At 42.1% G+C, this 137,801-nt stretch overlaps 7 protein-coding genes across 7 annotated transcripts; 5 read left to right on the top strand and 2 right to left on the bottom strand.

Annotated features, from left to right (window-relative positions):
* Positions 1–1,096: 1,096 nt before the first annotated feature.
* sec22bb (SEC22 homolog B, vesicle trafficking protein b) lies at positions 1,097–6,748 on the top strand. Its single transcript, XM_069679906.1, has 5 exons — positions 1,097–1,265; positions 2,860–2,969; positions 3,123–3,283; positions 4,908–5,054; positions 5,176–6,748. The coding sequence occupies exons 1-5, from the start codon at positions 1,191–1,193 to the stop codon at positions 5,328–5,330; spliced, it is 648 nt and encodes a 215-aa protein (XP_069536007.1). The 5' UTR covers positions 1,097–1,190; the 3' UTR covers positions 5,331–6,748.
* Positions 6,749–17,216: 10,468 nt separating this feature from the next.
* Positions 17,217–64,003, top strand: notch2 (notch receptor 2). The gene is made up of 35 exons (XM_069679381.1): positions 17,217–17,537; positions 30,379–30,460; positions 43,837–44,111; positions 45,334–45,541; positions 45,652–45,785; positions 46,241–46,363; positions 46,752–46,985; positions 47,072–47,227; positions 47,320–47,505; positions 47,874–47,987; positions 48,118–48,231; positions 48,371–48,604; positions 50,354–50,464; positions 50,611–50,803; positions 51,974–52,119; positions 52,238–52,351; positions 52,495–52,614; positions 52,748–52,900; positions 53,245–53,473; positions 53,773–53,974; positions 54,229–54,382; positions 54,612–54,796; positions 54,894–55,026; positions 55,600–55,851; positions 55,934–56,046; positions 56,538–57,076; positions 57,189–57,530; positions 57,632–57,777; positions 57,884–58,085; positions 58,340–58,427; positions 58,527–58,680; positions 58,763–59,082; positions 59,892–60,039; positions 60,274–60,371; positions 60,586–64,003. Exons 1-35 carry the CDS (start codon positions 17,465–17,467, stop codon positions 62,020–62,022), a joined length of 7,512 nt encoding a protein of 2,503 aa, XP_069535482.1. The 5' UTR covers positions 17,217–17,464; the 3' UTR covers positions 62,023–64,003.
* A 596-nt stretch (positions 64,004–64,599) lies between these two features.
* slc35a3a (solute carrier family 35 member A3a) lies at positions 64,600–73,430 on the top strand. Its single transcript, XM_069680285.1, has 8 exons — positions 64,600–64,971; positions 65,159–65,353; positions 65,657–65,811; positions 65,938–66,060; positions 69,542–69,716; positions 71,284–71,402; positions 71,560–71,693; positions 71,806–73,430. The coding sequence occupies exons 2-8, from the start codon at positions 65,164–65,166 to the stop codon at positions 71,894–71,896; spliced, it is 987 nt and encodes a 328-aa protein (XP_069536386.1). The 5' UTR covers positions 64,600–64,971; positions 65,159–65,163; the 3' UTR covers positions 71,897–73,430.
* Positions 73,431–76,425: 2,995 nt separating this feature from the next.
* fam78bb (family with sequence similarity 78 member Bb) lies at positions 76,426–80,041 on the bottom strand. Its single transcript, XM_069680286.1, has 2 exons — positions 79,665–80,041; positions 76,426–78,342 (listed from the first exon to the last, which is right to left on the bottom strand). The coding sequence occupies exons 1-2, from the start codon at positions 80,039–80,041 to the stop codon at positions 77,820–77,822; spliced, it is 900 nt and encodes a 299-aa protein (XP_069536387.1). The 3' UTR covers positions 76,426–77,819.
* A 1,914-nt stretch (positions 80,042–81,955) lies between these two features.
* Positions 81,956–85,697, top strand: rex1bd (required for excision 1-B domain containing). Its single transcript, XM_069680363.1, has 5 exons — positions 81,956–82,075; positions 82,507–82,589; positions 82,783–82,987; positions 84,886–84,974; positions 85,172–85,697. Exons 1-5 carry the CDS (start codon positions 82,073–82,075, stop codon positions 85,242–85,244), a joined length of 453 nt encoding a protein of 150 aa, XP_069536464.1. The 5' UTR covers positions 81,956–82,072; the 3' UTR covers positions 85,245–85,697.
* A 1,478-nt stretch (positions 85,698–87,175) lies between these two features.
* On the bottom strand, positions 87,176–96,848 carry crlf1b (cytokine receptor-like factor 1b). Its single transcript, XM_069680630.1, has 8 exons — positions 96,841–96,848; positions 95,601–95,929; positions 94,488–94,617; positions 94,118–94,290; positions 91,553–91,710; positions 90,649–90,817; positions 88,048–88,229; positions 87,176–87,199 (listed from the first exon to the last, which is right to left on the bottom strand). Exons 1-8 carry the CDS (start codon positions 96,846–96,848, stop codon positions 87,176–87,178), a joined length of 1,173 nt encoding a protein of 390 aa, XP_069536731.1.
* Positions 96,849–100,169: 3,321 nt separating this feature from the next.
* On the top strand, positions 100,170–111,695 carry tmem59l (transmembrane protein 59-like). Its single transcript, XM_069680563.1, has 8 exons — positions 100,170–100,458; positions 101,711–101,816; positions 102,561–102,655; positions 102,841–102,993; positions 108,078–108,183; positions 108,320–108,434; positions 108,774–108,891; positions 110,054–111,695. The coding sequence occupies exons 1-8, from the start codon at positions 100,294–100,296 to the stop codon at positions 110,210–110,212; spliced, it is 1,017 nt and encodes a 338-aa protein (XP_069536664.1). The 5' UTR covers positions 100,170–100,293; the 3' UTR covers positions 110,213–111,695.
* The last annotated feature ends 26,106 nt before the right edge of the window (positions 111,696–137,801 follow it).

Genomic DNA, 137,801 nt, shown 5'->3' with positions numbered 1-137,801 from the left:
TCCTGCATCCTCCTCTCCTCCTGACGTTCTTTTCTCTGTCTTCTCAGATCTTCTTCCACTTTTTCTCTCTCCTCTCTTTCCCTCTTGAGCTTCTCCATGGCCTCATAAGCAACTCTTTCTCTGTGCTCCATCTCTACGGCTCTCAGCCTGTCATACATTTTACTCCTGGCCTCAAGAATGAATACAGGTGGATGTGAGAGGGGTCCATCGAGCGTGCCTTTTCACAGGGCTCAGAATTTTGTGCCACAAGGGTGAGAGGTCGTAAGAGGTCTGGTGAACTGTCCCACTATCTGAAAACTGCATCTCCAATCAGTGATGAATGATCAGCTTGTAGTTGATTCTTCCCACAGCTCAGAGCTTTTTCAGTTCATATAAATTGTGTATTCATTTAAAAAAGAAGTACCTTAAACTCCTGGAAAGAGAAAATGTCACTTTTCTCACATTGAAGTAAATGCAGGTGTTTGAAGACGCTTTCACTAAAAGTGAACAAGGCTGACCCCTGCTGCAAACATTTAGCATCTACAACTACTAGATAACATGACTCATTGAAATCTTTGGTTGCTCCACAGAGTAAAGGATGATAAAGAATTAGTGGAGCAAGAGTGATATCATTCTGTGCAATAAGCAAAAGGGAAATGGAAAGATGGGTTCTGTAATGACTCAACTCAAATAGAGTGTCCCACAAATAGTTTGGGCTTATATTGAAAATGAAAGCAATAATGCTTAGCTTTTTCCTTGTGCTTTCTGTCGAATCTAAAGGTTTTACTCTGTGGATTGAGCATAGACTTATATAAAGGTTTTATTTTATTTATTTTATTCTTTATTCTATGTATGCTTTGCAATCAGGCAATTGGGTGGAAACATGAGATAAGTAATAATAATAATTTAATGAATGTGTAGGACGACAAATAAGTAGTTGATATGAAACAATTTCATAGCAACTACGAGTGTATAGTAATGCCCTCTAGGGACTAACTTTGTCCAAAAAGTCCAAGTCATGCGGAACAATAGTTCTTTCAGCATCGGGGGAGGACGGAATTATTTAGCTGTGACACCCAAAGCTCTAGCGTTTCCGGCCAGCTCAGCGCATCAGCCCTGTGGTGTTGTCACTTTACAGCCTGTCAAACACTGGTACCAGTTACCTGTAGTTTTCAGCGGGCGGCGGAGAAACACCCGGACACAGCGGAGAGATGGTGCTGCTGACGATGATCGCTCGGCTGGCTGACGGCCTGCCGTTAGCCGCCTCGATGCAGGAGGACGAGCAGGTTAAAATTTTAGCTATTTTGCCTCTGTGGTCGCTAGCTGTCTGGTGGTGTTATCACTACAGGCTCCAGCAGTAAATACAAATGCTAAACTGACACGTTAGCTAAAATGAACGAGCTGCTATAGCTCTATTAAAATGTACACAGTAGCAGCTTTTTATTTACTTGACTGAGTCATTCCTCGGAGTTACAGAACAGGCTTCCTGTGTTTCAACCCTGACCATATTAATTTGAGCATTGCACAACCTCACCTATACGCTTTGTTGACTTGGTATCCTTCTACCGCCTTTTAATAAGCCTGTCTAATATAGATCTTTAACACATTTTGTACTAATATCAAAGCAGACTGCAATCCATGCTCTTTATTAGGTTTAATATCAGAATGAATCTAGTCAAATCTGCATTAAAGCGTAGTTTACCTATTTTTAGTTTAATATTTTAGATTAGAGCCCCACCAACACATGCTTTCTTAACATAAACATGGTTGTATACGTATGTATTAAAGCGTACAAGTTATGCGAATTGTTGTACAGAAAGCTCAAAGATCTGTTGGACATAAATTAGAAACAGTGTCTCTATTTCATAATTTGTCCACCAGAAGGCACTGACGTTCACTATTTATCATCTGCCTCAGTACATAGCTTGCTTGCAATTATTTTAATACCCGTTAAAACCAAGAGTATTTATATTAATAAATGAATACCAGCTGATATATTATATTTTTAAATTGTAAAAAATTGTCCTACTGTCCCACCTGCCGAGTGGTTCAGGTGTATACTGTAGGCCTACTATTAACTGCAACATTAATTGTTGTATTTCTGTTAGCAGTTTTGAATGAATGATTTGTTGTGATGAGACAAAATTACTCCTTTGTATTCAATAATTATACATTTCATTGACAACACAATTGTCAGGCTTTTTCATCTGTTTACTGAGTTTAGAAAACATAGTTTCAGGCTGACTGAAATTTACTTACGTGGCCTTTGACACAAACCTTAACATGTGAAAAATGTTCATGTGGATGGCATTGTAACATGTGAAGTTGTTTTGAGTCTAACTTCTTTCCCTCACTCTCTCGTTTGCTTTCAAAAAGGGAAGTGAAAAGGTTTGTTGTGTTTCTGCTGTGTGCTTCAACATCATTCATATGTCTGTGATGCTACAGTGTTGCTGTAAAGAATCATTCGTTAGAGTCAGCACCACCCGACGAGAAAGAAATCCCATCCACCAGTCAAATCTGGCACTGGAGAGTCTGTCTGTTCTTTTTAAAACCTTCACACTGCTGAGTGTGTCTGTTGTCTTTTACGCCAACTATTTATTTTCAGCACACATTACTGGGCAAGAAATTAACCACTGTGGAAAAAAAGAATGAAATCTGGACTGTAGGTGGTTGCTATATTTGCTTGTCTTGTCACACAGAGAAGCAGGCAACAACATTACTGTTGTTATTGATGTCTCCTGTGGTACCAATATAATGAAATTTACTTCAGAGTTTCCTGCAAATGTAGCAAACAAAAGTAAACTTCTTGCCCTGATTTTAACACCACATTTTCTGAGTGAGAAATTAGGTTATTGATGTGTTTGTTGTTCGTCTGTTTAGTTGGGTCGGGACCTTCAGCAGTATCAGAGTCAAGCAAAGCAGCTCTTCAGGAAACTCAATGACCAGAGTCCCACACGCTGCACTTTAGAGGCTGGTTCCATGTCATTTCAGTGAGTATATATATATCATAGTGCACTAAAATTAATGTAAAATACAATATAATATGTTTCTGTAATAGTTTCCATCCTATTATAATGTCAAAACTAGAATTGCCCATACCAACTTCACCATGCATTTCTCACATTTTGATGCTCTTCCTGCAGCTATTTTATAGAGAAAGGAGTGTGCTACCTTGTGCTGTGCGAGGCCAGCTTTCCTAAGAAGCTGGCCTTTGCTTACCTAGAAGACCTGCAGGCAGAGTTTCATGAGCAGCACGGAAAGAGGGTCCCCACAGTCTCCCGGCCCTACTCCTTCATTGAATTTGGTGAGAAAACAAGATAGACAGGACCAACAGAATGACTTTACTCTGGGATGGTTTAAGCATGTTGCAGCGCTGGTCACGCCACTGATTGGTACCAGTTTTGAAATAAAAGGTTGTAGCTGTAGTCTATTTTTATATAGGTAAAAAACAAATGTCAGGGATCTTTTTTCTCCTAAGGCCAATATTATTCATTTTATTTTGAATTGTTTTCCTGTTTCACAAGTTCTCAGGCTCACAATTCTTGCAAACTGTAAACAGGTTCTTGTGGCCACTGCACGTGAAAGAAATCATGCAACGCTACCTCAACCACTATCAGCTTGCTGCTGTGGGCAACAACTCACCGGCCCACCACTGCATCACATCTTCTTAGACAGTTTTCTGGCAAATAACAACTGAGCCTCCAGGAGACTTTGCTCACATTAGTTAACTCTAGCCTCAATTTTTCTCGCGTCGCACTGTATTACCTGCTATCCTACGGTGCCTTGAAAAACATAAACTAAAACATCACTCTGCATTAAGTGGATCTAATATTGATTTGGAAATGATAAAAAACAGTGTTTTACACTCACAGTGAGAGCTGCGTCCTTAGCAATGGTTAACTGAAGCCTTCTTAAAATGAGCTAGGCTAGCTGTTTTTACACACATTAAATGGAAACATTTCCACTGATGGTGACGTAAGACGCAGTGAACGAGACCGCAGAAACCAACGCAGCACCTGATTGAGGTTTTCTGTCTCGCCACTGTAAGTGTCTGTTGACATTTTCTGTTGACATGAGCTAGGCTAGCTGTTTTTACACACATTAAATGGAAACATTTCCACTGATGGTGACGTAAGACGCAGTGAACGAGACCGCAGAAACCAACGCAGCACCTGATTGAGGTTTTCTGTCTCGCCACTGTAAGTGTCTGTTGACATTTTCTTTTCCAAACACCATTTTTAAACACCGCCGTATCCCGTACTGTGTTCAATTTAATGTTTACTTCATGTTCCGGCTTCAGTTTTGCAGATCTCCCTGTCGTAATGTTTTGTGCTTTCCCTCCGCGTTTTGTCTCTTTTCTTTTTTTCCCTCTGTAAACAAGATTCAAGATATTTATTGTCACTCCGGTTATACAAGTACAAGTGTGTGAAATACTTTAGCTGGGGTGCTCCATTTAAAAAGGGGAACGTAATAAATATAAAAGACATAAAATATAATTAAATAAAATATATATAACAAAATAGGGAAGTGGTACTTAAAATCAAATAAGAAAGAACATTTCGAGCTAAATTTATACATCTATGGCAAAAAAATATATGTATACATTTAAAGGGGAAGGTAAAAATATAAAATTTAAACAGACCGACGTCAAATTTACCGGACTTCTTTCGGCGGATTGATATGATTACAGTTTGTCCTCCAGATTGTGTGATGAATCCCTAAAAACGGTCTGTTATTAAGGAATACCAGACCACAGAATGCTCTAATTAACTAAACAGAATCAAGTACTTAACACAGCCGTGTAATAAGCATAAATAACAGTCTACCAGGACTGTGGAACAAAGACATGACAGCCATTCTCATATTTAATGTGACAGGTAAAAAAACTCACCAGGCTGTTCCTAATTGTTTTTCTTTTATCTCCCCAGACACCTACATCCAAAAAACGAAGAAATCGTACATTGACAGCCGAGCGAGGAGGAACCTGGGAAGCATCAACACAGAGCTCCAGGACGTACAGAGGATCATGGTGGCAAACATAGAGGAGGTGCTGCAGAGAGGAGAGGCTCTCTCTGGTAAGTCATCAACCAATGCAGCATGTACTTCTGAATAATAAAAGTTAGATGGGATGATCGTCATTATCTGTGCCTCTTCCTCCTTTCCTCTTCTTTCAATGACTCCGGTTTCTCCCTGCAGCACTCGACTCCAAAGCCAGTAACCTGTCCAGCCTGTCGAAGAAGTACCGGAGCGACGCAAAGTATCTCAATACCCGCTCCACCTATGCCAAGCTGGCAGCCGGCGGTGTCTTTTTCATCATGCTCATTGTCTATGTGCGCTTCTGGTGGCTCTGAGAGGGAGGAAGGCGGAGAAGGAGAGGAGGTATTGGAGGAAGAGGAGGTATTGAAGTGAGAAAGGAGCTGCACAGTCTGCAGACACTAAGACAAGCCGTCACATTCGACTAAAAACAGGATCCCTGCTCTTAATAAGACTTTGCAGACAACCCACCGCCCATTCTGTCCTCGCCTGTCCATGGATGTGTGATCTGAATATAAATGATGTCATAATGCATAGTTTTATTATTAACAATTATAAAAATGCGGTAGTAGATGGGGGATAGACTAAGAGGAAATGAGTGAATGTGCGCGCGCGCGAGTGAGTATGTGTGTGTGGTTAAATACTTTGTGTTTGAAGGTAATTGCTCACGATTGGTTTTGAAGTTTGGAGGCAAAATGAAGAGAAAAGGTAATTTCCTGTTTTGTGAGTTTCCAAAGCTGTACTGTACTGTAACAGGACTGATTTAATCCTTGTAAACTGTCTAAATAATACAGAAAAAAAGCAAAAAAACATAACTTTATTTATCCTCAGAACATCAAGCATTCATAAACATTGTAATCATAGCAGGGATGGCTTGACGGGCCTGGACAACATATACAGTATGTACTACAGTTAGACACATAAGGACATTAATCCTCAGGCAGGTGAATAGGTTTAAAACAACATAGGAAATGTTAAGTAGACTGTTTTTTTTTAATTCTATGGAAGCCTTGCAAAATGCTACTTTACAGGGGGGTATATTGTGTTTGTGGTGAACAGAGGATAGTCTGATTTTTTTTTTTTCAAACATAGAGGGAGGGCAACTTCCGAACTGATATTTCAGCCCCACCCTGTAAAGGGGATCAAGTTATTGCAAGAGATAAGTTTAGTTTACACAGTGAATCATACATTTGCTTTTTATAATGTCAGAAGTCAACAATCCTGACATTACTATTTCCTATTATTTCAATCAGGGTTAAACTAACTCATAGAAACAATGCTTTAAATATGAGATACACAGAATATCGGCATTCATGAATTGAAATAATACTGTTTACATAATTATTACGCTAATATATAAATCTCATCTTAAACTGTTATGGCAGGGTTTCTTCTAAGGGGAGAGTCCAAAAATAGCTACGGGCATCAACCCCCTGCCCACCCTATAATCTTCATACTCTCCCTAACTTCACCTTAACCGAGTGTGTCCACTCTCCCCTTCCCTCTCTTGCACCGTCACTGTGTGGATCATCACCTTTCTGTTAACAGGCCTTTTAAAAAAAAAAAAAATGGATGGGTCCTTTTATTTTGTATAAAGTTTACTCGTATAGGCCCAATTTATAATTTGCCTTAGGCTGAGAGACACAGGTGTGTTAGAGGCAGCTGCCATCTTCTCACAGCTGGAGAGGACACAGTCTCTGTTTCTGTTCTGTCTGCTATCTACGAATAAAATCATTTGCACAGAACTCACTCATTTCTGTCAGAGGGCCTTTCGGTGACGTGTTTAACAGGGGCTCTTGGGATTACATATTCAGATTCTTGTGTTATAACACTGCAGGAAATTCTCCCTGTAGGTTAGGACTAAGACCATATTGTAAACTAAAGCTCTGGTTCTGTTTTTGTCTATTTAATGCAAAAAATAATGTTATTTAAGGGTGGGGGGTTTTATTTTATATGCCTTTTTTGCAGCCTTTAAGACAGGTTTCATATAACCATCCAAGTGATCTGAAGTATGCTTCAGGAGACTTCCAGGAAACAAGGTTCTGCATATAAAATGAGGGGAGCATAAACATTTAAAAATGTTATCAAACCCGACTCGACTCGACCCGACCCGAGTATGAAACTGACTTTTTCATAGGTACAGTAATAACATAACTAAACGTTACTTTGACAGTTATTTCCTTTAGATCAACAGAGGGTTTCTTTGGAAAGAGCTAACGGGTGTTGGTGTCACTTTCACAGCTATTGTTGCACCAATTTTGCAGAAATATTCTGACCTGCATTAACCTTCCTGTCTCTAATGGCGTTCACCACGAGTAACACAGTCTGCTGATACCACTCCTGACCAGCAGGTGGAGTGCTTTCCTCAGTGTTGCACAGGCGCAGTTGGAAAAAATAAGACTGCAAAATCTCCCAGACTTACAACTTCTGCTGCCGGCTGCGGCCTCCTGCTCGCTGAACTCCAAATCGTAGGTTAACTTTAAAAGATGGGAACATAAAGGCTAGAGTATGAAAACAAGTTCAGGAAAAAGCGGTTTGCAGATGCACGTTTCATGCGTGTAACAATTTATACAACAACTGCTTGCATTGTCATTTTACAAAGCAGCAGTGTGATGCTTCAACCTGAGGTAGAACAGGAAATGTCAGCGAAAAAATGAGAAGCAGCAGAGGGTAGCGTGCCAAAAACAAACCACAGGGCACAGGCTAACCTTTTCACCTCTCAAGGGAAGTGTGTATTTGTGAGTTTGGCTTCAGTTGTGATTAAAGTTATCTCTTGTTGCACTAATATCATAAGCTGAGAGAGGTTTTTTGCAAACCTTGGTTGCATGTTACTAGTTTAATTTCGTTTCAGTATGACTGTGCTGCCATTTGTGACACTGCAGGCTGATTTATTCTGTCTTTCTTACTTCGGCTTTAGTCAGACACAGAAAAGTTAGAACCAGCAATTTAATCTCCCTGTTTGTCTCCCCCTGAACTTGAAAATAATTCCTTAAGGGTTTTTGTATTTTGTGAAGTCAGAAACAAGGAAGAGAAACTTGAGAAACACAAACTTAAAGCACAAAATCCTTGTGTGTGTGATAATGTGTGTGTAAATGTTACAGTGATTAAACATAGGACAAGCCCCCCCCCCCCACCACTCTCTCCCCTTCCTCTGCAGGTTACCATAGCAGCAGCGAGTGTGTGACAGTCATGTGAAAACGAAGCTGATTGGATTAAAATACTTTGTGTGATCAGGGGTCAGGAATACGGCGCATGTACTAAACACACAACCTGATTTTAACACACACACACACTCATATACACACAATGGGTGGAAAGGTTGCCTTCTACACATTTATCAGTTTTGGAGAACACAACCTGCTGTCTGCGCTGTTGCCAACTCATATTACCCTATCTTGATTAAATTTCCTGTCAAAGACACAGACATAACCACAAGACCGTCCACCCACACTTGACTTCTCCTGAGTCTTGTGCAATCTTAAAGAAACAGGACATTAAATAAGCGTGACCTTGACCTTCACCTCCTGCCATTTGGTCTCAAAGTTTCTGAAAGAGTGGAGCATGCAAATTCAGACACAGCCAGAGAGTTTCCGTCACGTTTGTGGCAAAGTTCACACATGGGCAGACAAAGCTCACATGAAAATTCAGTGATGGTTCCCCTGTGTGTCCACTGATCTACACAGAAATGATCTCGATAATGGGAGGTCACATTAAAGCCATGATGAAAGGGGGAATGTCCCTCTGCTTGTGACAACTCCATCTACTCCCCCGGGTCTGAGTAGACCTCAATCTCAGACAGGATGTGACAAAAAAAAGAGAAAAAAAAAGACAAAAAGTTGAACTCTGTGCCACTGAAGATCAGTGTCGCACAATGGAAAACACACACTTTACCCTGTACTGATGGGTTGTTTGAAGTCAAGTTTCCATGAATTCAAAACAGATTTCTTTCTGGGTCACATATTTTTTGAATATGTTAGCCTGTTAAACGTGCCTTGCTAGCCAAACTGTTGCAGCTAACTTAACCTTTTTTCTTTATTATCCACCACCTGAGGATTGACAGAGGAAAAATCTTTGTGTATTAGATTGCATCTGCTATTTCGCTATACACTCAGAGGTTGGTTTATTACCTAGCCCATCTGTGCCATTAAAGTTTAGCCTCTTTGAAACAACAAATAACCTGTTGAGTTCATACCTTTTAAGTGTAATCTAAAATTTAAAGTCTTATAGTTAAAGTCGTATAAGCAAAGACAATTACTAGTTATGTATAAACTTAATCTTAACAAGAAGTGAATTATAATAAAGTTGATATATATAGATAGCCTATATAATTAAGCTGACCTCACATAAGGTGGCTGCTCGGTGGTTAACCCTGTCGCCTCACAGCTAGAAGGTCAGCTGAAATGAAATTGAAAGACTTTGTTGATGAAACAAGAGAAATGTCAACATTTAGGATTTAAGTGCAACTTAATTAATTTATGTCAAGTTAACATAAAAAAAAATTGACGACTCACCCTGCACCAAGGGATGGTTTCATTTTGAGTCACATTAAATGCTTTCTTTAATTTTTTAAGTTTTTGTTTGGACGTTCTCACTTTTAGCCCAATTAGCTGCAAAGCCTGCTGTTTTTAAAGAAAGCTTTTAAATGTAATGAAATAGCCCTATGCTAGCCGTATCATGGATACTGAAAGCACAAGCTAGCCTTTAAAATTGCATAAAATAATGATAACAATTAAAAACTGCAAAGCACATAAGTTTTAAAAGCAGCCAACGTTATATGGTGACAGGTTAGTTAGCTACATTAGTTTTAGCTTAGTTGACAAACCTTATACAAGGGACACGGAAATCTACAACCATGCTAATGCTAACAGATCTGTGAGGCAGCACCTAAAGTGCTGCTTTGAGTATCAAAAGACTCATTGAGATTTATCCCCTGTGCAGAATCCTCTGTAATGACTCAAAATAACTACAGCATTACATCTTACAGTTGTTAAGTTATTTCAGTCTGGAATGAAAGCCAAACATTGGCGTGACTGAAGTCATGTTGCTGCTAGCAATGCTACAAATAACACTAGCACTGGGTGAAAACAAACCATTATCTAGTGGGGTTTCTACCCCTGTGTAAAGACATTGTAATTGGTAAAGTTAAACCAGAGCTACAAGGAGGAATAAACAGATGATATAAAGGGGATTTAAGAAGTTAGAGATGAAGTATTAATTTGATGCTTTATTAGCCCAAGCTTTGTGAATTCACAGTTAGTTAGAAACATCATTTTAAGTATTTTGCCCACTGGGGGTTTAAATATTAGGCTTTAAAAAGAAAATTGTCCTCCCTGGCCTCTGAATCCCACAGCCTTTTCCTCCCAGCCATTCAAATACAAACATATGTGAACTAAGTGAGAATATCAGACGACTTGTTGGGGTGGGAAGGCACAGCAATGTGTATTCCAAGAAAAGTTGTGTCCATCTAGTCACCTGTAATGGCCATGATAAAAATGTTTTCCATCCCATATCAAACAAGCTTCCCAGCTCATCCCAGCTGCTTCCCTGTCTCTTCCTCTTCATCTTCATCCCGTCTGATCCAATCAGAGCAAAGGGAAGCTGCGGAGGAGACAGCAGCTGTACGGCAGAAAGGGTCATAAAACGCAGAAGGCCGAAAGAGGAAGTCAAGGGACCTGGTGAGTTATTGCCCCCCAAACGTACACACCGGGTCCTGGGAACGGGAAACTTCTCACGGGGGGGTCAGTGTGGAGTGTTTTCCACAGGCCTGGACGTGCCCTTCACTCTGTGTACACTTTATCACCTCATCACAGACCAATGATGACCCCGCACACACTTTCTGTCATAATACTGCATGAGCCTATTTAAAAAAAAAAAGCTGACCTTTAACTCTGTAATAAAACTGTGGTGATAAACTAGTCTTTATTCCCAGGACTACATCTAAACACACATCTTAAACAGAGTGCTTCTGGGTATGTAAGCCGATGTCAATGTCACAGATTAATATCTAATTTAGTTTGAAGTACAGGCTAAATATTTCCCTCAGAATAATTTCCCAGTGTTGCACATTTATCTCTCCATTCATTCAGACAGGTAACACTGCTGGTTTATTAATAGTGACATATCTGACACACAAGGACACACACACACAATGCTGAGTTGTGCCTGTGAGAAAGTGAGGGGCTCAAGTGTGAATTCCAGCCATGCCTGTCTTTTAGCAGCTTGTGAATTTATGATACAATTAACCCTGGAAGATATGCCGAGCACACTCACTTCACACTGCATAACTTTCAGCGTGTGGGTTTAACACACAAATATGCAGAGAAAAACAAGCTCCGTACGTATGTGGTGAACTGAGCGTGGAGGAAAAATGCAAAATACTACTGGAACAGGCTGAACCAGGTAGTTTTGTTGTACAATTACATCACTAGAAAAACAAAGGAAAGAAAGAGTAGAAATAAGTGAATGGGCTTTTTTAAATCCAATTTAATGAGCACATGCGCCTTTTGTGAGTGTTTGGAATACTTTAAATAACTTTATTAAAGCAATATCACACAAGAGGGAGTGCTGTTATACTGTGTATCAGCACGGCTGTAATTCAATCATGCGCCTGCTGATATTCATGACAACAGCTCGGCCTTGAGTGTGATATTGCTTTCATTGAACAGTTCCACAAGCAGCATAAAGTAGTAAAAAGCAATAAGCAACATTTTGTTTATTCATACCTTCATTTGGCTCCGCCTACAACTAGTTCAGCAACTTGACTGCAGCAAAGCAGCCCAAATGTTTTTCTTCAGTCTTCTTCAACATGTAAACACAGCCAAAATATTAGACAGTCATTTGACAGTTGAAACATGTGGTTAAAAGTCCCAGTGCTGTTGTACTCTATATCAGCACTCATGCAAAGACTCTTGTCCAATGAAATTACTTAGAACTGTTGTATAAGTTTTCTTTAAGACAGAATCCAAACCAATTATTCATCGATTGCATGAATGACTTCAACCCATACAAACCTTTTTATCCTGTTTGTCTTTTAGTATAATTTCTCCTCTCTCTAGTGTCCCGGGTTGTCATCCCGTCTTCAGTATGTAGTAAACATCACGGACTGTAGCGAATTAGTTTGACCTACTGCACCCGCAGGGCTCCGGGACCAGGGCCTGATGACAGAGGAGGCTAAATGAGCATGTCAGTATTTGTGTGTGTTTGTGTTTATTGCGGTTGCTCATGTGCATCTGCAGTCAAATGTGGCTACCTTAATGTATGTGTGAAAGATTGAGACGACCGTGGGTGGGAGTTGAAAAAAGGTCAAGCTGTTCAGGTTCTCTACTAAAACTCCCTTAACAAAATTAATCCCACAAACTCCCACTGGCTAAACATACATCCACCCTTAAAGAAGTTCACAACAACCACACGTGTGAAGTAGAAGGTTTTCTCCAAAGCAAAGTCATTGTTCCGTCTTTAACTTGAGGAAAGGCTGTCTAATACTCATTGCAGCATATTTTTGGGTTAAGGTCACATATGAATCATGTAGTCAAATTATGGTCACAGTGCAATGAGCATAATTCGGTCAGTAATGTTTCCATATGAAATTACAATAACCAGAGTATTCATCACTTCCCCACACAGTGTGCACAACATGTTTTTAAAGTTAAAGAGTAAAGAGAAGCTGCAGGTTGTTCGCATGATTTTGTTTTTCATAAATTACACGTTTGTTCTATTTCGAGCTCTGTGTGTGCTTCCTGCAACAAGATTTTTCTCATCCCTGAAGCACAGTTTCAGAGGAATGAGGAATGTTTGCACTCTGCAAATGAGAATTGTGCATGCATGAGTGCATCTGTAGTGTGTGTGTGTGTGTGTGTGTGTGCATGTTTATTTTGTGTATTTAAAATCCTGTCCAAATCTGTGTCCTAGTCATTGCCACGGTATTACTTGAAGGCACAAACTTTAGTGCATCGTTGTGTTTCTAGATTAGCGGCATGCTCCTTTGCTGTCAAATCTAAACCGTCCATTATGGGTAAGGCTAATTTATAGTAATAACCCTTTGTGACTGAGAGAGTAAGGGAGCATGTTGGCGTCGTGTTTGCGTGTGTGAGTGTGGTGGGGGAGTATAAACCTTGCAGAACCCAGATGACACTGCCGGGGCCGTTATTTTCCCACAGCGTAATATAAATAGCCTGCTAGTGTGGGGTGACGGTGGGCAGGCTGGGGCGCTCAAGGGAGGATCCCATCCACACACAACAGCACATTCCTGTCCACCTGGCTCTGCCAGAGCCTGAGGTCACCTTACAGGATGTCTTCACACACACACATCCCTCCTCCTCCTCCTCACACCTTTCCTTCATCACCTGTTTCCTCACCTCTCTGCCAACTCCCCCTTTCTCCTCAGCCGACAGGGACCCCCCGGCTGAGGCCTCTGCCCACATCACGCTTGGTCACACTGGTCCCTTGCGCTCGCTGACTATCCACCTTTGACCACTGAGGAACGCCATGACGCACACATTCACTCACACACACTATCATGGTTTCTCACACCAACATACACACAAAATCCCTGCTATCAATCGACTTATAAAATCCTTATTTTAATATTAACGGACTGTATTGTAACAGTAAAATGACACTTAACATTTAACTGTGGCTGTTCTGCAACATGCTTTTTATCTTACTCTATCACAATTAAATTGGTAAGTAAAAAAGAACTTGCGCAGGTATGTTTACACTCTTCTAAAATGATCCCATGTCTAACCAAGTAAATTATTACACTGATTTAGGGCCCATTTGTGTGCTTTTAAAAAAATAATGATTGCATTATCTGTCCCCATGTTGACACATGGCTCATATAAACTTCAGTTCACACAGGAAAATGATTTACTGTGATTAAATACTTGGAAAGCCTTGTATCAGCTCCCCGTAAATTAGATACCATGTGGTTTCTCATCTCGATGACCCCGCTCTGGTGGCCAAACTTTCCCTGTTGATGTTTGAGTCAACGAGATCTGAAACTCAACTGATCTGATATGCTCAGTCTTAAATAGTGCTTGTTATCTCGGTCATGGCCAGAGAGCAGAACACCCACTTCCAACACAGCTCTTCTGATTTGATACAATCCTTAAATTAATATCTCCACAGCCTGTAAAGGAACAGAGCCCACATTACAAATATGTAAAGCTGCATGCGTGCGTCTTCTTTTACAGGCCAACAGGTCAGAGAGAATGGAGGTGATAATCAAGCCTAAATATACCCTTTAGCTTCCTGTCCCGCAGATCTGCTTACATGCTAAAGTCCACATTAGACAGACGATGCTTCCGGCACAATATGTGCAGCAGTCTCGAGGAGGGCACACGGGGGCATCAACACTTCACACCCAATGATCGCGGTTCATGCACGCTCATGTCAGCAAAGCCAAACGCCTGCAAGTCAACACATAACAAAACTTGATATCAGTGAAGCATTCGAAGCTGCATGAAAGGTTAAGGGTGCAAAAAGTGTTTTAGAAGCCTTTAAAAAGAACCACAAAACAGGACCTGCCTCAGTTATGCACAATGCTAGCAAATCAGCCCCTGCCATTACTAATTATAGAAAGGCATCATATATACCCTTGCCGTCTCAGAATGTAAAGGCCGTGTGACTTCTTAAATGACAGGCGCTGATTTGGTTTCCCATGGCTATCACGCTGGAGGATGGTGTGTTTATGGTTAAGAGGAGTGCACAAACACACACACTCTGTAGTGTAATCAGTCATTACTATCTGCCCCATGAACACCATGTTCTGCAGTATAAATCTACTGGCTGACAGGCGGAGTCACCCTGACTGATGAGCTCCAAATCAGTGTGAAGAGACCCAACAGTGATGAAAGTGTCTCTCCCTTCAGCACGGCAGAGGTCGAGGGCTCTGATCCAGGCCCAGTTTTATCACCCCTCTGTGGTATTCCTGAAATACAAAATACATGTGCAAGTGGATCCAAAATGTGCTGCATTAAAGTCCTTATAACACACCTGTTTGGATTCGTACAGTATTCACTGCACACAAAATAGATTTGATGTACTTTGTAAAGGTTTTAAAGATAAGAAAACTTCTGCTATCTGATAAAATTTCAAGTGTCTTTTTCCTCTCAAACAAAAGATTTGCGTTAGGGTTGTTGATGCATTTAACACAAAAGTAGTTCAAAGGGATTTAAAGCATCAATGGGACTGAGCTTTCCCAACGCTTTGTTTTCAAAAGCTGTTTTTTCTTCTTTGAATCTGTTTCAGACGTATGTGGTAGAGGTCTTTCATCAGCGCAATGCCAAAGAGGAACTAATCAGTGTTTTCTGCTCACGAGGCAGATCCACGCCCTTTCTCACCCCGTGTTTCCTGAACTATAGAGGCTGACATCTGGAGTGACATCATAAGGAAAAGTGCTGCAGACAAAGTGATCCTCTGCTGTGATTTATATCACATTATTATTGGATCACATAACCAACAGCTTTATAGTGAAATAAGAGAATTATCAAAGCTTAGGAGGAGGAATTCTGAATTCATTGCTGATAGATAAGAAGAAAAGGAAAGACAAGAAGTGGTAAATCAACAAAAACAGCATCTGACCAAATGCCTGAACTGCAATTTGTTGTGGTGCCAGCACCTGACACCCAACCAAGCATAGCGAGCGAGAGTTTGACATTGGCCACAGCAACAAAAGCATTGTCAGTACGGACCCCTGAAGAGATCAATTTGCTCCCCCCATTTCCAGGCCTTTCAGCAGGGTTGAATAGAGGACAGAGGGCCGGTCGCAGCAGCAGGAGGCTCGGCAATGTTTCTCTAACGGGGTGTAAAGACAAACAAATCACAGGGATGAGACGTGGCCTTGTTATTGTGATGAGCCTGTGATTTACACCTGGATCATTCCAGCTGATAACAGATAATTAGTTTGGGATTACTATGAGAGTTTTGTAAAGCTAGTGTGTCAGTCTGTGGATGATGAAGGGGTTTAAAGGGCATGGTGGGGTTCTCTTTAGCATTAAAGAGGAACTTCCTCTCCAGAAAAAAATGGTGTGATTACAAAAATGATTTTGTAATATGTTGAGAAACAACAAAAATGTCTCATTATAAAGTATATTGTACAACATACTAGATTCATCCTATGATTATTTTCTTTGTTAAACAAAAGGGATGGACATTTTTGCTGAAAACAATTCAAATGATTGTCAATTATTAAAATTGTTGCAGATTTATATTTAGTTGATGTACGAATCAAGTTGGCTAAATGACTTAATATTCATTTCAGCCCTTATGATAGTGCTTCAAAATGATTTCAAACTATAGGGATCCTTTTGCTAGACATTGTAATGTTTTTCAATGTTAAATTTGCATTGTATTATTAAGATCTCACCACCAAAATTAGTCCTTGAACAACATTTCACTTTTGCAGAACAATCTGCACCTGACAAAGGTGACTAACCTGAAACCTGCAGGTAAAAGACTATTTCAATCAACTCTGTCATCAACATCAACTTTGTTTAAAAACTAGAGCAACGGAAACTCCCCTGTCTATGCCCTACCCTTATTTTCATTAAAGGCATATCAAAATGACATTGCATTGGTCTTAAACATTAAAAAAAGCAAAACAACATTTGATATGCTAATAATCGGGGATAATGTATATTAAATCGGCTAAAGATATCACTGGAAGTCAGTGTACCCACTTTTGTGTCTGTCTGGCTTTCAAAGTCAAGATTCCTGTGCCCATAAATTACCTGAAAACGCATCGCAGTAGACCTGAACCCAGGAACACAGTCTGGCAGAAACAGAAATGGTAACGAAAAAAATAGTAAAGAGTGGGTGTTAAAAGACGTTTCGGGAAAAAACGTGCAGTTCATGGGAGGAGAAAAGAAAAGAGATTATCACTGAACGGGTTAATTTTGACTCATACCAGGCTCCGAGAAGTAGAAAAATGAGAAAAAAAATTCCTCCGCCGCGGCGACAGAGAGAAAGAAAACTTTAACTTCTAGAGTGTTTTATGTTGTGTCCAGCGTAAACTTAACCAACACACGGAGTAATGCGAATTTTCTTATGAGGTGACACACATCATTACGTCGATTTAAGCTTTTAAAAAGTTTTTACCATCTTTTGAGTCTGACGATAGATCCGCGCTGACTTCAGCGGAAGGATACGTGTTTGTGTTCCTCCGCTCAGTGTGACTTCAGTGACTGCTGCGCGGAGAGGTGGAAGACTTTTTCAGCGCCGTCTGTGACTCGTACAAGTTAAATTTATGTGTACTTTAAGTGTTTATAGCGGAACAGCTTATGGAACACACGTGGAAAAATAGCTGAAATGTTGTAATCTGGCACTTTAGGTACTTTTCCCTCTTAATTGTGTGTGACCCATTTCCAAGCAGACTTTTTTTGAGAACTAGCTCACCGCTCCAGGAGACAACTCAACTTTGGGCTGGCGACCTTATGTGGATTTTACAGAAAAAATGGAGCTGATCCCCGGTTTCTCCTCGGGCAAATCACTAATCCTGGTCATCTGCTTCATCCCCTTCTCTTTGGGTAAGTTTTCAAACGGTAAAGCTGTGTAAGTTTTCTTCCCATTACTTCATAAGTTGTCATGATCACGTTTTGTCGCCTCTGCATCTGCGGCGCGCGGGGCAGACATAGCATCTCTTCACTGCTTGAACACTTGTGTCTGACTGTGAAGGTGAGTTACTTTGAAACGTTACCGCTGGAAAATAAAGAACTAAACGAAAGGTGAGGATGGAGAGATGAAAGCTAAGGTATAGAAAGCATTTAAGGTGTACTTTCTGGTGATGGTTTTTCCTGCTGCGTTTTGATAAACTGGAAATAAATGGCCTCTACCCCAAAAATACGCTAACTAACGTGACGTCACATAAATGTGACTTTAACATCCTAGGTTGAGTCTGTCACTGTACTTTCATTTAGTGACGTCACTTTTCTTTTTGTTTTATCACTTTTATTAATTTGCCATTAATTAAACACTTTTGGACCTTGTTGAAAGACCAAAAACTAAGGCACCAAAGGTCACAAAATATAAATCTATGTTTATTTAAGAGGGCTATGGTCTGGTTATATGGGAACCATGGGTTGTATACTGACTGACTGACTGACTGTCGCACCGCTGCCCAGATGTTGAACAGCGAGAACAAGAGAAAGAATTCAAAATGGACACTTAACCATGTTTAGACTGCTCTGGTGAATCAAGAGAGCTGAAAGTGTATAAACAGTGGATAAAATGTGGATTTTTGGGCAAATATCCAACATCATGGCTAAATGGAGTTTCACACAGAAACAAACCTATTTTTGTTACTTACTAGACTCTACCAATGTCCTACATGTCAAACCCTGCCACTTACAAGTCTTTGACCAGATTTTGAAGTCCACTCTCAGTCAAGTGCACGCTCTGGAAATGTGAAGTTATACGGAAGGAGTGGGTGTAAAAAAATGAAACTGCAAATCTGGCACTAAAATCAGGCCCTTGTACTGCAATTTGTTATAGAATTGCTATGAGTGTGAATGTTTATTTAACATATCATATAGAAAGAAAACTGGTTTGCACCTGTCTTTCATTAAGCCCTAATTAGTTTTCACTAATTGCACTCAATTACCTGTTCCTTAAATAGTGATAGGTCATGGGTCAGCCCTCAGTGGATGAGGAGTTACTCTGAAAAAGAAAGGGCATCACAGTCCTCCATTTTACTATAATCTAGTTTGGTGAGTTTTCTCCAAATCCCATTTCATTCATGCATCTTTATTTCAAGGGTTGGACCTTTCTTCTTCTTCTTCTTCTTCTTCTTCTTATTACTATAATCTTTATTGAACCAGGAAAAGTCCCATATAGATTAGCAATCTCTTTTTCAAGGGAGTCCTGGCTAAAACAGGCAGCAGCATAAAAAAACACAAAAAAGGACAACATTTAAAGAACACAAAAGGTAACAACACAAGCATAAGCAACTCACATTTTAAGTCATAGATTTCTAGCAATCAGTTTTGCAACCAGGTAAATGAAAAACAACGACATCAGAAAGACATCCAACTCTAGTTCTTTCATTTTAGGTTTAAATGCATTGAACGTGATTAATTTAATTGAATTTCGAGTCAAACCCAATTCTTGTGAATCGGGTTTTATAGTGCAAAACGCCATTGTGAAGTTGTATTGCATTTCTGCACCTATATTTGAATAGAGAATATAGCAATAACACATGGCCTGTAGCCTTTTTAAGCCTTTAGGTCAGACTGGTAAGGCAGTGAACTTGATTTCATGTCATGGTTTGCAGCCTTTTAGCTCAGAGTCGATACATGCGGCTCTGCTATTCTTTCTCACGTTTTTACATGGACTGTAGGTGACTTGTGAACAGAGAAGTTACACAAAAGAAGAAAAGACAATGTAAAGTGCTGCAGGCAGTGCAAGGAGAGGCAGAGGAATGTTGTTGGTGTTTGACATTCCTCCCCCCTCTCTGTTCAGCCTCTCTATCTCACACACACATACACACACACACGCAGCCACACACACACAAATTTCCTGTGCCATGATTTTCTTTAAATGCTCTCTCCATTCTCCGCTACCCTTTTTTTAGCTCATGCATCACTTCCAAATAGTCGGAACACTGTGCAATTATTTACTTACCACGAGCTACAGCGATCAAAGCTAATGTTGCGTGTAAGGCACAAGTGGTTTTCCATTGACAGGATGGCACGGTAGAAGGTGCTGCTTACCTTGATGACATGACGGAGGTCTCAGGAGTACCCGTGCTGCAATGAGCGCTTGAAGCTTGCAGCTTTTTATAAAACCAGTTCACTAAAGGTCTATTACATTATTATTATTATATTGAAAATGATTTGCCACACACAACGACTGCACAGCTATTACGAGATATTGGACTCAACTACTTTGAACATATAAAAATAGAGAGAGCAAACAGATAAACGTGCCCCCAGAAATATATTAATGTTAAATATTTGTATATCAGAGTTGGATGAATGAATGTGCTTTAACAAGCAACCAGTTACTTGTTGGATTCTTTTTCAAGGGATGTGTGGAAGACATGACAACAGATGCACCTGTTTTTTATAGCGAAAACTGAGGGTTGTCTCATTAATTGATAATGATAAAGATTTAAATTCTGCAATTTATTAGAACAAGAAAAAAGAAAGCACAAAACGTTTCAGGGGCTTTTAGACCCCTTTTTATGTCTCATTTTCTTTATGAAGCTGACGTTTAGCTGCATGGTATCTTAATTACTCAATATCTGAAGTGAAAAATATGGGAACCATTTTTTAAAGTCGAGCTGAAACAGCATTTCGAGAGTATCTAGCTTCCGTATCTTGACGTATTTCCGAGTGAAACAGGACGTGCAGACGGGACATATTATTAGATTGATTTGATTTGATCATGGAGAAGTGGGCGTAGACAGACGTTCTCCACAGCGCAGTAGCTAGCTAACTGACCGAGCGTTCTTGGTGCTCTGCAGATTGATTGGTTGGAGGTTTGAGATATGGTAAGGAGTTGGCAGTTCTTTGCTAACTGCCCTGATAAATACAGCTGGACATCCTGCAGTTTCTTCAAAATAAAAGCATGCCAGATGTTTGCTGGTTGAAGGCTGTCTGTTCACACACATCAAGCCAATCAACTTAGTGCATCATAGTGGAGTTAGGGAGGAAGAGTTGGACCTTATTTCCAAGCAGGGACTTGCAGGCCACAACTTTGATCCCCGTCGACATTGTTTTCTGAAGTAGATGATGCTGTCTGTACTTTTGCTCAGTGGTACAAATCTCTTTAGGCTAAATATACCAGAGGGTTCGTTGGATTTGTCAGCAACTTCCTGCAATTTGTTTCGCTAAGCTGAAAAGGTTCCTGAGACTGTTCTGCTCTATGTAATTTCTACCCCCGCCCAAATACATCGTACAGTCATAACCGTAAGGCCTGTCAGAGACAAAGAATCCCCTCTGAGTGCTGCAGGCTGATTCTTGAGGAAGCGTAGGTGTCATCTTGATGGCACACGACGACATAGTGTTACCCCTACGGTGTGGGCATGTGGATGGTTGCATATATTTGCCCAGTGCAAACAGCAGACAGCTGACATGCGTGTGTGTATCTATTTGCGTGTGTGTATTTATTGCATTGTGGATACAAACTGACAATGGCCAGCGATTGTGCGGCCCATGGTTTCCTTGCATCTGACCCAAGCTGGAGCCTGGTGTGAAATGTGATTTATCTACGCCGTGCTGCGCCCTGCGCTCTGAGGACAAAGATATTTATTGAGCTGCCCACAACACTGCGTTATTTACTGACCACCAGCTCTGCCCACTGCTGTGTGGCTGTGTTATTAATGTGGCTTTGAACATCTCCTCTGTGACAGTCTTCAACTTTTCTCTTATGTTTCTCTCTTAACTCTTCACATCTGCTCCCTGCAGTCTCTTAAACTTTCCATTGCTTCAGTGTGTTCATATTGCAGGTTGTAATCAGTTCAGCATTCTGATTAGTAGTGTAGTTAAAAGGCTGAGCCCTCCATATGCTACAGTCCTGTACTTGTTGGTTGCAGTGGGAGAGAGTAGTAAATAATGTGAAGAGCTGCATGACAGTGAGGGTGAAGCTCTGTGGGGCTGCACTCCAGATGTATGTGTGTATTTCCATGCACACATGTAATGCATTTGTGTGCAGCCATGTTAGTTTAGAATTGATGTGAATTTATAGACGTACAGCGATCAAGGCAGGGAAGTTGAAGTGCATAGCCGACAAGGTGAGAGCTACAGGTATGGGCCTGTTACCGTTTTGCGTCACAGCGCTAATACAGCGCCAGCTCCTGCTTGACCAGTTTGCTCTTAGTGACTTTGATCCTCGAGCATTAAATAAATAACAGACAAAATGTCAATGAAGCTGGGTGCATGCCTGCATGAACCGCATGCACTGTTACTATAGGAGGTGGCGTTTGTGGCTGTGAAGGTCGAGGGGATTACAGAGAGTTGTGTATGCACTGTTGAACAGGTTAGCAAATTAACAGGGAATTACTGCAGCCTGCATTCCTTGGCCAACACAGCCCCGTAATCCTGGAGACATTCAGGCAGGGCGCAAAGTAATGAACCAAGCAGGGCACATTAGGCTGGAGAGGGACGGAAAGCACTTTAAGGACTTGCAGTATTAATTAAGTCTGGTTAAGCAACCAATTTCTTCCTCTTAATCAGCCTTATTGTGGTCCTTGGATTTGAATATGAATGAACTAGACTGATTTTAAATCTTTCTCATTTTTAATTATTTGGAAGATGCCAGAACCTGACCGATTTTATCAGCTGATATTAGCATATCATAGATATATCTGTACCGGGAAATATATCCGATATTAACATGAATTTTAGCCGAATATAAAACAAGACAAGTGTAATGCAGACTCATTCTGCTTATTAACAAACAGGGCATTGCCTTCACTTGTCACACGAGGGCCAGAGCTACAGCTTTTCATACAAAATACAACTGCGGTCAAGAAATGTAACAGCCACTTCACTCGTGTTTACAACTATTAAACAGCACCAAAATGACAATTAACAACATATGCAGTAGAGGTCGACCGATAGTGGATATTTAAAGGCCGATATAATAACGATAATTTGTAGCAGGAAAAAGCCAATAGCCGATTAATCGGCCGATATCTCCCTACCCCACGGGGGTAAAAAATTAAACGGATGTAAATGAACAATCTTTATCTTTATTACATATCCTTACACATAACTGTTGAACTGAAAGACTATGCCAAATAAATAACAAAATAAAAACATAAATCTGGAACAGAACATGAATCTCAAAGAGTTATGAATACCTAAATAAATAAACTAAGTAGTAAAGAAAATATAATCTGGAAATGAACATCAAACTCAAACTGTTGAGTCCGCACTGAGCCTTTCCTCGGGCTAACTCAGCAAAATAGTCCCATACAGGGACTCAGTCTGCACAGCCATCGGCCACTCCCGGAGCCCTGATCCGTCAATGAAGATAGTTTGAAGTAAGTCCTATCGGAGCTGATTGGTCGGCCGAAACGATAAATCGGTCGACCTCTAATATGCAGAACATATGTTCTGAACAGACACTTTATAAACACTAACAAAAATTATTATTTGCATTTTGAAACATAAAACAGCATACTTAACAATCTACTCAGTCAGCACTAGGCGGCTGGCATGATGGGAAATGAGGACCGTCCCTGTTGCTGGCAGAGTGTGCATCTCTTGTAATATAATCGGCTGATATATCGATATCGGAATTTTTTTTACTCCCTAATATCTGAATCGGCATCAGCCCCAAAAATCCAGTATCTTTCGGCCTCTAGAAGATACACTACATTTAAATTTAAACATCTTTAGCAGTGACAACGATAACCAACAACAGCTGCATTACCTGTGTTGTTGGAATTTAGGTGGTACACAGGATTATTTAGTTAAAACACAAACAATAAGTTTAAAAGGTATCGGCTCTGGTCGGGCTGCAGTAATTTGAGATAAACCTTTTCTCTTTAAACATCTGCTCTGATTAGCTCTGAAGAGGTTGTACAATCAAGATGCTAGAAGACAAGGCTGAGGCTAGAACCTCATGTTTGGCCAAACCAGGCGAGTGGAGGTCATTTGTAATGGTTAACCAACCATGTATTTCCAATCTGAGAAAAATGGTCATTTAATTCTATTAAACTAAATCACATCTGGACCAAATGATTGAAAAAAAAACATTGTTGTAAAACCCTACACAGCGTGAGATCTAATATAATCCCTGCAAAACAATATTTGACTCATGGGATTAACGGGAGTTTCTGACCCTTTTTTAGTGAAGTAAGTCCCGTGACATCATGTTCCCCCGTCCTTACAAGGTTTAAGTAAGTTCCTGGTTATTCTGCAGACCTGATGTTGTAACACTGGATATATCTATGTTGTATGCTGTATGATATATATTTTCTAAATGTTTTACGGACATGGTCTCTAACAGCCTCCAGTAATTAAAGTTGTTGCTAGCCTTTTTTGTTAAAATTATAATGTACAAAGTTTTGAATCAATGAAGAGTGTTAGATAGAGTATGTGAAAGTCCCCTTCAACACACACACGCACACATAAACACACACAGACTCATACTAGGCCAGCAGGTCGGCTTTCAGTTTTAAATTAGCCCCTTTAAAATGTTTTGGTACTTAGTAATAACATCAGCGAAGCTTCCGTTTCACTTGGAGGGTAGTTACTGTTTTAATCCACATTTTAATTCTCCGTCTCAGCCTCATTTTTTATCATATTTATACAAGTTGCAACAACTGGAAGCCTTTTTTTGCAGGCAGTGCAGGCTGCTTTCACAGCTGGTGTAACCGGAGTGCAATGAGTTAACTTTAACAGGGTATCAGGAATGGATCAGGTTTAATGACACAAACACTGTTGCATTTCAAATGCCCCTATAAAATCCAAGAGACTGGCTCGAGACATCTCAAGTAACTACACACATTTGCTATTTCTGTTGGCACTGCTGAGTGTCTTACTGTAGGTCCCCTCCCTCTACACTGAAGCTGACCTGAGAGGCTGAAGCTTTAAAGTCCCTGTTTGGTTCGTCTGCTGTTTGTGTGGGCCAGTAAAGCTTCCCTCAGGGTAACGGTGTTTAGTTTGAGCCTCGTCTCCCTCCTTCCATGCTGAGCTATGGGTATTTTATTGCAAGTTACCATGACGACTGTTTGGCCTGCTGGATATAGAGGCTTGTACGGCAATTCCAGGAAATGGGGTTACTTCCTCACTCAGCGCGAACAACTTCCTGCCCTCTGCTGTATGGATGTGTGCCAGGGCTCAGGGACACCCGTTCGTGTGCAGTCTTTGTCTGCAGTTTCGTAATTACTTCCTCGTCTCAACCCTCAGCTATTAGCTCAAAGCCCATGTACCCCCCCCCACTGTCTTTGACAGTGTTTTTTTCTTCTCATGACATGGCTGGATCTCTCAAGGGACCCTCTGTGGTGTCGCTGACATAGTGACATAGCAGTGGCGAGTGCTGAGGGAGGAACCAGCATAATGCCAGCTGAGCAGAACAACACGGCTCCCGTTTGATTTTTTGCTCTATGTTTACTCTCCACAGTTAAGATCTTAGATTTCTACCTTCCTGTTTATTTTGACTTTTATTACATGGCTCACGGTTTTTTACCTGGAATATAGCCTATGTCATCATGTCTCCAAAGGTGGTTGTGGTTGCCGCTGTTCACCGCAGTTTACAAAAATAACTGGTCCTCATGCTTTGGGGAAAGCTCAGTAAATGCTGCTTAGTAATAGGAAGTGACAGGTTGAATAGAGAGAGGAAAAAGAGGCCGATCACACACGAGCTGTTTTGAATCATAAAAAAACAAGGTTATAACTCTACAGTCAAGCTAGCTGCTCTGTTTAGCTTTAGTTAGACACAACACTGCTTTGTGTTCTATGCCAAAGTCAGCATGCTAGTAATATGATAGCAATGCTAATGCTAGCATGTTGATTTGAGTGGCATGATATTCCCAAAATTTTTGTATTGTCACTGTTTATTCTTCAAAAGATACAACATGTCGGGCATTTCAGATTTCCATCTATGGAGACTTTATTTCAATACAGCCAACAAAATCTTAAAAAGCAGTAACATCAGCGTTTTAAGTCTCATGATCTAACTCAAGAACCTGAACTCCTGTCCTGTCCTTCACCTTAGCTTGTTGCAAGCAAACACACTTTCTCTGGGGGAAGGTTTAGCTTAAGTTAACAGGCTGAATAGCTAATTCGCTGCTCAGTTGCTGCAGAATAAATGCATTATTATAATTATTTAAAGATGATTTTTTTGACTTTTGCCTTTATTTGACAGGACAGCTGAAGATAGACAGGAAATGTTGGGAGTCGAGAGCGGGGGATGACATGCACCAGATGATTGGCAGACCCGGGAGTCGAACCTGCAATCAGTGCGATGAGGACTGTAGCCTCTGTACACTGGGCGCCCGCTCCACCAACTCAGCCAAACCAGCGCCCCCAGTTTCACAGATTTTGACATAAATTGAGATAAACAATGATGCGGTGACTCAAATTGGCAGGGACATTTTTTTAGAGCGCTGAATTTTTTTTCAAGTAAAATATCTATTTGGCTAGTGATACGATAATTGTATCACAGCACTCGGGACGACGATATATTGCGATATTGATATTTTGTACCATCCCTATTGCTTATAGAAGCTACAGTGTAACTTTGTTTACCATGGCCAAAATAAGCTAATATTTTGTGATATTTTCCCAAAGACAACTTTTCTTACTTTTAACGTATAATAAGTAGGATTTTTCCTTGCATTTTGTCAACAACACGTTCAAACTGGGCCCCTCCTCCTGGGCTCTTCATCCCTAGAAGCTCACTGTCACTCTCTCGTGTGAGAACAAGCCCACCCCGCCGAGCTATCGCCGACAGCATTACAGTTAGCGTTGTGCTAGCATGCTAACCGACAGCTAGCTTTGTGCCAGTATGCTAACCACCGGTTAGCTTGTCCTACCTGGTTTGAGGCACCTACCTGTCCAACAGAAAGAAGGCCAACTCTGCATCGCTCTTTCGCCATGTTCGCCGGTCTAAATGGGGCCCAGTTGCTAATTTAAACCACTCCCACACTCACCTATACGCTGCGAAAGGTTTTGTTTTGCCCCATCTACGCTGTCTCAGAGGCACGTGGTAACTATGTTAAAAGTAAAAGTGCTTACAAATAAAGTTATTAATATTATCATGTTGAAGTCGTTGCGGAAAGTCTGATATTTTGTTTATTAAGATTCTCTGTTTCTCACATGCTGCATAATGGCGTCCTTAAAGATTCCATCAGCAGGGATCACACACAGCTCTCCTCCCAGTCCCAACAGACTGCAGACACCGTAAATCTACACATTTTGTTCTGCTTTTGTTCTCCACTTAAACCCATCTCCCACCCCCATTAACTTATACACAAGGAAGATGCTGTCTGAGTGCATCAGAAAAGGAAAGTGGAGTTTTGATCAGGGGTGGTCTAAATGATAGTAATTATTTGCTCATTGAGCTGTGTGCTCCTTCTCTGCTCACACTGTTTGCCTCTAGTTTCAGTGTTGACTTTGTCGATTGAGTCTTATCAAGGCTCTCATTCCTGGGAAACGTTCCTGCCCATGGCTCATTGATAGTGAAGTGTGAGAAAAGCCAGGTAGTGAGAATCCACTGCTGGTGATACGAGTCTGGATAAGTATACACTAGTCAGTCGTAAGAATGTGTGTGAACGTTTTGTTTGTTTTACTTTAGAGACAGATTTGTTGAAACCACTTCCAAACTTTCAATTAGGGAATTGGTGAACTGTAAATCATAGGGTAATTGGTTCATGTGTGTGTGTGTGTGTGTGTGTGTGTGTGTGTGTGTGTGTGTGTGTGTGTGTGTGTGTGTTAAAATGGAGTAATAGGAGGCAAGCTGTCCCAAATCTGGTAGGATCATTGTGTCTGGCATTACGACAGCGTGCATGGGAAGCTCGTCAAACCGAGGGAGAGCAGCTTTTTCCTGTCTCTGCTCTCTTGCTTCCATCCTTTCCCTCCCTCTGCATAATTCATTGCTCTTCTCCCTTTCCTTCTTCCATTCACCATGACTCTATTTGTGCTGATTTTGCAATTGCAAATGCTTGCTGCTGGAGTAGAATGCTGGTATGTGCCAAACCTTATGATGTGTTGCCCAGATTAAGTGGAGAGTAAACAAATTTGATCAGCATTTTTTCAGCAGATTGACATGATTTTGCTTTAAAATTAGACTCAAACATGATCAAAACCAAAAGTGAAAGTTCACAGCTCTGACCGCATATGTGTTGATTTCTGCTGTCTTAGCTGTGTTATTATGTGTGCATGATTTTCAGGCGTTGACCCCTGACAAGTGTGCATACTGTATGTCTGCTCAGCACAGAAATAGTCCCAAAATAGTACAGTGTTGTCTGTGGTCTCTTGTGCTGCAGCAGGAGTCTAACTCGTATGCTATTACACTGGAGATGCACATAGAGGCATGTGTGTGTGTGCGTGCTTGTTGGGATTATGGATTTCACAGTAGTTTATGTTTGGTATCCCCATGTCTAATGTACTATGTCTGTCAGCCAGGCTCTAAGGCATTAGTCTGCCTTCACTCTTTTACCAGACCAGCTCAGACACTAAGTACTGCACGTCTGTTTAACTTTTCACACTGCGAAACAAAATCAACTTGGGTTATTAATAGTCAGTAATAGTCAATAATCATCTTCTTAATAACTTCTCCACGTGAGAGACACTGTGATTAATTCCGAGGCAGGAAGTGACACCATTGCTGAGCACACTTCCTTGTAATGCAATGACTGGTTTGTGAAGACATTGTTGCCTCGAAATCAGCTGACCTCGCTTTGTAAAAAGAGCTTTGTAAAAAGAGCTTTGTTCTACAGCGAGGCGATCCATCGCATAACCACCCAAACATGTGAGACGTCGAATGAAACAAAATGCCAAATTTGTACAACCATTGCTCATGATTAGTAGTTTCGCTTAGTTGATCACACACGCCTAACAATGGGGTCTTAAATATGGCTACCATATCATATTGATAAATAAAGACACAGAGAGCCCCGCACTTTTAGCTGGCATGTTGGGTCAGCATGGTGTGCCTGAAGACCACTTGAGCCATGTGTCTGTGGCAGCTTGAAGGACACACAATAGCTGATGTGTTTTGGCTGCGAGTGTTTCATTGGCAAGGAGATAGTTGGGCTTTGTTGTTTTCGTCAAGGCTCATTTCTGTCTGCCATCCCATCCGGCCGCCCTATGACCACTGGCTGATTTCAGACCGGCTTTTCATATGTGGCGGGATAGGTGGCAAACGCTCTGCATTTTTGTCTGTAGGGATGAGGGGAAGAAAGAGAAGGAAGACCACCAGTGAAGGGCTGTGAATTAGCAAAAATATGGCCAAGTGAAAATCCACAATGTAAAGGTGACTGCTCACTGCCCAGACAACGGCCAGCTCACCTCAACATCCTAAAGTTGGCAGTTGCTGGTTGCAGTCTTTAGAATGTTCCGGAAACCAACTGCCAGCTCCACACTGCCCCGACACGAGCTGACAGGACAGACTTTTGTTGACTACTTTCTCTTGTTTAAGTTTTTGCTTTATTTTACATGGATGAAGGTCGTGCGTACTGATGTTCCGCACGCGAGTATAGGCTAGTTGTCAAGGGAACGCACTCTCAGAATATTGCGGTTAGTTGGGAGAAGGCGCACATTGGTCTGACTTTCTACGACTCCACCAAACCCGACTGGGTACGTTAAACTCGAACCACTAAATCCAACCCTCTCCAACCAACACCAACTGTCAGGTCAGTGTGCACCGACAGTTGGTGTTGGTTTGAGTTGGTTGCCTTTTGTCTGGGCAGTGTGCAGCCACCTTAAGTCGCACCGGGATATAAGACGCAGTCTGTTTTTGGGGGTATCCCAGAGGGAAAAAGGTTTTCTATAGCTATTTATTAAGTTATTTAAACACTATTTCAATTTATTTTAATTCAAAATGCATTTAAACCCCACAAATTACAGCCTACCCTCTGTTTTCGCCATTATGAGTTTTGCAGTCCTGCTAGCTACCAGTGCTGTAGCTAGCGGTAGCTGGCAGCCTACAGTAACGTTGATTGTTGTGAGGGTGGCGGCTGCAATGGAAATCATGACGGTGCATGTCTGTGACAAAGCGTTAGCAGCAATCAAGTTAGTTTACCCCCTTAAAACAGCAAGTAAAACAGCACTGCGGCATATTGTAAATAAGAGGCTTTGTAGCGGCTTGGACCTGGAAACAGATTAACGCAGAGATGTGACATCACCACTTAACAACCAGATAGCATCATCGTCTGGGTAAAATACCGTAACACACTAACAAACCGCTCTCTGTATTTTATTCTGATATATTGGTCGCACCGATTTATAGGACGCACTTTTTAGATGAAACATTTTTTTATTAAAAGTGCTTCTTATACACAGAGTTTTATGGTATATTGTGATACAGGGGTTACTAGCATATCTGTAGGCAGGGCATAATGATATGATTTTTAAATCTGTTCTTTGGAAATCTGTCTGAGTATTAAGAACAAAAAACATGTTACTTTTCTTACTCAATCAAAGCAGTAGGGTCTACATTTTGTAGTCCCTATAACCTCAGACATCTTAGCACTACTTTTTGTGCAATAGGCCTACATGAAGACATCATGGACACTTTTTTCATAACCTGATGTGGTACAGTATATGAAGTATGACAAGTATTTCAGAAAGTGTTTATGAATGGTTTTATATGTTTAGTTAGCAATATAACATTCATATGTAATGAAAGATCACATCTGAAATGTTGCAAATATTTTGACTGGACATAAAGCAACTCCTCTTTTGCCTCTTGCAGCTCTGCAGTGTATGGACGATAAGGCTCCTTGTGTGAACAACGCTACATGTCTGACCTTTAACAATGGCACAGAGTACTGCAGGTAAGATTGACCGTCACACTGGCTTTTTCCCCTTTAACTCACGTTGTCACCACAACACTGTAACAACAATGTGAACGCAGCAGCAGAAACACCTCATAAGGGGATTATTGGATGTGAAAACCAGCACAGAAATACTTTTTTTACATCAACCCCAGCCTGTCCACGGGACCATGAGGTTTCGCTCAGGCACGGAAGAGGGAATAAAAGCCTCCTCTGTCTGACAAAGTACACCAGTGCTGGGAACAATACCAACACACACATTTCCACCTCCAAGATGTTATTTGGGACATTTGGGGGGTTTTGTAACTGACTTTGTTGTTGCTATAGTATTGATAGCTCTAGTGCTGCCAATATATTCCACTGCCCACTGATTTGCTGTAGCTGGGGGACGTCAAGAGAATGACTTGACATTTTTATTACATGAGAAAGTAACTTATTCAGTGTAAATGATGAGAAAAACATTGTGGAACTCCTGATTGAATCAAAATTACATGCGGGCTAATCATCGTTACCACATTTGTTAGTGTAGCTTTGGTTTCCTGGCGCATGCCATGTTGTCGTGGAAACTTGAAATAACCTGCACGTTGGTTTCTTCTACTACCAGCGGTGCAGTCCCACTGTTACAGAGGCGTGCTGTAGCGTAAAGGAGAGCAGTGGCCTGTTTGATGTATGCCTTCCACTTTCTGACAGCTTAGTCTAGTTTGTAATTAACACTGAGCTATCTTTATAATTGTGTTGCCACTCCCGAGCCAAATTCCCAACAAAAACACACCATAGCTGGTTCATGAACCTGATCATATTTCATCAAATGTGATGTGAATCACGCTGCACGTCTGTTCCCAGAGCTTGTGGAATTTCAACACTCTGCTACTTGTGTAAAAAGGGAATGCGAAAGCTGCATTCCTTAATCAGTGTTTGACATTGTACTGCAGGTGTAAAGGGACTCAATGTCCGTGTGTAGTCAACTACTGTTTCTCTGTAGACAGAGAGAGTAAACATCAGTTTTGCCAGATCTGATTGACAGTGTCCAACCCAGTTACAACTCAAAACCAGCCCAATTCAATAAAAAATAACCCAAATCATAATCTTGCCAGAAACCTGTGTAAAACTGTAAAACCATTACATATGCAATAGAAAACAGATCATAAGCATACAAAGCTTCATATCTGCATCAAATAACCAAAGATAAAATGTTAGATAAATATGCTATCGCAGCCCAAAAAGAGTGCAGTAAGACAACCATATCACAAATTGGCATTGTGGTGGCTGCATTTTGACCTAGTGTTTGGCTGCGTGTGTCACATCAGTAATAAAGACGTGATGAAACATCTGCCAGAACGACCTTTACAACCACAGCTCGTGTTTTTGGAAATGGTTCTCAGAGGGAGGAAATCAGGTTGTCTTGGTGAGATGGTTTTGAAACTACATATATGTCAACAAAAACGTGTGTACTTTTTATGGGCGGAGAGGCGCATAGCACCAGAAGAAACGGTGTAATGTCAGTACTTATTGGTGTGCATCTGGGAAACAACATTTAAATCATTTGCAGTTGTTAAAGCAATTGTTAAAGACTGGACCACATCCTCTTTTTTTGGGGTTTATGCTGTATGACTTTTACTACTTCACGACTAGATTAATCGATTTAATTTAACTACCATCTATTTTCAGTTTTTAGAACTGTGTAACTATGAGATTATTCTTCAATAAACTCTCACCCTTGCTCCGCCAAGCTGTCTCCATGTCTGACCAACAAGTCCGGACTTTCCTTTGAATTTAAAGATGATACTGATGATAAAAGACGAGGGAGCTGTGAAGCTCTGTGCCCTGGAGACACACAGAGAGGAGCCTCTCAGTTTAGAGGAGTCAGCTGACAGAGCGCAGGCCCACTGTTAGACTCATTAACTCATCAGTCCATTTTTTCTGCTTTCTACAAGCAAATATAAACAACCACACATGTCCACACTCACACACACACACACACACACACACACACAAAAGACACGCTTGCCCGTGTCTGGCCTGTCTGGCCCCATCTGCACTGTGCTTCTGGTGAAAAGGCTCATTGTGTCAAAATTGAATTATGTGTTCATTAGTCTGCTCTGTGTGTTAAAGGCAGCCGGTTGTAAGTAAACAGTCACTTTGGCCTTTTGGCTCGGACCCGCCTAATTAAGTCACATGGTTTCACGCCTCGGGTCTGACCGGATGTAAAGTGTATTAAGAAAAGAGACAATCAATATGACTTCCATCAGTAACAGCGTCCGCATGGGAAACCTTTGAGCCAAGCTACATCTGTTTGTAAAGACATTTAAAGGCAGTCCTTGTTCACACTAAGCCTGAATGTTTATTGATACAGAGAGTGGGAAGTGAAAGCAAGTGTCATCATGTTATCAACTTTTTCCCAGCTTATGTTAACAAGAGGACAATGTTGAAATTTTTTACAGGTGAGACAGTATTGTTTTTGTTTGATATCTGTAATGAAACACTCCACAGTGGAGACGAGGTCTGTTTTCATTGGCAAAGGAACGTGCCTCTGTGCATGTCCTCAACGTTCCTCCAGTGCCTCCTCGTCAAAGCTCCCATACATCCCAGAAACTCAAGAAAAAGTGAGGCATATTCATGGGTCTGTTTTATGTTTTTAAATGTCTTTTCTTAAGTCACTTTGCATTCTTAAAGTGCTAATATCGAAGATTTCAGTTTCGCTCTCTTTGGCGGCACCTATGGTGATAAACGGTAATTGCGGGAGCACACCTCCCAGATATCCAGACAGTGTTGCATGTGTGAAATCCACGGTTGGCTCCGTTTGTAGCTCCGTTTGCCTTCATCTAAGCGTCAAATTTGTTTCTTTTTCTTTGGATTGTCACTTATTTCTGAAGTTGTATCCGAATCATCGATCTTTTCTTTGTTTGTTCAGCCATAGTAGATTACTGTTTACTCGAAAAACTTGCAGAGACCGAAAAAGCAGCCGCTTAGCTCTGCCTACCCTCTCTGGCAGACCAACCACCACCTGTGATTTTTTCTGCAAATGTCTCCACAGACGCCTAGTCCATAATAATATGATATCCTGCAAATGCAAAGGCTTTCATCAGTGAGCCATAGGCTCAATCACCACCTCATTCAGCGATAGATAGAGACTTAACAGACATTTATTTAAAAGAAAATCTTCTAGATTATTACTTGAACGTTCAACAAAAGGAGAATTGAGCGAAAAAGGCAGCTTTTTTTTATAGGTGTGTCCTTGCATGCATCTTCATACCATAGATCAAAAACATATTTGAAATCTCCTCAACTTTAGCTCTCGCTTAGGAAGCTCATGTGTGTGACTTTGGACACAGCCACGTTGTAAGAGAGAGAGTTAGTGCATGGGAGAGGTCGACTAGCTGACTTGCAGGGCAGGCTGCAGAGAAGCTGTCTAACCGGTGACACTGCAAGCCACCAGCCTTGGGTGTGAGAAAGAGGTGTGTGCTGAGAGTGTGTCTCTGTGGATTTGTGTTAGTCACATGTTTTTAGGTGGATTTTTGTAGGTGACATCATTGCTGAAGAGATGCATAGAAACTATCTGATGAGGTGTTGGCTAAGAGAAACAATGGTCCAGTTTGTGGGCCACAGAGGATTCCTGACACTAATATGGAGTCTGACTCACTCAGTTAATACCTGATCAGTCAAAACAACAGCGAGGCTGCACACATTATGTTGTTCAGACCTCCAGAACAAGATGTCTTTGTCTGCTGTTCGGCCGTGGTGCAAACTGATTAACTCTCCCTCCCCTTCAATGCCTCTTTTTGTTCTCACCTCTCTTTTCTCTCACAGTCACTGTCGTGCCTTTTTGTCTATTAAAAAAAAAGAAGCCTTTCTTAAGAGCGGAGGGAGAGAGTTACTGTGTTGTGTAGACCTGCTGCCTGTTTGATCTGACAGGTAGAATTTGCCTGCGGGGCAGACAGAGGAAGAGAAAGGGCCAAAAGAAAAGAGGATGTCTTTTTCAGGTAATTTGAGGAGGAATCCCTCCGAGCACAACTCCTTACTAATGATGAGAGAGCAGCGAGTGGGGGGAGGGAGGGAGACCAGAGAGAAGCGGAGCAGAGAGAGAGGAGTGTAATTTCCCTCTTGCTACGCCTCCTTCATCAAACTGTCACTCATCCATCCATGCCTCGGACCCTCCCTATGCTTCAGGGATTTGGATGCCTCTGGACACGACTCACCAGGCCTCTTAATCCTCGTCCCAAAAGCCTGTTATTGTTGGGATCTTTGCCCTCTTGCCTTTGTTATAGCCATACCTGCTCCATTCCTGTTCAACATGTTTGAAGAACCAAGTTAAGGATCCTTTGCTCCGACTGTAATCTATCAATCTCAGCCACTTCGTTTGACCTTGTTACCCCCACAGAAAGCTCTTGTGTGTTCCTCTCAGTCTCACGTCTTTTGGTTAATAAAGAGGTATCCGAGCAGACTCAGGGGGGAGGTAAGAGACACAGGAGAAAGATGGGGAAAGTATGGTTTAGTCCAGTCACTCGTCCTCTCCGCGCCCCACCACAGATTTTTACTGGGTTAGGCATATGATGCAAACTAAAGTCAACAAACACCAGAGTAGCAGATTAAAACCCCACGGCAGTGATTGCCCGCCCTCACTCTCCAAAGACTTATCTCCTTCCCACAGCTCAGCTACCAGCGCTGCACATGTGGTCGAGACTGGAACCACAACGATAAGAGTTTCTTTGTGTTCATGTTGGTGTGTGCGCTCAGAGTCAGGGGCACCTTGAGCCTAGAGCAAGTTCACATGCAGGCACAGAGAGGTCTGAAGTTCAGTTATCATGTTCAGTATTTGGAAGATAGAGGTGAAGTTGAATATCTTCTTTTCAGTGTGTGTTTGAGGGCGCAAAGATGAGACAAGTGGGCTGTTTATAAGTGCCAACCGTAGCTTAGAGCAGTGGTTCTCAACTGGTGTAGCCTCAGGACCCACCACCACCTCCTCTCAACCACTCACATTTCTTGAAAGGGGCCATATCTTTCAAATGGATATCCTCACATTCTGCATGGGCTTTACATTTTTGGGTGTTTATTGCTCACAGTGAAAAAGTTAAAACTACATAATTCCGTGTTTTTCCAGAATCACCTCTGGTCGCCTCTGAAATGTGCCGTTCAGAACAGCTGCAGGTCTCTTCGTAGCACCTTGCTCTCGCTTAAATCGACCAATCGACCAATCGTCATTCGCCGTCATTCACCTCAGGCTGCCTTCTTGCACCAGCTTGTCGTCGAGTCGTTGTCAAGATTTCAACTTACCATTCCGATACCTCCTGGCGATCAGGAGGATGGAGAGGCTCCGAAAAATAAATAAATTAAAATATGTACAATTTGCAACATAAATGCAAAGTTTAAAGAACGTAACTGTAGCTGGGATTACCCAATAAACTACACTGCTACTGACTGTATGCATAGATGGACGATGCGTCTCCATCTGCTCTCAATGTACGTAAATGTAAATCAACCTGATAAGATGTACCTATATTACCTCTATTATAGTTTGACTCATTTCCCATCTGTTAACATGGAGGAGGCGGGCTTTAGGACCTATACTGCAAACAGTCAGCAGGGGGCGCTCAAAATGTTTTGGCTTCACTTTTAGGGAGCTGTCATACAGTCTATGTACTGCACACACATCATAGGAACCCATGTCCTTCAAAATAAAAGTGCAGCATCGACATTTTGCCACAACTTTTTTTCTTTTTTCATGCACGAAAACAGCTCCGCAACCCATTTTTGGATCCCGACCCACCAGTTGAGAACCACAGGCTTAGAATAAGGAAGCTTGTTTTATAAATTAATCGTTTTATTTCCCCTTTTTTTTTTGGTGAAAATTTGTGAAAAAGTGGTGTCTGCATATCACTCGTTGTGTTTGACCGCCTGCCCTAAAACCCCAAAATGATCCATTTAAGTGCGATTTCTTTGTTTGTCTTTTATTGCGGTGATGTTGAACAAAGAAATAAAAGGACAAACACACAAGCAGCAGATGCACGCCAGGCTGTTAGGACATTTGGAGACCCAGAAAGAGGAAGCCTTACAAAACAGTGGGGAATGTAGCAACCAGACCATAAACCCGCATACAGTGAGGTGACAAGTGGCTCTGTGTCACACATTGATGATGACACTGTGGGGTCAAAAGTACCTCAACTTCATCACAAGTTCACATATTTTTTTGTACGTGTGCCCACATGTTAGCTCTAATATATATATATATAACAACTGTTATTATTTAAACACATTTGCCTCGACTGCCAGCAGACAATAAAATAAGTATTCCTCTTTGTCTTAGGCCAGTTGGAAGTTTTTGGCAGACTTTATCCTTTTTAGTGTAATAACTTTTAAATCAGTCAGCGGTTGACTATCCATAGCATGCACCTCTATATGGAGCTTTAATGGGCCGGCAGAACTGTTGTAAGAGCCTCCTCTTTAAACGACCACAGAAGCAGGATAATGACAGAACAGCAGAGAGAGACATGCCGATGGAGCGCTCGGAGAGAAAATAGGTCCTGGGCTGCATACCACAGTCACTCAGATGATTCTTTTTGAACATGTTTCTAAACACAGTCTCAGATTTTACCACACGTCCCGAGTTTGGGGCTCCACCCTGCTCTGCGCTCTTTTATTCAGTCTACACGGATGCTTGTCAGTCAGACTGTCTGGCTTCCTTTTGTCTCTCTCTTTCACTTCCACCTCATTGCGCTCACTCACTTCATCCTTCTTCCTCTTTTTTTTCTGCTTTTTACGTCTTTCTATCAAACTGTGACATCACTGCTGCCCCTCCCTCCCTCGGCCCGCCTCCTCTGTGATGTTATTTTTGCTGCCTCTGCTCTTGTCTTTGAAAAGGAGAAAAAAATATTCTGAGAAGTGACGGAGTGTGTGAAGAAGAAACTCCAGCCCACTAACGCTAGGCTGCTACTAATGATTATTTAAGTAGAAGATTCATAGTTTCCATCTCCCCAAAAACCCCATAATTGAACCTTAACTTCTAAGTTTTTGTGCATTTTAATTTCCCAATGTAGACCAGGACTCCTCCCCTCTGTGACCCATACTGATAGTATGTTTCTCTTTGCATATACACACTACATTACACCGTGGCAGTACAAGAGCTGGCAGAACTCACAATCATCCACAGGCTCACTGATTCTCTGCTACTGCTGGGGTTGATATTAAGTGTGTGTATTTAACTCTTGCAGCCTAACCACTTATGACAGTTCGTGACGGAAAATGAAAATCTTTTCTCACCTTTTTGCTGCGCTCTGAATGTCTAGTGAAATCTGTATGTCAGCTAAAGTGTCTGTACTTTTTCTGTAAAGCTTTAGCACAGTTACTGACTCGACTTCTTACTCGAAAAGGGTGTCAAAGCCTTCAGTGTGGACTTTTCTGAGTCGATGTAAAGCTCTTGTGTCGATGATTACCTCACACAGTGGTGTACCAGTCTTTGGAGCTCCTGATTCTGGCTCCACTGTCTAACTTTGAAGCCTACAAAGTGCCTTCCTGTTTGTGACACGTCTGGGTCTGACATGACTGTGAACGCTCATCTCGAGCATTCAGGTGCCCCCATGTCTGAAGAAAGTTTTGGATTTACACAGAGGAAGAATTTGGTCTCGTGTAATGACTAATACAGCTCAGGTCCGTTTGAATATTTCATGTGATTTTGCATACACTTACTCAGCCTTGGACTGCAGTTTTAGCACTTTCGTCCTGTAATCTGGATTATTATTTCTCCAGATTTAAAGCCTTAAAGTGATAATCTCAAAGATTTTCATTTAAATAAATGTCTGTTAAAAGTCACTACCTATCACCGAATGAGTTAACACAATGGTGATTGAGCCTATGGCTCACTGATGAAAGCCTTTGCATTTGCAGTATTACAGACTGCATGTCTGGTTGACTTTTGCGGAAAAAATCACAATTGGCGCCCAGTTAGTGACGCGTTTTCCATCACCCAGCAGTGGTTGGTCTGCTAGAGAGGGTAGGCGGAGCTAAGCAGCTGCTTTTCCGCTCTCTGCAAGTGTTGCGAGTAAACAGTAATCTACTATGGCTGAACAAACAAAGAAAAGATCGATGGCTACAGATACAACTTCAGAAATAAGTGAAAATCCAAAGAAAAAGACAAAAATTTGACGATCAGATGAAAGCAAACAGTCTAAAAAGGAAAGCGACCGTCAGCAAGGAAAATCAAGAGGTACAACCGGAGCCAACCGTGAACGTCACACATGCAACACTGTTTGGATATCTGTGTGTTCCCGCAATTACTGTTTATTGCCAAAGAGAACGAAACTGAAATCTTGGAGATTCCAACTTTAATGGCAGCAGATCTTTAATGAACTGTACAATCTAATCTTCAGTTCAGTTTCTATGGTAAGCTACTGAGTCCTTTCTGATGTACAGTATCACTTACAGCACTGACATGCATTGAAGCAACAGCAAATCCAGTAACATGTTCTGAGCTTGACGGGTGACGTCCATGCATGCACACACAGGACTACAGTATAGTGAATAGGCCACCTCTGCTCCAGCAAAGACAGGGTATGATTCAGGTATTGAAATGCGAGCTGCTTTATGCTCCCCCTCTTTCTCTCTCTCACACTGTTTATCTGTGATGGCCGCAGGGGCAGGCCATGATGAAGTTATTAAGTATTGCGAGACTAGAATAGTGGCTGGGCGAGGAGGAGGAGGTGGTGGTGGTGGGGTTATAGCTAAGGAGAAGAAGGTGGGGAGAATTAGCACGAAAGAAAAGAGGAGTTAGGGATTGGGGACAGGAAGAGAATGAGCGAGTGGGGAGTTAGGGACCTAGGAATTAGCAATAAAGAAAGTTCGAGACATTACATGAGTGAGTTACATTCAACCCACCCCTCTCTGCTTATTGAAGCCCCTAAGGCCAGCCAGGACAGGCAGAGGTCAGCATGAGGTAGAAGAGGAGGAGGAGGAGGAGGAGGGAGAGAAAGGGGTGCAGAGCGAGAGACAGAGAGAGGGGAGGGGGGGGTGTTTGAGATGGGGGCGCTAATGTGAACCAGCTGTAGAAACCTGACACCTCGAGAGTGAGTTAGAAATGAGAGGTGGAGGAGTGAGAAAGAGAGGGAAAGACGGGCTGCAGGAAATAGCACAGAGTAAAAGAAGGATGGAGAAAAAAGGAGGAAAAAAAAGTCCTCATGGAGCAAAACAAAGGATCCCATAGATGAATGTGGCTGCAGGAACTTTCTCGACTGCGTCGTTCATGAAAGCAGAGCTGGCGTTAAAGGTGTACATGTGCGTTCTTTAGTGCGTATGAAAATGTGTCTGTTTGTGAACGCAACACAGACGCAGCGTGACTCTTCAGACTGTCCCTAGCGTGCTGGGTTGTCTCTCCCTCACTGAGACACCACTCCCTGACAATAATGCGAATCATGCTCGGCCTTGTCTGTTTGCTTCGGGCTCTAGTGATACAGCCAGAGGCTAATAATGAGCTCTCTATCAGGCAGTGAAACCAGAAGGACAGGGTGGTATCGTTTCCCGACGCCATGGCATGCGGTTCTGTCAACACAAGTTAGATAGCAGCGATTGGATTTACTAGAGGTTACTTTGCATCCTTCCTGTCTGCACTTTTACATTTTCACAGAAATCTCAAAGTCGCAAACAATTACTGACAGGTGATGTCGAGTTGCAAGACAGTTGTGTAAGAGTTAAAATACCGTTTGTGTCTTTCTCATGCACATTTGGTTATAAACAAGGCTAACTTAGAAGCTCAAAAGATTTGTAATCAGGCGAAAGATTACAACAAAGCACCAGTTTCAAATTTCCTCTCTCTCACTGAAGTGTTCAAACTTGACTTTGAAAATGTGTCTCATATTTCCCAGTGAAAATGTGTGAAATGTTCCCAGCGCAACATAAACCTGGCATTAACCTGGACACGCTGTTCTTTGTGTGACAGCCTGCTAACGTGATGTATGTCGCAGGGCAGAGGGCCATGTCATTACTCCATGAGAGGGGGCCGGAGAGGTCGCCCAGGAGAAAAAAAGAGCAGTCCTAATTCCCAGGAACGGCCGCCTTGTTGTGATATCACGACCAAGCTGTGTTTGTGTTTGAAGTGAGGAGGGGCGTCTTTGTGTTTGTGTATTTATCTGTGTGTGTGTTTGTGTATAGGCATGTGTTTTTGGGGGTGTGTAGGGGGTTGCACTGCAGACATGCTGATACAGGGCCGGAGACAGGCAAGAGGGAGGGTGGCCGTGTCTAATCTGAGAGCGCTGAGGTCAGGAGGCATGAAGTCTGTGTTTTCTTTGAAGATCATACGTCACTAATCTACCACCTGGTTTATCTGTTTACCACCCGCAACGTGAGTTTGAGCTAACAGAGGGTTTTTTAGAGAACATTTAAAGTGATAATCTGGAGGATTTCATGTAAATAAATGTTAAGTCACTATCTGTCGCTGAATGAGGTAACACAATGGTGATTGAGCCTATGACCCTCTGATGAAAGCCTTTGCATGCAGTATATAGTATTGTTACAGACTGGGTGTCTGGGGCAACTTTAGCAGAAAAAATCACAAGCTGCATTTTCCATCACCCAGCAGTGGTTGGTCTGCCAGAGAGGGTGGGCGGAGCTAAGCAGCTGCTTTTCCGGTCTCTGCAAGTGTTGTGAGTAAACAGTAATCTACTATGGCTGAACAAACAAAGACAAGATCGATGACTACAGATACAACTTCAAAAATAAGTGAAAGAAACAAAGAAACAAATTTGACGCTCAGATGAAGGCAAACAGTCTAACAAGGAATGCGGCCGTCGGGGGGGGGGAAGTGTGCTCCTGCAATTACCGTTCATCGCCACAGGTGCCGCCAAAGAGAACGAATCTGAAATCTTCGAGGTAACATCTTTAAGGGAAATAAACGGCATTAGTGTTCATCTATCGACAGATACTCAATATTAAAAATGGCGGATCTATGGATACTCGATATTATCGGCACGTTATCGGTATCTGCAGATAATGGCTTGAAAATGACATATCGGCATTGGCCGATATGTCATTTTTCTGCCGATATTTTCTGCTGATATTTTTCGCCGATAAAACAAAGCTTTAATTCTGCCCAAAAACTCGAATAAATATGGCAGTTTGTACATAAGTTTAAGTAGTTTTCTTATATTGCCAAGTGAATGTGTACATTTTAAAAAGCACTGTATTATGTTAGTTCTGCATCTGCCAGTGGGCCACTACAATAAGAGTAGGCATGATATTAATTCCACTACAGGGGAGACTTGATGTTCTCTGCAATTAGGTGGGGAAAAAAACATGTGCCTGATATGTGTATCGTAATCAGCAAAAAGGGTTGGAAAATATCGGCATATTGGATATCGGCAAAAAATCCAACATCGTGCATCACTTGTGGGATCGGGATTGGAGGCCTATAAAGCTGATAAATAAAAATGCTCTGTATTCTAAATAATACCAGTAATAACATGGGAATGTGGCATGCTGCAGAGTTTTGTTAATAATATTTGGACAATAATGTTTGACTATGGCATAAAACATATAAACCATTGCTACAGAATATTCATGAAAACATTGCTCAATTGTTGATTTGTTTTTTATTGCATTGCAGTGCATTTGATGTTCTGTATATTTAAAAGCCAAGTCTGTTCGTCAGAGCGGTTCTTTGTTGCTGCATGTTGTTTGTCCTATTTGCAGAGACACTGTGTGACTCACACATAATGCAGGCAGACATATCACAGATGTGATTGATCTGTGAAACTTCTGCCGGGCATGATTCACGACTCTCCTACGTTCCCATGCGCTCACATCCTAATATCTTCAAGCTGCTTTGGGGCGGGGTGGCCAATAATAAATACAAGTTAGCAAGCGTGAGACTGAATTACAGATAATTCCCATTTCCACTGTTTTATATGGCTCATAACACCGATCTCTGTCCGCTCTTCTTTCTTCTTCTGTTTTCACATGCTCCAGGGCTGCCTGTTTGGGAAATAAGCATAATTTCTTCATTAGAAATGGTTACGAAAGAGGATATTAGTTTATCTGTGTATGTGCGTGTGTGTGGTGGTTACTGTGCTGTGTATCTCTGCTCTCCTATTATGTTACCTGAACCCCTCTAGGGAGGCCGTTGTAAGAGGCAGTGGGTCGCTCTGTTGCCCACAGTCCCCAGACAGGGTGTCTGCCATGTGCCACACACACACACACACACACACACACACACACACACACACAGACGTCTGATTGAAAGCAAACACAGAAAATTATTTGCCTTTTAACGCTCGGTGACAAAATAACACTTCTGACTAAAAACTGTCAGACAGAGAAGTGGTGGGGGGGAAAGTGGGTGGGGTTGAGAAAAACAGAGGAATAGAAAGCGAAGGAGGGATCATTGTCTCTGTTGAGATCCTTTGTGGATGTGTTGCGTAATCTTGTAATTTCCTCCCCGCTGCTCGGCATGTTGCTGAATCACTTTACTGAAATGGAAGAAAAAAGACAAATCAAAAGAAAGGGATGAAGAATAGTTTCACAGCTCCACTGTGGACACATTTATGGAGATTATGACACTACCTACCTGTTTGCACAACTCTATTACACTGCCCAAATAATTGCTGATGCTTTTCACTTGTTGTTTTTAGTTTCTGCCAGGCTGCAGTCAACAACTTCCAGATGACTCCATCTCACATCCTTCTACATTTTTACTTCTCCTTTGCCATCTTTGACCCATGTTTAACCCTTTACACCGAGCCCAGCTTCTCCATTTTCTCTCACAGGGTTTACGGGTTAACAGCTCAGGGTTTGTGGTCCATAACAGCATGTCAAAATGTCCTTCTCAAGACACTATGCCCCAACTTCTTCTGTCAAACAGCTCACAGCCATACGTGTTTGTGTGTTCGTGCAGTGTGAAGCAAGAGGCCTCGTGCTGTCAACAGCTTCGATCTCTCCAGGGACCAAGGCGCTGTATTAATGCAGTCCATGAATGGTGTAGATTAGTACTTGGAGTAATTGACTTAGTCTTTATGCTCGACCACACATTTCATTAATACTCCTACTACTTAGGGATGTGGTTCCCCACATGCTCCTGTTACGATCACAGCAGAGACAGGGCTATAAATTAGACAGTGTTTACCTGTGCTTTTTCACTTGTTCGTTTGATGTGTGTGTGCACGACATGGCTTTTGTTCACTGTTACTCCTCACTATCAATGCTGCTGTCTGATGTGGTGCATTACGTGCACCTGACTGAAACTCACTCTTTTGTTTTGCTTGTTTTTCTCAGTAAAAAGCCCCCACACACGTATATTTTCCCATTTTGTTTAACTCATCTTTCATCTTTATTGTCTGGACTGTGTGTGTGTGTGTGCCTTTGCATGCTCCATCATTGACTGTGTTTGTGTGTGTGTCCAGGTGTGCGCCAGGCTTTCTGGGTGAGTACTGCCACCATAAGGACCCCTGTCAACCTGGCTACTGCCTGAATGGAGGGAACTGCTCTGTGTCCATGTCGGCTGGTGTACCCGTGCCGGGCAGCGCCATCTGCACCTGCCCTCTCGGTTTCACGGGTCAGCACTGCCAAACTCCCCAGAACTCGACGTGTTACCCCAACAACCCCTGTGCCAACAAAGGTGTCTGCACCCTGCTGTCACTCGACAAGTTCAAGTGCGAGTGTGCGAGAGGATGGACAGGTGAGATAATGTTTTGATCACAAGGGCAGTGATATTTGACTTCATTTTATCACTGAAACTCTTATTTATTTATTTTTAAACACCCTGAATACATTTACACCTGCTATCAATGATAAGCCATAAACTATTTATAATCCATATTGTTTGTACAAAATAAGGATTTTTCCTAGAATTTTTTTTATTTTTTTCAAAGTTTCTTTATTGCCTAATTCTATTTACCGTAAAATCTGGACTATAAGTCACACCGGGATATAAGACGCAGTCTGTTTTTGGGGGTGTCCCAGAGGGAAAAAGGTTTTCTGTAGCTATTTATTAATAAAAATGTGTATACAAGTTATTTAAAGACTATTTCAATTTCACTTTCTTTTTCAACACATTCAAAACACACACAAATTACAGCCTACCATCTGTTTTCACCATGTCAAGTTTGCAGTCCTGCTAGCTACTGGTGCTGTAGCTAGCGGTAGCTGGCAGCCTACAGTAACGTTGATTGTTGTGAGGGTGGCGGCTGCAATGGCGATCATGGCGGTGCATGTCAGTGACGAAGCCTTAGCAACAATCTTAAAACTGCGAGGAAAACACAAAACAGCACTGCTGCATATTGTAAATAAGAGACGTTGTAGCGGCTCGGACCCAGAAACAGTTTTATGCGGAGATGCAACATCGCCACATAACAACCGAATAGCGGCAGTCATCTGGGTAAAATACCGTAACACAATAACATACCCCTCTCTGCATTTTATACTGGTGTATTGGTCGCACCTGTATGTAGGACGCAGCCCACTTTTTAGATGAAAAAAATGTACTAAAAGTGCGTCTTAAACACCAAATTTTACGGTAAGTGTTTTTTTGAATTCCTACAGTTACTGATAAAAAGAAAACAAATTTGGCTCATGTTTTCCACACGTCTGCCTGTATTTTAATGCTTTAATGGCTCCAGGATGTTGTAATTGTTTCACTTTAATTAAAATAACTAAAAGGTTTGTAAAACTTTTCACACTGATTACTTCATTTTTCAGTTTGGCAACAGGTAATAGAAGCTTGAGCTCCAATTTGTGCTGAAAACAGTATTTTCAGATTTTTAGATAGCTACAGGAACATACCTGTCATTGCGTATTTCTTCCCCTATAGTATCTATTACATAACTCTCTGTAGATGACAACACTGATAAATGACAAGCAAAGAACTTAATCGAGCTTCTCTCCTTCCTCTTCACTTCCAGGTCCACGGTGTGAGCACGAGGACAGATGTCTATCCAGTCCCTGCGCTAACGGTGGAACATGCAGCTCTCCGTCTGGTGGAAAGTTCACATGTTCTTGTCCGAGTGGCTACATCGGTCCTCGCTGCCTTAACGACACCAACGAATGTGCTGCCACGCCCTCGATATGCCAGAATGAAGGTTCATGCATCAACACCCACGGCTCCTACAAGTGAGGATCTAGTTTCAACAACTACAAAATACTTTTAAGAATTGTCCGATGTTTCTGCTCAGACTGAATAAGTTGCATTTTATGAAACAAGCTCTCTTCTTTTTCTACAGCTGCATCTGTAACCCGGGGTTTACAGGCCGAAACTGTGAAAGCTCATACATCCCATGCTCGCCTTCACCGTGCCTTAATGGAGGCACCTGCCACCAGAACTCTGAAACCAGCTACTCGTGTCACTGCCTCCCAGGTAGGAGGATTTTTGTGTCTTTTTTAAGCTAGTGAATGATCGACTAGATTATATCTAAACCTATGATACCAAAGTCACAGCAACAGAGAAACAGAAGGCTGAAAAAAGAAAGGAAGAAAGTTGAATGTAGGAAGAGAGAGTGACACTGTTATTGGTGTTTATGTATAAATGAATGTAGCTATGAGTTATTGTAACAATACGTTGTTTGAGGTGCAAACAGCCTGATCCTGTTGGCTGTGTTGTGTTAGGCACACTGTACTGTTAGTCTGCTACACTTAACAAGTGGACACAACAAACACACACACAGGCTGTGTTTTTTCACCACCAGGACGTGTAACAAGACTTACGGACACCAGATTACATCATGCTACAGCTCATGTGTTTGAAGGCATGCCTTGCCCCGAAGGATGCACACGTGAAAGCAATGACTAAATAATGTGCCGGTCTTATTTTAGGTTTCAACGGGACAAACTGTGAGAACAACATTGACGACTGCCCCGGTCATCAGTGTGCCAATGGAGGAACTTGTATGGATGGAGTCAACACCTACAACTGCCAGTGCCCTCCAGAGTGGACCGGTAAGGGATTTGTGTGTGCTTATGTGTGTTCCTGTGACCACGATTAGAGTCAGTCATGTTATGCTTCTTGACATTATTCTGCACTCTTTCTTCATCCTCTGGAGGCCTGTACTTCGCACGAGGCGTGTCTCTGCAGGCACACTTGTGTCACATATGCAAGCTTTCCGTTTACAAAGCAAACATGCATGCATCGCCTTCCTTGGGCCCGTCTGAGTTTATGTAGCGCTAATCCAAGCAAGAGAAACAAAGCAAGGGTACTTACAGATGTGCATACATAATGTTTTCGACCTGTGTGCAAATAACAGAGCCTTCTAAATAACATGGAGTGAACTAAAACTCATTTTACCTACAGTATAACCTGAATTTGTCCTCGTCTTCTTGTCCACAGGTCAGCACTGTAAAGAAGACGTGAACGAGTGCCGCCTGCAGCCAAACACCTGTCAGAACGGGGGTACCTGCAGCAACATGATCGGCAGCTATGGCTGTGTGTGCGTTAATGGCTGGAGTGGACCTGACTGCTCTGAAAACATTGATGACTGTGCAACAGCAGCGTGCAGCACCGGCTCCACGTGCATCGACCGTGTTGCATCTTTTGTGTGTCTCTGCCCCCACGGAAAGACAGGTGGGCTAGTTGTTAGAAAACTTGAGCTTTAAAAAAAAAAGCTCAACATAATTTTTGACTGTTTCCTCATCACATGGTCCTTTCAGGTTTGCTTTGCCATAGAGATGACGCCTGTATCAGTAACCCCTGTATGAGGGGCTCTCAGTGTGACACCAACCCCATCAGCGGCATGTACAACTGTAACTGTCCACCCGGATACGTAGGCAGCACCTGCCAGATCGACAGAGACGAGTGCAGCATTGGTGAGCAAGACAAACCTCCAAACACACATAACATGTATTCAGCTTCTGTTGCGTTCTGCTTTCAAGCATCCCTCTTTCCTCTTCATCATCAGGGAGCAACCCTTGTGAGCACGGTGGTCAGTGTGTGAACACTGACGGCTCCTTCACCTGTAACTGTGTCCGGGGTTACGCTGGGCCGCGCTGTGAGCAAGATGTCAACGAGTGCGCTTCAAACCCCTGCCAGAACGACGGCACTTGTTTGGACCGCATTGGGGAATACACCTGCATCTGCATGCCCGGTACGTTTCTAATGCTCTTATCAATAACCTGACATTTTAAATGATTTTAGCAGACATCGTCATCATAAGATAAGATACAACTTTATTAATCCCAAAGGAAATTATAGTGCCAGATAGCTCCAAAAATACAGTACAAGTTAGAGAAATGCAATGAATTCAAACTGAAATATAAGTGAAAACATCCAGAGAATTTCTGTAGAAGTGCAAAGCATAACTTCCTTTGTAGAGTTAAGGTCATCCTACTTAGGCAGCTGACCCTAATGGATTAAAATGAAACAAAAGAATGGGATTAAAAACATTAAGTCCTCGGCCTCTTTTACTTTTACTTCTAAGTAATTATAGAAACTTGTTTGTTGCCACACGTGCAGGTTTTGAGGGGACTCACTGCGAGATGGAGGTGAACGAGTGTCTCAGCTCGCCCTGTCTGAATCAGGGAAAATGTCTGGACCAGGTTAGCCGCTTTGTCTGCGAGTGCCCCGCAGGTTGGTACACATGCTGCTATGTTTAGAGATTGTCCTGATTGATATCTACCCAACGTGAAAATGAGTTTCTTTCTGAAGTCCTACCTGTAATTGAACTTTGTTATGGATGTTCATCTTGTCCTGGTTTCAGGATTCAGCGGGGATACGTGTCATATAGACATCGATGAGTGTTCCAGCACACCCTGTTTGAACGGGGCCAAGTGTATCGACCGACCAAACGGATATGATTGTGAATGTGCTGAAGGTAAAAGGAAATAACCGTATAAAAACTGCATCCCAATAAACCTCACGTCCATTTGACCCAGAAAATCATTTGAAATAGTCACTTGATCCATGCTGCAATAGCCTTTGTTATTTTCCTGATATGATACGTCTTCCCCCAGGCTTCACTGGTCTACTTTGCGAGGAGAACATCAATGACTGCGTACCAGAGCCATGCCACCACGGAAAGTGTAAAGACGGCATCGCCACCTTCTCCTGTGAGTGCTATCTCGGGTACACAGGCTCCATCTGTAACATCCAGGTCCAGGAGTGCCACAGCAACCCTTGTCAGAACCGAGGACGTTGCATCGACCTGGTCAACGCCTACCAGTGTAACTGCCCACCGGGAACCGCAGGTTGGTACTCTGTGTGCTACATGTTCACGGCTTGCATAGTTAGATAAATTACCGTAAAATCCATAATGTAAGTCGCACTGGAATATAAGACGCAGTCTGTTTTGCAATAATATTTGAAATTGGCGCCATAGCTGTGGACAAAGTTGTACAAACAGCTCGTGGTTTCACCCATTCTACATTCCTACAACACCCAGCGTGCATTGCGCCCCCCTTTTAAAAACGTGTATACAAGTTATTCTAACACTATTTCAATTTCATTTCATTTAAAACGCATTCAAAACACACAAATAACAGCCTACCATCTGTTTTTTGCCATCTCGAGTTTGCAATCCTGCTAGCTACTAGCGGTAGCTGGCAGCCTACGGTATTATTGATTGTTGTGAGGGTGGCGGCTGCAATGGCGGTGCATGTCCGTGACGAAGTGTTAGTTAGTTAGTTTCCTCGCTTAAAAAAGTGAGGAAAAATGCACTGCGGCATGTTGCAAATAGGAGACATTGTATCGGCTCGGACCCGGAAACAGTTTAACAAACAAACGGATAGCTCCATCGTCTGTGTAAAATACCGTGACACAATAACATACCTCTCTCTGCATTTTATATTGGTATATTGGTCGCACCGGTTTATAGGATGCAGCCCACTTTTTAGATGAAAAAAATATATATATATCACTAAATGACTGTACAGAGGGTGAAGTCAGTCGGAAATATCCATTGCACTGGTATCAGTGCCAATGTGACTGATGTAAAGATGAACGTTATTATCAATATGTTCAATGTGGTTTCTCATCTTCCATAGCCTAGCACGAGGCCACTTTCTCCTCAGAGACATGTCTGCTGCCACCTGTCCTGCAGACTTTTACATAATGCTCTGCTCTGTAGTTGCTTTGGTAACCATACGGAGTGAACTACAGACATAGTATGAGTTTTAGTTCCCTTTTCCCTGAGTATGAAAGAGCTGTTCATAATTGTATCTATATGTATCGAAATTGGAGCCATTGTGACACACGACTCACATAAACAGCTCCTGAGACTCTCTTGATATTGATTCCTGTGGCCTTTACAATAGCTGAGGTAACTGTTTGAATTAAATGTAAAGACCTCCATCCCCCACATGTAGAGCTTCCTGTACAGCTTTCAATGTACTGAATGTAAAGTGTAGAGCACTCTTTAGTGTGCGTGTGCATGTGTGTGTAGTCACAAGTCTGTGTTACACTGCGTTGCTCTGTGGATTAGTCGCCTCAGTTCAGTACATTGTACCAGCCGGAGGCCTGGTACTGAGGTCTGTACTTTCCTCACTTTACTAATAGTCGCGTCAGGTCACCCTGTCAGGTCTCGCTTTTTGGTTTAATGCCCACACTTCCCCTCCTCTGACGGTCTTGTTCCCTCTCTGTTTCTCTGTTTCAGTTTCTGTCTCTCGTTTTCTCCCCCCCCCTCTCAGTTTAACAGCTGTGCCGCTATTTTTATTTTTGTTCGTTTTCTACCTTTATGTCACACTCCAGTCCCATAGGTCTCTGCTGTTTTAAAAGTCTGTCAGCATTTTTGTTTGCATTTCTCGCTTTATGCTGGACTCTGTGGAGTGTTACTCCCCCTGGTGGTGAATGAGTGAACTGTCAGATTTTGTAAGAGCTACTTGATCTCTTTCACCTCTAACTCACCTCCTTACTGACACCAGCTTTAGAGGGATGTGATGGCTTGTTTTTGTGTGCTACTTTTAAATCTCTATCTATAATCTGTTATTTCTTCTACTCAGGGGTGAACTGTGAGACCAACGAAGATGACTGTGCCAGCAACCCTTGTGAATATGGAGACTGCCATGATGGCATTAACGAGTACAAGTGTGTGTGCGCCCCAGGATATACAGGTACTTCAAATCAATGTGGTAACACTGGGAAAAGTTTCAGAAACTAGGGTAAAAAAAATCTAGCTCTGCAACCTGCACTGAATTTGACACAATGATTAAGAAGTACTTTTCATACAACTAACTCCCTCTGAATTGCCCTCTAACAGGACTTAAATGTGAAGTGGAGATCAACGAGTGTCACTCAAACCCGTGTATGAGTGGGGGCACCTGCCACGACATGGTCAACGGGTTTCAATGTCTGTGCCCACCCAGCACCCACGGTCCCCTGTGCCTCTCTGGGACCGACCACTGTGCTCCTCAGCCCTGTGTGCATGGAGAATGTGTAGAACAGCAACACGGGTATGTTATCTGATACTGCTTCTATGTAGTTTTATGTTCTGCTGTCTGTTAGTCCTAATATATTGTGAGTTAACATTTACCAGTTACATAGTTCTCATGGGAGATGCATAAGGTGAAACATCAATTGACCCTTCGCTAAGCCCCTCCCCTAGCAACCGTAACTAAGCGCGGGAGGCCTGTCAAGCTTTCAGAACAAGGAGAAATGCAGAGAAAGGAGAAAGTCCAACAGCAGACATGCTCAGTTTAGAGGGGGTTGTAATATTTTTCACTTTTCTGAAGCCAAAAACGAGAGAGAGAGAGAGAGAGATGTCGGACATGGATAAAAAATTGTGGAAGACAGTCGACTGGTCTCCGCTCGCGATTCTGTCTGGCCTTCGCTACCACCGCCGATGATATCAATACAGCCTTCATTTTACCACTCCTTGGCTTGTGCCATTGTTGTGGCAAACTTTTGTTGGGATTTCCTGTTGTGCCTTCAGGAGATCCAGTGTGTGGATCAAGCCCACGATATGCGAGTGATATCCTGACACCCTTTAAACTGAATGATAAAGTGAGATAATTTAGTTTTGCTAGCAATGGGCTAAAAACATATTAGATAATGAAAGTTATAGGGAGTCATAACTAAACCTTAGCTTAAAATAAAACAATATATTGACTTACACTGCTGTGCAAGAACATTGTTGTTCCTGTGTATGTTGTCAAGACGTGGGGTGTCTGACGCTTGCATTGGGACCGGTGAGCTTTTGCATCGATGTCCTCTTCATTCTCAACACTCCGCTAACACGTTATATTGTGGATGTAGCTTTTAAAGGCATATTGTCGTCCTTTCTGTCTGCTTCTCTCTGATATTTGGGAACTATTTTTCCAGAAATTTGGAACATCTCTCACTGTTATAGTTGAAAACCGCATAATATTTACATGCCGGTGTGAAAGCTTGAGAGGCATAGCAACAGTAACCAAGTGGGGGCGAGACTTAGCGAAGGGTCAGTTGGGCCAACAGCGAAATAATTCCCCATGTCCTTTAACAGTCCTTCTCTTAGCTCTACATTTTGGGAATTTCTCTCAGCCTGTGTTGCTTTCCAAACTGATGCTGGACGTAGCCCAAAGATGACCTGCTGTTATTACTACCATGTGGCTAGTTTCGCATTATAAACCCTGTTTTGTGTAAAGGTACCACTGTGAGTGTGAAGCTGGCTGGGTGGGACATCACTGTGAGGAGGAAAAAGATGAGTGCCAGCCTAATCCGTGCCAAAATAGTGGCAACTGTGTGGACCGCCATAATGGCTACACCTGTCAGTGCCAAGCTGGATTCAGAGGTAATATAAATAAGGTTTAATATTGTATCATATGACATAATTTAATTATAGAGATTTTTAAAATGTGTTACAGAAACGGCACTACATTTCAAAAATAAACCCCTCCCCTTTTGTTTAGGTGTGAACTGTGAAAAGAACATAGATGAGTGTTTGACTGGGCCCTGTCTGAATCAAGGCATTTGCATAGATGGAGTCAACAGCTACACCTGCCAATGTAGTCCACCATTCACAGGTGTGTAATATCACATATCTCTCTTATCGACACATCAACTAACGCTCATTAGCATGAAATAGCAGTCTTCATAGTGACCGCCTGAATATCATTTCAGCAAAGATTCGGATCTTTATATTTAAAAATTGTGTTACATCAAACAGGTAAACACTGCGAAGTGGAACAGGCCCCCTGCGCCTCTCATCCATGTGAGAGGGGAGGAGTGTGTCGCCCATCTGCAGACTACACCTCTTACACTTGCCAGTGTCCCGCTGGTTGGCAAGGTATGTATCTGTGTCAGTGTGAGCTCGAGGGAAACTACGAGACAGTTTGCCTGCGACTGAAGTCATCTTTGATCTTATATATTAGTAGGTTGATTACGTTCTAATAGTTGTTTGTTTGTTCCCACTTGTCTAGGTACACGCTGCAGTGAGGATGTGAATGAATGCAAAAAGAATCCTTGCAAAAATGGCGGCCGTTGCATGAACAGCCCGGGCAGCTACACCTGTAAATGTCAGCCTGGATACAGTGGACACAACTGTCAGACAGACATTGACGACTGCTCACCCAGTGAGTTTCACTTCAGCTTTCTCAGACGCTGTACATACCCAGTGGAATCTGCACCTCTGAATTGATGACGTGTATAATGAGGCCTTTGTCATTTTCTGTAACATACACCTGAAACTGGAGAATCCCTGTAGAAACTTGCATAGAAAATCCCCAGACATGTGAGTTACACGTGGTTATATGAGTGTGTACACTATTTAAAAAATGCATCAAAGCACAAACAAACTGAAAAGAAGGGGTGGTATTTTTGTACTTAATGTGCTATACAGTATTTCCAGTCAGACTGCTGGTGCATTAATCGTTGATGAGTGGGATCCATTGTTGATTCTGTGTCTGCTTCTCTGCAGACCCCTGCCTGAATGGGGGCTCCTGTGTGGACGGTGTTTGGAGCTTCTCCTGCGACTGTCGCCAGGGTTTCGAAGGGGACCGCTGTGAGACCGAGGTAGACGAGTGCGCAAGCCAGCCCTGCAGGAACGGTGCCATCTGCCGGGACTACGTCAACAGCTTTGTGTGCGAGTGTCGACCGGGCTTTGATGGAATCCTGTGTGAACACAACATCCTCGAATGTACTGAGAGGTGAGCCATAAAACCTGCATTTTATCACCAGCCTTAATTGCTCTATTCTGTTGTAATACATTCTTCCTGGATGAATATATCTCCTGCAGTAACCTGGGGGAATGAATGATAGCTGTGTCTAAAACAAATGTCTGAATATATGTCTGATCGTGACTGGCAAAGAAGCCTGATTTAAGGTATAATGTGGTTCTATGATATAACTGATTCGATACTTTGTTTCCTCCCAACGCATCTTTAAAGTCTCAGCACTCAGTTTTAATAACTGCCCTATTTTTCTCACTTCCCTGTCTACCCTACAGTTCCTGTCTGAACAATGGAACTTGCATTGACGACATCAACACCTTCTCTTGCCGTTGCCGTCCTGGTTTTTATGGGACTTTCTGTGAGTACGAGCAGAATGAGTGTGACTCTCAGCCCTGTAAGAATGGAGGCACCTGCACGGATGGCCTGGACACCTACCGCTGCGCGTGCCCTGTTGGATACAATGGACGAAACTGCCAGGTAAAGTGTCTGTATGTGTGTGTAATATGTGTGACCTGGGTTATGCATGTTATAAGAAATGTAAATTTAAAAGCCATTTAAACTTATAATGTAAAGTATAGCGGGTGTAAGCTTCACAATGGTCTGCACACAGACAGCTGAGTGCTCTCACACAGAAAGGCTTTAACATTTGTAAATATTTAAAGAAATCGCAAATGTAAACTGAAGGCATCAAACATTTACAGCCAACTTCTTCTTTCGTTTTTTGCATGTAGAACTATGTGAACCTGTGCAGCCAGGTGCGCTGTCTCAACGGCGGCTCCTGCTCTCAGACAGCGACCTCCTGGACCTGCCACTGTTCATGGGGCTGGACGGGTCTGTACTGTGACGTCCCAAACCAGTCCTGCCAGGACTTTGCTGCCACAAAGGGTGAGGAGCTATTGCCTAGAAATCATTCCTGATACAGTAATGATAAAATGTTGTTAGATACAGACTTATCTACACAAGAGAAGAGTTCCACTGAAGCTAAATAAACATTTTATGTTTGATTTTACTTCCTGCATATAATTGCATCAGACAAAATCTTAAAATAGGCAATAATTGTATAAGTTCACAATGTTAATTCAGTATATGCCCTCTCTTTACTGTACACCTGTAGGTATTGAAGTTGAAAATGTGTGTGAGAACGCCGGGCGATGTGTGAATGAGGGCAATTCCCACAAGTGTCGATGCCAGCCAGGATACATGGGCAGCTACTGTCAAGACAAGGTCGACGAGTGCAAGTCAAACCCTTGCCGCAACGGAGCTACATGCAAGGACTATCAGGGCACATACGAGTGTATTGTAAGTGAACTCTATTCGTCTGTATGGAAATAATATTAACAGCAACACGTGTAAAGCACAGAATGAGCTAACCTCAGTGTCTTGCTTCATGCTCCAGTGTAAACCAGGCTTCCAGGGGGTGAACTGTGAGTATGATGTGGATGAGTGCCACTCTAAGCCCTGCCTCCATGGAGGAACCTGTATCAACCTCATCAACCGCTTCACCTGCGCCTGCCCACCTGGAACACATGGTAAGTGTGCATATAACATATGTACCTGAATTAGAGATAGACCGATATGGTTTTTTCAGGGCCGATACCGATTATTAGTAGTCAAGGAGGCCAATAACCGATATTTGAAGCCGATATTCTTTTGCAGTAAAAGTGAAAATATTGGTGTCAAAATTTTGAATAATACAAACTCCAACACTTAACTTTGTTTAAATGCCTTTAAGCATATGCATCAGAGCCAAAATAACCCAGTTTTAAATTGATCTCTTATAAAAGAATTAAAAAAAAATTTATTTTTTTTAAATGAAAAATTAAAAAAATTAAAATAAAAAAAAGGCCGATGCCGATATGCGTCAAAATGCCGAATATCGGCGCCGATACTAATCGGTCTATCCCTAACCTGAATGCACACACAGGATAGTTTAGGTAAACATACATTAAACACTCAAAAATTGTGTTAAAAATGATCCTGTGAATAAGATATCAGCTCACCTTGGCGTACCTCTTTAAACAATATTAAAACTGCATAAAGAGCTATTTTGAGAAATGATCACTTTAACTTGATACACACCTGATACCTGTCTGTCTCTGAAGGCCTCCAGTGTGAGGAGAACGTGGATGACTGTGCCCCCCAGCCCGGCTCCTCAGAACCTCGCTGTAGAAATGGAGGACAGTGTGTAGACGGTGTGGGACGTTACACGTGCTCCTGCCCGCCGGGATTTGTTGGAGAGCACTGCGAGGGAGATCTCAACGAATGCCTGTCTGGGCCCTGCCACGCCCCCGGCAGCCTCGACTGCGTGCAGCTGGTCAACGACTACCAGTGTCGCTGTCGACTTGGATACACAGGTACACTCGGCACACGACAAAGCCGCTAGTGATTGATTATTCATACTTTTTCTCTTGTGTAACTTTCTTTTTGGTGTTTCAGGTCGTCACTGTGAGTCCATGGTGGATCTGTGTCTCTCTAAGCCGTGTCACAACGGTGGCGTCTGCTCTATGAACATGACCTCTGTACATGGCTATACCTGCTCCTGTCCACCTGTAAGTTTCTTTCACTTCTTTCTAGCATCATAACTTCACATGGTTTAAATGGATTTTCCTCTTTTGTGCCTTCTTCCTGAACAGCACGTTTTCTTTTTGTGTCCTCAGTGCAGAGAGTTTTACTTTTAGCGTGTTTCTGATCATCAATTATCACTAAGGATAATGAATAAAATGTTTAAAAGTACAGAAGATTATACAAATGGCTTTACCACCTTTTCCTTTCTTCTCACACTAAATTCTCGATCTTCTCTCCACTAACCTCCCTCTCTTGTTCTCATGCTTGCTTCAGAGGGCCACACCATGGCTCAGGTATAGTAGACAAGCAGCTGACTAGTAGGGGACTGTAATTAGTTTGGATTCATTTAGTTCATTTGACGGCATCGTCTATGCAGTTTTATTTGGCATTGAGTCCTTGAGATATTTGTAGCCAAGCCTAATTTTTAAAATTGCTTTTTTGCCATCACACCTAAAACTCTTTTTATGTTTCGCAGGGCTTCACTGGGTTCAACTGTGGCGAAATAGAAGGCTACAGTTGTGAAAAGCTACGCTGCCAGCACGGTGGGCGCTGTGTGGAGTCACCAGTTGGCCACCTGTACTGCCAGTGCCAGCCCGGCTTCAGTGGATCCCACTGCCAGACTGAACAGCGGTGTACATTGACCTGCCATAACGGAGGAACCTGCGTCAAAGACCCGTCCAACCCGTACAACCAGTACAGCTGCCGCTGTCCCATGCACTTCTCCGGACGACACTGTGAGAACACACTTCTCACACCACGCACTCCGTCCTGCCCCTATCTGCAGTGTGAACGGCAGGCTGGGGATAAAGTGTGTGACGATCAGTGTAACAACCACGAGTGTCAGTGGGATGGAGGAGACTGCTCGCTCAACTGGCGGCAACCTTGGGTTAATTGCGTTGCCAGCGCTCCCTGCTGGGATCTCTTTAAGAACGGACGCTGTGATAAAGAGTGTGATAATCCCGGGTGTCTGTTTGATGGCTTTGAGTGCCAGGAGACCAAACCAGCCTCCTGCAAGTATGTAACCCTCCTCTTCATGTTGTCAATGCTGCACAGTATTAGTAGTAATAGTCATAATCCTTATAGTTTTGAAGGCAAATCACCACCCATTCTCTTTGTGTGTTTTCAGGTATGATAAGTACTGTGCAGACCACTATGGTAACGGCAACTGTGACCAGAGCTGCTACACGGAGGCATGTGGCTGGGATGGCCTGGACTGTTCGGGTGACATCCCACCCAAGCCGGTGGAAGGCTCGCTGGTCCTCGTGGTCCGACTGCAGCCCAAGGAGCTGCTTGGAGACTTGCGGGGTTTCTTGCGCTCCCTGGGAGCCTTGCTGCACACCAACCTAAAGGTGAAGCTGGATGAAAATAAGAAGCCGATGGTGCGGCCTTACTACGGGACAGAGGAGGAGCTGGGACGGCAAGCCCAGAGGAGCAGACCCAAGCGGGAGCTGGAGAAGGAGGTTATTGGGTAAGGGCCGTTCACGATAAGATGTTCTCTCTCACTACTCAGTAGATTGATTTAAATCACTTTTGAGCTGCCACTGACCTTTAACACCTTTGTCCGTGCAGATCTGTGGTGTACCTGGAGATCGATAACCGCGAATGTTCCCAGAGCTCCTTCGACTGTTTCTCCAACACTGATGAAGCCGCGGCCTTCCTCGCAGCAGCACACATCAAAGCCGAACTCCCTTACCCTCTAGTGTCTGTCGATATAAGTAAGTCTGCCATTCAGCAGTTCATGAAATTTAACTGGTTGGTTTTTAAGTAGAAACAAAGAAAGGAGACAAAATAGATATTAAGTATTAAATGTTTTTCCTACAGGAGACTCAACAGATGCGCCAAAGTCACCGCTGCCGTACCTGGTCGGAGTCGCCGTGGTTATTATTCTGCTCATCCTGGTGCTGGGGATGCTAGCAGCCAAGAGGAAGCATAAACATGGACTGCTGTGGCTGCCTGATGGATTCTTGGCCAATAAAAATGACAAGAGGAGAGAGCCTGTCGGGCAGGATGACCTTGACATGAAGTGAGTGGATGTGCAGCTTGTGATGACAAAAGCTACTGGGTGACAGCTCATACAAGAGTAAAAGCGTCCTCTTACTTTTTCTAAACCTTGGCGTCATGGTAACATCTCAGTGGCATCCGTAAAAGACTGTGGTGATATTGGCCCGCTCTGAGTTAACAATACTTGTATTTGATTGAGTGTAAAACAGATGATAGCTGGAACATGACATGCAGGGAGTCACTGTTCCTCAAACTCTTGTATTTTTCTCATATCAGGAACTTCAAGCTCCAGGATGGAGCCATGATTGATGGAGGTCAGAGCCAGAGATGGCTGGAAGACGAGGTCCCACCCAAGAAACCACGAGTAAGTGAAATGAGAAACAAAATGGTCTGATGAAGCGGATAAATTGGAGTAAGTGTTTGAAACTTGAGGATAGGTTTCAAGTTCTGTTGCTCTTTACAGTCTGAAGACAAACCCTTGCTGCCCATGGCTATGGATGGAGGAATTGACCGAAGGGAGTGGACCGTGCAGCATCGCAAGGCCGCCGACATCATGCTCACTCCCCCACAGGCCGACCTGGATGCTGACTGTCTGGATGTTAACGTCAAGGGTCCTGGTGAGGAAAAATGCACTTCTTAACTTATACATCTGGTTACTTTTTGATTATATCCTTTAATAATCATTCCCTCCTCTCTCAGATGGCTTCACCCCACTGATGTTGGCATCGCTGCGTAACGGCGGAGGCCCGGACTGCAGCCTGCACGGAGAGGAGGAGGAGGAGAGCGGAGGAGATGAACCGGGGCCGAGTGTCATTTCAGACCTGATCTCTCAGGGAGCTTCTTTAATGGCTCAAACTGACCGCACAGGAGAAACAGCGCTCCACCTGGCTGCCCGCTATGCCAGAGCTGATGCTGCGAAGAGACTGCTGGACGCCGGAGCGGATCCCAACGCCCATGACAACATGGGCAGAACTCCGCTGCATGCTGCAGTGGCGGCCGATGCCCAGGGAGTCTTCCAGGTAAGACAAATTTTTGATCAGAAGTGCTCATAAACCTGAGGTAAATTTAAAGGGCTAATTCTCCAATGTTCAACCTCAGTCCTATCATTCTGTTATGGGGAGCTAAATGCACCTTGCCTCTGTGCCTTTGGAGGACGCTATCCGCTTCTCCAGTGGGCCCTGGAAAACCTCCGCCAGACCACATAAAACGCATCATCTGGCGGAGGCCAGGGAGCTCGCTAAACTACACTTCTTCAATCTAGGACGCCCATCTCCGATGTCATGTCTCGTTCAAAATCGTCAGGTTTGAAATGTAGACTGCAGACCTTAAGATTTGTTAGACGATCCACCGGTATATTGTCATCGTGTTTCGGATTCTGTCCCGCTCTGAGACATTGCCTGCAGTGAAAACAGTAGTAATTCACCCCAGCGTCTCTCGCTGGGCCGTTCCTTTAAGAGGGGGGCGCAATGCACGCTGGGTGTTGTAGGAATGTAGAATGAGTGAAACCACAAGCTGTTCGTACAACTTTCTCCACAGCTATGGCGCCAATTTCAAATATTATTGCTTCTATCGATTAAAGAGAACACCAGCTTTGACTGACAGTGGCTTTTTCCAGGGGCGAATTGCTCCTTTAATATTGGTCATCCAAAACAATGATTTTATTAGTAAGCTTTTAACTAACCACAGTCAAAGCATCGTAGTACAAAATAACTGCCTTAATGAAATGAATTGATGAAAGTCATTCCTATGAAAAGATGATCACTTGTGAACTGTGCATCACTGTGGTCTGTTTACTCATCATGTGTTGTGTGTCTTCATCTTCGCTCAGATTCTGATCCGTAATCGTGCGACAGAACTGGATGCTCGGATGAATGACGGCACTACTCCACTGGTCCTGGCAGCCAGGCTCGCTGTGGAGGGCATGGTGGAGGAGCTGATCCACTGCCACGCTGACATCAACGCTGTAGACGACCACGGTCAGGAAACCTTTACCTCTCATATATTTACTCTTCCTGTGTAATGTCTTATCAAAAAACCTCCACAACACAGCTCCCATGTTAACTATTTGCACATACACACCTTCTGACAATAGTGACCAGAACTCCCATGATCCCACTCTACTTCTGCTGTTGATGTTTTGATTGACATACTGTGTGTTAGAGTAGAGCTCTGATTTTTATGATTCTTTCCTTACTGTTCCACCATTTCAGGCAAATCCGCTCTGCACTGGGCAGCTGCAGTTAATAATGTGGAGGCAACTCTTGTGCTTTTGAAGAATGGAGCCAACCGTGACATGCAAGACAATAAGGTCTGTTCTTTTGTTTTGATGTGTTGTTTAAAAACGTCTCTTGAAACCTTAAACCTTAAATCAATATTAAATTAACAGCATTTAAATTCCTTCTCTTGTGTAAGTCCTGAGGTTTAAGAATTTGTTTCTCTGCTGAGCTCAAGTTAAACCACAACCAACATCCTTTTGTCGTGCACAGTATTGAACCATTTACTTCTTTCTTTCCTTCTCTCAGGAGGAGACCCCTCTGTTTCTTGCAGCGCGAGAAGGCAGCTTTGAGGCGGCTCAGGTTCTCCTCGACCACTACTCCAACCGTGACATCACCGATCACCTGGATCGGCTGCCCCGTGACACCGCTCAAGAGCGTATGCATCATGACATCGTGCGCCTGCTGGACCAGTACAACCTGGTTCACAGTCCACACAACGGGCCCAACCACATGGGCGGAGGAGGAAACTCCTCTGTTATGTGCGGGGCCAACGGAGGTTACATCGGCATGCGCCCCGGGCCGCAGGGGAAGAAGAGCAGGAGGGGCGGAGCAAAGGTGGGAGGTGTCGGTGGGGGAGCTAAGGAGCTGAAAGACATGAAGGCGAAGAGGAGAAAGAAGCCTGCGGGTGGAGAGGGGCCGGGCGCGGGTGCTGGAGTGGGAGGAGGAAATGGAGGAGGTACAGGAGGAGGGAGCGCAAATGGCGTCAAGGCAGCAGGTGGACTTCCAGAGAGCTCCGTCACCATGTCACCTGTCGACTCCTTGGAATCACCACACTCATACACAACTGATGTGTCCGGCACAGTCTCCACTACAGCAAACTCCCCTCCCATCCTGAGCAGCCCCACCTCCAGACCCATGCTGCCCCCCGTCAGCCACATGCTGGGGCAGCAGCAGGGCTGGGTGGGCATGAAGCACGGCTACAGCGGCCACATGTTCGGCCTCGTTCCACACCAGATGGGGGGATCTCACTCCGGTATGGGCCAACACCACAGCCAGGGCCAGATGCTTACCCCCATGAACGTCACCATGAGCAGAGAGCAGCTGCCCCCCATCGTCACGTTCCAGATGATGGCGCCCGGAGGAGGCCAGGCCATGCTGAAGCAGCCTCAACCGGGGCAGGTTCAGGTCACACAGTCCCAGGGGCAGAGCCAGAACCAGGGTCACTCCCAGCAGGGGCCCGGCCACCTCCACTGCTCCCAGAGTCTGATGTATCAGATGCCTGAGATGAGCATGGCGCACGGGCTCTCCCACACCATGCAGCACCCTCACACCGTCACCCACGGGGGCCACAGTGGGATTGAGGGCCAGTCTCGGCAGCTGCCCTCCTACCCGCCCATGCAGAGCCCGGTGGATAAGTACCCCACGCCCCCCTCCCAGCACAGTTACACCCCTGCTGGCTCAGAGGGCACCACACCCGGCCACTCCGCCCACCCACCCAGTGAGCACCCGTATCTCACCCCTTCACCAGAGTCCCCGGACCCCTGGTCGTCCTCTTCGCCACACTCCAACTCGGACTGGTCTGACGTCACCACGAGCCCCACCCCTCTGGGGAACCCCCACCACGCACTGCCGTCTTCACACCACACACACATTCCAGAGCAGGTGCAGCTGCAGCCGCAGTCGCAGCAGATGCAGCAGGCCTCTCAGCAGCCTCCGCTAGGAAACATGCAGGTGTTCGCGTAGGCTGGCAGAGGAACAGAAACAGACTGACTTTGGGGTTCTGTGTAGTTAAATAGCACATAGTAACTCGTACAAAACTTTTATCTCTTCTGTCATTAATAGTCTTTGTTTGTTCTTCATTATTATAATCGGTCACCCTCCCTTCTATGTTTTCTTCTCCTCTTTGCACTTAAGAAGACTCTGTGTACAGTTTCTAAAACGTTTTTGAGTATTATCAGCTTGAAATGAAACAGTTCTCAGAACCAAAAATCTGTGGAGTTAGCTTTCTGTCTCCGGCTGAAACCAGTTTTCCATGTAGTTCCTTTGATCCCAGCTGAGCATCCTCTGCTCTCTGTTGGCCAGGTCAAGACTTTTCCATGCGGCCTTTGGAACAGAAACAGAAACAGTTTTTAGAGCGATCACGGAGGAACTGCCGACCAGATGGCTGGTCTTGCTTCAGAAAAAAGACTGTGTGAGATGGACACTGAGATGGACAGAGGACGTTCTGCGTTGACATCGTCGTTTTGTTCTGCTATATGCTATCCTTTTGATGTTTAATGTGATAAGCCTGCCAATACTAACTCCTCGTCAAAACCATTCACTCTACTTTTTTGATATGATGGGTCACGTTCAGTCGAGGCTTTAGCAGCAGAACTACCTAGTTGTTGCTTTATTATTTTTATATTCATGCATTATGTTTAATGTGATAAAGGGGGAATTTTATAAAATGCTTTTGCATGACTAGAAAGATGGACACCAAGAAAATTTCAGACAATATAGAAATGCAAACAGATGCATCCTGTTACCTAATCGCTCTACATTTGTGCAAACAACTGAAATATATTTACTGCTTTGATCACAGTTGCTATATCAGTGTTTCCCATCTAACATTACAAGTCTGAACACCCAGAGGGTTCGGTAAAGGCAGATGTGTCGTGCATGCTGCAGGTGCAGCGAGAGAGCAGCGTGTTACCCGTGTTTTAAAGGCAGTTGCTGTTACAATCAGTTTTTGTGGTGCAGATGTCTAACAACAGACGATGCCACCGTACATCATCTGTTGAGGGATTCATTTAGAAGCTTGACAAACTTTATGCAAACACATACATTAGTTTTAGTATGTTGTATGATGAAATGTACATAGACTTACAGCACATTCTGCTTGTTATTACTGAGCTCCATTTGGCAAAGACTCTTTGAAATGTTTCTGGTTTTTTTATATGAATTCTGTTCGCACTTCTTTGATGATTCTGAATGTTACAGAGGTGCATGTTTTTACCTTTTAAACCGCCTCTTGCTAAATGTTTTCTCCTCCAAAATCATTTAACCAGTTTTGCCTTTTGCTTAACTACAATCAGCGTATCAGTGCACCTTTCTAATTGTCATGATTCATTAAACCAAGTCTGGAGGCGAGTAAGGTTCGATAAAGTATTTCTGTTACCTTGTTAAAGTTGATGTTGATCATAGCTTTGTGTGACTACTCTGTAAACGCAGACAATCATTCATTGGTTTATTGTTTAACTCCCAAAAGAAGCATCAGTGTCTCTAAGACCAAATAATAATTTTTCAGCCCAAAATGTTCAGAATTTCTTACATTTTTTTTAGCTTTTGCCCTCTTTTGAAATGTTTTGAAAAACCACTCAAAACTAAATTATACACGTTTCATTAAATTCCAAGTATCGGACACTTTTGGTTCTTTTTGTCTGTTCTCATGTTTCACAAAGCACACAGAAAATACTCTACTTTGAGTTGTCAATCAACATTTTTTTTTAAAGAATTGAACATGTCGGTACATGTCATATGCAAGGCCATGTGTCTATGTTGTGTATATAAAATGTTTTTTTTATGTTACTTTCCTCTGTTAACCAAATAGCCTATAATATACATGCCATATGAAGTAGTTGTATAAGGTAGAGGAACTAAAACTGATGATAAAAAATAAGTTGTCTGTTGCAAAAACCAAATGATCAACCAAATGTGCTTACTGAAATAAAACGATCTTCATGTATTTTTGCAGTTGTCTTCATTTTAACAGAGTTTTGTGTTTGAAGTAGCTTTACAGATGTTATGTGAGTGACAGATCCTTTTATTTTGAAATTATAAAACGTTCAGGACATCAAGTTGTTTACATCAATGGATTTTACTCGACTTCCTCTGGGTAAACGCTACAACTCTTTATACTTTTACTAAAATTGATAGGTTAAGATTTGAGGGTTGTATTTTACTTAAAATTTCCATTCAGCACTGTTAAAATATACAGCATTACTCACTACAATTTTAGGATTTTAATAATACTAATACACCAAAAAAATGACTACAGTGTTTTCACAGAATTACATTACACATAATTATTTGTTTGACCACTTGCTGCTCTTGGAGGTTCAATAAACTGTTTATCGTACTAATTATTCAATGTGACTTTGTCATAAAAGTGTAATTTTTCATAGCCCGTTTTTTGAAAGAAGCAGCTTGAACTTACCTTCGCATCTTAATATAAGAATGAGACGTGCAGTTTAGTTGCCAGTCCAGCAGGAGGCGCTGGTTCGCACCGGGAGCCTTGACGCAGGGACGAGGAAGAAGTCTGTACACGGAAGTCATCCAGGACCTTTCATGCATGCATTTGTTTCCCTACGTAGACTTTTTCAGTGTAGTTTACTTTTTGTTTTCCAGGTAAGGTAAACCGTAATGGCTTTTAAAGATGGGGCAGTCGGAGTGGAAACCCTGAGAAGATAATGTGCAGTTATCAGCGGACGGTTGAGGTCCAGAGCGGGTCAATGGACGCCAGGACTTGAAGTGGTGCTGTTTTGACAGCTGGGGTGAGCCCCCAGTACCTGATCTGTGTGCCTGAGAGAGAGAGTTGCTAAGACCAGACCATACCCGAGGTTTAAAGTCTTTAGAGGGGTTTACTATATGTAGCGGCGAATATCTACGTCAGTGAAGTTTGTTTTAAAGCGTCGTTGAAGACAAGGCAGAAAGGTGAGCCACTCTCGTCTCAGCAGTGTTAAATCTGTGGGTAAAAAAACCCTTTTTGTCTTTAAACTTATCCTCATTGTGACTTTGTGTAAACCTCCCAGCTATAATGACAACTCTAACTACTTCTATCCTTTATTCATATTCTTTATTTTCTACCTACTGTGTGTTTGTCTGGCTTCTTACCGACCAGTGGTCATGGCCTCATCCCGGCTGAAGTACCTCTCTCTGGGAGTGCTGGTGTTCCAGACCACCTCCCTGGTGCTTACCATGCGGTACTCCCGCACCCTGCAGGCCGAGGGTCCGCGGTACCTGGCCTCCTCAGCTGTGGTGGTGGCCGAGGTCATGAAGATCCTCGCCTGTGTGCTGCTTGTCTACAAGGAGCACAGTGAGTGGACCTGAACACAATGCTTGTAATAAAAAGCAGCAAGACTTCACTTTAGAGAGGCTGCAGGTGTTTTTATCATAACAGAAATGTTTTTTAATCTTTCATTTAATTTATTAATACACTGACTCCCTTCTATGAGTTACCCCTGCCCTACCATCTTTGCTTTAGTATGGACTTTCAAATATGTGCAGATCTTATACAAACGACCTCAGTACCCATTTTGTTGCACATCTTGCTTGGAATTTGTTACATCCAACCAAAGAATACATGTCATCGTCTTACCTGTTTGATTGAATTCCTCAGAGTACAGCATGCGAGCTCTGAACAGCATCCTGCGCCAGGAAATTGCCCATAAACCAATGGAAACACTGAAGCTGGCGATCCCCTCTGGGATCTACACCCTGCAGAACAACCTGCTGTACGTCGCCCTCTCCAACCTGGACGCAGCCACCTACCAGGTACAGCAGATCCAAACCTGCATTACTCAAAACACACAGGAGCTGATGTGTCTTTCTGGGCTCTTTAGGAATAAGATACTCCTTGTTAATGGATTATTTACACTCTTCCCACTTTGTCTCCATCAGGTGACATACCAGCTGAAGATCCTGACCACAGCGCTGTTCTCGGTGTCCATGCTGGGCCGCAGACTGGGCATCTATCAGTGGCTCTCATTGGTGATCCTTATGGCTGGAGTGGCTCTTGTGCAGGTGCAGTACAGCTTCATGTCTTTTCTTTACTTTTAGAAATCACATGGTTTACCATCTCCAGAAAGCCATCCACCATATGGTTCATCTTAAGGGGAAAATAATATAGATTCTAAGAGAACCACTTTGGTGTTACAAGTAGCCGCTTTAAAAATTATTATTCAAGTAAAAATTATAGTTGGATCTTACATTGATTGAAACTCTACAGTGAGGGCTGGACCTGGAAGAGGACTCTACCTTCAGTGTATGCATTCTTCATTAAGTCACATCCTGAAACATTCAGCGAATACCATAACCTATTTAAAGGTGCTGCCTGAGGGGCCTAAAGGAGTGTTCAAGGTTGTGAAACCAGACTGTTATGTTGTAATAAGTTTGGTAATAGCTACATGACAACAGATTATTGAGAGGGTTTTTTTGTACTACCCTATAATCAGATAAGAATTACAATTAGTCTTTAAATCATTATGTAGTGGATTTGTCGGAGAAAAAAACATTCCTTCAGTTGGGCTGCAGTTAAACCAATAATTAAGTCCCTGCTGCTCTTTTTCTTTTATTGACAGTGGAGTAGGTACCAGGATATATTTCTGGGAAATATTTGCTTTAATGGATCACATCCAGGAGGTAAAACACATTGGCATAAGTACCAGTGGTGCGATGAGGGCAATGCACCGGAGCCCACGCACTTAGGGGGGCCCATGATGAACGTCCACTGCAGCCGCTTAATCAAACACGCACGCAGGCTGTTTGCGTAGATAAATGTGTCGCTACAGCTGCTGTCCGTGGTTCTGATCATTGGCTGTCTCAACAGGATTCTCAACATAAAGTGTCTGCTTTAAAAGAGTTTGGAGTGGTTGTGTGTGTCCGTGCGTGTATGTGTACACGAGCGTTGGCTTCTGTTTAGGGCTAGGGAGAGGGCCCAAAAAATCTTTGCACCGGGGCCCATCACAGTTATGTTGCACTACTGGTAAAACATATTTTGTTTTGAAATCACAGCCAACAACTTCCTTGTAAACTCAACTGCCCACAAGTCCTAAATCTGGCAGGTTTAGTATGCGGCCAAAATCACTAATGTAGATAGTAAGAGCTTTGATATCTAGGAAGAAGGAAATTTCACTTTCCCTTGTTAAGCATTTACCATGTACTGGAAGTGTGCTGAATTGTTTGCCTTGACTATGGTGTGATTCAAAAAGGAACTTTGTTCTATTTACATTTCATAGAACAAAGTTCCTTTGTGAGGTGAGGTGTGTTTAAGGTGTTGACTGTTATGATATCACCTCCTCCTCTTTCTTGGCAAAACAAAGAAAATGCCAGTCAGTTAGTATAACACTGGATGTGATCTTCTTAATGCTGGCTGAGCGCTCAGACAGAAGCACAAAGGAGGTGGAGGACATGAAGAAACACCTTCATAAATCTGCAGGATCAGACAGGTACCTCCCAAACAGTGCAGTGATTTATCTGTGACACCTTCTGCAGGCTAAAACAACAGATTAAATATGTATATCACACACAGCCATAGCAGCTTTTATGTTTGCAAACATTGTCACCCACTAATGAATAAAGGAGCTAAAAACCAGCGTGAACCTGCTAGGACATAATTGGCCTGTTTTGATTTCAGGGTTTCTGCTGCTTTTTCTCACTCAGCAGGGTTTGTTTAGGTGGACGGAGGAGGAATAGAGGTGGAAGGCAAACAGCTTCTTGTTCCAGAAAACTTGCCAACATATTGAAATGATCTTTACCAACAAATGACTCTGGCTTGGTCTAATAATTTGTCATTCTATTTAAAGAAAAGGTGCAGCCACAAGACTTTCTCTTTTTCACTTTGCACCACCACAGATCATCACCTTTTCCTTTTTTTTTGCATTAACACCCATTTTCCTGCTTAGCGCAGCACATAACGCAGGAACTCACACTCTGCAGCATTTTTACAACTCTGCAAAGTTGTGAAGATGCCTTTGTTACGTATTTCAGGTGCAGCATGGATTCAGAGAGGGAGCTGAGGTTCACTGTTTAAGTACATTATTGGGGCGGCTGTGCCTCAGTGGTAGAGTCGGTCCTCCTTCAATCGGAAGGTTGGTGGTTCAATCCCCAGCTCCCTCAGTCTACATGTCAAAGCAGCCTTGAGCAAGACACTGAACCCCAAATTGCTCCCGGTGGCATATCCATCAGTGTGTGAATGTGACGACTGATTGACAGTTGGGCACTTTAAGTAGCAGCCTCTGCCATCAGTGTGTGATTGTGACATGTAGTGTAAAAGCGCTTAGAGTGGTCGCAAGGCTAGAAGCGTTATATATAAGTACAATCCATTTACCATTGCAGTGTCATATAGATATGAAACATGAAGTTTGATGAAGGAACTGCTTCTTCTGTTCGGTTTGTATCAGCTTACGTTGACACACTGGTTGTATACAGAGCTGTTTACTTTAACAGGGCTGAAAGGAATTGTTTGACATTGTGGGAAATATTCTTAAAGCGAGCTAATTGAGAAAATCTGCGCTTTATAACAACGGCTGGCAAAAGGTTCCCTTAGTTTAGCACTGTAGAAGGGGGAAACGGCTAGTCTGACTCCATTCAAACTGTGTTAGAAAATCTATTTTAAAAACATGGTTTAAAAGCTCCCAATCACTTCACACTCATAAAGGTTGAACTGCAGCAAAGCTACCCAAAGGGGAAATCTAGTTTGGTTAACAAAAGCTACTTAGGGGCGCTGGTTTAGCTCAGTTGGTAGAGCAGGCGCCCCATGTACAGAGGCTACAGTCCTCGACGCAATGATCGCAGGCTCGACTCCCCATCTGCCAATCATTCTACTCTCCCCACATTTCCTGTCTCTCTTCAGCTGTCCTATCCCAGTGGTTCCCAACCTTGTTTCCTTGGAGCCCCCCCCTGCTTGTATCTAAGAAAGGCTGGTTTTGTGTACAGTGTCTATTAGTCAGACACCTGCCATCCAGAAACTAGATACCAGGTGGGAGTATTGCATCAAGCAGGATTACTCAGTAAGCCAGGTAACTTAAGGAATGCTTGCAACAACTTAAAATGCTTTGCCCGGGCTCGCCTTCACAGCTGTCAGGGTGAAAAAAGAGGGGTGAGGCTGCTCAAAAGGTGGTTAATAAGAGTCTAGAAGCAATAATGAAATTAAAGAACACATCATTCATTTACTTTATTGGGAAAAAAAACTCTTTTATCCACATATTATGTCTCATTTGTTTAATTTGTATGAAAACCGAAGTGTATAAGCAAGTTGACGTTTAGCGTCATATGCTGGTCCACATCTTGGCTAAGCCATCTGTTAGATCAGCGTTTAAAACACACACATAGTCAGTAACATCTTTGTGTTGTTCCTTTCTCAACTTTAACCTCAGATGAAGCTTTAAACCACAAGGCTTCATAGTTGGAACAAAAATATCTTTTTTAACTTAACTGGCATTTCAAGAATTAACTTTTAAGCTCAAGCTATATTATAATCCAAGTGTTTCTCTTGTGTTCGCAGTGGCCCTCAGAGTCCGCAGAGGCCCCGGAGAAGGAGGCCCTCTCTGCAGGCTCCCAGTTTGCCGGCGTGACGGCCGTTCTGGTGGCCTGCTGCTCCAGTGGGTTCGCTGGTGTCTACTTTGAGAAGATCCTGAAGGAGAGCAAACAGAGCGTCTGGGTCCGAAACATCCAGCTCGGTCAGTATTCATCCAATCAATCAGCTACCCTGTCAGGCTTAAAAACATAAACCAGTTGTTCAACTTTCTGCAAAGTAAAGTTTAAAGGCGTTTCAGCATAGCCGCTCCATCAACACAGGAACACGGTTTATAGTTGTGTTGAAAACAGGGACTACCTCGATGTTTTTTGAGCAAGCCTGAGTGTTCGAACAGTTCCCTTTCTTCCCTGCACAGAGAGCCAGCTGGGCTTTTTACCTCCAAATGTTTCTGTTCAGATGAATGTTCCTGTCTAGTTTATTTTTACCCTGGAGCGTGTGAGGCATGTGTTAAGTCTCCTGTGATTCCTGGTGTGAGCTTGGAGCTTTTTCACCGGGAGCTTAGAACAGCAAAAAGAGAACCTGCTTTTTTTTCTTTGTTTTTGTTGTTGTTGAAGAAAAAAAAGTAGGAAATACTGCTGAAAGGTTTGTTGATTAATCAACCAAGAAGTCTGATAATCGAATCATTGCAGTCATCTTAAAACCACAATGTGACATTTATGAAATATTTTTTTGCTTTTGAATGTTGGTCCAACTAAAGAAGAAATTTGAAGAAGCAACTTTAGGCTCTTCAGGGTCTAATTATTAATTTTAACATCATTTCTAATAAGAGGAAACATTGTCACGATCAATCAAGTTTCCTAGGCAAGATCTCCTAGATCTGAGCCCTAAACAAAGGTCACTGATCTCTAAAATCTATGGTCCGCGTTTGTCACTTGATGGCTGTTCTAAGACCAGCACTAGAGAAGTCTGGAAGCAGGTGCTGGGCATAAAATTCACAGAGGAAGATTGGCAAAATGCTATTAAAAGAACCATTCAAGCTCTCTTTGTGCTCGGCTTTGAGTCATACGGTTAAAAGTAGCCAACATTTTAAAAAGTAATGGGGCGCAGTGTTGGAATAACATTCTCCCTGTAATATGCTGAACCAACCATGTATATTAGAATGTCAAGAACAGGACAATGTAAATATACAGTGAAAATGTAGTTTTTACCTGCACTCAATACATAAGTGTAAACAAAATAGAATAAGTTTTGGAAAGAATGGGAGAAAAGAGACGAAGGTAAGAAGAAGAAGTTTATAATACTAGCTTCATTTGGTTTGGAACATTAATACTCGTCTAATATTTATACACCAAATATGAAGCTCGAGCCAGGAAGTGGTAAACACTCACTTAGTTTACAGGAGACCAGGGGAAGCACCTAGCTTGGTTCTGTGCAAAGCTAACAAAATAATCCAACTTCCTGTACATTTCAAATTCAGCAATGAATTAATTACATCTAATTTATTATAAATAAAAATATTGTAGTGTAAAAACCATCATTCTCTTTGTGAGCATGTTTGTATTTAACAAAAGCTACAACTTTCACTGACGTTAGCTGTTAGCTAGCTAGCTACTGACTATCTGTGTGATGGTTTGCTACCACAGTCTCTGACCAGACCTTCTTGTTTATCCCTACAAATGTGTTTGCTTGTCTCAGTCCTAACTAAGGGAAGGCTAAATTCAGAAAGACCCAACCTTTGCTCCCTCATTCACTTCGGCGTGTGTTTGCAGGTATGTTCGGCCTGGTGTTCGGCCTCTTTGGGATGCTGGCCTACGATGGAGAGAGGGTGAGGGAGTCAGGAATGTTCCAGGGATACAACACGATCACCTGGACAGTCGTAGCTCTGCAGGTACCGCTCACTCCACTGATTCAACGTGTTTCCCATCAAAACTGTCAAATTTATTTTCAACCCTTGCAGGCTTTTTATTTCTTGGATCAGACTCCCTGTCGGCCAGTACAGGTCATGCCTTCGTCCATCTGTGTCTGTGTGTTTGTTGTTTCTCCAGGCGCTGGGGGGTCTGGTCATTGCAGCGGTCATCAAGTATGCAGACAACATCCTCAAGGGCTTTGCTACGTCGCTCTCCATCATCCTATCAACACTTATATCCTACTTCTGGCTGCAGGACTTCGACCCCTCAGGGTAGAGGAAACACTCACTCACCTTCCTCTCTGTCTCTCTTCTTGACTCTTCTGTTTTTCCTTCTCATAATCATTATTTCTCAACCTGACGGTTTTTGTTGTACCGTCCACAGAGTGTTCTTCCTGGGGGCCATTTTAGTCATCGTGGCCACTTTCCTGTACGGCTACGAAGGCAAGCCGTCCCCCAACCCCAGCAGGGCGTAGGACACTCACGGCTGACACCACAGCATCAGGAGGAGGTCCTGTTGAAGCGTTGAGACATGGAGGGGAAAGGAGGACAGAGAGCTGGAGAGAAAGAAGGGGAAAGGTCTTTATCATATGTTGTGAACACAAACGGGAACAAAGAGCAGAGGAGTAGGAGGAGAGGAGGTAAGGAGACGGGGAACTGAGGACAGGGAGAGCGAAAAGAAGGTTAAAAAAATAAGCAAGCACAATGCTGTAATGGGTCTCACACACCAAAAGTGCCTCCGCTAAGAAGGGTAACCAATGAGAAACAAAGACTGTGGCGAAACAGGATTATGTGTGTGTGTTTGTCCCTATAATAACCGCTGTAGAGATAATCCTGGCTGCCACGTCTCCAGATCTGTGGAGGTATTCTCGCCGGGACCGACTGATTGTTTAATTAAGAACCTGCTTGACTGCCAGTCACTGTAACTGCCACATCATTCACACCTGTAGAGTAAAGGACAAAAGGGGCAGACAGACAGGAAATCTGACCCTACTCAGCTGGCTGGTTCACCTCAGAGTTGCGAAATATATAGTCTTTCTCTGAAAGCACATTTTTCCCAGAAATGAGCCCTCTCTGCTGTTATTCTCAAGCTGTGTGCAATACAATGCACACTTTAATGCTCAAGGTTAGCATTAGAGTCATGATTGACGGTTACAGCTTGCTGAAGAGATTGGATTTGTACACATCTAAAGAGTCATGTCTGCCTGGGAGGCAAAACTCGGGTTTAAAAAAAGACCCCACAATGCACCAGGAGCTGTTAGACTGTGGTTATATAGACGTTACAGTGACCATAAGGTATTGTTTCCTCAATTATGGCTCTCATGTTGCAATTTCAGCTATTTTTGGAAACAGTTTCAGTTGCCAGGCAACATATAGTCAAACGGACGTCTTTGATAACATATGTGTCTCAGTGACAGATCTACTGAATGACTCTGGTCTGTCTGCATCTGGTGGAGTTATATGATCTAAAATGCTACAGGATGGATTATTTCAATTCAGAAATACTGCTCTCGGCTGTAACAGGGGTTATTATTTGAAGATACTGATTTTTGAAGTAAAAAGTTTGATTATGTGCTGAAGATTATTTTGTAAAACTTGAAATGTTAATCTTTGGTGTAAATATTAGCACCGTGAATCCATAAATCTAAATGAACTGTCTGTGTAATTTATTCATTCATTCATGAGGAGATTACATGACTTTTCAAAGCCATTTAGAGTGAACATCCAGCTCACTATGTCCTGTGCTCATGTGATACTGTATTTAGTTGATCTTTCTTTTCTGTTTTTTTGTGGTTTTGGTAAAATGACTGAATGTGGCCCAGCTGAGTCTGACCTAAACAGTTGATCCTCATGACATCAGACATCTGTGAGACATAGAACATACATTGTATAATTCATCTGGTGTTTTTGTTCTGGAGCGACTTTTTGGGGATAAAGCGGGTATAATTAATTCTTTATTATTTTAATTACCAATATGTGAATCTTTTATAAAAGAAAAAAATCCTTTAACTTTTCTGAATTTGTTATTTTGTTGTATTTATTGTGCATCTCCTCCCAGATCTTCTACGCACTGAAACACATATCTATCTTCGGACTCGCTGGAGATTCTTACAGGTCACACTGCTCTGCAGTAACACAGCATAATACAACAGTTAGTTGCGACCAAGTAATCTGATTGGATAAGAGGCATTCTATGAGTGCTGATGTAGAGACCAACATCACTGGGACTTTTCACTCTGTGTATCACTCCGCCTCAGCCAGGTGTTCTAAATACTGTTAATTAACATTACAGCAGACTGTGTATGTCTACATTGCCATCAAGCTGGTACCTCTGAATTACAAAGCAGACTCTTATTTCACTGGTTGATGATAAATTAAAACAAACGTATAAATGTACATGATAAAAACAGCTGATCTGTGGTAACCTGTCGACACAGAGTGCAGGAGAATGTTTGGGTTGCTCTGCAACAAAAGTACTTTTTACTACTATTTGGCATTTGTATAACTATTGTATAAAAGCAATATGACACAAGAGGTCGTGATGTTATACTGAATATCAGCACGGCTGTGATTCGAAACATCACTCCCTCTCCTGTGAATGAATTTCAACATTTTAATCCCCCCCAGCGTCTTTCTCTAGATGTATTTTTACATAATTACACGTCTACCTCGTCTAATTTAATACTTGGCATGTCGCCGTGGAAGTGCAAACTACATGACATGAATAAATTCACACTTTGATATTTTTGGCATTTGTTTTAATGAGTTTAAAAACACTGCATGCAAAAGCCAGACAGTCTGAGAGAAAGGACTGCAACACGCCAGAGTCTTATGTTCTTCGCACTATAACATTGTAAAACACCATTACCCAGTCATTAGAGACCAATAACTGCATTAGACTCCGATCAATCAGCAGAACAAGTAGGAATTAACAACACGCTCTTCATGAGTTGCTCTACCCTCCAGTCCTCAGGCACATCTGTTACTGAAAAAGACACTTGAGGCCCTGACACACACAGACAGCAGACTGTGTGACCTCATGGTCAAGTAGAAATGTATTTTCGCCTGCACTTTTTTAAAATCGGGGCAACGTGAAAAAAGTTTTTCGCTTTGTTTCAACCAATAAAACCCCAATTCGCTGAATACAATCACAGACCAATAAAGATCATCCACTTAGTTTATCCAGGTAAAAGTGCTGCTTCGGATGTTTCCCCTGATTGTCAGCTGCTGATTCCCTCACAAAATGCTCCTGCGTCATGGCTACAATATGCATGTTGTTCAAATATCCAGCGTCCTTACCCTCTTTAAGATGAGTGTGTTGCAGGGTGTGCAATACACAAGCAGACACTCCTTGCTCTGATCATGGCTGTATTGTCATTCTAGATGTGTGCGTGTGTGTGTGCGTGAAGGCTCGTTCGGTTTGCACCAGGAGTAATGAGCAGCATGGGTAAGAAAGCGTGGTTACATCCTCTGTCTCTCTTCATCTCTGTCTCATCTGGACCAGCTCAGCACTTCAGCATGGCCTGTTTCACTGGCCCGCTGTGTGCCGAGTGTGCACCAACAGAAATACAGTGAATAGACCATCATGGAAATACATCAGCAACATTTTCAGATTCAACATGATTGTAAAATGCTTATATTCTGTAAGCTGCTCTCTGGTTTACATTTTCACTCATGAGTCTTCATATAAACACATTTAATAAAAGATCATAATGGCACGAGAGACTTTATGTCAGTGTAAACCAAATACTGCAACAATCTTTAAAGGGTCACTTCACCCAAAATACAAAAAAAGAACCCAAAAACAAACAAACAAACAAACACCTTTTCTTACTTCGTTCTATATCAAGCCATGGAGATAGTTTGGGCATATTGTTTGCTCGTTTTCAGATATCTGTCCTGGAGATTTCTACCTCCAACCAATACTATGTACGAGTGGACTGCCACTTACAGAGTGGGATAATTGATAGTAAAAATCTGATGAACATTATGCAATATTTCAACATAAAAAAGCACATTTGATAACCCATTCACTAATGTTAAACAAAAGATAATGCTAGCCTTCAACCACTGCCTAGCTAACATATTAGCTCTGAAGTAAATTCCTAGCTAAATTAATGTCAGCTCGAAATTTACGCCTTTTTCTGTTGTAAAGTATAGAACTACCAAATGGAAACATAAGCTTCCAGCAACATCCCAGCCATCCCTAATATTATCTAGTAAGTGCTTGAATGCTAACTTTTTACAGAAGCTAGCGGCAGTAGCTATAATCAAATGTGTTGTATTAACTTGAAATATGGTTTTATGTCCCTCCAGACTTTCACTGTTCATTGTCTTCTCAGTTCCTGATCAATTAAGAAGCTGTGATGTTAATGATTATAGAGATAACCTAATTTTATAGAATTTACAACCTGAAATGCAGCAGTTCAACATTATAACAGCATCTGACCTCTCCACCCATAGCATGATATCAGAGGAAAATGGCTGCTGTGTGACTATGGTCGATTGTTTCTACAGAGAAAATTGTTCTGTTGACAGCAAAGTCTGTGAATTATTCCAAGTAACAGGGTTGCTCTTTGGTTAGTTGGGAGGAAATACTGCGGTTGAATATTTAGCTATGCTGCTAGCCTTAGCTATGCTGCTAGCAAGGCTCTGGGGACGGCAGTGTTTGTATGGTTAATATATCCACTGCTTTTATGACAATTAAAATATCTCAACAACCACTGATGGTTGGCCAAACAAATCGGTACACATATTCATGGTTCCTAGACTGTATATCCTTATAACTCTGGTAATTCCTTCTTTTTTCTCCTAGCCCAACCACAAGGTTGTCCAGAGGATAACTTTTAGCATGCTAACATGAACATGGCGAACATTAAACTTGCCGAACATTAGCGAATAAGCATTGTACTGTAGATGTAAACAAGGTAGCAATGAGCTCAGAGGTTTGCTGTGTCGGGGTCGAGCTGCTAACAGAGCTAACATTGCTGTACACAGTCAGTCTTGCTTAAATGCATTTTGTGACCACTTAATTTCTTTCACTACTGTTTTGTTTGGGAGGCAGAAATGTCGCTGGCAGATATTTTAAAACTTCGACAAATAATATCCTTAAAATCTGCATGGCTACATGCTGCTAGAGGTACATTTTTTTGAACTTTAACACAACAAATCTTAAACTCTTCTAGCGTAAATACAGTTCTCTTTCACTACAATCTTTGCTCTTTTACAACATAAAGTAGATAAAAAGCTTTAGATGAGACTGCTTTCTGCTGAAGCAGTCTCATTGTATGATTATATTTACCTAACAGATTGAGTAGATGTGACATGGAAAAGACAAACTCATGGTTTTTAAAAGGCTGTCATCACCACAGGCATCACTGGCTTTCAGAAGGCAGGGAGGGAGAAGCTCTGCAGCTTGGATGAACTGGCCATTAGTGATTGCAAAACAAAAATCCCGCTGCAGGGCTTCACTTGAGATTCTTTTCCATGTTGTGATTTCTACATTTTCTGTGATATGTAAAAACAAAGTAGCTCTGAGGATGCATGTATGTGGACAATCTGTTCTTTAAACATCTTGAAAAATAACCTTCCATGTAACATGAGGCCCCGTGTATGTGTGTGCGTGTGTGTGTGTGTGTGTGTGTGTGCGTGTGTGTGTGTGTGTGTGTGTGCGTGTGTGTGTGTGTGTGTGTGTTGGTGTCTGTGAGGCAGTCTGGTGTGACAAAGCAGCAAGCCCGGACTCAACCGTTTGGCTCCATTGTAGAAAACACACAACCACAAACAGGTACACATGCCTTCACACCCACACTCACATCCTCCAGTAGCATCTCAGCTGATATTATAGTTGACTTTGTCCGTAATGAATAAACCCCCAGCAGTGTTGTCATCCTCTGACCTGTATGACACATAAACACTAACACCTTTCCTTGGTTACACTCTCACACAGCTCTCTCCTGTACAGTACAGAGCAGGCCAGCGTTATGTCATCATTAAGGCTGAAGAACCTTTACGACAGGGTCTGTTTTTTCTGGGCCTGAGTAGCTACAGTACAGGTTTGTGTTACATCCCAGCACGAATGGCGGATTTTCAAAGTTAGCTTTGCTCAGTTGTGCTGGGCTGGAGCGAAGGCCGAACAGCTCAACAGCACCAGAAGAAAAGACCAACAAACGCTCTGGATCATCAAAGGCAGCGTTGGGGAATTAAGGCAGTTGTCCCCTCAAGATTTTACACACAAAAAACTGCAACTATGATTTGTGCCATTGACAGTTCAAATCTCGGCCTGCTAAAGATCTTTTTTTCTTTTTTATATTTTGTCTTTCCTTCTGATTATCATGTTTGCACTGCAGAGGCCTTCTATGATTTGATACACCAAACGGCCAATCAGAGGCTCTCAACGCTCTACTTAGGTGGTATAACAACAAGTGGAGGCCCCCTCCTCGGCCTCCACATCAGAACCTGGGCGTCGTTGGCGTTCGGCCTCCCCATGGCGTTAGGAGGGATGGGCTCCATGCGGGTCAGCACCCGCGGCTGGTCCTGGTGCACCCGACCCACCAGCCTGGCCCTGGAGCCAAGAGGCAGGGACGGATCCACGGCGATGTCGACCCTCATCCTCCACTTGATGGTGTGGAGCAGGATCTTTTCCCTGGACGTGGTGTTGAGCGCCACCAGCCAGGTGGTGAAGCTCTGGTCCCTTTTGATGTTCGTCAGCAAGGGCGTGTTGGATTCACTGACCGGCACAGCCCAGGTGACGCTGGGGTAGAAATTGTCATTCATGCTAACGATGAAGCGGGATGGCTTGGAGGTTGGGCCCACTATGGTGACTGTCTCTGTTGTGTTTCCATACCAGGGGTAGCTCACACCGTCCGAGTCGCTGATGGCCCTCACCAGGCCTTCACGGAGCTGAGGCAGCTCCCAGCTCGACCTGAGAGGAGACAGACAGGATGAGGCTGTGAACCGAGGACATTTCCAGGTAACTGTGTGTCATTCTTCTTTATAAGTACCATGAATGAACCAAAAATGAATTGATCCTGCTAACTGTAATTGTCTGTGCAGCCAAAGCCTGATGTAGCTCACAGCTCACCACTCCACTTCTGGTGTAGTGTACTTCAGGATGTGAGAATTTCAACAACTGAAGGTCAGCAGAAACAAGATTTCTAACTGACGTTTAACTGTTTTTTTTTAAAAGGACTAATCTGTATTTTTACCCGTTAACATCTGCATATACTTTCTCATACATGTTTTCAAAAGCCACACCTATATACGAACATTTATTATTGAAAAAAAAACTACTTTTCACGTACTGCTCAAACTGTCGATTCATTAATAAGTCAATAAACTAAAAGTACTATTTCTAGAATTAATTATCAATTATATTACTTATCATATAGATCATTTAAATTGTACTTTTTGGGGGGTTTGGGACTTGTTTTTTCCTAATTATTGGTTAAAAAAAGGTTTTCCACAGCAGCAAACAAATGAGCTGACAGTCAATTTAAGAGTGATAGCCGTTCCACTATTAAAGACATCTGGACAAAGCATTGTTGTGATACTCGTGTGTCTGAATTATCTGTTTTTTTAAGAAAAACAAAGGAACTAAAAAGGTAAATTCAGAGAGGCTTTAAAATTCATCCCCAGACAAGCTTACAGTGAGACTCCAATAGCCGCCTGTAAATGATATCTAGTGGTTCAGTGTGTCAGCAGAGGATTATCATCATCTCTTTGTTGTGCCCAGCAGTTTTTGTCATCTGGTGGCCCCCTTCCATCTATCTGTTGTGCTTTTAAGACCCATCTGATGCCACACCACCCTAAGCCCCTTCCTCTCACCCCTACACCCACTCCCTAAACCCAGCCGGATTAAACACCCCCTCACATATGCCCTCCAGATAATATACATCTGTGTGTGTGTGTGTGTGTGTGTGTGTGTGTGCTGTGGGGGTGTGGGGGAGGACATGTCTCTATTGAGTGTGAGAGTATCAACTGTTGTTTAGCTCCTTTAATAGCAGCTTTTCTATTTAGGTGCCAAAGTCACAGGAACAGAATCTGTCGGTGGGCGTTTGAATGAAGGAGGCTGACAAGCACAGTTAACCTGCTGCGTGCACAAATGCTCCTCTGTGCAACTCCGCGTGAAGCACAAGCGTGGACAAGCATGCACACCTCACACCACACACACACACATTTTGTTTGTATCTGAAAGCACGTCACAAGTTTGTTATGGGGACGCAGGTGTCAGAGGTGGGAACTCACATGCCGACGTCTCCATAGGTGTTGTAGAATTCCATCTGAGTGCACGCCTGGATCCAGCCCACCACCCAGGTCTCATTGCGCGGGATGGGGGGCATCACAATCCGCGCGGACGCTTTGAAGTAGGGCGTCTTGTATCGCAGCACTATGGGCGAGTTCTCCTCAATGACAGTGGGGCAGTGGTCTATGGTGGCCGACAGGTCGTACACCACGATGTTTTCTCTTTTGATCCGGGACTTGTTACAGGCTATGCTCTGGATGCAGCCCATGGCGGTGCAGGTAAAGGTGATGGTCAGGAGCAGCCAAGAGAGCCTGACAGGCCTGTGGAGCAGCGCTGCTGACCGGGACTGGACCAGAACCAGAACTATGAGGCCGTGCATCAGAGGAAACTGTAAGGCAAAGGTGGGTGCTACCACTCTGCAGGCCCGAATCAGAGTCACAGTAAGGCTTCAGGGAGATGACAGGACGGGGGACGACTCCTTAGTGAGACCAGGACCCAGGTTCAATCTCCTTCTGTCCACCTTGGACACATACACCAGCTCCAGGGACGCTGGTCTTGGACTAACCCCGCACACTGACCTCTCAGGGGAAACACCATGCAGTGACTAATAAAGTATCACATAAATCTCTGTAGGTATGATCGTATCCTCTCCACCCAAACTGTGTGTTTTCGTGTGCCCCCTCCTCAAGGGTCCAACCCGTCTGCGCTCCTGCTCGGACCCCTGCCCGTAACCTTTGATCCTCTTCTTTCTTCCCCGAGCTGTCATGTCATAAGAGGCGTCGGGGGACCGGCGGACACCGGGGCGCCGGCAGGGGGACCCGGTGGTCGGGCGGTGAGGCTCGTCGATGCGGCACTGAGCATGAGACGCTGCTGCTGCGGCTGCTGCTGCTGCTGCCTGTAACCGGAGCGGCGGCGTTACTGTCCGTCATGCCTGCCTACTCGACGGGAGGGAAACCCGGTGAAACAGACCAAACACGGGAGCATCTGTGACGGGAAAAACAGCTTCCTGTGGCAGAGTCAGACGACACAGGCGGGTCGTTTCCGATGAAGACGCGGGAGAAAATGAGCTGCAGATAAAATGACTGTCAGCATCTGGTATAGATTGATGCAAAATAGAATTAGGGCTAAAAAAATATCATATAAACAGTTTGACAATATCATTAAAGGGCAGCGTACGCGGATCGGCATCTTCATCTGAAGAAGGCTGCATGGCTGAGTGTCGCTGTTCAGCCTGCTGGTGCTGAAGATGCTGAATGGACCAATGAACGGCAGAGGGAGACTAAAGGCGTAGGAGTGCCCGCGTCTGCACAGTAGTAGCTTTACGACCTCTTTCCTACATATTGAAATAATACTTTATTTAATAGCATAAACACACAGCTGATTTTCACAGGGGCTGCGAAATAAGAAGCAATAGGTCTTAACTAAATCTCAGGAATACTTTTGGAAGTATTTAGGCAGGATGTTGTGCATACAAAAAACACTCCAGTTACATTACTATTTTATTAATATATTTAAATAATCGGTCACAGTAACTAACTAGAAAAACAAGGTGTTTCTAATTAGGTAGAGAATCATTTGATTGGTTATTGAAATCAGCTGACGCCCTTCAAAATAAAACTGGTACAGTCTTGTCTAAATAATCTCTGCCTCATCTCCATTTAGCCAACCAGCACCAACACAGACCTTGAACTTAACATAAACAGAAACACAAACATTTGTGAACATTACATTAATTTTATTTCTACTTTGCAAATCCTACGATAGAGCATTATACTTGTATATTGTTTGATTGAGATGATAAATGATACTTCAATAGCATACAGTATATTTATTGAAATACCAGGTAAGTTAACTTCAAATCCAACAGAGTTACAAGGATGCAAATGTACAATATAAGGACATTTGCTTGTGATCTAGAAAGAGAAGCATTGTCTGGCTTTGTATTATTTTGACTCCAAAATGTGTAATGTTAATCATTTTCTGTGTTACCTATTTTATGCTTTTAACTCATAAGCTGCTCTTGATTAATCGTTAAAAATGTCACAGCTCTACCAAGAACAGCATCAACACAGAGGAACATATAATGTTACAAGTATTGCATTAAAGCTGATTTAAAACATCAAAGTTAACAAAAGAGAAGAAATGTTTACACTGTGGGACAGAAAGGGGGGCAGTCTTTCTTTTCTTGTCAATAAAAACTACAGAGGAACTGTGTGTAATGCGTATGAGAACTTTTATTTTGGAAACAATCAATATACCCGGCTTACCATCGTAACTTCCGGGTAACAGGGAAGGCAGGCTGCTGATTCACACACACACAAGGGAAGCACGTCCTGTATTTATAACGTTTAAAAATGTTACTGGAATAAACTGAAGAAACCGAGAAACTAACATTTTCTTTGAGGTTAAAATGGTGAGTGTCTGACATTTTATACTACAGTTAAATACTTGCGGGGCTTAAAACGAATACTTACACATGTGCTAAGCTAAGCCAAGCTAATGCTAACTTTGGTAGTGTTGCTGAAGATAAAGTTGTTGTCAGAGTTAGTGGGCTGATTACTATCTGTACCTTTATGGTAGCTAAAGCAGCTAGTCCGTTCAAAGCATAAAACACAATTAATTTATTATAATTTGGATAGAATTATTTAAAAAAACGTACGTTATATAGCTTAGCTTCATTTCTGGACGTATTTCTATTTACAATCAAATTAATTATACAAATAGAAATAATGGTTATCCAGCTTGGGATGGACTAATATTATGTTAATTCTTTCTGACTAAAATAAATCGTCCCCTTCTGCATGTTATGTGTTAACTTTCTATGATTTGATTTTCTCCCTGTAGGTCCCTACAGACTTTAAAGCTCTGATCCAGAGGTTTTATCACCTACAGTCTGAACGGGTAGAGACCTACCGACTCTTTGAAGAGTAAGTTTGGATCTAGAAAAGCGTTAAAAACTGTTTTTAATTAATGCATAAAACTATACACACATACGGTCTCATCTCCCCCTGTCTCCAGTCATGATTGTCCTTGATTTTAGAGACAAAAACATATAAATCGGAACCCTTCCTCCTCCATTTATTTCTGCTAATGTTTAATGTAATGCTTGCTTCCTTTCAGAGGACACGATGCCTACTTGAGGACAGGGCCCCAATATGACTTTGACCACTACAGGCAGCTGGTCCATGAGATAACGCAGGCCTTCTGCGGCATCTCCACAGAAGTGCTGGAGATCAAGGGGAGGCTGCATCACGAGTTTGACAGGCCAGACCTCTCTGAGCACATTGAAAAGCTGCAGAGCAAAGAGAAACAGAAACTTGAACTGGTATGTAAACACTCTTTGTATGGTTCGTATCAGTCCAGAATTCACTGATTTAATACACTGATTTAACACTACATTACCTGTGTTATGGGATGGTCCACTGAATGTGCTACCTGCTCTAACACCTTTACTTTCCAACAGTGTACAGTATATGTAACAGGGTCCCTACAGATGCTTTAAAAGACTCAAACTTTCTTCACTTTAGATTTTGATATTCAAAATCTAAAAATGTCTTAAAATGTTTGGAATTATAGGGACTTAAATCTGATCTGTGGCAGAATATGTCTGCTTTGGCAAAGCCTCCCTTGATGTCAGTGGTCAGTCGGCATCCAGCACTTTCTCTCTGATAGTGGTGATGTGGGTTTTGCATTAATAGGCCAACACCACTCGAACACTATAAATTACATCATTCAGTCTTTGGGGAATTGTTTCCTGGTTTTGAAAAGACGACAGGAAAAAAGTTTGTAATGACTGGGAAGTCACGTTTCTTCAGTGCTGTCTCTCGATAACTGGATGTTTAAATGCAGGGGTTTGTTGTTTCCATTGGACTGGATCGAACGCCATATAGTTTTATTTTCAAAAACCCAGAAGGCAGTAATGTTGGCTAATGTGCACTGAATAATTCAGTTATCTAAATGCAACAAAGCTCAATAACTGTGTTTACTGTAGTCTGTTTTGTCCATTTCTTTTGCCCCTGTAATGGTTTTCGTGTTTCCTTCAGAGGTATTAAAAATGTATTAAAAGTGATGAAGTGTTTACTTAAATATGTGCAAATTCCCTGTGAGCTTAATCATAAATCCATATGCTCACAATTCACATTTCAATATCTTTAGTTATATATAAATTCAGTTTAACTGGATATGTGTGTCGTGGAATTAAAAATTAGGGCTGCACGGTGGTGCAGTGGTAAGTAATGCGGCCTCACAGCTAGAACGTTCCGGGTTTGAATCCTGGTTAGGACGTAGGGTGCCTGTCTGTGTGGACTTTGCATGTTCTCCCCGTGCATATGTGGGTTCCCTCCGGGTACTCCGTCTTCCTCCCACAGTTCAAAGACATGCTCGTTAGGTTCATTGGTGACTCTAAAATTGCTCGTAGGTGTAAGTGAGAGCGTGAAGGGTTGTCTGTCTCAATGTATCAGCTCTGATTGACTGGCGATCAGTCCAGGGTGTACCCCGCCTCTCGCCTCTCTAATGGATGGATGTTGTAGAATTGAGTGTTTTTAAAAAGCTCAATGTCTTTAAAATCTTATGAACTCTATAAACGTCCTTAATCTGCCACAGCTAATGATGTGTTTGTTTCAAATGAACATGTAGCATAAGGCTTCCACACTACCAGTCAAAAGTTTGGACACACTTTCTCATTCACTTGTATGATGCCATTGTTTCACCACAAGGGGGCAGACTTCTGATGCAAAATACATAACTGGTGAAATATTCAGATATTCTTTTTATGCTTTAAGTTCAAATCATAAATGATTCAAGTATACAGTACTTGCAGAGGGATAGTGCACATGATGCGGTTATTTGGGGCTTTTTGTGGCAAATGCCAATGTAGTTCAATTTAAATAATTTAGTGAGTCTCGATAGATTTTCAGCTGGTTCTGTTTCAAGTCTGAACAATGCTCATCATCAATTGAACAGACAGTCTGAGGTAGACTGGTGTTAAAATGTTAACACTTCGATGCTCCCACATTCTTCAACAGATCTTACAAATCTGGTGTTCAGAGGTGACGTGCGGCACCGTTTTATAAAGTTTTACACTCCTTTTATAAAATAACCTCAACTTCCTCTCTGCCAGTAATGTAATAAAACTCCTATTATCTCCGAGTCCTTCCTCTGTCTCCCTCCGTCCTCCACTGATGAATGGTTTGCATAAATCTTATCTGATGCGTCTCTCAACAGACAGCCAAGCTGCAGCTGGCCAGGCAGCGGGCCCAGGATCACCCTGAGGAGGAGGACTGTCAAGAAAAGATTCAGGAGATCAAGCATGAGTAAGAGCAGCTTTTACCACCCCTAAGTTTACTGCGTATATTCGCTCCCTGCTGACCCATCCACTCACTCACTATCAACCTGCTGTCGGCTGCAAGACTTCCTGTTTCCTCCTAATGTAACAGACTATCCTTTGTTACCACAGTTTTATCATAAAACTGTCAAAGATATTCAGTTTTCTCCCTCATTCTTTGTCCAGGATCATCAAGAACAAAGAGGCTCTGAGCGAGATCATGCAGGACTTTAAGTATGACTCTGAGGAGTGTGATTGACAGGTGGGTCCCAGGAGGCCTGCAGCCGCCCTCTCACATCACACGACAGCGGCGCTGACGGATCGACTCGCCTCTGCTGCAACTTCCATCTTGGACTCTTCAGCTGCACTTATCGATCCCCTCTGGCCCCACCCTGCTCGCTGCTGCAGTCTTATTTCACCCCGGGGACTCTTCACATTCTGGCTGTGTGTGTTTCTATCTGTAGTCATGCCTTCATGTTAGTGCATGCCTCAGCAAAAAAAAAATCCTCATGTTCATGTGATTAAATAGCAGAAATGTGTAAATAGTCAAAAGGTTAAATAATTTTGGAGGCTTGTGCAGCTTTCTTTGTTTACTTGATGAATTGTGTTTTTAAATTTAAAAAAAAGGCGTTTTCAAAGACAAGTTCAGATTTTTAATGTTCTGTACATGTACACAATATGTTTCAGAGGCATTATCAGTGCAGTAAAATAATGTAGCTTACAAAAATTAATTCTTTAAATATGCAGGTATAAAAATATATACAATATAAAATGTCTTGATCTAAAGTCTGCTCAGACACAGACAGTATATATATTCTGCACGTATCCGTATTTCATGAGGATTCAATTAGTGACTGAGCAAACACGCTGCAGTTAAAGAACGTTTGGATTAAACTACAAAAATGGCATGTTTTACAACACTCAAGACAGCGGCCTTCTTGAGGTTTGATCAGTGATTTCAGAAAATCAGGCTCTGTTTGAAATGCCGTACTATACTAGCAGTACCTACTGATTTGGCCAAAATGTAGTATGCAGTATACAAACAAAAGTAAAATTTACTGTATGCCAAAATACCCGGATGTACTGATTCGGAAACCAGTCTGCCTCGCCTATTGTATCCCACAATGCAAAGCGCTGGAACGTCGCAGTTGAAATGACGGACAGCAGCAGAGCGGAAGGGGGCGCTTTAGCTAAAGAAGCAGCTTTTTTCTGTTGTTTACTTCCGCTTTCCAAAAGCGAAAACTGGCGCCTTAGCGTAGCATACTGCAAAACAAATTAGGACAGGTACATACTACCGCCGAACGCAGTATGTAGTATGTAGCATCCGATTTACTTAACTAGCATCGAAACTTAATATGGCAATTATTGAAGAATCTCGTGCTCATTTATGATAATTATTAACACAAAATATTGTGCTTCTCTCTGATATACAGTATATGATCGTGAATGTAACATATTCGGGTCTCCGACTGTTGGTTTGACAAAAGTAACCATCTGAACATTTTTCACTTTCTGAATAACTATGGACAAAATGATAAATCAACTGACTGAGAAACTAATACGCAGAATAAGCAATTAAAATTATGCCTATTGCACAAGTGAAAATGTTGCTAAATGCTAATTATTTCCAACAATAATAGATGTAGGCATACTATCCTAGAGGCCATAACAATCATAATGTAAACCATACTTTACAAAAATACTTTGTGATTGATTATTGACCCAGAAAAAATGGTTGTTTTGCACATTTTGTTCCTGATTCCCTCATTTTACTGCCATTGTAATTCTTAAGTCTTTAGATGCTTCAGAAGTTCAATTTGACATCAAAGTAGCATCAAAGACTTGCTTATCTTACTTTTAGACATTACAAAGTTTTACAGCTTCCTATTTTCTTTTCTTATCGGAATAAAAGTGCCGGCACTGAGAGCAATAATGTAACTGTTTGTGCAAAAAGATCCAACAGACAGATTTGGGCAGCGGAAACAGCAGAAAAAGGCTGCATTGTCTGACTTCAGTTATCCTCCACTCGGGCCCTTTAAACTCAAGTTAAGGCTTTATGACCGAACACTGCGGTATCCCTCTGGCGAGGCGTTGGACCTCTCACACAGCTGGGACCCGCGGGGCCAGTTATCTCTCTGTTTCTTGAAGCTGTTCTTAAATCAAACACCACAGTGGTGCTGAGTGGCGATGCTATGAATTATCGTCCTGGAGAATCTGAAAAGACAAAAACAGATGGTTCATACGGGGATAAATCTACCATGTAATTCATAGTAATCACAATAATTGCTCTGCCTGGCTGCCACTTTTCTTTCATCCTCTCTTTTTGTGTCCTTTACGTCATCTCTTCCTTATTCTCAGCGTGTCGCTCCTGAGCTCCACCCCTCTCCTGCTACCTTACTCTCAAGGTAATCAATGGGAACCTGTCACTGATGGTGAACAAAGACATTATTCAGGAGACGGTGTGTGTCCTATAAAGCAAAAAAAACCATACACTGCTGAGCTAATTTAGGGAGGTGCAGTGAAGGTTTGTGTGAGTTCGAGACCTGGGCGGCAGAGGATGAAGGATCCGATCTCATCACAAAGTCACATAAAACAAACGGGGCTCTGCGTGCCATTTGGCCAGAGTTATTTTTATTAAAGGAGCTTCTCACGCTAAGAGAAAACAAAACAGACAAGGCAGAAATCACAGCAGCATGTTAATGACATTTACATGCTCTTTGTTGTGGTCCTCAGCTGAAGATCAGAAGTCTGGATCGTTAAAATATGTTATAAAATCAGAGTGCATGACTGAGTGCACATCTACTTCTGGGCCAGTAAAGTCAAAACCGCACATTTTACCTTTTATCATAAAGTAGAGACTGAAGCCTCACAGAGCCAGCCAGCTCCAGAGGAATCAGCCCTCTTTGTGTTTGTAAAAATGCTGACCACATGACTTTACAAAGGCAGGGTCAGAAAATCACTTCGGGACTTCAATGCAGCAGTGGCTGAGTGAGTGTGGGAGAGGCTCAGGAGAGATAATGTAAAGACGTATGGAGAGAGAGAGAGAGATTGTGCTTACCTACCTGGTTGCGTGTTTTGTGTGATTTCTGCAGCCACACCCTCCACTGGTCGTACAGTTTGATTGACATGCCGCTGCAGCCGTATGCGTGCTTGCGGACCCAGCCGAAGAACTGCTTGAGTTCCCGCCGCAGGGTGGAGTTCTGCTCGCTGGGCTTGGAATCACAAGAACCGCTCTGCAGACTCTCTGAGAGAGGGGAAAGGAGGGGAGAGACAAAGGAGAGAGTGAGGGAATAAAAGGACAAGGTAAGGGAGAGGAGGGAGGAGGAGGGAACAGCGTCAAGGTTAGACTCAGCACAGGTTTGCACGAGGTGGAGAAAACATACATGCACAGGCTGCTCATCATGTCATCTGTCAGCATAGATGTGATGGACATGTTTGCACTTTTTCAAAATAAAAACAAAAAAATACCTTCACTCCTTTAAAATGTATTTTGTGTAGCTATGACATTTTCCCCTTTAGTTTAATCTAGTTTCATTGTATTATTCATTGAAAAGGTTTTAATGTTATCTTAAATTGTTGTTTACATTATTACACAGACCTCTCTGGAAAACAGAAGACCTGAATGTAGCGCCAAATTTCAATTCGTCCCATACATCTGCGAAACTAAAGAAATTCCCATCATTTTCCTCTGTACTCCATGTTTAGTGCTAGCATACTAACATGTTTACCAAACTAACATGGTAAACAAAACATAAAAATCAGCTTGCTGTCATTGACATTGTTAGCGTGTTAGCAAGTGGACGTGAGCAAGTAGCTCAAAGCACTGAGGCTGGCTTGCACCAACAAGGATTAATTTAATCTAAGATTAGTTCTAATCAGAGTTTAGGTTTAAAACGAGTAAATCTAGATTTAAAATCAAGCGGAGCTCTGATACACAATTCAAAACTAATCTTTATTTAATAAATCCAAGTTTATTGACGTAAACCGAAATTAGAGTTTAATCAATTTGGCGACGCTTGTTTACCCATATTAAAATAAATAGATAAATAAATAAAAAGGTAAATAAATGAATAAAAAATAAATACATCTGCGTGATGTCAGGACCTATTAAGTATAAAAGGGGTAAAAACTTTAACTTTTGGCTGCTCTGTATTCCTGATCATTCTAACAACTGAACGCTAGATTGTTTGCTAACTAACGTTAACGTTAGCTAAAAACTGAATTCATGATGGCTCAGCAGAGGAACTTTCTTTGTGAACCGGTATTTTGATTGAAATTCAGCAGTATCGTAAAACTCAATTGGGTTGAGTCTATCCCTCCGTTTCCTTTATTATTTTCCTTAATGCACCTCAAAAAAGCAGCATTTTAAAACTTAAACCTCCTCAAGTGTAAGTTTAAAATTAATACTGGATCCCATTTTAAATTGGAGTTTAAAGCTTTGGTGCAACAGAAGTACATTTAATCTAGGTTTAGAGTAAAAACTAAACTGAGGTTTAAAGAGAGGTTTAAATGTAATCTCTCTGAAACGTGAGGTAGGTTTAAAGTTTGGTGCAACATAATTTAAAGTTAAACCATGATTTAATCAGGTTTAAAAATGAATCCTTGTCAGTGCAGCCCAGCCTACACTTAAAGCCTTAAATAGGCTAAAGCCTCACAGAGATGCTAGCAAGGCTTTAGACTTGTTTTTATTGAAATGTATCCATCAATTGATTGATAAAAAGTAATTACAGTACGAGTTTAAAGTTTTTGAGTTAGATAGAAACAACATGTTTTATAATCTGAGTCTCAAATCCTTATATAATGTTCTGGTGTATAATTGAAAGTCATTTAGTACAGTCACATTTACTATCTCTCGTTACTTCAGAGGCTTTAGGGACACAGAACATTAATGATGATTCATGTATCTTAATTTTGCAAAAAGAGCTGTAAACACTGTAAATAACAAAGAAAAGCTCCTCACTTTAATGTTCCTAACTGTGCGGGTGATATACCAAACTTTGCTTTCTGGGCAGTAAAAGCTCCTGAAAGTCTTCTTCAATCAATTCTTTATTGCAAACAACAGAGCCTGATAACGACTTCCTCCCTCCGGGGAGTAAATACCACATGACCAATGCAACTCATTATCTGCTCCTCCTGCCTCCAAACCTGCTTTCACTCAGGCTTTATAGTCCCTGTGTGCGCGCAGACAGACGAGCAGCTTTTTAACCTGATCAATCTTTGAAGCTGACGACAAGAATCTATCAAATGTCCCTGCGGCTCTTTGCAGTTCCCTCTAATCCTCTACTGGGAGATCTCTATCCAGATATCTGGCCTATTGATGTTTGCCTTCTCCTGGGTCACATGCGGTTTGGATCTGCTTGTTCAGGATGTTGAATCAGTGATAAGGACATTGTTTTTCTGGCTTTAATTGATGATGAAAGGTTGATAATTAGGAAGGATTTAAGTCCTGAGACACGCGATGAAGGCAAAGACTCCAATATACTTTAAACATCAGCTGGATCTTACATTGATTTTGATTTGATTAATTCAGCACATATTAAAAAGAACATTATACATTTTAAGAAAAGGGGAAACCCAGAAAACCCTCAAGGGGCACCTCTTACCATTGATCAAAAATCATTATAAAGTTCCTTTATTGAATATGTCCTGTGCATTGAACTCACCACTGCTGGGTGTGGAAGCGGCGGCCGGATGGCTCCAGTCACTCCAGATGCCAGCCTTCCTGGAGCCATAGATGCCCACTGGATTGCACCTCACCTGGACAAAATAGACCGTGCCGGGCCGGAGGCCTGCCAGCCGACACGACGTCTGGTTACCAACGTCGTCCACGAGCTGTGACAAGGAATAAAACCACAGGATTGTAGCTGACGCCGTTTCAAGCCGGCTACATTGTTTAACAAAAGTTAATATGCTAGCTTTTCCCCTTGATGATTGAGATTATTGATTTTATATATATGAAGACAAAATATCCAGTTTACGATCCTGTGTGTCATTCTGCTGCTGGTCTACCAGGCGAACACAGTTATAATTGATCACAATACCTGTGCTAAAACAGGAGTAAGTACAGTCAAAGTGCTCGTCAACACCAAGAGACATTTGCTGCATCTGTTCTCACGACGCCTTACTTTGTGTTGATTTCATTTTGAAAGTCGTAACAGAGTAACAGCGGCTTCACATTTATATGAACACTATTTGCTTTTCATAGTGAATTCAGAAATCAAAGACACACTGTATGTTCAGACACAGCAGAGAAAAATAAAGAAGCTGTGGGTTGAAAACATCAAAGAGGCAGTTTGAAAGAATGACAGTTTCTGAAAGCTCTGCGACGGCACTTTTTGGATCAAAGCCAGCTTTCTAAAAGGATCACTAGCAGCCGTCAAGACTTTTACAAGATTATTATTTGCTTTAATTCCATATGAATGTGCTTGAGATGAAGTAGGAGTTACTTTTATCCTCCTCATTAAGTGAACCTCACATATTCCCACAGCTTCCTCTAAGGTGTCACAGCTGCAGAGAAAGTGTGTGTAGACTGGTCTGCAGGTGTGTGCGCGAGTGTGTGTCGACCACCTTCCACTCAGCGCTGTCCTCCAGTCTGTAGCGGATCTGATATTTGGCCTGAAACAGGACGTCCTTGAGCTCGCGGGAGCTGGCCCAGCGGACCGTCAGCTGGTCCTCGAGGTCGCCAACGCGGCTCACCTGCACGTTGGCAGGAGGGTCTGTGGTTACTGCACGGACAAGGACAGGTTAGAAAGTTTGTATACAGCAGATGTACAGTTTGTGTGTAAGGTTACAGGATACAAGAGGGCTGAATGACCTCCATAGAGACATGGAGACAGTAAATATTGTACCACTGAAACACTGAGGGCAGACAAACATCATTAATCATCTGTCTTCATGTTGAGGATGATCAGTGTGATGATCTGCTATCTGCCTCCGAAAATGTCTTCTTTTCACAGAACATTCATCAGTGTCATAAATCCTTTGTTTCCATGACTAGACTTATATCCTGTTTTTTTCTTTCTTTGATATCCTTTATTACACAACAGTTAGTTCCGACCAAGTAATCTGATTGGATAAGAGGCATTCCATAAGTGCTGATATAGAGAACAAGATCACTGGGGCGTTTCACGCTGTGTATCACTCCGCCTCAGCTAGGTGGTTCTGAGTACTGATAATTAACATTACAGCAGACTGTGTATGTTGACATTAATCAAGCTGCTACCTCTGAATCACTCAGCAGACTCTTATTTCACTGGCTGATGATACATTAAAACATACAGATAAATGTACATCATACAAAGTAGCTGCTCTGTGGTAAGCTGTAGACACAGAGTGCAGGATTGCTTGGCAACAAAAGTCCAAGTTGATTATTACTGTTTAGTATTATTTGCTGCTTGTCTAACTGTTGTATAACAGCAATATCACACTTGAGGTCGTGATGTTATAGTGAATAGCAGCACTGCTGTAATTCTGTTTCAGGCACAAGGCAGCAGCCATTGTGATATTGCTTAATTCATACTTCTCTCTAGCTGACCTCTCTTTCCTAAAAGCAGGAAATGAACACAAAAAAAATCAAAAAAACTCAATCCTATGAAATGAATGATACTAACAACTTATCTGTTATGGAAAGTTTAAAGTTACTAATAGACAATAACGGTGATAGAAAGTTTGCATTATAGAGTGGGATGTTAAAAAATGTGGGTAAAGAGGTTCTAAAGAAATTTCTTTGTCAAGTTGAATTATGGGAAGTGTAGGATCCGGTGTTTTTTGAGCTTGTCCCACACAGGCAAATTAAGGTCTGTGCATTTTTTCAACTGCTGCTCTGATTTTGAGCAGAAACACTAAGTGTTAACTTTCCTCTGGTCTGCTTTAGAGCAGTAGTGTATTTCCCCCAATACATAATTTATAAAGCTAGTGTATGGAAAACGTCCACACATACTGTTAATCAATAAAGTATATAAAGTAAAGTATGAGCTCAGCATCTCAGGTAAAAGGGTAAAATAATTCACTGTGGCAAATATCTACATGACAAATAACTTGTACTTAGACACATTTTCAATTTCAGCTTTATGATCTTTTACGAACAAGAGATGAAAGAAAAAGTCTGAAAAATTATTGGTCTGCTACCTTTGTATTTTCTCATACCTTTTTTACTATTGTATGTGTATGCGTGCGTGGTTGAGTGTGTGTGGGAATGTAGGGAACTTAAATTTATTTTAGGATGAAGGAATTGCAGTCTTTTGTGTTCTCATGTATTGTATATATGGTTCTAAGAAAATTAAGTATTTTCAGTTGAAAATAAAAATTCTCTTGACAAAAAATCCTTCCTGTTCAGGGCAAAGTGGCTGGCAATAAAGGGTAAAAACAAATCCAGCTCTTTGAAGGAGAGAAAGACGGAGGGAGAGATAAAAGGGGGATGGCAGCACGACACACAAAGAGGGAAACTTATTAAAGAACTTATTAAATGTCTTGTAAAAGAGTTTCCTGCTTCAGACATCCTTCACGACTGTGTGTGAGGCTGTTTTTCAGCTGACATTCTTTATTTCTTCCACTATATTCAGCCCAAGGGAGGGCAAGGAAAAGCAACAAATACTCTCTGAGCTTATTGTATCTGTCATTGAGGCAATGCATCATACATAAGGCAAAGCTCCTCCTCCTCTTCCAGCCCACTCACAGCTCCAAGTGATCTGCTCCTCAGTGTGCAGTGAGGATGAATGGAGGGAGAGGATGCTCAGTCACGGACTATAAACACTGATTTAGAATTGTGGGGCTCACTGGAGGCCGCAGACTTTGCTATAAAATCAGCGCTGGATAAATTAAAAGGAATACCTGCTATTGCTGATTTAGAAGCCTGTGAAGGCATTACCTGAGAGGCATCTGATGTGCTGTTAACTTTTACAACCAATCAGTTTATCTTGGAGAGTCGCAGCCTGAACCCATAATGTTGTTACAGCGGCAGGTCGGAGGGAGGAAACCATTAAAATAAAGTGCGTCGGCCACATGCAGGAGATCTGCAGACAAACAAATGTCAAAGAGAGGAAAGGACAGGAAAGACATGAAAGGAAGAACAGGCAGGAAAACAAAGGCAAGGACATGAAAAGAAAACAGTAAAGGAGAGGTTTGCTTACCCACCTACATCGAGGATGTCCAGGGTGGTAATGTCAGAGCTAGCCGAGCCCAGCTGATTGGCTGCCTCCACCCAGATCTCATACGGGGTGAAGAGGGCGAGGTTGCGGGGAATGTAGCAGGAATACCGCTGCTTCCCCGTGTTGTAATTTTCACACTCCTTCTCTTTGCCGTACCACCTGGACAGAAACACAACAAACACAAATCGGCATTAAAACATATTTTTTTCTGCTCTTTTATAACAGTTAGTGCACGCACAAAACAACACACTGCAGACTCCGAGTGTACGCCACACTAACACTTTTATAACCCGTCTACCAGAGTAATGTTGGACGAGGGGATCACCTGTGAGCTGCAGCAGGTCGGGGGCGCTCACCTCAATTTGAACTTGAGGGTGTATTTGGTTCGGATGTGGGTCTCACCCCGGCCCCCCGCACTCCACTTGCAGGTCAGGTCCTTCGTGTTGCGGGACCAACATGTTATATTGACCGGCTTTTCCGGAGGCTCTGGAGAGAAAAATTACAACAAACTTTTTAAAAGAGGAAAAAATCTACTAACCACTTTTTTTTTCTTCAGATGTTTACATCACGTAAAAGTCGGGCTTGCACAGAGTGAAGTTAATAATGATACGGCTATTTCATTCTGAGTAATTAAATTTGATTTGATTAATATAATGATCTTTAAATAGCTTTAGTGTAGAATTAAAAAACATTTTTCAGAGTCAGGTGGCTTCTCATAAAGTTTTTATCAAGACTCCCCCCAAAGATACATGTAGAAAACATGTATAGAATTGCATAACTGTTATGTTAAGGTGGTGTTAACACACATGTTGAAAGGGTTTAACATTAAAAATGAATTATAATATTAAAAGTTGGATTTTAACAGATTGAAATCCTAATAGTTTGAATTAAAAAGACCAAATAATTTCAACAGTTGGCATATAAACATCCTGATTTTGTAATGATACAGTTATCTAAAACTCTATATGAGCAATTTGTTTTTTTCCCATAATAATATCTTTTAACAGCCCTTGGGTATAAATTTGAAACCATCACTGCTTTTAAAGCTGATTATACAGTATGTGTTATATAAGTTCATTTGACGAACAACGTGCTACATTATATGAAGTAATTACATAGTTTGAAAAGATAGAACATTATAACAACAACAATATTAATGGAAGTGATTTGTAGAAAGTTCTCAAAAATAAAAGTCCACTTTCAGCTCAACACTGGCAAAAAATGCAGCTGAACCATCAACACTGCTTTAAGAAGCTGATCCGTCATTAAGTCTTTCACAGCAGACATCTACACTTCTCAAAGCAGGAGAACAGTGGAAGATCATTTGGTCACAATTGCTCTATACCTCTAAGTGAGGTCATTACAGCGAGCCAGCATTTACAATAAATATGTATATTATAAACACTATAACTCCCTAAAAGCTCTGTGCCAGCCTGACAGCCAGCCTCTTCAACCGAGACAGAACTTACCGCCCACATAGAGACACGAGCCAGCCAGGACGTGTCCGTCTGCTCCGTGACACACCAGGTTGTCTCCAGACTGCTGCTGGGAGCCGTTGAGGTGGTGAAGAGTGACACCCAGGACGTGGGGGCTCAGCACGCTGTAGGTGCTGCCGGACAGAATCATCCCGTTCAGCGTCCAGTACAACGTGCTGGCGTGGAGGCCGAGGTCAGGACTCAGCGTGCACGTGGCTGTCAGAGAGGAGCCGATGTTCAAGACGGGGTCCTGAGGGGAGATCACTGCGACATCTGAATGGGTGGACACACACACACACACACACACACACACACCAACATCTCTTTAAAGACATGGTAGTATTTAAAGAACTACTTTCTCTTCTGATGCACTTTTACTTTTCTGCCTGACATGCTTTCACTGAAGTTTCTTCCTGAAAAACATCCATCACAGGTTTCCAGAGCGCAAGTTCCAAATGTCAAATTTAAGACAACACAACCTGAAAATGTGTTAGGTTATTATCTCCCTCTCCCTTTAACTTTAACACATAGCAAAGTTTCATTATCTTCAAATATTTGGCCACCCATAAGCAAACTTTGTTTGTGTTTGTGTGAGCAGGAGAGGTGCCGCAGCAGCAGCAGCACTGCAGCAACACAGAGCAGCAGCTCAGCACATATTTATGACCCGATAATGAAGTGGATTTATGGAGCCTCAGTAGGATCAGTCACAGAGGTCACCCTGGTTTGTCGGTAAAATCCTTGAGCACTTTCCCACACAACACGACCCCTTTTCGACTTAAAGTTTGCCTTTATGATTGATGTCCATGAGAAACCCTCTGCTGTGTGTCTGAATGTTACCACTGCTCTTCTTCTTCACAGAGTGATGGAGGTTATAGAGTTTTATTAGCCATGGTCCAGGTGGGTGGTGGAGAAACTTTCTAACACATGTGCTCCTATCTCACTGGATTCAGTGGCATCTAATAAATATATAGAGGGATGAAAAGTGGATTTACATGTGAGAAGAGTGAGGATTCACCTTTGACCTTCAGTGATTGGGATCAATATAAAGTGTATGTATACAAGATGTATGTATAGTGAAATACACATTTCATCTCACATAAAGACACCACTTGCAGATTATTTTCTCAGTATATTTATAATTAATCTCTGTTTGGTAATAACTTAAAAAAATTGTTATATTTCCTGAATTTCCGTCATCAGCACTGTTTAACACTGTTTATTCCAATTTGTCTACTTCACCATGATGACTAATAATCCTGTTCTTAGCCTGATCCACCACGAGGCACAGTTACATCTAAATGATTACCCTCATGTTAATGAGATGTCAGATGTGTCTGAGCTTGTTTTAGTGGAAAATGCTTCTCTTAGGCTATTTGTTAATAATATATATATCATTAGTTGGTTAATGTACAAATGTAAAAAAGTTTCAGAAACTTTTTAATAAGATTTAACAAAGCTTCACAACAAAATAAGTAACTTTTTTTTTTTTTTTACATATATCATTAGACAATATATATACTGTTCATATCATGATGGATATCCTGATATTTCAGGATATACCAGCTCCTTGTCACCCATATTAAATTGTTATTAGAGGTTAGAATACTAATTGGACGGCAGATATATTAGCTGACATTAGTTTCTTGCAAATGTATCAGCATACATCCAAAATGATTAAAAACAAGAACTTTCAGCACAGAAATGTCAAAGACATGATTAAGGGGGTTTTAAGTTAACCTTAACAATGTATCCACTGAAAGGCAAAGACATCTTTATTTTAATGTTCATCTTAAAAAAAGAATATATGCTGATATATAGTGATCAGATATTTCAAACGCTCATATAACAATAATAATTCAATTAAGACAGACTGTTATTTTTATTTTTGTATTCATTTTAGTGCTGTGACGTTTGTGACCGATCCGATTCTTTTGAACGGCTCTTTGGTGCGAACAACAGGAACCAAGTCGTAGGTGAGTAATTTTATATATGTGTGTGTTGACACAGGAGAATATAGTGCAGGCACGTTCCCGAGTCTAACCAAAAAACGATGAAGCGTTCTTTTTAACGGCTCTCGGAAAGGAACAGAGCCATGAGATCCGGGTCCCTTCAAAGAGCCGTAATTCCCAACACTAACTCATTTGATTAATTTTCTTGATGTAATGGGTATAAATTATTATGTTAGATAACAACAGACATTTACTTATTTATCCATCGACATTTTTTCTGTCGACTTTCCATTAAATTGCACTACATAGGTTGGGTTAGGGTTAGTATTACCATATATAATGATAGAGGATTTTATCCATATCATAAGAATTATAACTTCTTTTAAAGCTGCCTACTTCTGTGGTTAAAACAATGAAAGGTAGGTGGTAATAACGCCTGAATGAATAAAAAACAGAAAAATATCAACCTTTGTGTTTCAAGTCAGTGAAGTTAATTAACCGATTTAAAATATGAACTCGTTTTGCTGGTTTGTAGCCTCCATATAGCTGCTCACTGTGGGAAACACTGACATCATCAAACCGCTCTAGATTGAAACACAGATCCTCACATCACCTAGCATAGCACAGGCTAAACTGACTGAAACGCAGTATTGTACCGTAGCTTGTGTCTGTCTGTCTGGTCGCTGTTTGTCTGTTCACTAAAGTTTGGTACTTACGTGTCGAGGACAACAACACACGTGGAACAAGGAGGAGGAGGAGAGACATGAAGAAAAACATGATTCTTTAAGCTGCAGTTTTTCTTCGTCCCTCTCTGTCCTCTTTTTGTTTCCTGGACGTGAAGAAGAGACAGAACTGCGCAGCTTCTCTCTCCAGCGGCTCTCCTCACATCATATGTGGCTCATCAGTGAAAACCAGCGGACCAAGCTGTCTGAAACACGAGTTTGCTTCCTTTTAACTCAAGCAGAGCGCCTCTGCTGCTGCTGTGACACTCAGGTTCACGTTGTTTGCTCCTCCCTTGTTTTCCTTCACAGTCACAGTCATTAGTGCTCCTCAGTCTGTCCCTCCCTGACACACACCCACTATACACACCTACAAATCAAAAGTCATACACACATTGAGGTTAACATTACAGACTGTCTCTGCTTTTCCTTTCGTTGTTGTTTTATTTTTATTATTTATAATTATAGCAAGTGTAAGGCTGCTTCATGTGAGGTCCTGACACTTTTTATTTAACCTTCTGTCATACCACAGACCACAACCATCAGCGTATTTTAATGATCTTAGTATAGTATAATATTAGTTAGTTAGTATAATATAATATAAAATAATATAGTGAAATGTAATTTAATATAATATAGTATAGTATCAAGTAATACAATGTAACATGATATAATATAATGTAATTTAATGCAATATTATATAATATAATGTAATGTAATATAATAATGTAATACAATATAGCATAATATAATATAATTCTGGTACTTTAATTGAGTATACATTTCAGTTATTATTCTACTCTATAGTTTTCATTGCCACAGTAGCTCTGCTAAGTTACATGACATCTAAAAGATGCTACATTAAATATTTATTTATACAATATTCTGCATTACCTTATAAGCAACTGTCCACCTACATAATGGGAGTTTGCTCCCGCAAAGCTACAACATACAATTTCTTTTAATCAATGTATCTTATTGTGTTTCTTTAGTTTTGAGAATGTATGTAAAGTGCAGTATTTTGAAAAGTGCTATTATAATAATTATAATTATCAATAAAACTAATCATACATACATAACTTTCAAACAGGCCAATCTTCTTCACGAGTCCTTTTTATTTAAGTTATTTTACTTTGAAAGTCCAACTTGAAAAACAGTATTTTTACACTGCTTCACCCTTTTCACAAGGATCGGAGATAGTTTCATGGTGTACTGCTGTATAATATCCCCACAATATTCAGCATAACACTCATATTGTCATAAATAACTTTATACTTATAACTGCACTTCCTGCTTTAATTGCCACACGTGTTCAAATTGCTCACATCTTTTGTCTATACATTCTCACTAAATGATGTTGTCATTGCTTTGCACCGCTGCACTGCTATTCTGGAAAGATGCCAAATGGCACAAATCTGATACCAAGAACGTCATAACGTTAAATCATGATTCTTTACGTACTTTTATGAACAAAGTTACAGAGTGATATTAAAAATAGTCCGTCAAACAGATATAATGACAAAGCACTATTAAAATAAAAGCTTCTTTCCACTAAACTCTAATGGCCTAGTTTTATCGGGAGATAATCTGTCCTCAGCTGATATATGTTGTTGTTGCAGCAGGATCTTTACATTTAACTCATAATAGAGACATTGATTGTGTGAACTGTCGATACTTGAACAAACAGTCCATCTGTCCGCTCTGTGCAGGACATCTGCCCCCCGCAGCTCGGCTTTTATCAACTATCTGACACTGTTGTATGAATATCATCACTGGAACACTGTGCACTGCAGTGGGGAATGCTCTGCAGGTTATGTATGTGTGTGTCTGGGGGGGGCAGCCTGTGCGTGATGATGATGATCATGCGCGTGACGCCACGAGCAGCAGCGGATGAGCGGAGCAGACAGGAGCCAGGCTGAGGCAGCAGCAGCAGCAGCATCCGCACGCGCAGCGCCGCCACAAAGGGAGCTCAGTGCTGCTTCAAACTCGACTCTTCGCTCCTCTTCTTCAGGCTTTGAGATGCTCCGGCTCGGCGGCACGATGTGCGGCTTCTCGGCCCTGCTCTCGGTGCTTCTCACCGGGCTCGCGGCCGCGTCCTCGGATCTGTTTGACAACCAACTGGGCGACATCAATTACTGCAAAAAGCAATGCCAGCTCACCATCAAAAACAAAAGCCCTGCTAAAGTAAGTTATTCCTGTGTGCGTCTGCCGCTGCAGAAAGCGCATTATCAGCGACGAGCGCACAGCTACATCCAGCTGTCCGACATTTCAGCGACTGCATCGATACACACACTTACACAATGTAATCGGCTTCGAAAAAATGCTTCTGTCTTTATTTGAGATATTAAATGAATGTTTATGACCCGCTGCACCCTTGCTGCCTCGATTTCTCGCTGCATGCTCTTGGATGCTCCGGCGCACAATTAGGCCGAAAAAAATGGATGCAGCTCATTTCTTGTGCACCTTAAAGACTCGGCCAAGAAGTGAGCTGCATTCAGTCGGCTCATCTTAGACTTACAGAAAACTGCAGCGATCATTTATCATGTTCTAATCCGCAATTAAGATCGGCCAGGGCAGCGGCAGTGTAGGATAAGGAGGATCGGTAAGACTGTTGTGATCCATGAAAACAATTATCCTTTATTGACAGTTTACAGAGCGCCTCCCATCTTAGACAAGGCCAGACTGGACCCGAGCAGGACATGTAGATGATGGCTTGAATTTCACCAGAAGTTTCTGTGCTTAAGAGCCTTGTATAGATTTAAAGAGGCGGATGTTTTTCCTCCCTCCTCCTCCTCCTCCTCCTCCTCCTCTGCTGCCTTCAGGTGTGGTTTAAAGCATCCTGCAGAGCTGCCAAGCGGTTTACAGGCACCTGGATTTTAAGATTGGGATTGAAAAGGAAAGCGCGTGCACATGAAACCTTTAGGGCTGCTGGAGCAATGCAGATCGCCTTTAAACTCTGAGGGGACCGTTTTATGGTTTTGGATAATCACCCCTCTCTGCGTCCTGTGAACAAACAGGGAACGCGGTGAAGATGATGACATGCACAAAGCTGAAATAAAGCGTTCACGGTCGCGGTCAGGGAATCTCTTTGTCTCTCCTGTTCCCTGGGAGGTCACCAGAGGGCGCTGTTTCATTATTTCAAACCGAGAATAAAGGCATTATGTCACAAGAAAGTACAAATATTTCCACCTTACTTTGTCATCACTACCTCATTGTCCTGCCCAATTTCAATGCAACTCTCTCATTATAGCTTGGTGTCCTTTGTAGAGGCACAAAGCATCATAACAAGTGTGTAAGGCAGGCTATAATACAACAGCTGCACTGTGTCATTAAGAGATGCTGTAAGCATTCTTTGTCATATTTTCTAACAATGTTATCTTGAGTTTATCCAAGTGTGCAGGACGCATCTCTAATTTTGTACCCTTCTGTCTGCTAGGACTCCATAATGAACGCCTGTCACCGCGGCTGCCGCCTCTACTCCATCTGCCAGTTTGTCAATGGCAACGCCGGTTTTAATACCAGCAGGGAGGAGTGTCAGGGAGGTGAGTGAGTGTGTGTGATATCTGTCTGTTTCGACTGTATTTTTGAATGAGCTTGCTGGTCTGCCAGTTTTGCTGAGCCGGCAGAGGCCAAAGTTTAAACAGCAGAGGCCCCAATATGTCGAGAATGTCAAAACAAGTAGCAGAAAAAGGATTCTTCATAAGAACAGAAATCAAATGTCTTGAGAATCATTAGTTTAAACCTAGGTCTACCAAAGGCAGCTTCATCTTTTTATTCCATTAATTTCTCCCTGAGTTTTGTCTCAAAGGTGGAATCAAAAAGATACATAAACTTGCAACACAAAAGAAGAAAGCAGCAACATTTCATTCGCACACGTTTGCAGCTCTGGTGCTAAATATTGCATTGCTTCCTAAAAGCTGGCAGACTTTGCAGGTATTTTCTGGCCGTTTAATGCTGTTCACCCTGTTTAAACTGCTGCATTGGAAATCAATGATTTGATTTGCCGTCCAGACAGCCGATGCCCCGTCACCTCCCGTTTCATTGAAGGCAACGTGAAGTGACTCATCTCAACAGGGGCTAACAGATACATCTCACAGCATCTTCATCTGTCTTCCCACAGAGAAATTTACTTCTTCTAGTCTTCTGCCCTGCTGGCTTTAGTGCTCCATGCCCACTCTCTTTTGTTCTTAACTCCCTCTTCTTCTCTTCCTTTTTTACCATTATGTTTAATCTTTTTATGCTTTCCAACTCCTCCCCGCTCTCTCTCTCTCTCTCTCTCTCTCCAGCCTGCCAGGAGGCGTATATCAAGCTGCTGGAGCAGGAGGCCTGCAGCACCGGCTGTGCCAGCCAACCCTCTGAACCTGAGATCAAGAGGAGGAAGGTGGGAAAGGCCACTGGCTGCACACACACACACACACACACACACACACACACACACACACACACACAGCAAATACAGCTATAAGTGCCAAAGTGGTGTGGGATTTATGTAATGTTACTAAAACTGCTAAGAATACATATAAATTGTGTGCATATACAAAAGCATGCATGCGCTCTGTTCTGCAGCTCAGGGCCATGACTCTCCGCCCTAAGGCCCCCTCTGTGATGGAGGCCGTGTCCAGCTGGTGCAACGACATCGTCAGCTCCGCCCAGAGCTTCATCTCCTCGACCTGGACCTTCTACCTGCAGGCGGATGATGGCAAGGTGGTTGTTTTTCAGGTAAGAACAACCTAAGTGTTTGTATAGCAGGCCGGCTCTGCATTTAGGGGCTCTAGTAATCAATCTTTAGTTTAAACGTTGAAGTATATGCAATTTTTCTGCCCTGTATTAACAATTTATATAACTGATTGTCTTCTAATCTGAAGATAATTTCTAAAACTTTTTACATTTGCATTAGACAGACATGTTTTTTGTGTTCCTGGCAGCAGCAGCACTCGTTGGTTTGTAATAATTCGTAGAAAAAAACGATGTAGTCTCATTGAGCAGCAATGGTTCCTGTTGCTGAACTGCAAAAGAAACAGCTTCCACGTACATTTACCGCTCGTCAAGAAAATGGGATGACAAGTGATCTCCAAACTTGCAGAAAGACAGCAGCATTGATCTACTCAATTGTGCCTGCAAGAGATGCAGACACATGAACAGCAAAGTCTCCATTACGAACTCTCCTCATAAACTACATTATGGCCCACTGAGTCCTGATGACGGGAAATTACAGATTAAATACCTACAAAGCTCTCTCATGTCGTATGTTTTTAATTGGAGGTTAAAATCATGCCGGTGGACCTTTATAGATGATGAGTTGAGCTAACCTCTGCTTCCTGTTATGATAGGGAAATATAAAGCTGTAGTGCCGTAGAGCTTGGGCTGCTGCCAGAACAACTCACAGCCCATTCTCAGAGTCAGGGGCATCTGTGAAGGTTGAGTGAGCAAGGGCACGCAGCAGGGAGGGGACAAGGTGGCTAGATTCATTCATTTCAGCACTTTAGTTGTTTGTAAATGTCTCTTTTGATTATGTCACCGCCTTCTGTAACATGTATATTTGATAACGGGGCAGGGCAAGCTGAGGTGAAGTCGCCTTAAGACAGGAACACGCTGAAGGTTGTATTTGGGTCGTGTTGGTGCGTCTGCTGTTGAAAACTGTGAACTGATTTAAATGAAATTGGTTTGAAAGTCTGGCCTGTGATTATATATCTGAACAATTTGCCTTTTTGTCATTTTATGTGCATTTTCATGCAGATTCAGATCATTTCTTTGCATTTTCTATTATTGCAGTAGCAAATTCAGGCAGAAATCTGCGCTCTCAGAGGGTTTAAATTTCAATGCATTGCCTAAAACCACCTATACATTAAAACTAAAATAAGAGCTGGTCTGCAGACCTCCCAACCATATCCTCCAAATTTCAAACACTGCAGAAACCTGCATCCTCGTCAGGGGTTTTCCTGTTTGAATAAGGGGGTTTTGATGGCATATTTAGCTCCATAATTAAAGGGCTCAATGGGAAATTATAGCATTTATACAAACTAACCCATACAGAAGGGCTTCTGTACAACAGAGGAGTACATTATGTGCCGAAATTCACTATTAGGTATAAGAGGCTGCATATCGAGATGCAGCAGCTGCAGAACATGAAACATTTCTTGGACTCGGTGATGGATGGTTGCTCTTTATGGTAGTGACGCGCAGGCCGGAGCAGCGCGAGGCTCCTCGGGGCTGTGAGAAGACTATCAGGCCTGTGTTTAGTGGGCAGCTGGCAAACCGCCACCAGCTTGACAGATTGACTCTCCGAGTGTTGAAACAACAGAAAAAGTCGAGGGACAGCAGAGGAGGGCAAACAAAGCCGCCTGCAATATAAATTATGAGGATGTCCATAATGAGCTGTCTATACACATCTGGTGCTCGTGTGTGACCTCAAGCTGTGAGAATAACTAGCTGTGTTCAGCCTCAAGCGTCATGAAAACAATGAAAGCGGCCAATAACCAGCCAGTGGCTGCAGTTAGTTGAGATTATACGGGTGGAGTAAGTCATTCTCAGGTCACATATGAGGTTTGTCCCCAGGGAAGGAAAAAAAACCTGAAAACATGTAATTATGAGGACTCACTGCTATTCCCTCTTCTCCATAACCTTGTTATTTTGACAGATCAGCCCATGATAGTGCGACAGTGTGAGGGAGTTTAGGACAAAAGTGAGTGGATTAAAGACTTCCTCCCACTGAGTTGCGGTTCTGCTAGCGAGCCGGCCTGCAGAACAAATTGAACTTGGTGTACGGCTGGGTACAAAGAGAGAAATCCCCAACCCATTTCTCCTGACAATTGCATTAGTCATCCTGCCCGGCTGAATTTTAAAGAAAGCAAAACGCTGAGGAGAACAGAGAGAGCCAGTGAAATAACAGTGTGACTTTGACTGATGATGCTGCTCTGAAAAATCAGACTCGTTCACTCATTCCGGAGGAAGAGACTTCAAGTGACTAAAGCATTAATATACGTACAATTTGCATATGTGAATAACATTTATGACTGTAATACACATGTATGCAAAAAAAATGCTTAATAGTATTATGAACTATTATGATCTTTCTTTTGTTTAAAGCTGGTAACATTCTATATGTGTATTATAATTAGTAAATCTAATTAATTAACAGACCATGGATTACACTATTGACTATGGATTATGTTCGGAACTAAGGAAAACATACATAACTAAGGAAAACTTATAATTATTGTTTTTTTTTTATTCGCAATTATTCTTTTAAGCAGCTGGGTAATGTAGTTTTTAGCTAACCTTAGCCAAACACAAGGAAAAAGCTCATTTATTGAGGACTATTTTCAGTCGAGGATTTATCAATACACATTTGGTGCACTGACAAGTAATTATGGCAGCTGCAGTTGTATCTCAGTACAATAGTGTGGCTAATTTATGGATATCACACAACAAGGAACCTTATAGGAAAAAGGTCTTATTATTAGGATTTTATTGTGTTATTTCTTTTTGGGAAAAGAAAAATGTCACCTGCCTTATCTTTGAAGTACTCATCTTTCAATCGGAGATACTAAATCCTTACATTTTTCAGCTTTTGCCTTTATTGTATAGGACAACTGAAGATAGACAGGAAATGTGGCGAGTAGAGAGTGGGGGATGACATGCAGACCGGGAGTCAAACCTGCGATCAGTGCGTCGAGGACCGTAGCCTCTGCACACCTGCTCTACCTACTGAGCTAAAACAGTGCCCCACTAAACTCGTTATATGTGCTGTATTTCGTCTTGTCAATACATGTTCTGTTACACATGATGCCCCACACCTAATGAATGTATAACAAGTATTATTAATTGACCACATGGGGGTGCTGTAATTAAAGTCCACATTTGAGGCCTCCAGGTTAAAGGCCTTATTTTAACACTGTTAGTCCAATTAAAGTCCAATTACGATAGATGTTTGTCATAAGGTTTATTAAGGTCACATTGGTTGATGATTAGGTTGCATCAAATTAAAACCAAACCATTGCAACCATTTCCTCTCCCCGTATTAAGGCCCAAAGAGAGAAAGAGAAGTGCTGTACATGTTTTACAATGATTTGTTAACCGTCGAAACCCCAAGATCAACTAAGATTGGAGAGATTCTGTAACATTGTGTCCACCACTCCTCAGCCTGAACGCTCTCTTCATGGCCTAGATGTTTCTGTGCTCTCATCATACTGTTTCTTTCTGTAAGCACCTTTTGCATTCCCTCTCATAATGCATGACAGATGCAGATCAGGCTCCGCTCATTCTGATGGTTAGATCCCCTCAGTCTGCAGCCAATGAGAGCAAACCCCCACACACACACACACACACACACACATCTACCCTCGTCTCCCCTATACTTTACTCTGGAGCTGCATCTGGTTTCAATGCAGTCTGTCAGGAAACATTGAGGGGTAATAAACCCAGCTGTGAAATCACTTTTTCTACAGAAACACTTTGAGCTTTCTGGCGTGTTTGGAAGCAAAATAACCGACTACTACTATTTTATTAAGAATCGATAAATACTGGGACCGTGGTGGGACATACTGTACTCCTCTGAATGTATGTGTGCTTATGGGTGTGTGTGTGTGTGTGTTGTTGCTGAGGCCAGCAGTAGTATTGTTACACCCGGCTACAGCTGCTGTTGTTGGGGGTCAGCAGTGGGGAACCAAAATCCTCTTTTAATGAGTTCTCCAAGGGAACCAGAAACACTGTGCACATAATACAAAACACACAACAGTGCAAACGCTGACAGCAGACTGTTTGTGTATGTGTGGAGAAGTCTTTTAAAAAGCCATTTTGTGTGAGAGAGATATTGTAAGAGACAGACATATTGATTTGGGGCAGGAAAAAAGGATTTAAAAAACTGTTTGTTTCAAGGCAATTTGCTTAAGTTGCACAACAAACTGAATGTTAAGAATGAGATAAAACCTTGTGATTTGAGAACCATCTCTTGGTGCCAAAGCTTGAAAAACATTCTGCTTTTTCAACAAGAAGAATCCCTTTAGCTAAGGCTTTTGAATCATACATTTCTTTACTTTTTTTTCTTGTAAAATTTGGCAACTTCCCCCAAAATCTGTCGTGCTAAAGGTTGATACTGCTCCACCTCCAGGGCTGCAGACGTTAACGTTAGCTGTTAGCTGCTCCTAACCTACAGAAAGAGGTTTTTTTTCTTTCACTTTATTTTAAATGTTTCATGCTATACTCTTTGTATAAATATGTCAAAAATCAACAACATATTGGTCTAATCAGGGTGTTTTTCCACAATATAAACAGTAGAAATAAGTTTTTTGCTTTAAGTTAGATTGATACCACTCTCATTTTCCGTAAGCTAAATTAGCGTAGCTTAGCTATAGACTGGAAACAGTGGGAAACAGCTAACCTGGCTATGTCAAAAGTAAGCAAAAGGTACTTAAATATAACCACCAGCCCCTCTAATAACCAATAACACACGTTTGGCTGTTTATCCCTGCTTCTATTCTTTATGCTAAGCTAGGCTAACTGCCTCAGTCTCTATAGAAATAGCAATCCTTTAAACTAAATCTGCATAAGAGAGAAATTCAGCATATTTTCCTGAACTTTGTCTTGGATGCTTGTTGTTACTGTCAGGCTACGGAAATCTAAAGAATTAAATCATCATGTTGCCTCTACTCACATCTCTGTATCTGTGGTGTTTGTCTCTGTTTACTCCAGCTTCTTGGCTAACTATTTTTAGCTGAAGTCGTCAGTTCTCCTGGAAGATTACAGTTGTATATAATTACTGACACAATCACGGAGCATCTTTGTTGTTTTTTTTCTCTCCTTAGAGCCAGCCGGAGATGGAGTACTCTCTGCCCGAGCTGCAGGCTCCTCGTTCCAACGTGGCGGACAAACCCTGGCCTCAGGTCCACTCTCACACCCAGAGGCCCCATGGTGAGAGCATAAACACAACACACATACTTTTACACACTTTTATCAGCCCATGTACAGCAGTGTGTGTAAGTTGTTGTCCTCATTAGGTAACTCAAACTGATTCCAACCAACATTTTTTAAAATTAATTTTGTGTAGGTGTGAGGGGACACGGTGAGAGGGGAGCAGCCAAAGCAGGAGGCAAAGGGAAACACCCCGTCCAGCACACAGAGGACCCCACAGCTGAGCACGACTTCCTCGGCTGCATGTCAAGGTGAGTCCAAACGTCAATAAATACAAATTTCATATGCAAACTCATTCTTTTCCCATTAAAATATACTTTACATTACTCGGAATCTTTTTTTTTCAAGCAAACAAAAGTTTATTAGTCTAATTTTCTTCCTTATAGTCAGAAATAAAAATCAAACCAAGGGGCTTGGCCCTTACCTGAGAAAGCTTATCCATCACCAATTATCATATCTACATTTCTATGGAAGCTAATTTTATACTTATACATCCGGTGAGAAAAATACAATAGAATATTTAAATGTCTGTGTAATTTCTCGCTAACCTCCTGCCTCCTTCTTTGTGTCTCGACTCTTTGCCTCTCCAGACGTTCGGGCCTTCCACGCTGGATCTTAGCAGCCTGTCTCTTCCTCTCTATTATGGTCATGTTGTGGCTCAGCTGTGCCAGCCTCGTCACTGCACCGGAGCAGCACATCAAGACGCAGGTACAAACCAAACACACCACCAACGTAGATACATGCACATGTGAGGGTAGGAACTATATATCCGTTAGTAGAGGGGGAGTAGGGGGAGTTTGGTTCGCAATCCATTAGTAAATTGCATCTCAAACTCCTACTCTTGTTGCTTTTATTACACCAGTAGACACTACGCCAAATAGATCTGCTGATTTTTTGCAGCATTTCCCATCAACAATAACTAAGCAGCTTTATTGTGTTCGTCCTTTGAGTTGCTTGAATCCCTTTAAACAATCTGCTGGTGTCTGTTGTCTGGTAGTTTGAGTGACACACATTGTCAAAACTTGTTTTATTCAACCCAGTTTCACTGTGTTTATCTTGTTTGAATCAAAGACTCTGTTACCAGGGTAACCGCTGTGTGCATCCTCTTCCTTTCTTCTTTAAAAAGAGGCCTGTTAAAAGACAACGCTCTATAAAAAGTGTTATATAATCCAAAAGCAAAGACACTGAATGCAGAAAAACAGATAGTTATGTTGTCAGTTTGAATATGTTATCATTAGTTTCCCGATGAGAAAAATAGCAGTTTATAGGCACATTCATGCTTTAATTTGGTGTCATAATCAATCAAAGCAACAGCTTTACAGAAATGCAAAACATGAAGCAGACTCAGGAACACCTTAACAAGAAAAAAGTCTGAGACTACTGGAAAAAAGCAGAAGATTTATACTCATTTCAAAGAAAATAAACCAAATTGTTGTATATTTTTGGGCCTTTTGCCTTTATTTGAAAGGACAGTGGATAGAGTAACGAAATGAGGGCGAGAGTGAGGATGACATTCAGCAAGGGGGCCGAGGGTCGGAGTTGAACACAGGGCCGCTGCGTCGAGGGCTTTGCCTCTATACATGGGGTGCGGCTTGCACCGCTGAGCTAAACCGGCACCTCCAAACCCAAAAGTTAGTGTGAGCTCTGCATCTGACGCTTGCAGGGAAATTGGTTTCAGCTGTAGCACGCCCAAGTCCATCGAGTCCAAGTCAATGAGGTGCACATTTCGACTGGTGTCAGTGTGGATACTTGGTGTAAACTAGAGACAAGACGCCCCAAAGAAACACCCTTTAGGACCAGGTGGTGTGCATGTAGAGGTATGTGTATCTCAGCCTGTCTTTCTTTGTGTTTCATCTTTGTATCTTTCCAGCTGAGTATCAACGGGGACAAGGAGTTCCTGGATAACGCCATCAAAGTCAACCCGTACCACCTGAGTCCTGTGATCGCTGTCGCCGTCAAACAGCCAGAGGAGAGTCAGGAGGCGGGGCCTCTGCCGGTGAAGGTTGACCTCAACAAAACCTGCGTTTAGAGCCAACCAATTGGAGACCAGTGGTGAAAGGCGTGAAACAAACACAATACAGGACTCACTCAGTCACCAGAGTTTTTGTACATCATATTTTTAAGAGCATGGCACCCTCCTGTCATATCAAATAATCATAGCTTGGTCTTGTTGGTCTGATGGCACTTCACTTCCTCGTTCCAGATTACTCCAAGTCCATCCTCAGATTATAAACGCTCATCGCTTGTTGATCAGTCAGTCTTCGTGTCTCAGAGACACGCAGAGAGGATAGACTGCAGCTGAGAGCTTTCAGATCATTTTTCATAGTAGATTTAATTTTGCCTCGTTCTCACGGAGAGTTTGGAGTAATTAATAAGCGGCTGAGAGGATGAATGGAAGGTGGGCTAAATACTTTGGCTTGTGAGTGCTGCAGGAAACAGATACTGTCGCTCCTGGTTTATGATCTGTTTACATAATCATCATAATGAGCTGTTTAGTCGTAACTGTTTTATAAAATGCTCTAGGAATTCAGAATCATGTTCTCCCTATGAAAATGCAAAACAGCTCTCAGGTGAGCTACACATCTCACCGAAAAACAAAGGTACAAAAGCTCAAATAGATCCTGCTGTCACATTATTCCTCTGTGTTAACGTATGTTTGGTTATGTCTGATACAACAGCAATGATGTGTATTTATAAGGAACAAATACTAAAATTCACAACTTGACGCTCTGTCTGAGAACGACTTAAAATCAAAACCTTTATTTATTTTCTTCTCTATTTATTCAGAATCATCCACATGACTTACCTGTTAATAGTGTTATTGAAGTGCCATGTACTGTACATATAACCATCATACAAATGTAATTGCTCTGTATGTAAAATACATTGTAACACAAAGAGACACATAGCGGGAAGATTGCACCTATTACTGTATTATTACTCTTATGATATTATTGCTCTTATATCACTTGAAGCGTTCCTAGCTGTTCTATGTGCCATGTGCTTTCTAATAGCTGACTATTTTGTATGTCCTAGGAGCACACACTGAAGGATAACCTCTGTAATATGTGTAATGCAAAGCTTTGAACATAGACCTTTGTTATTGAGCAGAGTTGCACAGTCTTAGAGCAGGTTTTCTGTTATTTGATGTCCTGTAACGCTCTCTTCTCATCCAGGCTGTGTAGACGATAAACCGTGCATGCAAGTGACGCTTACATAGTTTAACCGCCCGCCCGACCGCCATGCCAGTGCGGCAAGCCTCTGCTGTAGACTTGTGATTTTTTGTGTTACTATTTACTGTAGACATTGACTAGAACACGTGATGATGATTGACAATATCCTCATGACTTACAGGAAGGATTCTTAATAATAAATAAAAAGCCATTCAATCAATATCTGTGCTGGTTCAAACTGATATCACGAGGAATGTGATGTATGGTTTCCTTTATACCTGTTTCTTTTCAATGAAATGATACAACATGATACAATAAAGTGTTTTCATTGTAAATAAACTACAGAGTTAAGTGTTTTTTAATTACATAAATGTCGCAAATAAAAGTGTGTGTGTTAAATTCTGTCTGTTTGCATTGATCAAAAAGGAAGCAGAAAAATAAAGAAGAGTTGTAGCTTGTATATGATATGAGGATCGCTAACAGAATACCATCCATCCTTTATCTACACCGCTTGTTCAGGGGGGCCAGAGCCAATCCCAGCTGTGATTGGGCGACTGGACTGACCGCCAGTCAATCATAGGGCTGACACATAGAGACAGACAACCTTTGACAATTTTAGAATCATCAATTAACCTTACTCGACAGGATTTAACCAGGAAACTTCTAGCTGTGAGGCGACAGCGCTAACCACTGCTCCACCGTGCAGCCCTAACAGATTCAGTCAAATACACTCATTTGGTCACCCAAGCAAAACGTGAGTAAAACACTTGAATATCTGACTTTTGTGTGCTAGTTAAACACCTTATTCCAAAACCATACACTGCTTTTTCATCTTCCACTCTTCAGGGAAGCATTTTCACCAGAGTTTCTACACTGGATGCAGGGATTACTGAGGCCAGCGACTGATGCTGGGCGATGAGGTCTGCCTCTGGCTCACAGTTTGCAGTTTCACCTCATACAGTAGGTGTTCATTTGGGCTCTGTGCAGGCCGGTAAAGTGCTTCCAAGCCATACTGACACCTTAGACAAAGCATTTCTTTTAGGGTTAAGCATTATGCTGAGGGTGAAGTATGGTGTTGAAACATGAATGGACCATGCCCGAATTTCAATTCAAATTCAAAGTCTCTGCTGAATCCCTGCTAATGCCTTTCTGCAATCAACTTTGAAAATGATATACTAAATGTGTAATTGGTGCTTCTGTCCACTTGGTGGCAGCAACGTTTAAGTATTTCTGAAACGCTCATGATGACAAGTTTATTGTAAGATGTGCACTTTGTAAAAAGCTCAATTCTTTTGTGATACATTTAGCAACATGTTTATGCATCAGGACGTTTTAGGGGTTATTTTCAACGTCATTTAAGTTCAGGGAAAGTCTCTAAAAAGTTCCTATGGCCATACATGGATAACAGCCGTGTGTCTCTTTGCTGTATATTTTGTTGATTAGAAAAGAAAATCGTTGGACATCTCCATACCACAGAGCTACTCGTGGACAGAGCTGATAACGTAATAGTAATACATTATAAAACTCACGAGAAAATAATGGGTGATATTTTGTCTAAAAAATGATTAGGCTGAAAGTTTGTTTCCGGGGGACAAAAGGAAGTCACAGAAAAAAACATGACAGATGAAAGATGTATCATCAAGGGAAGGAACATTTTGCTGCTGGGAGACGAAATGTTTAAAACACCTGTCTGCCTTCACCTGCAGGAGACCTAATGAAGTTTTGCACTTGTAGAAAGCACACGTGTATTTGTGCAAGTGTGGTCCATTGTTGGCTGGTCTGAATGATCCTCAACTTTAGACTTGAGATTCATCTGCACCATGACAGTAAGAAATCTGTGTAATGAAAACTAAAGAAAAGGAAACTGATGCAAATTGTATTTGGTTTCTCTGTCACTGCATCAAAACCAGACCAGATATAATGATCACATAAAAACACCACAAAACAGGGCCAACACAGCAGAGCTTCCAGTGCATGTGTCCAATTAGCATAACATGCTGGTTTGCTGGGTGAGAGACAGACAGACAGGCAGAAGGAAATATAAAAAACATGCGTCCTTGTTGTCAGCTGTGACACATAATCAAAGGAAATAAGCTTCTCTACAAGATGCTGTTACATTATATTACATTACATTATGATGTTGAGGCAGGAAACTAATGAAAATAGAAACCGTCCACAGGTGATGACAAACAGAATAAGAAAAATCAGAGTAAGACAGCAGCTTCAACTTTTCCTCTTTTTTTATTCACCGTGTCAATTCCTCGAGCTGTTGTAAGAGCAGAGGGTGCAACTTAGCGTCTCTGACTTCCTCTTCACCCTCCACACCAGAGGGGCAGGCTGGATCAGCGCGCCGCTTTGTCTGCCATACATTCACACACTTTAGGTAAAGAGAGAAAAATTGCACACTGTAGTGCCACTTTACTTACTTGACCGGGGCCGGCCTATCGCTGTGTGTGCAGTGAATGGGTTTGGCAGCAGCTGGGCGCCCATTGAGAAAAAAAGTGGAGAGAAAGAGAGAGAGGAAGGGGGTCTCGTGTGTGTGTGTGTGTGTGTGTGTCTCTTCCTGATCTGGCCACAGATTTGTGTGTAGACATTGTGGAGGAGTGAGGACTAAAAATGACAAAGAGTAGGAACAGATTGTACTTTTCACACTGACACGTTGACTCATTTAATGCAAATGGGCACTGTTGTCTCAGTCTTTCTCTGTCTACAATCAGACGGTCAATGTTGACGCAGGGAAAGACAAACTGAGGTTTTATGGTCCCTGCAGCCTCATCCTAAGGACACGACACACACGAGCAGATATTTATGACCTGACAGAGGCCTGTCTGTACTTTAAACACAGCGGCCATGAAGGAAATCTGGGTATAATACAGCTTCAGTCATTGGCATTGGCTGGTAAGATGAGGATTGCGTGCTTGTTTAAGGCCTTATACCATAAATCTATCATTACTGATGGCAAAATTCTTCCAGCACAACCCCCTGCTCCTTAGACTTTTTTGACAGAAAATGTTTGCTTCCTATTATGATGCTGTTTGAACACTTCCAGAAATATGATTCTGTTAAGAAAAAGGCGAGAAAAAGGCCCTAAAATCAGCGATCATGCAAAAACTGTGTTTAATTTCATCTACGATGCAAAAGGAAACAGTTGCAACACCTTTCAACAAATAATCACCCCCAAATAATTAACTGAGTGTCACATTCATGAAGAAGGGGGGGACAAACACCAGCCAAAACGACCCCTGCCACTCAGCGGATCACCCACAGGGGGCGCTCTGGCTTCAGGTTTGACTGCTGGTGGCCCCATTATTACAATTTAATGGTTTATGTGAGTGAAGAGGCAATGTTCCTCTCTCTCTCTCTCCCTCCCTCCCTCCCTCCCTCCCTCCCAGCAGAAAGCGGTGTGCTGCTCTTATCTGGCCAGACCTGCTGCAGGAGCCAACCTGCAGTGCATTAAACAAGCCACCACCACTGACACACACACACACACACACACACACACACACAAACAGAAACAGGCGAAAACACACAGAGCCGCATGTGTAGATGTGTGTGTGTGACTGCCTGTGGAAATGAACAGAATAATGAGCAAGGAGTGACAGTCAGAGACAGTTAAGGGAAGGAGAAGGAGGGTTCATCAGGGGGATTGATTGGACCATCTATTGTTGTGTATATTTGTGAATAATTCATCTTAGAGATTACACCAAGAGAAAATGATGAAAATGTAATGTATTCTTGTTATTTGTAGCCTGTGCAAGAAAGTGACCTGAGGATGGGAAGTTTAATGCAGCTGCATGAGAAGTAAGAGAAGCGGTCTTAACGGGAACGTGTAAACAGGCCTTTAGAAATGCTAAGATGCTACAGAGTGAAGTTACAGTTAAAGAAGTAAAAAAAAAGAGAAGCAACAATATATTTGGCACATTCCTACAGCACTCAAAAGCCATTTTTCGTAGTTGGTTAGTTAGGATTGTGTCCCTGATTTAGCAAATAAAATTAATGATAGCTAACCTGCTACCTTTGTTTTTTTTGTTTTGTTTTTACCCATGATCCTTTGTGCACAGAACAGCAAAATAATAACAGAGGTAGTTGGGCATGAAGCCTGTCAACTTTGCAGCCATCTGAGTCATGCCAACTGTGACAAGTGTCAAAATGAATGTGATTCTGTGTCAGATGTGCTTAGCCCCGGTGAAAAGTTTGGTGCTTTTAAGGGAGGGGAAATGTTCACACACTCTTCATCTCTCTGACAGTCGCTTTGTCTGTCTCTTTCTCCTACACACACGCACACGGAAGGAAAGAAGCCTCCACCACAGCGGACTTGGTTGGAGCACTAACTTTATTTTACCACGACATGTGTCATAAACCTCCGCTCCGCCTAAAACAAAGATTCAATCAGAGCTTTAACAACATGTCGAATCAAAATTCCGAGCACATTTTTTCCTCTCCCTTTCTGTGTCTCTCGGTCTTTTACAGCCGTAACATCCATGCACGTACACATGGGGAGGCAGACATGTACATACAGCACGGATGCTACCCGGACTATTAAACTCCAAGCTGCCCGACACGCCACTCTCTCCAAACTAGGCGCACAGGCATGAGCGGCCGGTTTCAAGTTGCCCTCTCTGTGAATTGATTCTACTATGAGCCTACACGAATGTCTCCTCTTAGAGGCGGGGGTGAGCGGTAGAAAGCAGCGAGTATATTGAAGGTTAAAACCTCATTCAATCCCACAAAAGTAGCACCAAGTATCATGAAACATTTGTGTTATTATGTTTATTTCGCAATAGCGGGAAAAAGACTCCTTTTTTGAGGGATTCGTGGTATCGCCCAGATTCCATCACCCCCGCGCCGCGAAATGGAACATTCCACAATTTATTCCAGGGAAAGACTGACAGTTTTTTGGGTCATGAAGCAGCTGTTCAAGTCAGCAGCCTGTCCCCCCTCCGCTGGAATAAGAAATTAGTCCATTTTAAAGTAAATAACTAAAGCCTCTGGCCGATAAGAAGGAATTATAGAATGGTGTGCAGGCACAATTTGACGGAGAGAGAGGCCCCAAAACATTTAAATCCAATAAATATGATTTTTTCCCCTCCTCCTACATCAAATTATTGAACACATTGGTGCTAAAGTTAGGCCAAGTTATTATCAACACAGGGGAAGAATGGAGACTATATAGGATAAAAAAAAGCATTTTACTCCCATTATTGAACATTAGGGTGTCAAATGCAGTGCAATAATAACAGCGTGTTTTTAGACTAATGTGATGTAAATGCACACATTGTCATGCAAAATACAATGTTGGGTGTTTGAATGAAATTCTAGACCCTTGAAGGTCATGTACAATATCAGTGTGAGGCTTGATTTCTAGTAAAAACTTTCACATTAAAGTTATACTTTAAGTAGTTCCAGTTATCTATTATATTTAATCTGTTATTATCATTCTACTATGTTGCAGTTTAACAAAAACTTGGCTTACAGGCAAATGCATGATAATGACTCTGTCTTTGTAAGCTATATTTTTAAAGTCTTTTTCTGCCCTCTGATTATTAGACTTCCTTACGCATAACAATTATACATTTGCTGAACAAAACCTCTGTTTGCCAGACGTACGTCACTTATCTTTTTGACCTTTCAAAGACGCTGCTATATTAGACTTTCTGTGTAATTAATTCGCCTCTCTTTAAACAAATGCCGCCTAACACCTTTAATCTATTAGTTGAATATATTCCACATTTCACTGGGCTCTACTTAGAGGCTGTGAGTTAAGCGATATCCAAGTATTGTGCCAACATATAATTAAGTTTCATGAAGTGCAGTGCATTCTGTATGAGATTAACAAGTTGTATCCTGAGCTGTTTCTTGTTTTCATCTAATTTCTGGATGCAAAGAAATGTATAACATCCTCCTCATTTTCACTACTGTGGAACTAATGCTGCAAGTGGTTCATAAAGTTTACTGTGAGACTTATGAAATGTTGATATATCAATTAGGCGCAGGCCTGGTGTATGTCAGAGATTAGGTTTTATATAATGTGAAGACCTCTGCTGTTTAAACTGTGAGCTGTAAACTGCATCGGTGGAAGTGTTCAGTCTATTCAGCCTATCGATAACGAAAAAGATGAGTCACTTTCAACTCAGAATATTGAATTAAATGAATCTTATTAAAAACACAAATTTATTTTCATTAAGCTAAACTGCTCCTTTGTGAAACTATTACTGTAATGGATGTTAACATCTTCTAACTCAATGCATTAATGTCTTAATTCAATTACGGCTCTAATTATTGAAGTGGAGTGATATTGCACAGGCTTACACACTGTTTCAAAGAAATACATTACATATTCAAAATATCAGTTACACCAACAGCATTAATAGTGATTACTTTCATGTAATAAGTGAACAGATGGTGCATGATGTCCATGTGGGAAGATGTAAATTTATAATCTGCATATCTAAGAGAAAATATACATTTCCTTGGCGTCATCAACATCTGTTGTGTGGTAAATGTAAGACCCTGAAATCAAACCAAACCAACAACCATGGGTTGTTACACTAACGTTGTTATGAGGGACAAAAGGCATGTAATGAACAAGGCCTATTGTGTATGACGCAGGTTTAATTGTGTAAAGTTAAACATGAAGAAGTCAGGACAGGGCGGCTACACCAAACTCCATTCACTTTTCTTTCATTTCTGAACACCGTAAAATTAATTCACTTATTTTATTCATCCTTTCATTTCATCTTCTTCTTATGTCTCCGCCACCTGATCCATTTTCTCTTCCACATTTCTCTTTCCTTACAACGCCACTCTCCATCTGTTGGCCTTCCTCCATCTCCCCCCGTCTGCCCAGAGTCACCAGTCATCCACCAGCATGCATTGCTCCTCTGGTCATAATGGAGATCATATGTTGAAGCCAGCGCTGAAACCCAACACGGGACGTCCACATCAAATAAAACCTGCTGTCAGCAGCGGGGCCTGGCTCTGCCAAGGGGAGTGAAACCATATCTGTGTCGGCCTCACCAGCACGCCATAAAATGGAAGACCAAAAGACACACAGACGGATGGACGGACAGACCACACCTCTCTGGGAGGCATTCCAGTCTCCCCCTGCAAAACGGCAGTTTATGTATTATGATGGTTGAGGTGCGCTTAAACGTCTGAGGTCTGAGGTTTGAGTCTTTTAAACGATAAAGGCTTGCAGCTGTCAATCATTCAGGAAAGACGTCTGACTGACAAGCGCTTTGTTGAACTGCAAGTTTCCGTGTGTCTTCCTAAGTATTTTAAAGCTGTCTTTGCAGTTTGGCCATCATCTTGGCATTCCTCATAAGTCATCTGATACTCTTGTTTATTTCACTACCTTTCTCGCCTAAACACATGGATTTGCTGAAGGCTGGATTTCCTGTACTTAAACACATAAAGCAACGTTGCTTATGGTGCCCTTAGTTGACTTGTGACATGAGCTCATCTTCTGCCAATGAAGAAAACGGTGCTGATTTAAAGTTGGCACCAAGCATGGATAACTAGATCTTAGAGCATTTCTGGACCATCAAACAGCAACGCACTATGAAAAGAAAGTCAACACATGCGCTGATAACCTTGTTTTCTGGCATTAAAAGTGATTTTAAACTTCATCGAGAGCCTACTCTGATCTGCAGAAGATAGAGCAGGACAATCTCCCAACTGAGAGTGGTTGCATCCAAGTGTTCACATGATATCAGAATTTAAAGTCACTTGAAACCTAAATCCACATTAACCTTCTATGTAATTTAGGACATTGTGTACATAATAAAGTAAGCTTTAAATTAAGTTTTTTATTTGCTTACAATCCAAATTTAACTTTCTGTTAACCTCTCTGAAATTGAGTTTGAATTGGGCGTGGTTAAGTCCGAGTATTTAATATGAGAATTACGCAATTGATCGAATTAAAGGATTTATAATACGTCAGCTTTTCTGTCACTTAAATCCCGCATGAGTAGTTTTTAAGAGCATGGTTGTCTTTTTTCGACAACCAGAGTGTATTTCGGGATTATTTCACTTCCGAAATAGCATTTCATGATCTTGACAGCAGTTGTTGATTGTTTGGATTGTTGGAGTTTAGTTCTCTAAATATCATCAGGCCATCATTTAGGAATGCATTCAGTATTAAGAACAAATAAGGGGCATCCCAGCTAGCGTTGTATGTGCATGCTAGCTGCTAGCGTGAAAAGCATTTTGTAGCTCACCATTCAGTGACAAAAAATTTCGGATGGCAGGGCTTTTTCTTCAGACTCTGATTCTGACTTAGACTCAGTTATGTCAATGAAAACCTTATGTGTTACGCCTTCGGGTGGTCTGAGCAGCCGAGGAACTAAGATTTGTAAAAGGTATGAAGGTTTTGAATGAAATTCAGAGCTTAACGACTCTCAACTTCAATGTAACATATGCATTTTTACTATTTCAAGCCAAATTTCCAGAGGCTTTAAAAGACAGGGACTCCCTGTGTGGTGTTACACACATGTGGCCTGTGGCCTACCACCCATTGTATAAGGCGGTGGCAGCAGGAGCATAACCATTTCTCAGCAGATATGACTTAGATTGAATTGCCCTTCCAGTCCCCATGTCTGGGCAGTAGAGATAGAGATCCGGAGTAAGAGCTGGAAGATGGATGGAGCCTTGGCGGTGATGGTACTGCAGCTGGGGGGAAGGTGGAAGCCGGAGTGTGTCCTGTTGTTTGTCAAGTAGCTGAGAGATCAGATGCTATCGGGCCGGGAGGTGTCTGCTCTGCTGGGCTCTGCTCTACAGGCCGGGCTCTGCACACAGCAGCTAGTTTACGTAAAGGATAAACGGTGACCCCAGGGTTGTAATCCACTAGCCGGCCGAGCAGGAGCTGTGTGGATTACTGGAGGCTGACTGTAGCCTCTCCACTTGTTTTACACCTCGAGAGGATCCTAATTGAGCTAAATCTCATTATTTATGGCCGGCTATGGAGACCGTAATCAGAGAGGCTGGTGTGTCTTTAAACAGATCAGTCAAGAGCTGCGTCTGTTAATGCCAGCATGTGCGCATGTGCCAAAGCGCGCACACACACACACACACACACACACACACACACAGGTTCAGCTTCCAGGTTGTACTCATGAGAACAGCAGAGGGAGGGGAAATGTTCTGCGGTCATTAGAGGCTCCGGTACGCTCATCATCATCAGCGTGCTGCACATGTGAGAGCGTGTGCGAGTGTGTGCGTGGAGGGAGACAGTGAGAGAAATCAGATGAAGGCTGAAGACAAAACGTACCTGGAGAAATGAACATCGCTGTCACTTGTCAAATGACAGATTTAATATTTTCATAAAACAATAGTTAACAAGATATTTTCCTCTTTTATTCCGTCTGATTTAATGAATCCAGCCGGAATATTCATCGCAAGCAGCTACCTAGACCAGCAATTTCCCGTCTTATTAAAAGGATTTGTCATATCGTTGATATGAAGATATGAAGTTTCATTGCTGGCTGATATGAGAGTTATGAATGGCGACAGAGGGCAGGAGCTGACCCTGTGTGGAGCCACGGCGCTGATGGGTCTGCAGCTCCACCGATAGACAAAAACTCCAAGAGCTGTTCATATAACTGTCACGCTTTCTAGACTGCTAATAAAAAAAGAACAAGGCTCACAATAAAAGGGGCAAGAGAAGAGAAATTAAGCAAGCAGGAAAGCAAGAAAGAACAGGAAAGAAAGACTCAGAGTTTGTTAATATATTTCAGACAAAAGGGGGAGAAAAAAAGATATCAGGCAAAATGGCGGTGGAGCGATTTTGCTCAGATTTTGAGCTGGTTGGGATGAGGTGATGTGGAGCGGAGTGAAAGAAAAAGAAAGAAGATAGATGGCGGTTTGGGAGTTTAGGAACCTCTCAACCGTATGCATTTCTATGTGTGCAATATACATGCAAATGGCTGCATGCATGAGCGATAGGAAAGCAAGGAGAAGAGATGGTTTCTGTTTTTTTTCAGAGCCACATTACCCAGAACGATGCCAAGCTGCAGCCCACCTCCACCCGTCAACACCAAACACACAGAGCTGCAGACGACGTTAGACATTTAACTCTTTAAGTTGTGAATCTTCAGTCACTGTAAATTACAATATGTATTTGTGACTGTAGGTGAAATCCTCATTTTGATAAGAAATAAGAATAAGAGATAAAAGAAGAAAGACCATAAAAGTGAGTAAAAGGCAGACAAACTCCTGTACGAAGGAGAACGTGGTTTTGATTTTGGCACACCGTGCATACAACTAAAGGAGCTCCAATGTAGACTTGGAAAACCCAGGGAGACATAAAACCCCCAAAACAAGGAGCTCTGTGTTGGGGTGACCAACAGGCCGCTGGGTGGAGGGAGAACCTGTGTGGACCAGATGTTTTGTTGGGACACATGAATGCATGAGAGGACGTTTCACTGTCCATTTTACATCAACGAATTTGGCAAAATATATCTCAATTTGTATGCTTATATGTATGTGTATATTTGTGTGTGTGTGTGTCTATCTTGAACTTCACACTCTGTGGGGACCCATTCGAGAGACTCTGAAATTGAGGACATTTTTGGAAAGTGCAGCACGTTTGACGCTCACTTCTTTAAATGTCTTGTGTTTTAGAAATTATCCCCCGACATCTGTGTTCCATGTGACCCATCAGCATTGGGATCAGTGTTCATTTTGTCATCTATTTTAGATTAAGTCTTCAGATGCTTATTAGTTTTAGTCACATTTTAGTCACTTTTACCTGAAAAGTTTTAGCTGAAAAAAAACAAAACATTTTATTCCAGTTTGAGTTAATAAAAAGTCATTACATTTTAGTCATTATTTATAAACCGCTTTCCCACTGGTCAAAAAACCCACGAACAACCCACGAACTAACCCTAACCCGCTAACACCCGGCTTTTTTGCTTAGTGGGAAAGGTTACAATCGGCATTCAGACCCGGGTCAAATGACTCTGCAGTAGACCCGGATAATTATCGCCTCAGCTCTGATCGGTATTGATGGGAACACAAAACCCGTGTTGACACGTTAATCTCTAATCCCTTTCCGTTACAATGCTATGCTCTGTCGGTAACTTTTGCGACTCCTTGTCATCTCAGCAACAAATTCTGCCCATCTCTGTCCGAGCAGCGCTCGAACATCGTTCCAAATTTGATGCCGCCGAGTTTGATAGACAGACTGAATGAGTCATAGAAACAATAAAGACCTAACCACCGTTACATCTTCACTTACCCTGTCTTCGGTGCATTTGTGACGTCAAACGGTGACGCAGCAGAAAAGAGACCGACAGGAGTATACTTCACTGGCAATGGGAACTAAGACAATTGGCATCTTCCCTGGGCGTCTTCCCGGGTCTAAAACACCAGCATCAACATGCTAAATTTAGATGGGAAAGGGGTATTAGTCAAAATGTTTCTATAATATGACACTGTGAGCGCACACAAAGCCTGAAGCAGAAAGCCTGGGTTAACCAGCACAGAAAGTTCACAACCACCTTTGTGATACCCGTTATCTCCAACCGGGTAACCCAGTTACAGGACGTCTCGTTAACGAAAACAAAAACGTGTCGTCAGGTGTTTTATTTTCAACAATCTATTTTTAGCTCATCAACATCTCGTCTTTTCGTAATTTTTTTCATTAACGAAATGAACATTGATTGGGATAAGTGTTATATATACTTACATTATCCCTCTGATATATTGCAAGGGCTATGTGTAACATAAACCTTCTTAATTTTACCACTGACAGGCTACCGCATGACAACTGTTGACAACTGACTGCCCGTCGATTCCTTATCTCATGCTGCCAAGTATTTCATCAATCTCATCATCTGACCAGATTTTACTCTTATGATGGATTTATAGTTAGGTTATTTAATTTAACTTGCAAACTAATCTTATTGGATGTTACAATAATACTCATTTGAACTAAAAATAGGATTTTCCCTAATCTAAGGAATTATGGTGCCTAAACCTGAAGACAGTCCAACTTTTATACAATGATAACCAACTATAATGTCTGGATACAATACGACAGAATTACGATACGATACAATACAGTTACGATATGATACAATATGATGCAATAACGATAGGAAATGATACAATAACAATACGATACAATTACGATACAATATGATACAATTACGATACAATATGATACAACTACGATACGATGCAATTACGATACGATACAATTACGACATGATATAATAACGATGCGATATGATACAATAAGGATACAAACCAATTATGATACGATACAATTACGACATGACATGATACAATAACGATACGATACGATACAATTACATTACAATATTCTTTATTGTCCCAGTAGGGAAATTTGTCTTGGACTTGATTTCTGCATACACTTTGCTGCCTCCACAGTAATACTAATAAATAAAAAAACAATAAAAACAAACAATCAACATGTTTTTAATTTGGTCAAGGTCACTTTGCAGCAATGTAACATGACATCGTAAAGGTTACAATGCTTAGACATGACTTGTAAAATTTCCTTACAAGTTGCATGTTATGTATACGACATCTCTGCAAATGCACCAAATTTAACTGGCTAGACAAGTAAAGGGGGATCCCATTCCAATAATAAGACAAAGGAACAATGCTAACTTTATTGCTATTTTTCATTTTGAACCACAGTTCTTCATTTTTTGAAAATATTAATTTTCTCATGACTCTTCATCATCAAATGTTGTGTGTTCTGTGAGGATGTGTCAGTGTATGACAGTGACTGTACAGTCTATGGGGGGTTTGAGTGTTAACATGGCAGTGTGTGAGCGTGGCCACATAAACAGAGGGGTGTCAGAACAGGAGTTTAAGAGGGTGGAGAGGTGTGGAAGGAGGGGAGCCAGTGTAAATGTTTGTCCTAGAGCGGGAGCAGTAAAAGCATTAATGTATGTCGCACTGTGGCTTTAAAGACTGAGAGGGGTACATACATACTGGTGTGTGTATGTGTGGGCGTGTGTATGTGTGTGTGGTCTGAAAGGGTGTCTGCGATTGTGACACATTTTATCTGATTGTATCTTTTTGACTGAGAATCAGACTTTTATATTTCGTAGTAACATGCTTGTTCTGCTGTCTGCATTTCTCTGTAGTGTAGCAGCCAGCAGAGAGATTTATTGTTTCTCTTTGAATGTGTGTGTAGGTGCACATGTATTGTGTGTGCGTGTGTGTGTGTGTGTGTGTGTGTGCGCAGGAGCTGGCAGCAGCCTCCTCTCTCCTCTTCTCTCCTGCAGTAATCAGTAAGAGTGGAGGCCCGGCCTTCTCTACCTCTCCCTGCATGTGGTTTGTTCACATACCGTCTCAGCCGAGCGGGTAGGAATGTGTGTGTGTGTGTGTGTGTGTGTGTGTGTGTGTGTGTGTGTGGAAGCATTTTTATGTGTTCTCATGTATCATACAGATTGTGTGCAGAGAAATGTGTGAATCTTTGTGTGTGTGAGTGTGTATGTGTGTGAGAGAGAGAGAGGTGTAGAGAGCGAGGGAGAGGTTTAGAGCGTTTGTGAGTAAGAAAAGGGGGAGGGGGTTGAAGAGGCCCTGTAAGGGAGAAGACAGAAAACCTGAAGGTAGTTAGCCGGCCTGTTCCCTACAGGAAACAGCGCATGATACACATGAATTTAAACCACAGCCTGTTGTGCATGCACATCACACAAATGTGAGGTACATTTAATCAAACTGTTATGAACCCTCCATCTTGGTGCAGGGTTCTGGCACATCGTGTTGTTATGCTGCATCACTGACTCTGAAGTGATGTATGTTTTGCTTTAGTCTGTGAGCTGTGCTGTTTTGCAGTCAGATGAAGGCAGAAGAGGTATACACCATAGACTGTATAAAAAGATGAACGACATGACGGTTCCCTCAAAGTGAAGCCAAAACATCTCTATCGCCCCCTGCTGACTGGCAGCAGTATAGGTCATAAAGCCCGCCTCCTCCATGTTAACAGATGGGACATGAGTCAAACTATAAAATCAAAATACACGCCAAATACATTTTCTCAAAGATGGTTTCTGTCAGTTCGAATACCGGCTCGGACGAAGCGGGCCTTTGGAGTTTGCCTGTTCTCCCCGTGCATGCGTGGGTTCTCTCCGGCATCCTCCAACAGTCCAAAAACATGCTCGTTAACTAGTGACCCTAAATTTCCCGTAGGTATGAGGGTGAGCGTGAAAGGTTGTCTTGATTGACTGACTAATCAGTCCAGGATGTACCCCGTCTTTCGCCAGGTGAGGGCAGGGATTGGCTCAAGTCCCCCGCGACCCTGAACAGGATGTAGGTCGTTGACATCATGCTGATTTATGTCCAGTGTTCATTTTTTCAGTGTTAATTAGTTGAGCCATGAGCTTTAGCAGTGTTCTGCTCCCAGGTAGAGTAGAGGAGGAGGAACAGAAAGAGGAGACGTACAGCTACAGTCACTGAAGTTTACATACCCATGAATATCTGCTTCAGACAACACAAGAAGCTGTTTGTTGTTAAATATGCCGACATGAGGGATCTTTGCCCATTTTTTTTGTAAGTTAAATGTGTGTTCTGGTTCGCGGAAGGTGCCGTACGTCAATACCACAGCCAGCAGACTCTGACTCCAAAATGCGCAAGATGGCAGCGCCGGCTTCTGGGCGAGTATTTTGGCTTCATTTTTGTACAATGAGAGGAGGTGGAGACGCATCGTCCATCTTTATATACAGTCATTGCTTCACACAAACACTCTTTAACATAAAAACACACATGAATTTTTATCTCAATCTAACACACACATTCAAACACACGCTCTCTCTCTCTCTCTTTCTCTCTCACACACACACGCACACACACACTCTCTCCTATCAAGTTCATTAATGAATTGCGGCTCTCTAACAAGGCACAAGGCAGGGCTTATATTACACGAGCCTGGCATGATCCCTGGGCTGATATAATCACGATGTGATGAGAGGTTGTGATGACACGTGAACAGGGAACATTTGGTGCCTCTCCAACATATGTCACTGTTACGATAACCCACTTACCACAATGTTATGATGACTCGGCAGACATGGCAAAAATGCTGCCTGTTAGCATGTTTCAGTAGCATGAAGTCTTTTCTTAACACATAATTTAACTCCTCATTACCTGGGTTCAGTTTGCGTTTAAAGTCTTGTATTACATATGAGTTTTTGTATTACCTAACATCTTTCTATTGTCTTTACTGACTTCGCTGGTTAATGATTGCAGTGATTCAGGCTCAGGTGCTGCTGGATGCATCTAAATGAGCCTGACCCACCGTGACCTCCCCGCCTCATCCCGCTCCCTCACACACGTACGGAGGGAGCTGCACGTCTCAGTGAAAAGGACAATATGCTCCCATCTCTCTGTCTCTCTTTGAGCTCATCCTAAGCCACCGCCCTGTCTAATTCCAGCCTGCATCTCAGCGCCTGGAAAAAAAAGGAAAACAGAGTCATAAACACGGCAGATTAGGTCAGAGTTGGTTTCATAACCACTCGGTGACCCCTTTACTCTCCCTCTCTCTTTCTTTCTCCGTCGCTCTCTTCTGCACTTTTCTGTCCTCTCTCCTCCCTTCCTTCTCATCTCGCTGCTCTCCACTTTTCTGCAGACCAATCTGTCCTCTATTTGGCTTCGCTCTCTTTTCCAATCTTCCCTATCCCCCGCTCCCTTTTTATGCGCTCTATCTTCACACTCTTTCGCCCACTTTATAAGGTCCCGCTGTACCTCTAAACTTCACAAGTCCCGCGCTCCTTGTATATCCCTTTTTCCTTTTCTCAGCCTTTTCTTTTTCTTTTTTCATCACCCGTTCACACAGAATTTATTTTCCTTTTTCAGCACTGCGGCCATCTTAGTCACCAACTCTCAGCAGCCCGGTGTCTTAACATGGCAAAGGGACACTTCAGAGCAGCATACAGTAAAGCTGAGTCGGTGTGTGGATGACTTCCAGGAACCATAAAAAACACAGGGAGATTGATGAAGGTAGCATTCTGGTGCCGTGTCCTGGTGGATGAGTGAAAGAAACAGTACGTACGTTGCATTGGCAGAGATATTGATCAAGAGGGGGGCAGGGATGCCTTTGATGATGGCTGGGACGGTGTCATGATGGTGGTTAGCTGAGTAGATTTTGTTTGTTATGAAGACATTTTGATTGTTTTGATGTGATTTTTTACTTTATGTTGCTGGATTGTACCTTCATGGCTGAATTTAGAACAGCGATGGTCATTTTGTAGCAGATTCAGCACTTTATTTTATGGATGTAAAAGGTCAACCTGACTTGACTGGAAGGGCCGACAAAGTGGGATCGAGGGAGATGCAGGAAAGAGACAAACAACTACAAACAACTGCAACAGATAATACAGACTTATGGCGACAATGGCAATAGTAATAGTAGAATATGTCTAATATTACCAACAACTACAATAATGGTAATATAAGTAAGACTGATTGTAATTATTGTAGTTGTTCGAGTCAATCAGGTCCACAGCAGCTGGCGGTCCGCAACGAGAATCTCCAGGAACCTACGAGACAAGGGGGCTCAAAAACTCCTGAGAAGATATGAAGTTAGTTACATACAATATTAGTAACAATATGACATGAATGTATACAGATGAAGAGAGAGAGGAGGCGACAGGAGCGCAACTAGTTGCTGGTCCAAGTCTGAGCCAGCCCTAACTATAAGCTTTATCCAAAAGAAAGTTTTAAACGTAGAGAGGGTGTCTGCCTCCAAAAGAGAGGGCCCTGATACTTACATACACATATCTGTCATTCCCTTCTTTGTGTTTACTTTATTAATAACCATCAAGATAAGTACTATTAAACCTGTGAGCTGTATATTGTTTTCTATAGCTCGAGAGGGAGCTTTTTAAAAGAATGATTAAATAACCCTTATCTCTGGGTAAAATGGTTCATGAGATTGACAGGCGAATCGGTGCAGCATCAGCAGTAATGCGGGCGTTGTACCGTCACGGTGAAGAGGGAGCTTAGCCTGAAGGCAAAGCTTACGATTTACCAGTTGATCTATGTTCCAACCCTCACCTATGGTAATGAGCTTTGGGTAGTGACCGAAAGAATGAGATCGCGAATACAAGCGGCCGAAATGAGTTTCCTCTGGAGGGTGTCTGGGCTCAGCCTTATAGACAGGGTAAGGAGCTCGGACATCCAGGGGGAGCTAAAGGAGTAGAGCCGCTACTCCTTTGCATCGAAAGCCTTAGCGTTGTCTGCAGGTGAGGTCGGGTGTTGACAGGGGATGTCTATATTTAGCTGCAGGTGTTTAGTTTGGGCTGGTATTGATTTATTTCCGGGTGTTGGTGTTGAGCATCAAGGGAGGGTGTTTATTTTTGTAATGATAGCCAATTGCGCAAGCTAACGCTACAAAGCGATCATTTAGCTTTGCATTCATAGAGAAACAAATAGGGGCATTTAAGCTAATGTTGCGCGTGTATGCTAACTGCTAACGACGATATGGATAGCAAAGCATTTTGTAACTCACCATTCAGTGACCAGATAACTGGGCTTATGCTTCATCCTCAGACGACTCACACATATTGATTGTCACAATTGTTGTTGTTTTTGGAGCTACTGAAATGTCAATCAAAATAAGATCTGCCGCGCCTACATGGTGTCGGGACATGGTCTCAACAGCACAGTGGGCTTTTTTTTTTTACCCTAGTTTTCTAACATTTATGAAAATTTCACTCACTTACGCTTAATGAGACTCTCAACTTTGATATATCCCTTGCGTCAAGAAATGTGTCAAGCAGAACTTCATGAGGCTTGAACCGAAAACCTACCTTTCAAATAATGGATGTTTGTTTGAAAAATAAAGGCATTTACTGCACAAGGCAGAAAGGGTCGAACAAAAAGGGTTACCAGGTTACATTGTGTGAAATGTTTGATCCTGTGTTTTCAGAACTTGACTCATACAAGTGACTCAGAGTCAGGACATCTCAGGGTTGGGTTAGAAAAGAAAGACTTCATACTGAAAGGCATTCATTTTGCACCTGGTTGTTCACATGACAAGTGACAGAAAAGTTGTGATAAAAATTTTTAAAAAGTGAGAAGTTCAAGCCCTGGTTTCTTTAACACCTTCACACAGCTGCCAATCACCACGGGAAGTCGGTAAGAATGTCAGATTGTGAGTCAGAAAGTACGACACAGCCCCTATATAAACCTTAGCATATGTTAAAACACAGAGAGGTCTGTAGTGTAGTGGGAATGCTGGGCATTTATAACCTAGGACATGCTGCCACCCCACAGCGGCATGAAAGTTTAGTATGCCTGTGATGTTCCATGCTTTGTGAGCCTCTCTGATAATTTACTCCGGTACCGTGCATCTCTCTTCGTTTATATTTCTTCCCCTCTTTCCTTAGAGAAATGACAACAGCAAAACACAGTATCCCTAGATATGGAATAATCAAGCCACGGATGCTTAGAATAGTAGACAAAGAAAAGGCCTGATTAGTATTGCCAATGTCATGGCAATCATCCAGGTGTCTAGCAGGGATCGAGACTGACCGGGGCGTGGTGGCCGACAGGAGCTGGTGCGGCTTCAGAGCTGTTACCATAGCAATGACAACGCCGCTGCCGTTAACGTTAGCAGCAGTTGCTGTGAAATTCTCACCGAAGCCTCTTGACTCAGTCTCTGTATTGTCACTGTTAGAGCTGGTGTTGGTTTATAACGAAGAAACGGTGTACATCCATTCAAAAACTCTATTCATGCAGTAGTAACACAGTGAGCTGTGTTGACAGAATGTTGACTGCTAACATCTCCTTCTTTGCCTGTCATGGGTGCGTGTGTGAGAGTGTCCCTGCAGGCTACCATACCTCAGCTAAATTAAAAAAAATCACAGTCACACAATTAGTTTACTTTTTTGTATTTAGGGTTAGGGTTGTTCGTTATTAGGGTTATTTGTATTTAGGCTAACTCCTACACTCTATTATAGAGCAAGGCATTTCAATAACGTAATTGGTTCTTTGTTATAAAAAATAGATATTTGAATACTTACGCATTTATGTCTACAGCCACTAGGGGGTTCAGTGAACCCGCCCTAAACTACGCCTAAACTTGAAGGGTATAATAAGTAGGATTTTTCCTTGCATTTTGTCAACAACACATTCAAACTGGGCCCCTCCTCCTGGGCTCTTCATCACCAGAAGCTCACTCTTACTATCTTGTGCGAGAACATGCCCACCCCGCCGAGCTAACACCGACAGCATTACGGTTAGCTTTGCACGAGCATGCTAACTGCCGGTTAGCTTGTCCTACCCGATTTGAGGCACCTACCTTTCCAACAGAAAGAAGGCCAACTCTGCATTGCTCTTTCGCCAATGTTCGCCGGTCTGAATGAGGCCCTGTCGCTATTTTTAACCACTCACACACTCTCCTATACGCTGTGATTGGCTCTGGGAACCACAACAGCGCCCCTCCTAAACGTCCCGTGCAAAGCAAAACAAGAGATTAGATGCAGAGAGAAGGGTCTCACAAGGGTCTGCACACACACTCACCAATACACATGTACAGAGGCCCATAAGTGAAGATTTATATTATATTATATTTGTAAATGTCTATATTTGAACTTTCTAGGAAAATCCTACTTATTATACCTTTAATAACTAAAGAGTTAGAGAGTAGAGCTGCCAGTATAATCAGTAAGAACTGCTTGTCGGACGGTCAGACAGACACGGATACCTCCTCCTACCTTACCAATGTCGGAATAGATGCACAGGGTCGGTCTATAAACGAGCCTGCAAGGTTCATCACTGGAGAAACGCTAACAGCTGATGATCTGTGTCAGTTTTACTATCAGGTTTTGCAGATTGAGCGAGTTCAGTTTCTGTGACAGACCTAATGCTGCGTTCACAAGGATTCAGGCAGACAGACAACACCTTTTGGACGGCACGGAAAAAGCAAACAAGCAGACAGACGGAACAGCTGGACGGAAAAACAAAACACGCATGACGAGATGTTGCTATGGTGATGTTGAATAAACTATATAATCAATACATTTATTTCGTGTCATCATTTTATGTAATTATTCTAATATTTGTAATGATAAGCTTCTCGTTTGATCGCCCATGTTTTCTTGTTGTGTGAGGGAGGTATGTAACATCCGGTTGTAAATTCCGTTGCGGACACAAAAAAGTAAAACATTTTTAACTTTGGACGGCAATGCCGTCTACCATCACCGTTGCCCACAATCTCTGCCAGCCTCACAACATTTTACCATCCTGCTCTCGTCCACAAAAATTATATCCAGTTTGCCGTCTGCCTGAATCCATCAATATTTCCTCACTCTTCCTCTGTTGTACGCATTGCATTTCCTCTATTTTTTAACGTCCAACCTTAAAGTTCAAACTATGCCTATGCTTACATCACTACCTATACACCACCTACAACTTTGTATTATATTCTTATGTTCTTTGCTGTAGACCAGCTTAAACAGGACACATCTTTTGGGACAATGTATCTTCTTGTTGTTCTTTTCTTCATCCAAAGTTGTGAAGGTCTGGTTCTAAATCGAGACATGGTATGTTTCACCAGTTCATCACAGAGCAAATTAAAAGCCAGAGCAGCCATACCAACTGAACCAAACTACTCTGAGTTTGTATGTGAGGTAGAAAGAGATTCAACCACAGGATAAAACCGTACCGTGCAACTTCAACTTAGATAAAAAAGGTTAGCTAAATCTATATCTTTATATATATATATATATATCTGGGCATAAATAAAGCAATTACAGTCTCAACACTTTTAAACAAATACCAAATATCATCAGTCGCTCTATTTAAGGATGTGCAGGAAAGTAAAGTATGCATGCAATATGCAGTGTATATTACTGATTATCATGAGCATATGTGGTATTTCACAATCTAGACCATCTGCATGAAAACACATTGCATCATCCATGTTGACAGGCTGACTCCGCTGACTGACTACACTGGCACTCACTTCACTGGAACAAATGTGTTGGTGGATTCTCTATGGTGGATTCTAGGTTTTGTAAAGCCCAAACTCTGCTTTTGAAATGGATGTGTAATGATTTATTTTATTGGCTGTAAAATTCATTGATCCCGGCCTCTCTGAAGCACATGATCTAACTGAGAGCTGAAACTAGCAGCATGGCCGGCGGGCACGTTTGTGGCCAAATATTCAGTAATCTGTTGTGGTAATTTAATTAGTCAAGAAAGAATGTGATTAATCAAATCAATTAGATTGCACTAAAAAAACATAAATCATGTTTCCCTCGTGTCATTATCAACCTCGTGGTGTGTGTGCGCATTTGTGTGTATGTGTGTGTGTGTGTGTGTGTCTCAATGTTGCAATGTGTCCAAGTGTGACAGTGAGAAAATGTGGGTCTATCCTTCAGCAGCGACCATTTTATCTACAGAGGGTAGCCGTCTGTGTGTGTTTGTGTGCATGTCTGAACGTGTGTGTATGTGTGTGTGTGTGTGTGTGTGTGTGTGTGCGCGCGTGTGTTTGCGTGTGCAGCTAGTGTACACTAGAGAGTAGCTGGAGAGGAGAAAGAGAGGGATAAGCATTTGCAGGCTGCAATTATGGGTAATTTTCCAACAGCAGCAAAATTAAAGCTCCCAAAACAAAACAAAGAGGGCAAATTTACTCCCTGGACAAGTCTGTCACTGATGCACACAACAGAGAGAGAGAGAGAGAGAGAGAGAGAGAGAGAGAGAGAGAGTTTCGTACAAAGCTCCCAGCAGCATCTATAATATAAATATTGACGTGTGATGTCCGTCATGTTGTTGAGTAAGTTTGGTTCATGCAGGGACTCTGGAAGCTCTCTCATCTCTTTCCTTTGGGATCTAACAGGAGTAGTTGTACTTTATCACCATAAAGCACTGTGTCACATTAGTCTGACCACACACCGCCTGTATGCTCATTGCCTTTTATTGCACGTGTTTTCAGATTATATAGATGCATCAACCTGTAACAGGTAAAAAAAATACCTCTATAATGTGTGTGCTGTGGGGGTGTACAATCTAGTCAGATGTTTTTACTTGGATCAACATGCAAAAGCATTCATTTTGTTGTTCCTTTTGTTTGGGCAACTTAGCCACTGTGGGGCTGTGGAACAAGCTGGAAACACAACATTCAGGGCCTGTGTCCACCAGAGGTGTCTTTTGCGCTGGCAGCGCCTTTCTTCTTTACAAAACCAATGCAGTTCAACTTTTCAGCGCTCAGAGTACTAAGCAAAACAACGCCCTCGTCGTCAGCTGTTTTTTTTTCTGAGTTGAAAATAGTTCAACTTCTGCAACACTGCCTCGCTCGTCAATGTCACTTCTCCCTTACCGACCAATCGCAAGAAGGGAGAAGATAATCCTTCCGTTTTTCAAGGGTACAATTTCTGGCTACTAATGCCTGGACACGATTGTTGTCCATTGTTTTTACTTTCATAACCTAGCAACAGTAAGCGCCGGTGAGAAGCGCTCTAAAATTAAGGTCATGGGCGCAGCACAAAAAAGGCCGTTAGTGGACACAGGCCCTCACAAATATAGAGCCACATATAATGTGTCAGTAATGTAATAAGGCAAACCCTAGCCATACGTCCTTCTCTCCGTATTCCTACACAGAAATGGTACATTTGTAAAAAAATAAAATAAAAAAGAGGTCATTATTTCAATTCAGTTTGGTGTCATCAACAAACACTATTGCCCTTTAGTCCTAGGTGATCATGAGGTAAATGACAACAGTGAGTGCAAAAAAGTGTGCATTTGTGTATTTCATAGATTTAGAAGAGACCAAGTTACACTGACATAAACACCTACACTGCAGGTTCATTTTAATGATGGCTGCCTTTTTTTTGTCTGCTACCAAATTGTTTTGTGTAACTTTGAAGTTTTCTACTTTTACCTGCAAGTTCTATAGAAGACATTCATTTATTTTCAAATATGGATGGAAAACCCCAAGGTGCTTTCCCCCCAGAACAAATGCTGAATGAGTGACTGACTAGACCTTTAGTACAAAAGAGTAGTAGAAAATAGTTGTCCCATTATTACTTCATCATTATATTATGATGACTTAAAAACGTATTTGTCTGTTGTCTGCGGGGTTGTCACAAGAGGATTCTATCAGGCAATTGTTGTTAAAGACAAGCAGGGCAGATTTGAGTTAGGGTTGTGAACAGTACACGAAAAGTAAATAGTTTGTCTTCCAAATGTAGATAAATTCAGTCACAAGTCCCCACAAGTCGTCTCTCAGACAGAGAAGTAATGGAGGGTGAAGTCGGGTGGGTGTGACTCATCCTGCTCTGAGAAGCACCCGAGCTGAAATTATAAGCTGGTATGCATATCAATGAGAACTGAGCTACCATGACAACTACCACCGATATGAATATTTCTCACAACATGTATACCTTTTTACTCGTTTAGTTTCCACACTGTGTTGGTGGGGAGCACATCTGCATTTTACACACTGTCTGAATATGCAGCAGTGTGAAATGTAAGTATTCTTACTGCAGAGTTTTATAGTGAAACAGCCCTTTAATGCCCTGTGTGTCTCCCAGAGCGAGGTGATAGCAGAGAGCAGCCGCGGTGCAGAAAAGGGGTTAATTAACTAAACCTCACAGAGTCACTGCACACTCCTTTCCTTTCCTTTCTTCCTTCCTTCTCCCCTCGTGCCCTGGGCCACTTTTATAGTTGATGTTGTTTCCAATGACACCAGAACGACCATCATTAAAAGCCAGCCAGCGTATAGCCCACAGTAATCCCATCAAAAGAAAACAGGGTAACAACCTCTGTCTAATCCTTCATTAGCCTGGCTCCTCCCCTCACATCCTGACACCCCCCCTCCCCTCCATTAAAGCACCAGTAATTAGCTTAGCACTAACGAGTCGCCAGAGGTAGCAATAGTTCATCTCCGCTGCTACAAGTCATGTTAGAGTTCAAAAACGCTGCTGGAAGGACATAAATCTGAGTCTATTACTCGGTATCACTACCACCAAAGCATTCACACAAAATTACTACTGATACAAATTACCTTTTCAATTTCAGGAATAATTTTAGCAATCAAAACGGGTTTCCTCTTTTATCAATCCATCTCAAAATCAATCAGACTTGTTTAAAACTAGACTTCTTTCCAATTCTCCAAGATGACGATCCAATGAATGATCAATTACAAAAAATGGCTTTATTTGTTTATCTGATTTTCAAAAGTCAGACATAATGCTATTGCCAATTTAGGGACAATATTCTATCGGAATCAACATATTACTAATACCAGTGGCGTTAAATGCATGCTTCAGTCTTTGTCTTTGAAAACACGACATGTCATGGGTACGAACCATTCAGGCCACTCAGGTCGCCTGGGACAGGTCTGCTTTCTGTCCCCAGAGTCAGAACCCAACATGGAGAAGCACATTTAGTTTTTAAGCCCAGAAAAATTGCAGGTCCACTGAAACACTCGTGCTAATAGCATAGCTCTATTGACGGTGATAAAAGTTGGTCTACCATTTTGGTCCAGTCTGAAAATACTAATTTAACGTGCTAACCAAAAATGTGAGCTAGTCAGAAACTTCCTTTATTTTCACCTCTGCCTCTGGATGATACAACAAAGCACAGCAATGAAACATGTGACGTAGCAGCAGGCTGCTAGTCTAGCTAGCTTGTACCAAAATCCAACTCATATAACTAAAACATTACACAGATGTCTGGCATGACACGATTTAGAAGCCAACTCTTGCCATTTTTATGGAACATGAACATTTGTTTAGTTTGTTTGTTTTTACTACTTTAATACAATTGCAGATTTAGAACATTTCACATCAGTGGCAGCCATTTTGGTTGTTGACGAAAATGTCTACATGACACCTAAACTGGCCCCATATTGATTAATAGAAATGGTCCTACCTGAATCCGTGCAGATAACTGATCCCTTTACTTTTTCTCCAGCAGCACCACAAGGTTGATTTGTGGTTGTAAGTCATATGTCTCTTGAACTCGTGGTTGCATTGCTATTAATAACAAAAATGTCTCCTCAGGATGACATGTTACTTTGGTGATCTCGTCACTTTCCATCTTGCACTGTCATCAGGTCACAATTTAATAATAATGTAATTTGTGTTGACTGCTAATTAACAAATTATAGCATGCTAAAGCTAAACTAAGTTGGTAGACATGGTAAACTTTATACCTGCTAAACATCAACATGTTCTATGTCACTTTAGCACGCTGTCATTAGCATTTAGCTAAAAACAGCTTCACACAAGTGCTAGCTTGGCTGAAGATGCTTGATCCTGTTTAAGAAGCCATATATAGTTGCTTTTGAAATGTATATGTTGAATAGTTTCATTTACTGTTTCTGGAATGAAAAAGTGTAAAGAATGTGATTGATATATCAAGGGATAGCATCATCAATCGCGATAGGACATTATCCTTTCCTTAAACAATAAATTCTGATATTTTGAGAACACACTGTTCAGTGTGGCCTCAGCCAACTGTCTACACACACGTACATCATGCAAAACACAGACAGTCAAACAGACAGTGGCGCCGTAAAGAACAGGTTGGACTTGTTGTGCGTCGAGTGTAGCAATGAATGTTCGCACAACTTCAGAGCAGATCTGCTGAGAATGACAGAAGTCTCGTTCATGAAGAGCTGACATGGCGTCACTAAAAGCATGTGTGTGTGTCTGTGGCAATGCACTCTGAGCTAGGAGCATACATGAATAGGAGATTATTTGAAATCAGCCTACTGTAGTGCGAGCTGACAGCTAGTTTCATTAGTATTTACACACAGTCAGGGAAACACAGCTTGTCAACAAAGAGTTCAAGTAAAGGGCAGAGCCGAAGGTTTTATTGTTACACAATGTCAGAGGTTCATGACAGAAAATAATGATACTCTGTTGTGTCTGTAGTTTAGAGTACAATACTATATTTACTAGATTTATTGCATAAATACACGTGTTTTAAAAATGTTGAGTCATTTCTAAATGGCTTGGTGACAAAATACCTAGATTTTGGGGGGAATTCTGTGCCAGTATCATTGAATATAAAGCAATATTATTGAAATATCATCTGAAGTCAATGGTACTTGTAGGTTTTTTCAAATTTCCCTCACAGTTTTGCTAATGTTCGGTCATGTGTCCTTCATTCCTCATTCTTTTTATTGACGTTTAAGTCTTTAACTGACGCTGTTTCTTGGGCTGTGATACATGGTGGCCAACAAGGCAATCGCGCTGCAACGGTCTAAATGGTTTCCATTCAAAGAAAAAGGCTGCAAATTCAAAAACACACGCTAAAGTCCAAAAACACATGCAATGAAGGAAACACAAAAAAAACGTGCTGTAAAAGTCCGAAACATACACTATAAATCCAGAAACGATGCAAAGTCAAAAACATATTAACCCAGAAAACACATGCAAAAGATAAATGTTGCAAAACCAGTCAACACAATTGAAGTGCTCCAGGCCTGTGAGGCGGCTTTCTAATAGAAACCGT

This window comes from Semicossyphus pulcher, unplaced genomic scaffold (assembly GCF_022749685.1).
Source record: "Semicossyphus pulcher isolate SPU_LCO1_2020_fin unplaced genomic scaffold, fSemPul1.0.p SCAF_4, whole genome shotgun sequence".
NCBI classification, from domain to species: Eukaryota; Metazoa; Chordata; class Actinopteri; order Labriformes; family Labridae; genus Semicossyphus; species Semicossyphus pulcher.
This window is presented reverse-complemented; position numbering and strand designations above follow the sequence as displayed.

Bases quoted from the DNA above. Each gene is read 5' to 3' on its own strand.
- fam78bb (XM_069680286.1), bottom strand. From the start codon at position 80,041: ATGCACGGCCTCATAGTTCTGGTTCTGGTCCAGTCCCGGTCAGCAGCG. The intron at 78,343-79,664 runs GTGAGTTCCCAC...GTCTCCTCTCAG, and splicing joins ACCTATGGAGACGTCGGCAT to GTCGAGCTGGGAGCTGCCTC.
- rex1bd (XM_069680363.1), top strand. The intron at 82,988-84,885 runs GTATGTAAACAC...GTCTCTCAACAG, and splicing joins AGAAACAGAAACTTGAACTG to ACAGCCAAGCTGCAGCTGGC. The intron at 84,975-85,171 runs GTAAGAGCAGCT...TTCTTTGTCCAG, and splicing joins ATTCAGGAGATCAAGCATGA to GATCATCAAGAACAAAGAGG.
- crlf1b (XM_069680630.1), bottom strand. The intron at 94,618-95,600 runs GTAAGTTCTGTC...TTTTCTCTCCAG, and splicing joins CTCGTGTCTCTATGTGGGCG to AGCCTCCGGAAAAGCCGGTC. The intron at 87,200-88,047 runs GTAGGTAAGCAC...TTGTCTTTTCAG, and splicing joins CACACAAAACACGCAACCAG to ATTCTCCAGGACGATAATTC.
- notch2 (XM_069679381.1), top strand. From the start codon at position 17,465: ATGGAGCTGATCCCCGGTTTCTCCTCGGGCAAATCACTAATCCTGGTC. The intron at 46,364-46,751 runs GTAAGGGATTTG...TCTTGTCCACAG, and splicing joins GTGCCCTCCAGAGTGGACCG to GTCAGCACTGTAAAGAAGAC. The intron at 60,372-60,585 runs GTCTGTTCTTTT...TCCTTCTCTCAG, and splicing joins GTGACATGCAAGACAATAAG to GAGGAGACCCCTCTGTTTCT.
- tmem59l (XM_069680563.1), top strand. From the start codon at position 100,294: ATGCTCCGGCTCGGCGGCACGATGTGCGGCTTCTCGGCCCTGCTCTCG. The intron at 101,817-102,560 runs GTGAGTGAGTGT...CTCTCTCTCCAG, and splicing joins CAGGGAGGAGTGTCAGGGAG to CCTGCCAGGAGGCGTATATC. The intron at 102,994-108,077 runs GTAAGAACAACC...TTCTCTCCTTAG, and splicing joins GCAAGGTGGTTGTTTTTCAG to AGCCAGCCGGAGATGGAGTA.
- slc35a3a (XM_069680285.1), top strand. From the start codon at position 65,164: ATGGCCTCATCCCGGCTGAAGTACCTCTCTCTGGGAGTGCTGGTGTTC. The intron at 65,354-65,656 runs GTGAGTGGACCT...TGAATTCCTCAG, and splicing joins GCTTGTCTACAAGGAGCACA to AGTACAGCATGCGAGCTCTG. The intron at 66,061-69,541 runs GTGCAGTACAGC...TTGTGTTCGCAG, and splicing joins CTGGAGTGGCTCTTGTGCAG to TGGCCCTCAGAGTCCGCAGA.
- sec22bb (XM_069679906.1), top strand. From the start codon at position 1,191: ATGGTGCTGCTGACGATGATCGCTCGGCTGGCTGACGGCCTGCCGTTA. The intron at 2,970-3,122 runs GTGAGTATATAT...CTCTTCCTGCAG, and splicing joins GCTGGTTCCATGTCATTTCA to CTATTTTATAGAGAAAGGAG. The intron at 3,284-4,907 runs GTGAGAAAACAA...TTATCTCCCCAG, and splicing joins CTACTCCTTCATTGAATTTG to ACACCTACATCCAAAAAACG.